General features: G+C 41.4%; 1 protein-coding gene across 7 annotated transcripts; it reads left to right on the top strand.

Moving 5' to 3' along the window:
* Positions 1 to 59,109: 59,109 nt before the first annotated feature.
* On the top strand, positions 59,110 to 141,638 carry LOC148008698 (putative calcium-transporting ATPase 11, plasma membrane-type). Of its 7 annotated transcripts, XM_087674061.1 has the most exons (10): positions 59,110 to 59,363; positions 86,124 to 86,199; positions 86,316 to 86,351; positions 109,863 to 111,742; positions 114,279 to 114,434; positions 115,422 to 115,593; positions 132,733 to 132,900; positions 138,176 to 138,235; positions 138,560 to 138,598; positions 141,595 to 141,638. In XM_087674061.1, exons 1-10 carry the CDS (start codon positions 59,190 to 59,192, stop codon positions 141,621 to 141,623), a joined length of 2,790 nt encoding a protein of 929 aa, XP_087530187.1. In that variant the 5' UTR covers positions 59,110 to 59,189; the 3' UTR covers positions 141,624 to 141,638. The 7 variants fall into 7 exon arrangements, with proteins under 7 accessions (XP_087530187.1, XP_087530186.1, XP_087530188.1 ...); XM_087674060.1 differs by lacking the exon at positions 141,595 to 141,638 and having other exon boundaries at positions 138,560 to 138,666; XM_087674059.1 differs by lacking the exons at positions 138,176 to 138,235; positions 138,560 to 138,598; positions 141,595 to 141,638 and adding exons at positions 85,151 to 85,425; positions 133,133 to 134,117 and having other exon boundaries at positions 59,111 to 59,363; positions 132,733 to 133,031.
* Positions 141,639 to 144,179: the final 2,541 nt, after the last annotated feature.

The raw sequence follows: 144,179 nt of genomic DNA, 5'->3' as shown, positions 1-144,179 counted from the left end.
CTGAAAGAAGAAAAAGAGAGAGAGAGGATGAAAAAGCAGGAGGAGCAGAGGGAAAGAGAGGAGTTGCAGAAAGCCAAGGAGGCATCCAAACAAGAAACTGAAGCAGAGAAAAGGAGAAAAAAGGAACAAAAAGGGAAAAAGCAGGAGGAGTAGAAGAAAAGGTAGGAGGAAAGGAAGAGGAAAGCGGAGGAAGAAGAGGAGGAGCTGCGAAGGAAAGAGGAGGAGGACCTGGCGGAGGCCACATGACGGTCCATCGAACAGCAGTGCCGAGCGGACGAACTAAGGAACCTAAGCCCATGCAGAGAGGAGGGGCCTGGATCCAGCACATAGATACCAGAATTCGTGCCACCCCCAGTCTCAAAAGGCAAAGGCAAGGCCCTGCTTCATCCATCCCTACCCTCCTTGTACCTCCCACGGAACTCACCACCGTCACCCCCAGCATCCCCACTAGCGCAGATGTGTCCAATTTCGTAGCGTGGATGTAGTATTTTATCAACAAATAAATGGGCCAGAGGCGGAGCACGAAAACTACGGCCAAAGGACAGAAAAGGCCAGCCGCAGATGCAGAGTCCAGGCAGGAACCCAAAAAGCAGAAAGTCAAAGCCTCCACCTTGCCTATTCATGCAATGATGATGCCACCGGCTAATTACGATGAATACGTCGCCGAGCTACTCTCCCAGTTGGAGAGAGTGAAGGAGGAATGCAAAACAGCCGTGGCTAAGTTGGTAGCCAAGAAGGAAACCATGGCCACCTTCCAGTTGAACAAGACAAGAATGGTAGCCTTGCAGTAGCGCGAAATTGCAGAGCTGAAATAGGAACTGAAGGCTAGGGATGAGAGGGAGGAACATTGGAGGCAGCTTCTCGAGAATGAGATGCAAGAGCTAGTGAACATGCAAAGAGGGCACAAGCTTCTCATAGGGCAGTACCAGGAACTTGCTGCAAAAGCTGCTAAGGTGGATGCACTCAGGGAGGAGCTGAATGCTGGTGATGAAGAAAGGCAACGAGGCATGGAGGAGTAGGAGGAGGAGCTCAAGCACCTAATAGATCAGCTGACCTCTAAACGACAAAAACAAGAGAGGCTGGTCAGGGAACTAGAGGATTATGGATAGAAACTCATGATGTTGACCTTGAGACAAGGGGAAGGCCTGGAAGTGATGAACAAGAGGGCAGAGGAGTGGGCCGCGCATAACGAGAGGAGGGTGAAGACATTGGCGCGCCGCCTTGCTTTAACAGAAAAAGAGAAAATCATTGGGGAGGGCAAGGTAGAGGCAGCCCAAGTGGCCTTCAGCTCTCAATAGAAGATCTTCCTCGACACCATCTTGGACGCCACCCACACATCACAAGGAGAGTCGCTGGAAGTAGTACAGAGGAAGCTTGGCATGGCGAGAAGAGCTCTGCATGCTGGACTACAGATGCCACCACTACCGGCGGAGGTGAGGCTGAGCCTGGAGGAACAGTGAAAATACCTGACGAGAGCCGGCCTAACCCCCCAAGAAATAGATGCCCTCGGGTTCGAGGAAGAAGCAGTACACGTAGAACGGCAGGGGGAAGAAGCCGAGCTGGAAATCGATGTGAATCGCTTCAGGGAAGAGGTGGTCCCGCAACCCCCCTCGCCACAGACCCAAGATCCACCACAAGCAGACCCAGCTGCTGCAGAAAGAAAAGCCATCTCTAAAGAAAGGTGAAAAAAGCTAGTGGAGGAGGCTAGACAGAAGCTGAGAGCTAAAGCAGCCGTGCTACCGTCCGCGCCTCTCCCTCCGTGCCCAGATGATCTCCCAGTGGGATTCCATGCAGAACTGGTGGTGTGGGAGGTGCAGGAACTAGCAAAGGAGCCATTCTCCTTCAGTTTCCTCCTACCCAACAGTCTGCGGAGGGTCCTGCCCCTCAAAGTGATGGACGAGGTGATCGTGGTCGGTGGCCGGCTGGGGAAAAGATGGCTGGAAGAGCGGGAAAAGACCCCAACCTCTTGGGGCACCGAAGCGGCCGACTATTGGCACGATAAAGTTTTTGAAATCCCCTACACTATACAAAACTATAGGGACCAGCCCCTGTGGAGGAGACGAGTATCCGACATAAGCATGCTCGCCTGGATGGCTTTTTGTAATACCATGTCGTTCAAGCGGAACGACCCTACTTATTTGGCGTACCCTCGAAGGGTAGGCGTAGATTTTGATACCACCCTCCACGGGCGCTATGACTTCCCCATCATTTATAACTCCATTGTAGCATCCTTCGACAACGCCCTTCTTTTTACCGCAGAAAGCCTAGACGAATCTATGATGCGCTTCCTTGCGGACTTTTCCTCATGTCCTGACCCCGCCTTCATAACCACCTGTAACTATCTGAGGCTACTTAGGCTACTCCTTAAGCAGGACTCGACTCCACAAGAGCGTGGCCTGCCTCCCCTATTCTTCGACCCTAATGCTATAGATAATTGTGCCATGGCTCGTCTCATGATGAGGGCTACCCTCCTCCCTTCTTTTTGCCTAGCCCTCCTAGAGGACATGATCGACAGCCAGTTCACTAGATGCAACCACCCCTTCCTCTCCACTACCTCCCTACATGTCCGCATGAATCTAAAGAATTACATGCAAAGTCGCCAATTTTTGAGCAAGTCTCTCCGCCCACCTTCTCCTCCTCATTCCGACTAAGATACTTGGGCCTATGTTTCATATTCAAAAAAAAAAAAAAGCACCTAAGGATCTCCCTAGCCCCCTCCCCCACTTCACGTCTAGGGCACATCAAGGGCAGGACTTTCAGACCTATCACCCTAAGGCTCGCACCGCACCACCAACGAAGCACAAGTTGGGTCCTCAAGTGTGGGACGTTACCAAGGGCTTGCCCAAGGTTAGACCCATCTCCCAGTTCCACTACCACGAGCACAACACACTACACAACAAGCAGCACACCCCTTAGGGAGGGCACAACTTTTCTTGCAGGTTATATCGCCTCTCAAGGGCTGGCTACCCGCGGAAGACTGTCACCCCTGGCACCCCTTAAGGACCAAAGTGTGCCGGCCTCCAGCCACCCGCCTGGTGCTGATGGCTACCATGATCGAACCAGCTCAAGGTGAGACTGCCATTGGCATAGATCTTGGAACTGTATCGTCCAACGATCCATGCCCTACACCTCAAGATCCATGGATAGCTTATTGATTCCACCGGCCCGAGGACCCTCAAATCCAAGGCACAAATCTTCAATCAAAGGCACGAGGTTCAAGCCAAACCAAGTTCAAGGGGTTTTACCATAATAAATTCCCCCAACACCATCATTGCATTGCTTCAAGTGCTTGTCCTACTCACAAGATGACCGGCTACAACCGTGTGACAAATGCCGAGTGTCTCCTTGGAGCTTACCATACACCGGACTCGCTTCGGGTCATTATCCCTAACCACCCACCTACCTATTCTGCCTACCAGCCGACCTAACGTGCCCCCTTATCCCACCACAGTGCCATGGGACTGGCACTTGGCTAGGAGGGGGGTAATGTTACCATGTTTCCAACCACATTACCGCAGCACAGAGGAGCGGAAACTGGGAAGAAGGAAAAAGAGCAAAAAAGGCACAAGAGCAAAAAAGGCGCCTTGACTGGCAACCAATCCCTGAAAATTTCAAATATTCGGACACAACCCTCAAGAGGCTTCGGTGTTGGGCCACGGCAATAAAAGAGGAAAAGACGCACCATTAAAATATGGAAACGCCCCCAAATCTATGTAAAAGAGTGCCAGGCTTGCTCCTGTGCAAAGTGTATGCATTAGTGGGAATAGGGTAAATTAGAATGGTGGGAAATGGGAAAGAGGGCCTAGGCTACGGCTGGCCATGTAAAAGAGGAAAAGGGGATGACCACCCGGAAGGGATTTAGGGTTTTGTATATAAAGTTAAAAAATGAATGAGAAGCTGATTCTTTGGTGTGTGGCAAAAGGAGTCCTCTTCTTCCTCTCTTCTTCTCTCCTTCTTGCTTGTGTGTGCTCTTGAGAGAGGGAGTGTGAGAGTGTGAGGGAGTGAGTGTATGTGAGGGTGAGGGATCAAGAGGGTGAAGCTCTTCACCATCTCCTCTCCTCTTCTTCTCTTCTCTTCCCTTCTCTTCTCTTGCGCGCACGGCTATGGAGGATGGAGCTTGGAGATGGAGGAGGCTTGAGGATGCTTGCGCTAGCATCTAGGATCGTGGAGCTACCGAAGTGCAAGAGAGAGGAGGGTGCTCGATCGAGCATCAAGGTAAGCTCACTACACTCGTAGGATCGACGTTGCGTCAGCTAGGTGAGAGATAGCCATTAGAGCTCGCTTGAAACGCTTGAAACAATAAGCGGTCCATGGGTCTTGGCGGTTGAGCGAAAGCTCCCACAAGGGCGTAAGGCCCAGGTGGTTGAGGTTTGACAAAACAACCACTTTTGATAACAAAGATGGACGGTTGGGAGGATTCGTGAGTTTGTGGTTGGGCCATTTGGATGTTGAGTGGATTGGGGGCAGCCATGACAGACGGGCTGCTGCATTCAGGTTGGAGTTGGGGAGGCAGATTGACTTCGGCGGCGAGTAATGACTCTTGTGACAGTGGCTGTTGCTTGGGCCAATAGGTCTGTGCAACTCTCTTAGGCTGAAGCGTAGATGAGTCGGATGGCTAGGGCTCTGGAGAGCACTGCGGCTTATGGTTTTGAGATGTTATGGGACGTGGGCTGATCAAGCTTGAGGGTGGCATATGAATAGTGCGTTTGGCCGTGGGGGCCTTAGGGATCCATAGCCAAGTATTTCCCTCGTAGTAGCCTTGCGCATGAAAGAGGGCTTTAGGGACCCATCTTTACTTGATCACACGGCGCTTCCTGTGATTGCATCTTGGCCTCCTAGGTTTAGAGTTCTGGGACTTCTGAGGATAGGAGCGTCGACTCCTAGGCGGTTGTTGCGGCTGTTTAGGCACCCATTGAAGGCGAGGCTGTTGGGCCTTAGCTTTGGCTGCTGCGGGTTGCGGTGGACGTTTCTACCAATGGCTTTGTGGATGGTGATCGTGTCATGCAGCCCTTGCTGAAAGCTGTGACAATGCGCACGTTGCCTATTCCTAGGTGGATGCGCTGCGACTCATAATCAACATTCCAGTGAGTCTTCTTTTTGAAGGTTCGCCCCAGCACTGACTCCATGCCTGTGTCTATAGCACTTGGCAATACGTACAAAAGCATTGGAACAATCTCAGACTCGATAGAAACGGCGACCTTGCACTTGCCAAGAAGTGCATATGAGTGGGCCCTATATGGGTTTAATTTGGCAGTTGTGGGTTGAAGTAGTGGTTTGCCAAGTTGGATCCAATGACTGTGGGTTAAGACATTGAAGTCTGCTCCCTCATCGATCAAGGCGTTGAAAGCGCATGTTTGCTTGGGCAGTGACCGTGATACGGAGGTAAGCGGGTTCTACGGCTTCCTCATCCTCTTCGTTGATTTCAGTGATTGTAGCTACTCGTACTTTGACTAGCGGTTCTAACAATGGTGGCTCATGCCAAGGATGCGTGGGAGGGTAGCACTTCTTGACACGACTGCCATTGAAGAAGCCTATTCCCTCACCGTCTAGTGTCTCAAGCTCGACATTGCCGATTCGGCTGATCGCACGAACCTTGAAGGGTCCGAGACATCTGAATTTTATTTTTTGCTTATGCCCGTTAACTGAGTAAAGGAGCACTAAGTCACCCTGTTCAAACTCGCGCTGCTTGACATGCTTGTCAAACCAACTCTTGCGTCGGGCTTTCTCACGGATAAGCGCGTGGGTGGCTAGAAGACGAGTCTCTAATAGGCGTTCAAGCTCGACCAAGTGTTGCATCCATGCCTCCTTGCCTTCACATCGTTCTTGAAGTGCTATTCTCAGGCTAGAAACGAAGAATTCTAATAGTAGAATTGCCTCAGTTCCATAGGTCGGCCTAAAGGGGGTTTGGCCGACAGCCGTTTTATAAGCTGTGCGGTAGGCCCACAAGGCTGCCATTAGCTTGTTGTCCCAGTCGTTGCGTGAGGCTGAGACTACTTTAGTTAGGACATTGATAAGAATCTTGTTAGTTGATTCTACCTAGCCATTCGCCTGAGGGTAGTATGGTGAGGATTTGCGATGGATAATGAGAAAGGTGGATAGGAGATGTGCTATTACTTTGTTGATGAAGTGTGTGCCTTGGTCACTAACCAATTCGATGGGGCAGCCGAAGCGCGATATCACTTGCTTCCATAAGAACTTGGCAGTCGTCCTTGCGTCATTTTTTCATGTGGCTCTTGCCTCTACCCATTTTGTGAGGTAATCCGTGGCCACAACGATGTACTTGGCTTGTGAGTACTGTGCCAAAGGACTGATGAGCCCTATGAAGTCGATTTTCCATTTTTCGAAGGGTTGGTGAGCAATAATTGGAGTCAACTCCATTTGATCTTTACGAATCAGGACTTTTGTCCATTGGCACTCATCACAATGCTTGACGAATCGCTTGGCATCGCGGAAAAGTGTGGGCCACCATAGTTGAGACTGCAGCACCTTCCGTGCTGTCGTGTCTCCACTAAAGTGTCCTCCTATGATGCCGTTGTGCGCCTCTGCGAGCACATCGTGCATCTCATGCTCATACACACATCTACGCAGCAATCCGTCTTGCCCCGGCCTATAGAGTTGGTCTGCAATCAGCTGGTAGGGCTGGATTTTCAGGATCAAGTGCCTAAGTCAGGGCCTTTTCTATTGGTCGATCAGGTAGTCCGTGCTCGAGCACTTGGACTATGCCGTCCGCCCAATATGGCGTTAGATCAGCCTTAAATAAGTCTCTCTCGTTGGATAGGTGGAATAGGTGGGCATCGGGTAACTCGTCAATGATGCCTTGTCCAGCGGCTTCTCCTGTGGGGATGCATGACATGTGATCAGCCATGTAATGCAGTTTTCCCTTTCATACTACCACAGAGAAATCGAACTCTAGAAGATCGAGCTATATGCCCTGTAGCACAAGGTTTGTTTACTAAATAGAGCAAGGCTTGATGATCCACGAAAAAGATGAAGGATGTGGCCAATAGATAATGCCGGAATTTCTTCACAGCGAACACCATGGCTAATCCCTCCCTTTTTGTTGTCAATTAGTTCATCTCCGTCTCAGTGAGTTGTCTGCTAGCAAAGCTCACTAGATAATCTAAGTTGTGCTCACCAGGCTGGCACAACACTGCCCCCATAGCAAACTTAGAAGCATCGATGTGCACGTGGAAGGTAATGGTCCAATCTGGGGCTCCTAGAATTGGTGCTGTTGTTAGAGCCTTTTTCAATTCTTTGTATGCTCGTTGGCATGCCTCAGTCCACTTGAAGACAATCAGCAGCTTGTACAATGGTCTGGCGATCAACGCGTAGTTCAATGCAAACCGTCGATAGTATCCTGTATGGCCTAAGAAGCATTGAACTCCCTTGTAATTAATTGGTGGTGGAAGGTCAACAATAACCCTGACCTTCGAGAAGTCAGTGGCAATGTTGTTCTTCAACACCACGTGTCCTAAGATGCATCCATGCTTTACCCAAAACTGGCACTTCAAGGGGTTCAAGGAGAGGCGATATAAGCGACACCGTTCAAAGACTGCACGGAGTTTTTCTAAGTGTTCGATCCAGGTCGAATGGACACACAGGTCGTCGACAAAAACCTCTAACTCCTTACAAAGCATGTCCTTAAAGATGGTGCACATGAGACGTTGGAAAGTGGCAGGGGCATTGGTCAACCCGAAGGGCATGACTATGTATGCAAACATGCCCCACTCAGTGGCAAAGGCAGTCTTGTGCCTGTCCGTAGGATGCACTTACACGTGGTTGTACCCTGAGAAGCCGTCCAGAAAACTGTAGGCTTCCTTGCCTGCCACCCTCTCGAGCATGTGCTCAGTGTACGGCAATGGATAGTTATCTCTCTTTGTAGCAGCGTTCACCTTCTTGTAATTGACGCACGCTCGGATTTTTCCGTTCTTCTTCATCACAATGACTATGGGTGATACCCAGTCTGTGTGCTCAATTTCGTAAATGAATCCAGCTCTCATCAGCTTGTCAATTTCCTCTTTGACAGTATGAGCGTGTTTTGGATTCATAGGATACGGTCACTGCTTGACCAGTGTTGCGTGTTGTGAGTCACAACACTCGGATCTACCCCCTGTAGCTCTTCTAAGGACCAAGAAAACACGTCCATATACTCTCGCAAGAGAGTGACAAGACTCGTTTCTTCTTTACCAGTCAAGTCGTCGGCAATGAACACTGGTCCTTAATCCATTGCACCTCAGGTGGACGGGTAGGTCCCCCTTGGTACGTCTAGTAGTGAGCGGCCTAGGGATCACTGGATCACTATTCGTACTAACTTCCGATTCAAAGTCAAACCCTCCATCTTCGCTAGAAGAGGTGGTCTCCCTTGGTGGCCATAGTTCAGATGGTATCAGTCCTAAGTATTGATGTCATTCTTGGTTGGGCTAGGCCTGCTTGCTCGAGGTCTATGGCTCCTACGCATTCCAACCAAGTGCGATCACATTCCATGCGCATGACTCCTCGCTCTACCCTAAGGGTCTGCCTTTTCTCCTTTTCTCCGGATTGGCATCTGCTCGTATTTGCTCAATTTCTCGTCCTTCAGTGTCGTATTCTATGGTATCTACTTTACCCTCGCTCTCATCACTGGAAGATTGGCAGTCTTCGTATTCATCGCTAGAAACTTTGTCATCCGACTGCTCATCGTCTCCCAAGGTTTGATATCCCTCGAGTTGTTGGTCAGGAACTAGGGCCCAGTTATACATGAGGTTTAAATCGTGCACCCTGGTCCATTGCCACTTGGATTCCTCTAAGAGATCCTGGAGAGGTTTGAAATTTGCAGCTGGATTGCCAAGTAGCTGGTTTGTTAAGTATTCCAGTATCCCCTGGAGTTCCCTTTTGTTGGATGGTACGTGGAAGGTAACAGGCTTAAGCTTTCCACGGAAGCTTCCTGCCATCATGCAGACTGGTGTAGAGAGTGCTTCGTTATACTTGCCGATCATTTTGATGGCTTGCTTATACGCCTCATGATCTGAGAATGGCAGATCGATCGTAGCAAGAACATGCATCCAATCCCGCTCATCCTCTGGGCATGGGGTATACTTGGTCAAGGGCCCATAGGGCTTCTTAACCTAAGTGTTCCCCTTAAGCATAGCAGAGATGGCGTTTAGGTCGACTGGTGAGGTCTTCCAAGTGTCCATCTCTATTCTCACGGCATCCGTTCTATTGCCAAGGAAGATCAAGCCGTTACCCCAATCTTCGATAACTCTAGCATTGCGCATCCAGGGTCGGCCTAACAGGATATCGTAGTCCACTCCCTTTATGACTATAAAGTCAACAGAGAACTGGACACCTGCGATCTTCACTGGCTAATTCTTAAGTACCCCGAATGGCTTCACTCTCATACGTTTGCTAACGTGACATTAAACCTAGCAGTTTCGACAGGCAGGTTTCCCCAAATCTGAAGCACTGCATGGCTAAGCACACTAACTCTAGCTCCCGTGTCTACGATTCCCTTTCTTGTTGTGTCACCTAAGGCTAGGACCGGTAAGACCACGTGCATCTCAGAGCCTTCCCAAAAGGCATTGACATGCAAGGATTTAGGCACGAAGTGCAGCGTCAAACTTGGTAATTGCATTTCTGCATCGTGGTCTTGAGGGTCTGCTGTGACCTGCTCTTGTGACCCTTCGACCCACTGCTTAAGATCTTGCCATAGGGTAGGATATTGCTTAAGCAGATCTCCCAGGCTAAGTGTTGCAAGGGTAGTCACTAGCGTGGTCAGGAGGATACTCATCCTTCCCCTAACCTAGATTGTTTGGGCAAATGGCCACGGCTGATCTACTGCTCTGTCGCATCAAGGCTTGGTCTTCGCGGCACTGCTCGTGGTGCGGTTGCTTCTGCCGACTTAGGTTGTAGCAATGGTTTGCTCTGAGAATCCAATGGGAGAAAAAAGGTTGCCGGATAATGACCAACGTTGAGCAACGCAGGGTAGTTAAAACCATCAAATATGACCCTACTTATGTGGCACCTATCTCATTTAGGGTTTTAGCCATCACCCGCAACCAACATTTAGACGACCATGTACTCGCTCACCCTTACATTGACCAATTCCTTACGGAAGAGGAATTACATGTTGCAAGCCACCTTAATACTGGAGATCTCTTTGACGATGTCTTGACCTACATCTCCCAAGTCTCCATCCAACCATCTGCTCTTGATTGTCATGCCCAACTCGAATATAATCCAAGCTTCTATGATTGGTTATTGGCTAAGTAAGTCAATCCACAAAAACAGCATTTGCCTCGTACTTCCTGTGCTAATCCTAGGAAGGATTCCTTGAATGATCCAAGACGGGAGGGGAGCAGTGTGAGCAAGAGCAGAGCAAAATGAGAGTCATCAAAATGAGAGTCGTGCTATCTAGCAGAATGAGCAGAGCAAAATGAGAGTCAGCAAAATGAGAGTCATGCTATCTAGCAAAATGTTATGATTAATTGAGTCTCAATGGAAGATACTGCAAAGGGAAAACAATAGCAATTGGTGCTGGGAGCCTATCTCTAAAATTCAAGCCTCTAAGCAAGTATACCAATTTTTGACACATATATTTTTCTCTCAAAATTGAGTTTTGTTAGAAATAAGCCGATTTTTAAGCATTAATGTTGGCATGGTGTGTTGACAGGTAACCACCATGGCAGGACAAGACAAAGGGGGCAAACTCCCATTTTTCGAAGAAGAGATGACCAAGTTCGGCATCAGCGCGTCGAGACACGAGGATTCAGTCAATTCACCTTCAAGCACACACTGAACCTGGATGAGGCCATCTTGGAGGAACCTGCAGTCAAAGAATTGGTGGACAAATGCCACCTCCACAAGTATGTGGAAAAGGTGGGGCAGGCCGTGGATTATGGCATGTGTGCTGAATTTCTGAGGAACTTTGACAAGGGCAAGAACTGTGGCACTGTCAAAGTGAGGACAGGGGAGCAGGAAAGAAGAATTGAAGTGCCCCTCAATGCGGCAATCGTAGAGAAGGCCTTGGGGCTCGTACCCAAGAAAGAGAGGCAGCAGAGAAGGGACGTTTACGCCATGCTGGGGGTAAATAAAGAAGAGATGCACACCGTGGATGGAATTAGCTTGGTTGACATCCCGGATCCAGTAGTGAAATTGCAAGCGAAGATGATCCACACACTCTTCTCGGGCCAAAGGTACAATGCATTGATGAATAGGATTGGCATCCCGTTGTTAGAAAGCATCGCAGCAGGAGTCCCTGAGGAGGTAGACTCGAATGGGTTCGTGCAAAAATCCATTCAAAGCTCAGCTGCCCTTCTCACTCCAGCGGAAGCACCAACAAGAGGAGAATCCCCTGCCTCAACCGCACGCTCCACAAGGAAGAAACCTGCCTCAAAGGCAGCCACAATTAGATATGGTGGTGTTTTGACAGCCATCATAGATGAAGCAATGAAGGATGCTGGAGTCAGGGAAGAGCAAGCTGCGCATCAAAGCCCATAGCATCAAAGCCCACCTCACCACGAAGAAGAAGAATCAAGTAAAAGAACGATAAGTGACAAGGGAGAACAGGAAGTGCCGCCTACACAAGCAAGCAAACCAGAAGGACAAAAGAAAGGGCACTGGAGACAGAAGGAAAGGAAAGAGAAATTAAGCAAAGAAGAACGAGCTGAAATCAAGAGGGCTCAAAGAGAGTCTAGGAGGACGGAGGAAGAAAGAAGGAGGAAAGAGAAGGAAGAGCTTGCAAAGATAAGAGAAGAATCAAAGAAGGCAGAAGAGGATAGGAAAAGAAGGGTGGAAGAAGAAGCTGAAGAGCAGAGACTGAAGGAGCTGGCCGAGTTGGCAGAGGCTACACGAAGATCTGTGGAAGAGACCCACGGGGGTGGAGAGCTCGAACCTGTGAGCCCCCATCATAAAGCTGAAGCTAGTTCAAGTGTGGAAGCAGCTCCAGTAGCTGTAGGCAAGGGCAAGTCCCTACTACATCCACTTCCTTCCTCTTTTGTGCCTGCAACGACTGAAACCACGACTGCAACCACCACACAACCGACACCTCCCCTTGACACGGCATAGCTAATGAACATGGTGCAAATGCTAGTGAGCAAAGTGGTCGAGATCGTGCCAGGAACCGGATTGAAAAGGCCTGCTGCCGCAGATGCAGAGTCATGGCAAGACCCTAAAAGACAAAGGCTGGAGGCATCAACCACCACACCCCATACTCCCATGCCTGCCGATACTGACTATGACGCATATGTGGCTGAGGTACTGGCACAATTGGACAAGGCGAAAGAAGAGAAGAAAGTGGCCTTGATGGAGCTAGAAAAAGAAAAAGAAACGTCAGCTGCACTTAGGCTAGAAGTTTCAAGGCAGGGAGCCGACCGACGAAGAGAAATAAAGGCCGTGTAGGACCAGCTAGTAGCAAAAACAAAGGAAGCCTAGGACAACGAAATCCGCCTTAGACAAAGGCTGGAAGACGAAGAGCAAAACCTGGTGGTAGAGCAAAGGAGCCTAAAGCTACTAGTGCAGCAATATGATGATCTACAGCAAAAGGTCGCTCAAGTGGAAATGCTAAAATAGGAGGTTCAGGAAGGCGAAGCCAGTATACCACAAGAACATACCACGGAGCTCCGGTTGTGGCAGGAGCTAGAAGAACAAAACATATTAATAAGTGAAATCGAGTTTCTGAAGTGTGAAGGGCCAGGAGTCTCAGCAGCAGAAGCAAAACGACTACAAGATGAATTGCAAAGATTACAAGATGCGCTAGAGACCTCCCATGAAGATGTAGAGGCCCTCATGGCCATGGCTTTCAATCAAAAAAGGCTATTCCTTGTGCTGAGATCCAAAGCCAAGAGCAACTGGTGCAGGAAAAATAAGAAGTACTGGTCGATGTGCACCAAAGGCTCAGCATTGTAGATCAAGCCAAAGGGATTGTTGAAGAGCTGCTGGCTCAGAAGTTAAGAGAAAGGAACCAGTTGTGGTTTTTAACAAATGAGCAGCAACAAGTAGTGACCACCCTGGTGAGCCAACTGGAGGAAGAGAAAAAAAGGATGGAGGAAAGAGCTATGGATTGGGAAAGGAACAATTTTGACAGGATGAGGGACTTGACCGAACGCTTGGCAGTGGCAGAATGCGAAAGAATGCTTGCAGAAGCCAAGGTTGAAGCTGCCGAAATAACTACTAAAACACAACGGCAGGCCTTCCTCAATACGGTACTCCATGTCACACAAGTTGAGGGCGATGATCCAGTAGAAAAGCTGAAAAGAAAGTTGGAGCTAACCACCCGAGCTCTAAGATATGGTCTTCAAGAGCGGGAGCTCCCAACGAGTACAGGGATTACTAAGGAGCAACAATTCCACTACTTACACTGTACGGGCCTTTCCACTACTGAGCTCAAGGAGCTAGGTTTTGAGGAGCATGAACAGCCACCACCACCACCGCCAGTCATCCCATCTGTGGTTGAGCGACATGTCGAAGAGGGTCCGGATTTCGAGCAAGGTGATGAAGAAGAGCAACAAAGAATGCCGAGTCCACCTCAACCCGATCTCCCACAGGAAGAACCTGCAGATGCCCATCTGCCTGAGTACATAGTTGCAGCAAGGAGAAGAAGACAAGAATTAGCTGAGGAGGCCCAACTCTGAGCACGCACAATTCCAAGACAACTTCCTGAAGAGCCCATGCCACTGAGAAATGATACACATCCTGTAGACTGGCCCCAGGAGTTGCTCATTTGGCGTCAGCGAGAGTTCCATAAAAGGCCATTTGAGCTTTCATTTGCTTTCCCACGCTCTCTGGACCGGGCCCTGCCTCTAGGAGTCTTAGCCAAGATCAAGGATTTGGCTAATGAACTTGCAAACAGGTGGATAGAAGAGAGGAGCATGATAATGACTAGGTGGCGACAAGAGCCACAAGATTACTGGGAAGATAAGGTCAATCTGGTTCCCAAAACCATCCAAGGCTATGAGGCACAACCGAAATGGCGGAGGAGGATTTGGGACACCAATTTTGATGCATGGACTGCCTTTTGCAATTCACTCCCCGAAGAGCGCAGTGATCCTATCTACATGCCCTACCCCCATAGGCATGGAGTGGACTATAATAGAGACTTGCATGGGGATTACGACTTCCCAAAAATATATAATGTAAATGCTAGGAGCCTCGAGAAATGCTTAGTATTTAGGTTAGAAGATATACTTCCTTCTATAAATTGTTTCCTTGTAGACTTCTCTTCCTGCCCAGATCCAGCATTTTTGACCACTTGTAATTACCTCCGACTTATCAAATTCCTGCTACTCCAAAAACCCATAGTAGAGGAAGCCCATCTCCCCCCACTCTTCTCTGATACCAACCTAGGAATAGATAGTAGAGCTATGACTAGGTTAATGATGCGGGCTACTCTCCTTCCTTCCTTTTGTCTAGAGCTCTTAGAAAATATGAGTGACATCCGCTTCACAAGGTGTAATCACCTTTTCTTGTCAACCACTCCTCTAAGAGCTAAGGCTGATATTAAAGAATACCTACAAAGTCACGCATTCTTATCTCAATGCCTGCGACCGCCCCGTGATTAAGTGGGTGTGATATGCCTTGACAATTGTACTCCCTCTCTCATTCTTTTAAAAAAACAAAACAAAAAAAAAACAAAAAAAACCAAAAAAAAAGAAAGAAAGAAAAAGCCACAAGGAAACAAAGACAAGGTGACTGGAGAGAAAGACAAGAGCAAAAATAGCAAAGCTGAAAGATGAATCTACTACTAAGTAGGTTAACAAGGAGAACACTTCACATGTGCTTGCAGTCTCCCTTCATTGTTATTGTGTACCACACTCACTGTATCTAGGGTTCTCCCTAGCCCCTTCCCCACTTCACACTTAGGGCACATCAAGGGCAGGACTTTCAGACCTGTCACCCTAAGTTTTGCACCGCACCTCTAACGACGCACGAACTGGGTCCTCAAGTGTGGGACATTACCAAGGGCTTGCCCAAGGTTAGACCCATCTCCCAGTTCCACTGGCACATGCACCATGCACTACACAGTGAGACAGACACACCCCCTAGGAAATGCACAACTTTTCTTGCAAGTTATGTTCGTGTTTCAAGAGCTGACTGCTTGGCTGAAGGAGATCATCCACTACATCCTCCAATGACAATGAATTTTTTCATGAGTCGGATATGACTCCATTACTACAACTTCAGGAGCTTCGCTGTGAAGGTTTAAATGGCACAACAGATTTCATGTTGCCACTCATCCGTCTACTGATGGCTGCCATGACTGAACCAAATCAAGCAGAAGGAAAACCCAGTGATGGATCTGCCATTGGCATAGATCTTGGAACCCCGAGACCCACGGACCACTTATTGCTCAAGTGTTTCGAACCAAGCGGCCATGGCTACCTCTCACATAGCCGACGCGCAATGCCTACCTTACGGGTGTAGTGAGCTTACCTTGATGCTCGATCGAGTACCCTCCTCTTTCTTGCACACCGGTAGCTCCACGATCCTTGAGGTAAGTTCAAGCAACCTCAATCCCTCTCCCATGAGCTTCATCCTCCATGGCCACGAGCGAGACAAGAGAAGAGAAGAGAGGAGGGGAAGATGAAGAGAGAAGATGGAGAGCTTCTTCTCCAAGATCCCTCACTCTCACACTATCATTCCCTCACTCCCTCACACTCTCTCAATCCCTCTCTCAAGCACAAGCAAGAAGGCAAGAAACAAGAGAAGAAGAAGAAGAAGCTTTGGCCACACACAAGAATGAGCTTCTCATTCACTTTTCAACTTTATATACATGCCCTACTTTTCATGGGCGGTCATCCCCTTTTTTACATGGCCGGCCATTAACCTAGGCCCATTTCTCATTTCCCACCATTCTTGTCTATCATATTCCCAACTAATGCATACAATTTGCACAAGAGTGAGCCTGGCGCTCTCTTACAAGGATTTGGGAGTGCTTTCACACTTAATGGTGCGCTTTTTACTCTTTTACTTTCCTTGGGCGACTCTAAGACTTCTTGAGGGTCGTGCCAGTGCTTTTAATTTTTTCAAGGTCTGGTTACCGATTAAGGCGCCTTTTTCTTCCTTTTGTCGTGCGCCTTTTGCTATTTCCTTTTTTCCATTTCCCACTCCTCTGTGCTGCGGTAAACATTACCCCCCTCCTAGCCAAGTGCCAGTCCCATGGCACTGTGGTGGGAAGTAGTGGGATAGATGATGTTGTTGCTAGGTGGAACTGGTGGGTAGATGACACTGATGCTTGTGAATGAGAAGTGATGGAGTTTGATGATGATGACCAGGAGAGATTCCGGCGTGCTTTAGGCTCCATGAAGATACTCGGCATCTTTCACACTGTTGTGGCGCCCCTTATGTAGCCGGTTGTCTTTTGAGTATCCGAAATGCTTGAAGCAATAAGTAATCCCTTATGAGGATGGTATTGGAGGGATTTATTCTAGAGAAACCCCCCGAACGTTGTTTGCCTTGAAAATCCATGGCCTTGGTTGAAGATCCTTGTCTTTGAGTAGAAGGTCTTCAGTTTTGAGTTGAAGGTCTTCAGGCTTGTGGAATCAATAAGCAATCCATAGATCTTGAGGCGTTGGACATTGATCATTGGACGGACACCGCCCAGCACTCCCATGGAATTTAACGAGATTTGTCACCTAGGGTTTCTCAAGTTCGCCTCGCAACGGAACGTTCGCAGTCGGAACCCATTGGAATCGACCTAAAATTTGGATTCCTAGTGGTCAAGGTCTCCTGATAGCATTCTATTGTAACGTGCCCATCCAAGCACGTTTTTAGAGGTCCATCGAGAGACAACTCTAAGCAATGTTTCTCGGCACCAACATGATGCAGAGACGCAAATACCGAGTATGACACTGCACTCAATACCTAAATCCTTGCACATCAATGCTTTTTGGGAAGGCACAGAAATGCATACTATCTTACCGGTCTTAGCTCTCGAAGATACCATAAGAAAGGGAATTGTAGACACGCAGGCAAGAGTTAGTGTGCTTAGCCACATAGTACTCCAGGCTTGGGTAACCCACCTATTGAGAATGCTAGGTTTAATGTTAGGCTAGCTAATAGAATGAAGGTAAGGCCATTCGGAGTGCTAAAGAACTAGCCCTTGAAGATCACACGAGTCCAATCCTCCATTGACTTTATAGCCATGAAGGGGATGGACTATGACATCCTGCTAGGCCGACCCTGGATGCGTAATGCACAGGTCATAGAGGACTAGGGTAATGGTCTAATCTTCTTAGGCAATAGAACAGAATTCTTGAGGGTAGAGATGGACACTTCGAAGACAACACCAGTCGATCTAGATGCCATCTTAGATGCCATACAGAAGGATGACACCTAGATTAGAAAATATTATGGGTCATTGACTAAGTATATCCCTTGTCCAAAAGATGAGAGAGATTGGATGCACATGCTAGCCATTATCGATTTGTCATTCTCGGATGGTGAGGAGTATGAGTAGGCTACTCAAGCATTCAGTAAGCCTAGAGCATCTGATAAACAACTAGCAGGCAACTCAATCATTCCAAAAGGCACAACTTAAACTTGATGTACAATTGGGCCTTAGTCACCAACGAAAAGGAGGAGCTATATCATGAATTAGGAGATGACAAGCAATTGGATGGAGATAGCTCTAACGACAAATACGAGGACTGTTGTTCCTTTAATGACTAAAGCGAAGGAGAGATGGATACCGTAGAATATGACACTAAAGGACGAGTGATAGAGCAGATACGAGAAGACTCCAAACCAAGAAAGAAGGATGTTTTTAGGATCGAGAAAGGAGTCATGGGCATGGATTGCAAATGGACATGGTTGGAGTACATAGGAGCGATAGATTACGAGCAAGAAAGCCTAGTCCAACCAAGTGTTGCACCATTATTCAGGACGGATTCACCCTCTAAGCTATGACCTCTATGAGAGACTCCCTCTTCCAACAAAGACGGAGAGTTCAATTCTAAGTAAGTAAGCTCATATGGTGATCCCAAAATACCTCAACCTCTTAAGACTAGACGCACCAAAGGAGGCCTACCCATTCACCTAAGGCGCCGAATATTAAAGGAGGAAAGGAGGAAGCAGCCCAAGGAACCACAGGCTAATGAGCAAAGAAAGCCACGAGACCTACCAAAGCGATTCAAAAAGTTCAAAAAAGGCGATAGGGTCATGATCTTGCTAGGAGCCAAACACCAAGGGTAAGCCAGTAAACCAATAGAAGGACCCACCAAGGTCAATGAGGTCAATTTAGCCAAGGAAGGAGAGACACCCCGACCTGTCTTTATAGCCGATGACTTGACTCACGAAGAGGAAGCAAGTCTCATTGCTATCTTGCGAGAGTATATAGACATGTTTTCTTGGTCCCTTGATGAGCTAAAAGAGGTAGATTCGAGTGTAGTGACTCACAACATACCCATGACACCCGATACAACACCGGTCAAGCAACGCGACCGTATCTAATGAATCTCAAGCATGCTCATGCAGTGAAAGAGAAAATTGATAAGCTGTTGAGAGTAGGATTCATTTATGAGATTGAGCACACAGATTGGGTCTCACCCATAATTGTGCTGAAAAAGAACGGAAAGATTAGAGTGTGCATCAACTATAAGAAGGTAAATGCTACCACGAAGAGAGACAATTATCCATTGCCATACACTGAGCACATGCATGACAGAGTGGTTGGTAAAGCAGCCTGCAGTTTCTTGGACGGCTTCTTAGGATTAATCATGTTAAAAAAGAACAGAAAGATTAAAGTGTGTGTCAACTACAAGAAGGTAAATGCTACCACGAAGAGAGACAATTATCCATTGCCATACACTGAGCACATGCTCCAGAGAGTGGCTGGTAAAGCAACCTATAGTTTCTTGGATGACTTCTTGGGATACAATCAGGTGCAAGTTCATCCTGATGATAGGCATAATATTGCATTCGCCACTAAGTGGGGTGTCTTTGCCTACATAGTCATGCCCTTTGGGTTGACTAATGCACTAGCTACCTTCCAATGGCTCATGTGTGTCATCTTCAAAGACATGCTTAGGAAGGAGTTAGAGGTTTTCGTAGATGATTTGTATGTCACTCTACATGGAAGGAACACTTAGATAAGCTCCGAGCGGTCTTTGAACGATGTCAGTTATATCATCTCTCACTGAACCCCTTGAAGTGCCAGTTCTAGGTAAAGCACAAATGCATCCTAGGGCATGTGGGATTGAAGAATAGCATTGCCACAGACTTCTCAAAAGTTAGGGTTATTGTTGATCTTCCACCACCATCCAATTACAAGGGAGTTCAATGCTTCCTAGGACACACGGCATACTGTCGGCACTTTGTGTTGAACTATGCATTGATTGCTAGACCTCTATACAAGTTGTTGATTATATTTGAGTGGACCAAGGAATACCAATGCACATATGAGGAATTAAAAAAGGCTCTAACCAGTGCACCAATTCTACGAGTCTCACAAGGGGAAGCAACATTACATGGCAGACCATATGTCTCGCATACCCATAGGAGAAGCCGTTGGACAGGGCATCCTAGACGAATTGCTAGATGCGTATCTATTTTACATGTCTAGCGAGAGAGATTTATTTAGAGCTAATTTGATGCCATATTGGGTAGACGACATAGTCCAAGTTCTTGAGTACAAACTCCCTGAATGACCTATCATGAAGGCCCGACTTAGGCAACTCATCCTTAAAATCAAACCCTATCAATTGATAGCATGCCAACTTTATAGATTGTTGGGGCAAGATGAGTTGATGTGTAGATGTGTGTGTGAGCATGAAATGCATGACATAATGGCGGAGGCACACGGCAGGATTGCAAGAGGACACTTCAGCGAAGATATGAAAGCCCACAAGGTGATGGAGTCTCAACTGTAGTGGCCTACTCTCTTTCAAGATGCAGCACAATTCATAAAACACCACGATGAGTGCCAATGAACCAAGGTCGTGATTCGCAATGATCAAATGGATCTAACCCCTATCATTGTAAGATAGCCTTTCGAGAAGTGGAGAATTGACTTCATTGAGCCGATTAGTCCTACGGTATAGTATTCACAAGCCAAATACATCATCATTGCCATGGATTATCTTACAAAGTGGGCTAAATCATGAGTAACTTGGAAGAACAATGCTAGGACCACTGCCAAGTTCTTATGGGAGCAGGTGATCTCACGATTTGACTGCCCCATCGAACTGGTTAGTGACCAAGACACGCACTTCATCAATGTCTACCTTTCTAATCATTCATTGAAATTCTTTGCCTTACTATCCTCAGGCCAATGGCCATGCTGAGTCTACTAATAAAATCTTAATGAACATCTCGACCAAAGTAATCTCTGCTTTGTGGCAGTGACTGGGATAACAAATTGATGGCAGCCTTGTGGGCCTACCGCATAGCCTATAAAATGGATGTAGGATAGACTCCCTTTAGGTTGACCTATGGGACTGAAGCAATTCTACCCATAGAGTTATTCAATCCTAGCCTAAAAATCACTCTTCAAGAGAGATGGGATTGAAAGGAAGTATGGACATAGTGCCTAATTGAGCTAGAACACCTATCAAAAACTCAACTTCTAGCCACCCACGCATTGATATGTGAGAAGGCAAGACTCAAAAGTTAGTTTGACAAGCATGTCAAGTAGCGAGATTTTGAACAGGGAGACTTAGTACTCTTGTACTCAGTCAAGGGTCATAAACACAACATGAAGTTTAGAGGGCTAGGGCCTTTCAGAGTCCATGCCATCAGCGGAACCAGTAATGTGGAACTTGAAACCCTAGAGGGAGAGGGCATAGGCTTCTTCAATGGCAGTTGCATCAAGAAGTACTACCCTCACGCACACCCATTACACAAGCCTCCAATGCTAGAGTCCCCTATCAACATACAAGTGGCCACAATTATGAAGATTGAAGATTAGGATGAGGAAGCAGTAGAACCAGCTTACCTAAGCATAATGGTCACAACCACACCCTCAATGCACAAATCAATGAGGGAGCTGACTTTAATGTCCTAACTCATGATCATTGGACCCAAATTGGCAAACCATAATTAAAGCCCACTAATGCTAAACTTAGCCCATTTGGGAGCCGATCATATGCACTTTTGGAAAATTGTAAAGTAGTAATCTCTATTGAGTCTGAGAGCATACCAATGATCTTCTATGTGTTGCCAAACACTAAAGATGTAGGTACGGAATTGCCATTAGGATGAAAATTCAAAGAGCAAGCTCAATGCAATGTTGACTGCGAGTCCCATCATATTCACCTTCCCACAGGTAACATACATATAGTCACTTCTTTCAACAAGGGATGTGCGACTCCTTCAAAGTCCGCAAAGCCACTAGTAGAGAAACCCACTATCAAGTCTAAGGAGAGGGGTTGTGACCTGTCACAACCTGCCAAACCTGAAGATAAGCAAAACATTGAAGCCAAAGCTAAGGTCTATGAACCAAAGCCTCAATGGATACCTAAATGTCAAGGCCTTCCACCTAGGAGTAGACTCCCATGACCCCGCAAGGCTAAGAGCCCACACATTAGGGAAGTTTTGAGGTCTCGAAAATGCCATGTAAGAGATCCTAGAGAGAGAAAACAATTTAAGAAATAAAATCATTTTGTAGAATTTTTAAAAGGTTTGTATTTTGGTAAGTTAAAATATCAAAATTCGTTAATAAGTCATTGTCGTGATATTCTCATGGTCACATCAAACCTAGAAATCTAGGTTGCCATAAAGTTGGCAAAGGTTGTCATAATGAAGATCTTACCTCTCCTCATTAAAGTGAAAACTAATATTGCCTCCCTCCATCGTTTCTCTCTTCTTTTTTTCTCCTCCTTAGTAGTCTCTTCTTTGTTTTCGTTCTTGCTTCTAATCATATCCTTAGCTATGGATCAATCACCCAATGATCTGTGTAACTCAGCTATGGATCAATCATCCAATGATCTCTGTAGCTCTCATAAAAGACCTCTCTATCATCTTCATATTGAGTTGGATAGTGAGTATGAACCAATAAGAAAGAGAACAAAATCTATCACGATTACAAAGTCTATGAAACATATACTGAGGTTTGAAGGAAAGAAGAATATTGATCTTTGGTTAGATGAAAAGCTATATCCCAAATATCCTAGTAGAAATAGCACTCCTCCCTTCTATAATAGCTCATCATTAATGAGGTTTATTGGTGATGGCTACAATGGATTTTTAAGTTATACACTTAACCTTGTTGCAAAAAAGGATATCTTTGGACTAGAGAATCATCTTTTGATGAAACACAATATAGAGTTGTTGCAGAAGCTAGAGGATTGTCAACAAAAAAGTCATTCATTGGAAAAGCGTATCAAAGCTTATCAATGAAAGCAAACTTTATTAGACCTTCGAAATCGACAAAGAGCTCTTAAAAATATTGAGAATCTCAAACAAGGAGGAGGAGGCTGTGGTAAAAGAATCCAAGCAGCAAGGTATATTTTTTTTCACTTTGAAAATCTTAAATATGGCTTTATTTAAATTACTTGTATTGATTTGTGATGTTAATTTTGCTTAGATCTCTTCTACAACCAAATGCAAGTGAAAGAGATCCTTTAAAAGTAGCTCAGTTTTATTATCATCTTCTTCCTTCAGTAGTTTTAAAGGATATTTTGGAGAAGAAGAAATTCAAAAAGACAAAGAAACAATGCTTGGAGTCATTTGTAAAGGATCATTATTTGGATTCTGAGTTAGTACAGAAGACACTGGATAGTATTGGTATCAGTCGAGATGCTTATATGCAACTTTTCCACCTTTTACAATCAAATATGAAGCAAGGACAGGTACGCAATTGCATACTTCCGAAGCCATTTGTGGTTAGGACTATCAGACAGAGAGTTAATAACAAAGTGATGGGGATTCTAGGTGAGCCTTTTCATATCAAGGCTACTTTCAAGGGCAAGTAAAAGGAGGTTACATTCAATGAATTTAACAATATTTTCCTTGACTTGCCCACCCTACAATGCTTAATGATCAAATTTTATGACTTGTCAGTAGTAGCAGAGGTATAAGGAGTGGCTAGATTTGTGATTAAACTTGATGAAAGTGAGATTCTAAAATGTAAAAAATTGGAGAGAATCTCTATCCCCTTAATGAATAGAGCACTTTCATCAGGTCATTGCAATCACTCAACATCATTTAGTGTTCAATCTGAATATAACATCTGGTGGCTAGGAGCATTTGAGGTAGATACTGAGAATTTTGATATATTATATTGGGTTTTTCATCAAACATCAATACCTAATGTTATTCAAAGGCAACAAGCAGGAGAAGAGCTATTTGTTGAAGGATTTGGGAACTACAGGATTGAGTGGCACATAGCTGGTGACCTAAAGACACTCAAATGTATGTATAACGTATCAAAGGGAGCCAAGTCGAGATCTCCTTGCTTATACTACATGTCGCCAACGCAGAGTTAAACTCAAGAAATTGGAATAGAGCTCCCTCTAGGCACAATAAGGATCCACAGTTTAAACCAGTCTTGGGCATTCCTTTAGAGAATGCCCATATTTGTACACTTCATGTACTTTGTAGGATAATTGAAAAGCTTGTTCATCTCTATATAGGATTTACATGGAAGCTGAAGCCATTATCAACTAGAACAAATGCTATAACAAAGGTTAAAAAAGTTCTCTTTGCAATTGGTTTGCATGGTGGCAATGTTGTTATTGAACTAGATCTTCAGAAGCCTAAGGATGGTAATTGTGTCCCAAAAAAACCATCTATTGGTGGAGTGAAGGCTAGAAGGTTTCTAGGCTTTCATGGGAGACTTAGCAAGATAAACTTGAGAAATGATGGCTCAACTATTAAATTTAATCAATGGAAATCCCTACATGATGCAGTTAAGGATCACACTGATAATGGACAAGCTCAGAATAGAAAAGCTAAAGTTTGGAAAACAGTAGACAAAGTGTTTTTTTATTGTGATAAGACTGAATGGAATGATGATGATCTCAAAGACTTTAAAAACCAATTGAACCTTTTCAAAAAGGCGATGACAGAAGCTTGGGGTGATCAACACTTTACTCACTATATGGTAAGAAGTTTGTATATGTCTGTTTCTTCATTGTCGAACTCATATAATGTTTTTAAATAACTTTGTTTATTTGTTGACTATGTAGCATATTTTATACAACCATGCTCCATACCTTATTAAACAATATGGATCTCTATCTATCTGGTCAACCCAAGGTATGGGAAAATCGCATTATCAAGCAAGAACAAAATATTTCAGACACACAAGACATGGAGGTGGAAGACACAAAGCCAACAGTTTATTAGAGGTCTTTCAATGGTTCTATCGACAAATCTGGCATAAATTCAAGCTTAAAGATACAACCACATCAATAAATACATCATCTTTAGCAAGGACTATACAAATTGTAACCCAAAGAAGAAAAGATAGATATTTAAATTCTTGCGCAAAGCAAAGATTTACAGAATGGTTACAAACCAAACAAAGAGTTAGGAAAATATGGGTTTCAAGAAACCCTTGATCTTTGGCATCTTCTAGTCTGATTGTATTGCAGAAGAGTCCTTAGTTTTAGGCACCTCAACAGGGCCTCCAGAGGAGTCCTTAGTTTCAAGCACCTCAACAAGGCCTTCAGAGGAGTCATTGGTTTCAGGTAACTCGACAGGGCCTCTAGAGGAATCTTTTGTTTCATCCCACTCAATAAGACCTCTATTTCAAAAACTCATGTTTCCGATAGCCTGGAAGAAGCTTCAAATTCTTACTATCTCCTACATAAGAGAGCAAATAGGAGCCAAGAACTCCAAAATATCTAGCTCTAGATCCACTGTATCCAGGCATGAAGCCAAAAACTCTTATGGCTTCTTCCTTCTCCACTAAAATGATCTTGTCCAAACCTCTGCTAAAAACTTGAGATCCAATTACCTTTGAGATAGCTTTCAAAGCCATCATTGGTAGACTTGGAGAGCTTGACAATCTACTATGATATATTACAATTGTTTGATTGTTTAAGTTTCCAATATAATGGCCAAGGCTTTGATTTTTCCCAAGCTTCATTGGCCTATAGCCCTTGGCCCTTCCAAGAAAGATGTCCAGATCTTCAATCTCAATCTACACAACAAACCAGAACAGTATAAGATATAAGATATTTATCTATAATGCATAATAAAGTCTAACATAAACTCAATGGGTAACTTCGAATTATATTTCATACCTTAGGATGTTCGTCTTCTTCGAGAAGACTATCATCATAAAGTTAAACTCTTGGGTTTCTCATTTGATGGAGACTTCAATCTCTCTTCATACCCTATATCATCAATACAAAGTTTCTTTTGGACCTGCAAGAACTCTTCTTCTGTAGGTAGCCCCTCCTTTTCATATTCTACGATCTGATTAGTACATGTATGTAAGGCTATAGAGCTATCTTGGAAATTCTCTCCCTCAACATCAAGACTTGCTAGTGGTTCTTGTTCATAAGCTATAAAATTCATGTCATTTTGGCCCCAACCTGTAAGGATTACTAAGCAATAATCTTCTCTAAGATCAAAAAGATGTTGAATATCATTTAGCAACACATATCTCTTCTTGTTGATAAGATAAGTGGGAAATGTTGGAACACATGCAAGAGGACCTTCTTCATCAACTTGTGCACTTGGCTCGATCTCCTTTTCTTCCACCATTGTGATATTGTCACTCTTAAACAAACCTACATCAAAACCTTGGACAAGTTGATTCTCAATATCTTCTTGGAACATCACCTCCTTCTCTTCGACCTCCTTATCCATACTTGCAATATCCTCTAGCTTTCTCTGTTGGGCTATATCTAGAGAAGAATTTTCCATGTACTGAAGATACACAATAAATCCAACATCCTTGTGGATCAGAAGGCATTGATGTTGATCCCTGTGGAAAGGGCAACATGTTTCTCTCTTCCTAAATTCCTTATCAATGAGGTTGAACCTGCCTAGCAAAGTTGATCTAGCTGTACTAGTGGCTCCCATGACATCACTATAATGAACAAATCCATTGACTTCTAAATCTTGCACATGTCTATCATAAAAATATCTGTACTCCTTAAGTTTATCTTCAAGATCCTCCAATAACTCTTTCAAATCGAAAGGAACATTGAAAATTTCCCTAATATAGCTAAACTTGGAAGAATTTCCAGTTGTGTATAAGAAATCAAAGAGCCTATCATCAGAAGTCTCCATTAGCTCCTCCTCATCCATTCCTTCCAAAGATAGCTTTCTCTTTGCCATCTTGACCAACAAAAGATTTATCCCTGCAAACAAATCAGAATGGCAACAATGTCCAATCAAACGCGATAGAACCATGGAAAGAGGCCTCAAATGCAAACAAATCGTGTTTCACAAGACAAAAGATCGAAAAAGAAGAAAAAATTTTATGTGACCAGTGAAACGCGAAAACAGGTGTCCAGAGGCCAAAGCCAGTGAAGAACTCGTGTTTCACCGAACACTACTTGAAAACAAGCGTTATTTCAACATGTAACCGATGAAACGCGATAGTTAGGAAGACATCACTAACTAGAGACATTATTTCGAGTTTCATCAATCAATAGATTCATAACACCAAGAGAAACATGAACTATGAATTAATTCTATTAAAACACAGAAATTTGTGATAAAATCCTTTCTGGAAGTGCCATGCTCCTTTTGAAAGACACAAAACACATGACATCTGTGATTTTTCAAGTGTTGTTAAAAATTCTTTCTATATTAATCAATGAAATTTTGTTCAGATACTTGTAATAACAAAATTTTGTTACCTATCAGAAATTGTTGAAGTGCTCTTCAAACAGGAAGCAAGGATCTTGAAGACAAATTGAAGCAATATTTCAGGAGAAAGAAAGACAATATCGGAGAAGATGATTTCAAAAAGCTTTTATATTAATATTGTGTGTTTAGAGTTTGATCAATTGTCAAACGTGTGTTGATAGTTTCAACAAAAAAGTTAACGTAATGATGGCAAAATAAAGGCGACCGCAAATTTCGAGGAAATTTCCAATATTTCTGCATGCATGAAAGGAGACTCCATTTTTTCGAGGATAACAATATCTCAGAATACGTACGCACGTATTCCACTTAACACACCTCCAATTAATGCATGTACCATCAAATTTTAGAAAAGTCCCCCAATAAAGGGAAACAATGGCCAAATTTGTTCACATTTCTCAACGGACTTCGTAAAAGACAAAGCAACCCGAAAGAATCATCCAGAATTGCGAGAAAATTGTCGCGTGAAGTCATCCACACCTGGTAAGTATTCCATTTCATGTCTAACAATACTATTTGTTTGCAATTTTTACCATACTAATTCTAAAATTGAAAGATGCATAGCAAATTTCATGACAAAACTAGCCTGATGTTATAAAAATAGTTTAATGTCACTTTGAAACTTATTTTTATTACACAAACACAACATTGTCAAGTGAAACGCGATAAGAAGCTTCAGGTCATAGTCATGCAGCACATTTTCACGTTTCAGCGAGAGTTTTTTTAAAAATTGGCTTTGATTCGCGCTTCAAAATCCATGTCTGTAAAGTAAGCGGATACCAATGTGAAAAAGTATCTTTCTTTTCATGTCTTATGACATTGCTTCTAGGGTTTTGATAGTATGGAGCTTATAGGTAGTTGTCACTTTTATACTTGTTTTTTTTGTACCAGCATAACATTGTCGTGTGAAACACGATCAGGGTCTTCGAGCTATGGTTGTGAAGAACGTGTTCGCATTTCACCAAGCTTATTCACAAAATTGGTTTTAAATGGACTTTTTCCAGCAAAGCGTGAGACAAGATATGGTTTTCTGTACTTTTTCTTTTACTCGCGTTTGAAAAGTTCATGTCTATGATATAACCTGGTGGTAGTATAAAGAATTATCTTTCCCTTGATGTTTTATAGCATTGCTTCTATGGCTTTAATGGTGTAGAGATTGTAGGTAATTATTATGGTATTCATTAGGTTAATGTTTTGTTTTCCTTAGTTTTGTTGATTGTTTTGCTATTTATGTGTTATCTGGTGAAACACGAAAATAACATGCTGCAAGGAGGTCTCTCTTCTCAAACTCCCGTTTCACTGGACAAGAAGTAATATGTCTTTTTTTGGCAGATGGCTAGGACTAAATCAACCGCAAGGAAGGAGAAGATTGATCCTAGGGGTTTAGCATCAAAGATTCATCAATCTTCAAAGCCTCAAAAGCACTCTAGAAAGTCAAAGCCAAAGAGAAAGTTTTCTCAAAATGTCAGGTGCCTAAGGGAGATTAGGAAGGCCATAAAGGCTCTAAACAATGCAATTCCAAAGCTGCCTTTTCAAAGGCTTGTCAGGGAGATTTGTGACAAATATAGTTTGGATAGTTTCAAATGGACAAGAACAACCCTTAATTGTATACAAGAAGCCACAGAGGATTTTTTAGTTGAGTTTTTTCAAGATTCCTATATTTGTGCTGCTCATGCTCATAGGCTCACACTCATGGGCAAGGACATGGTAATTCTTAGGGACTAAGATATAGATTTTCAAAGGTCCTTGAGCTAGTTCCCCTCACTGATGAGAAGACATTTAATATCCTTAATGTGCCCCCAACTAGGAGAAAGAAAGATGATTCTAGTCCCAAGGTTGAGGATGTCACCCATGAGAGGGATACAAGGCAACATGAAAAAGAGGAGAAAGCTAAAGAGGAACATCTAGATAAATGGAGAGAGTATAGGAGGCAAAGGGCTGAAGAAAGGGAAGCAAAGCAACTAGAGCCCTTTGAAAATGAGTTGGCCACCCTTCTTGAAGCAGCTAATCCAGAAGAATTCAATGTGTTTTATTTCTTACCTGGTGACTTAGGCAAAAGAGCTGAGTTTATCTCCTTAATGCTGCCTGTGTTCAGATTCTTAAGGATAAAAGAAGAGAAATAAATGACAGTATTATTCTTACTAGCCTAAGGTATATCCACCCATAATTACTTCTACTTTTTGATATTTTTTTAACAATAAGATTTTTCTTGTTTATACTCACTATTTCTATGCCTTTTCTAGGTGTGTAATTCATGAGTTTCCTTTGAATATGCAACAAAAAATTGAGGTTCTTGATCCATCTATCTCACACTTTATGAGGAACAAGCTTGATACAAGTTTTGTTGAGCAGTGGTTCAATCTGATTGACTTCGATACTTTGGAGCTCCTTATAATTCCATATAATGAAAAGTAAGTGATTTAATATTATATTAGAGTTTTTGAGATTTTATCCTACTAATTTGTTGAGATGTGATTGCTTTCAATTCTCATTGGAGCTTAATTGCAATAGACTGTGTGGATAAGCAATGTTTTTTAATCAACTCTATGAAAGGAAGCCATGGAAATGCTAAATTGTAAGTTATATTATCCAAGGGCTCCTTGATATTTCAATTCTTTTTTTTTGTAAGTACTCTAAATTTCAATATATTTTATATATAGAGGTGCAAAAAGATTAATTGAAGAGCTAGAGAAAAGGCCCCCTATGCCGTCTGATTTGCTTGCAACAATGCAATATAGACAAGTTGCGGTAAGTTATTGATTAAAATAATTGAAACATAAGTTTATTCTATGAACTACCATCCGTAAATTTCATAGTTTTACTTTGTATTGGTGGTTGCAGTGTCCTCATCAGGATGATAGCCATTCTTGTGGTTGGAGGGTGATTGCAAATGCTAGAAGAATTGTTAACTTTGTTTATCTTAATGATGATAAACATGTAAAGGTAATATGAAAGATGCTAAACTTTAAGATAGATATTCATTGCAAATAGTCCATTGATGAGAAAAATATAGTCTATTGTAAGAACAATAATGAACTAAAACTCTTTTTCCTATAAATGTGTGACAGTTTTCGAAGGATTGCTATACATCTGAGCATGTTTGGTACGTCAGAGCAAAGCTCTTGAAGTATATAATGGTCAATTGTATACAACCAACAACAGAGATTGGTGAGGATTTACACGATGAAGGAGATGCGGTGCTTATAACCACGAAAGGTGAAGCCACAACTTCAACACCTTTACCCACACCTTCTACACCCAAGGCATCAAAGAAAGGCAAAAGGACTCCTAGAAATGATAGTTCTCAAAAAAAGAAATAGCTTTGCCATATCGCCTTGTAAGCCTTCATATATAGAAATTTGCCCTTCAGCCCTTGTATATCTCATAGAGATGGCAGATAAACATCTGCTATAAAATTTGTACATATATTTTATATTGACAGTAAAGATATATTTTCTTGAATGTCGCAGTGTATATTCTTTTCTCTCCTTTTCAATATCTGCAAAAAATAAATTACAAATGTTTGTTAGTTAAGAAGTGAGATCTTGATATACATCTAAGTAGATATAATATGATGTGAAAACTTACTCGTTTCTTGTCAAGTTGGAATACAAAGGAGCATGGTAGTTCAATGTCTTCATTTTGTAAATCCATCCTCACTTGAGGTAGCGTACATGATTTTCTAATCTTTAAGATTGCAATAATATCCTCGTTGAACCAAATATCAAGATCCACTATAGGATCTTTGTTGAAATCATCAAGATTCTTGTCTAAAGCAACTAGACTACTACCAACAAAATGCCATCGACTATAGTAAAAGCTAAGGATAAATTTTGAGTAGCAATCATATATTTACAAGCTATAGAGTCTTGATGTATCTTACATATAATTTTTCCTTCTGTCCTTGTATCCCATCCTTCATTAACAAATTGTATGACATGATCATATGTTAGTCTCTTCACTGAAAGCATGGTTTTTGTTCTTCTTATCTCCATATTAGAGAAGAAATCAATAAATATATTAATAGGCATAAACAAAGCAACTTTGCTTAGTCTACTTGAGATATTAGATTTTAATGTTTTCTGGATCTCAAAAAATATCTTACATCTATAGCCCTCACTAGTAGCTGGACTTGGCAAAGGCCACTCAAAGCTTGAAATTTTTGGCAAAGGAAGGAGGTTTATTGATCCCCATTGGCAACGCCACATAGGAATAACATAAGAATGGTCATAAAAAAATATTCCATTCTCTACAAGCTCTGTCTTCTTTCTGCCTCTATACATTTTTTCTCCAATTGAACCATGTATAACATCAATAACATCAACAATAGACTCCACTGGTTGCCATTCCTCAATATTAGAGGGATAGACATCTACAAGACAAATAAATATTATAATGAAAAAACCTAAACCATGTTTAAGAAAGGAAAAACTTTAAGAATCAAATTATTACAATTTGGTCTATGCATTGGAAGCTTTGAAGATCCAGGTTCCAAACACATCTCTCTATGCATAAACACATGTTACACTAGTACCTCTTTGATGCTATTCTTGTTTGCTCCAAGCTTAAAATCTCATATTCTGCCCTTCCAAGCAGAGATAAACGAGCTCTCATGTCTTTGCCTTTTTCCACATTTTGCTTGTTGCATGGTGATCCAACTACCTTTGCTAATGATAGTAGGAATCCATCTTCCATCAGTTTGGAATGAGTTAAACACTGATATGGATGTGATTTGGGAGCTTGGATGCCTTGTTGAAGGTCGAATTTCTGTATCCATGGTAGAAGAGAGAGAGAGAGAGAGAGAGGACTAGGCTACCACAACGGAGGGAAAAACAATAGAGGAATAAAAGAAAGGAGGGAAAAAATTGAGTGCCATGCTTTTCAGATTACATTAGTCATTATCATTAATCTAGATATATCATTAAATAAAAGTAGCCGAGACTATATGCCATTAATGCAAAAGATGTCATAATCACAAATATAAGAGACTAAAAATAGATAATAAAAATATAAATTCGTAATATTATTATATTTATATATTTTTGTAAAATGATTTTTTATTTTTTTTTAAATAGAAGTTCCGTTACGAAGGTTTTGCTCCTATTGGTCTAGAGCACTCTCTCTCCACATCCTAAAAGGCATTTTCGAGACCTCAAAACTCCCCTAATGCTCGAAACCTAGAAGGCCGAGACAAAACTATCGACATCGACAAACGGTAGCTGCGATGGGTCTCCAAGACCTTATTGCAAGCTCAAGGCTATTACAAGGATAATACATGGATATGGGTACCTAAAGCCAAGATGGCCAAGGCACTACCCAAACATCGCCCTCAAGCTACCACCCAAAGCATCAAGACAAATGAGGCACACATGCCATAAGAGACTTAGGCTGCGAAACCCATAGAACCTCAAAAGCCTAGGCCAGCAGATCCTAAATTGAGTTATCGAAAAAAACTATAGCAGCCCGCTACTTATAAGTTGCCTCAACCTAATCCCATGTGTGCCCTTAAGGCCTCAAAAGCATCTACTAGCATGACACCCACAACTCCAACCAAGCCTGATGAGAACAAGAGGCCAAGCCACAACCTTAGGAGCAACCCAAGCTGCAACAATCACTTGCAGAACTATCTAGTTCGGTCAAACCCCAAACATTGATTGGCCTTAGATGCTCTTATGACCAAAGATCAATTCTAACCTTGGCCATAGACTTAGCGGATAATACGGGGGATGACTTGGTTGAGCCTATAGTGATAGAAGTGTATACACTCCCTTGTTCCTGGGAAGAATTGGAATTTGTATTCGTTAAGGCTTCCGAAGCAGCTAAGAAGCTAATTGCCACTGAGTTCTCTAGAGAACACACACAAAAGCAACGCCTCATTACGTTCTATGACAAGAGCACTGTCCTTGCCACAGACCAAGAAATCGATGAGTTAAAACAACTCGTTGACTTCAACTCCTCTTTCTTGAGGAAATGGTATGCTCTCCGACTTCAATGGGGGCTAGAGTACTACCAAATCATGACTAACGCTAAGCAACAACATGCCATCAAAACCTCAGAGTATGACCCCACTTATGTAGCTCCAATCTCCTATAGGGTGTTGACTACCATTCGTAACCGACCCTTAGAAGAGCACCTCCTAACCCACCTATATTTAGATCGAATTCTAACTGAGGTGGAGTTACACATTGCTAGTCAAGTAGACTCCGATGACTTCCTCATGGATGTTCTCACTTATATCACTCAAGTAGGCATTAGTCCTTTCAACATGGACCACTATGCTGATCTAGAATACAACTCGAATTTCGATGCTTGGCTCATGCGGAAGTAAACACCAAAAACACACGCTTGCCCTTGACCTCTCAACCTCTTATCTTAGGAAGGATTCTTCTCATTCCCAAGGGGGGAGGGGGTAAGGTGAAGTAAGGTAAAATCAATTGGTGAAATCAAACATGTAAGGGAAATGAAACATGCAAGGAAAAATTCAAAGTCTCAATCAAAGTCCAAAATAGATGAAGATTAACTTGTGATTGAGGAAAAGTGTCATAAAATTTTGGAAATGAATAGAACTAATCCTCAAAGGAAAATTATCTTTTTGTGCTTTAGCATGTTCTTCTTTCCATAAAAGCATGATCAATGCTTGCTTATCTTCTAGCAAGAAAGTGTGTTAAGAACGCTAATGATGAACCATGGTTTCATGATAGGAGTTGAAGATGGCAACACAATAGGATCTTGCCCACTGTCTTCCATTAACAGACAAGGAAAGAGGGAAGTATGGCCTTTCCCTCAAAAATCGCACCTATAACCAGCTCAAGTTCCAAAGTATCCACCATAGTATCTAAGCAAGAGGCTGCCAAAAGGGTTGTTGAGCAATGCAACCTAGTCAAGTACCTCGAGAAATTTAAACAGAAGCTCGACCACACCAAATGTGTGGAATTTTCGAGGACCTACAAGCTTGACATGGAATGTGGGATGATGACTGTGCGGAGGGGAGAAGGAGCTAAGCAAGTGCAGATTCATCTCAGTGAGGCCTTGATGGAGAAGGCGTTGGGTCTAGAATATCCAAGGTGGAAAGGAGACAGAAGCAGGACGTTTATGCCATATTGAACATGAAGAAGGAGCAAGTCTTGATAAATGATGGCATAAGCATTCAAGACATCCCCGACCTAGAAATCAGAATGCAAGCAAAAGTCGTGTATTCCCTCTTCTTCAGCCATAGATACAACTCCCTCATGCACAGAATCAATGTGCCCATGCTGGAGAGCTTGGCAGCTCACTCGTTGGATGAAATAGACTGGAATGACTATGTGCAGAAAACCATCGATCAATTTGCTAAGGCGCTAGCCCTGGGAAGCAAGCCGGCTGGTGGAGAATCCCTAGCATCAAAGGGAGCTGTGTGAAAGAAAATGTTGTCCTCCAAAGCCTCATTCATCAAGTATGGGGGAACTTTGACTGCTCTCATCCAAGAAGTAATAAAAAGGAGACGCATGATGGAGAGGAAGGAGTTGATGAAACACCTCAAAGGTCACCTCCCCATCATGAATGAGAGCAGTCAAGCGAGAGAATAGTTAGTGAGGAGGAGGGAGAACTAGAAGCCCAGTCCAGCAAAAGAAAACCAAAAATGCCCAAGAAAAAGACCACACTTGAGAAGAAGGAAGAAGAAAGGAAGAAAAAGGTGAAGGCAACCCTATCACGAATAGAAACAACCACAAAACCAAAGTAGAAGCATGCAAACTCTATGCACATGGCTGAGCCATTAATCTCAAAACAAGAAAGAATCACAAATCTTGCACTTAATAACAAATAGAATCATCATCTTCATCTTCATCCTCCATAACTTCAGTTCTACAAGAGAAAAGGGGAAAGGGAAAAGAGGAGAACTTTTGCAGAGAAGAGAGAGGAGAGAAAAAGATTGGCACCATCCAAAAGGAGAGTGTGCATCTTGGAAGAAAGGAGAGAAAGAGGCACATAATCAACCGTGCACTCCACCCCATCTTTTCCCCAAAAGACACACAACCCTTCATATTTCTTTATTTTTTAAATTTTTTTTTGATACATTTGTATTTGTAAGGCTTTAGCCTTTACTTTTCAATTCTTTCTAACCTTTTAGAAGTGCATGCACGTACACTTTTGTGTATATTAATGATGAATGTGGATGTGGCCCCCTCATATGTGAGGGTGTATTTTAGTGATTTTGGAACAAAACGAATATTATTTCCTTTGCAAAAACTAGAAATGTGATGCATGCATAGGCATCTTTGTGACTTGTTTTTATGCTTCTTTGGTGTCATCAAAAGGAGAAGGCAGACTTGCAAAAAGCTAAGAAAGAGTAGAAGAAAGAGGCGGAGGAAAGGAAGAAGAAAGAGAAAGAAGAGTGTGAGAGATTGGAAGAAGAATCGAAAAGAGCCAAAGAGGAGAGTAAAACAAAGGCTGCTAAAAAGGAGGAGAAATTGAAGAGAAAGGAAGAGGAGGACGTCGCACTAACTACACACTTGTCCATCAAACAGCAAGGCAAGCAAGATGAGCTGGGTGCCTTGAGCCCGCGAAGAGATAAAGGCACGAGCTCAAGTGCACATGTACCAAAAATTACACCACCTGAAATGATTGAGGGCAAGGGCAAGGCCCTTATCGACCCCATCCCACCCCTCTTGATATCCACCACCGCAACAGCAACACCTACTCAAGGCACCCCAACCACTGTAGATGCTAGCAATCTCATGGCCTAGTTGCAGTACTTTGTCAACAAGGAACTAACACACGGGAAGAGTGTGGAAACCACAACTGTTGGGAAAAAGAGACCAACAGTAAGCAAACACTGAGCCAAGAGAGGATCCAAAATGACAGAAAGTGGAAACCTCTACGACTCCCATCCCTATAACAATGACGCCATATGCTGACTACGATGAGTATGTCAAAGAGCTGCTCTCACAATTAGAGAAAGCTGAGGAGAAGAAAATAGCAGTGGCTGAGTTGGAAAAGCTGAGAAGGAGTCAGTGGCTGTCTTCCAGCTGGAGAAGACCAGACAGGTGGCCATGTGCCAAAAGGAAATATATGAGCTGAGAGAAGAGCTCAGAGCAAAGGAATGAGAAGACACACGGTGGGAGGTAAGGCTGGCCAAAGAAAAAGAAAGCTTCATGAGGATGCAGCAAAATGCTACGGAGTTGGGAGAGTTATGTAAAGAACTACAGGCAAAAATGGCAAATCTCAAGGTTGCCACAGCAACATTGTAAACATAAAGACAAGAGCAAACCCTCATATTACTCACAGAAATAAATAACTTGAAACAAGAAGCAGGCTCAGAGCAAGAGGAGCAACAAAGATTGAAAAGAGAGATTGAAGATCAAGAGAAGAGGCTAATGGTACTAGATTGAAGGCAAGGGGAAAGCCTTGAGGAAATGAAGAAGGGAGATGTAGGCTGGGCAAACCACAACAAGAGAAGAGTCAAAACCTTGGCGTGTTGTCTAGCTTAGGTAGAAAGAGATAAAGTGCTAGCTGAGAGCAAAGTAGAGGCTGCCCAAGTGGGCTTTGAAACCCAGCAATGTGCCTCCTCAACACCTTTCTAGATGTGAAAAAGCTAGGGATTGCACGCATGGCCCTATGAGCAGGCCTACAGATGCCAGCGCAACCCGTGGGAGTCAACTTAACCCTTGAAGAGCAACAAAGATATCTACTACAAGTAGGCTTGACACCATAGGAAATAGATGCACTAGGGTTTGCAGAGGGAGCAACATAGGGATACCAGCAAGGAGAAGGGGCTGGACCAAGCTTTGAGTTGGGACCTCAAGAAGAAGAACTAGTCCCACAACCTCCTTCCCCACCACGGCTAGAAGATCAGCAAAGCAGACACCTCCATAGAAAGAAAGGTTGCACTTAGAGAAAAGAGGAAGCAAATGGTGGAGGAAGTATGGAGGAGACTAAGTGCTAAACCGGTTGTAGGGCCATCTGCACCTATCCCACCAAGCTAGGACGACTTCCCAACAAGCTTCTACATTGACTTGATAATCTGAGAACAACAAGAAACTGCTAGAAACCCCTTTGATCTTAGTTTCCAATTCCCTGCCAACTTGCGCAGAGTTCTACCAATCAAAGTGGTGGAAGAAGTGCATCTTTGATGTGAATATGGACACTTGGATGGCTTTTTGTCATATCCTGCCCTTCGAGTGGAACAACCCAATGTTCATGTCGTACCCTCAGAGAGTAGGAGTGGATTTTGATCCCAATGTCCACAGCCGATACAACTTCCCTATAATCTACAATGCAAATTGTATTAAACCTAAAGAGGCCCTTGTCTTCACCTCCGAAGATTTTTATGACTCTATAGTCTGCTTTGAAGATGAATTCTCCTCTTGCCCCAACCCTGTTTCATCACTACATGTAATTACCTTGGACTATTTAGGATACTACTTAGGCAAGATCCCACTCCACAAGAACACGAAACTCCAACCCTCTATTTTGATCCCAATGCCATAAACAATTGCGCCATGACTCAATTGATGATGCGAGCTGCTCTTCTTCCTTCATTTTGCTTTTTCCTCCTCAAAGATATGAATGATAGCCGCTTTACGTGTTGCAATCATCCATTTCTTTCTACTACCACTTTGCAAGTCTGTCTAAACCTCAAAGGTTACTTGCAAAGTTGGCAATTCTTGAATAAATCTCTTAGGCCCCCATCTCCACCCCACTCAGATGACGAAGACTAGCTCTCGTCATGACTATGTAATTCTTAAAAAAGAAAAAAAAAGAGAACAAAGAGAAAAGAGAAGCACCTCACAAGCAAAGCAGTTACACCACCTCACTCCACATAGGCCACAAGCATTGCATCTAGGGGTTCTCAAGTTAGGTGTATTCAGTGGCTTCAGTCAGCCGGCTCTGTCCCTAACCCTCTAGCCCTTTTGATTCCCCACTATACATGCTTAGGGCACATCAAGGGCAAGACATACCTGGGGAGGTCACACTGACCTACGATTAGACCTGTCTCCCTAAGCCACACCTCCCTTATGCACGAACTGGGTCCTCAAGTGTGGGACACCACCCAAGACCCAACTCGTAGTTCTACTTGCACAAGCACAATGCACCACATGGTAAGGTAGGCAACCCCCTAGAGGTAGCACACTTCTTCTCTTTTAGGTAATGACGGATGCTGCAAACCACCAACATTGAAGGCCCCGCCATCCATGCAACATATCCTCAGCCTCCAACAACACAATCATTTGCCAAGATTCTCACCATAGTACCCATCCACACAAGGCCCATCATCACCTCGGCAATCACCCTTCCAAGCACCAAGCCCTCATCAGCAAAACCCCGCAAGTGCCATGGGACTTACACTTGTCTAGGAGGGGAGTAATTTTAACCCCAATTCGAGACAGAAGAAAAAGAAGTCAAGAATGTGGATGCAATAGAAGAAGCATGATGGAGAACACCTAAAAGTGCAAGTGTGGCCTTAAAAATCAAGTCAAAGGTAAAAAAGCATTTTTAAATGCAAGGTGCCCCTAAAACTATTGTAAAAGAGCACAAGGCTCCCTCCCTAAAATTGTTGTAAAAGAGCGCCAAGCTCCCTCCTGTGTAAATTGTATTTGTAGGTGGGCATAGGTAAAGAGATAAGGCAAATAGAAAGAAATGGAAAAGAGGACCTTGCTACAATGACCAATCATGTAAAAAAGGGATGGGTGCCCAAGGGATTTAGGGCATGTTTAAAAGCCAAAAAAGTGAAGAGAGAAGCTCATTCTTTGGGGTGTGGTAAAAGTGGACTCGTCTTTTTCTCTTCCTCTCTTCTCTTTGCTTGCTTGTGTGTGCTTGAGAGAGGGAGAGTGAGGGAGTGAGGGAGTGAGTGTGTGAGGGTGAGGGATCTTGGAAGTGAAGCTCTCCATCTTCTCCTCTCTTCTTCTTCTCTTTTCTTCTCTTCTCTAGTCTCACGCGCGGCTATGGAGGATGGAGCTTGGAGGTGGAGGCTCGAGGATGCTTGATCTTGCATCAAAAATCATGGAGCTACCGGTGTGCTTAAGGGAGGAGGCAACTCATTCGGCCATCGAGGTAAGCTCACTACACGCCGGTAGGATTGAAGGTGCATCGGCTAGATGAGAGATAGCCATAGGTGCTCGCTTGAAATGCTTAAATGGATAAGCGGTCCGTGGGTCTTGGCGGTTGAGCGGTGAGCTCCCTCTACAATATACATTCTTTCTCTATCCATCATACATACACTCTCTTGATGCATACACATACACTTTTACTCTCTCGTTCTCTCTTTCAGTCACTCTATCATTTTCTTTTCCCAATGTAAGCAAACACTCACATGAAAAAAAAAAGAGATGACTATTTGATATCTATAGATATCTATAAGGTAAATTCCTATTTTATCAAAAATAATAAAGCAAATCAAAAATTTTAGTAGTATAATAATTTTCTCCTAAATACACAAAACCCACAAATTACGCTTTTCATGGAAATTATGACATTTAGGGGTTTTATTGGGTTTTTTGGGTTATATCCAATTGTCTTGCAAATTATAAGAAATAAAAACTCTACAAAGACAATGGGCTTACTGTGAACATAGAGTTGAAGGAGATGAAGTATGAAGGAAGGGTAAAACTCTAAGAAAACTATTAACTACCAAAACAAACTAGGGGAAAAGAAAAAGAATCAGTCAAGTGATTTGAGTTTAGGATTTATGGTTACTATAATGTTCAATGTGGAGATTTAGGCAAAATCCATAGGGTGAGCTTTGTATATGTGCACTTAGTATGGAAATTTTTTTAAGAAAACTATATTAGCAATAGAAGTTTCCAAACCTCTATCTATGGTTGCAAAAACACACTATATGCAAAGAGAAGAAAGGATATGACCTAGAAATAAGAAAAGTTCACAAAAGAAATTGAAGACACCGTATCTTGAAATCCTAGTGGCAAAAAATCCATTAAATTTTCTTTCAAAAGCTCAAAAACTAGTTCTAGATTTATAATGATTGATAAAATATTGGAAATTCTAGAATTTCAAGGGTTTTTCGAAAATAATTTGTGGAGTTGGATTCTTTAGCATCTTGAAATTCACTAATATATAAATGCAAGTATGTGCTTCATGTGTTGTTGCATTATTTTCTCCTTTCGAGCTAGACTTTAATAGGTAAATACCAAGGTTGGGGCTTGTCAATCCATTTAAGACATGCTAATATTCTCTTCATAACTCAATGCTTAGGACACCTCTTTTCTAAGTAGCAATAATCCCCATGTAGTTTGGTGCCACCATCTTTTATTGTCTTGATTCTAAGAAGAGATTCAAAAACTCATTCAATCGACTACCAAGTTAGATTGCTAAAGTTGAATATTATAGTTGTGTATGCTATCATGGACACAAGCATCTCTTTCATTGCCAATAGCCTTCCTGCAAAGCTTAAGGGGTAGTTGCACAACCTTATTCTATCAAAAACCTTTGCCTCCAACCATTGAGTTCAACCTCAAAGTTATCCCAACTCCCAAAGGGTAACCTAAGTAGTATTAAAAGACTTGGACACATTTGACCCTCTTGAATCCATATTGTAATAACCAGTACTTTGGTTCAATCCATCCCAATACCACTAATTACTTTTTTCGTAACTTATAGATAAATCTAACAAGTTTTAGAGTCCTTGATAGACATAAGGCTTCAACTAATTGTTTCTCTATAGCCACAATCTTTGAGTTTTCATTTGTGAAGAATTAATTTACAAAGATATGATTCTATGGAAGTGGAAGCCCTTTTGATGGCCCCTTATTTCACCTTGCTATCTAAATTTTTAAGCAATGAGTTGGTGGCCACTAAGAAGAAGTGGTGCTAGTGGGGAGCCTTGTGACAAGCACATATCATAGTAGAAGCCTTTAATAATAAGTTCTCAACTCTCCTAATGAACCCTAGGTCAAAACCAAGAGCATTAGCAGCTTCACATGAAGCAGCGACTTAATCCTATGCCATATCCTATCACATGAAGGATTAGTAGCTTCACATGAAGCACCAACTTATCCTATCATACACCTTATCAAAGTCCATATTCATAAGGAAAATTTTTGATTTCCAAGCTAAGGGTATGGTTGTTTTGGACACCTCTACTGGCTTGTTTTTACACTCTCAAAGCATACATGCATGTTTTGTAATTTGATGATACCCATGGTCAAAGTAATGGAAATCTTGGCTCATAATAGGATACTCATAAACTAGCTCTATAATTTAATATTTTTTTCTATTCCACCCACTCTTATATATGGGTGACCATAATAGGGTACCTCATTGCCCCTAGTCATATAAATATTTGATTCAATTCTCCCTTCACATCTTTCACACTCATGATGGAATAGGTGGTAATACTTATAAATTATCTCTATAGTGTAAATCTTCTCTAATATATGTTATGAACCTAACTCTATAGATATAGTTTTCCTCTAGTATATGCCAATGATTCCTAGTGAAAATCAACGTTAATAATAAATTTTCACCCAAGGTAATGATGGGGTAAATCTTCTCCCTAGCCCTCCAATAACTTAAAACCTATTTCTTCCCTTATAGCTTTACAGTAATTGTATGTCCATGTGATGTTAGATTCATACCTAGCTCTAAACTCCCCCAAATTTATAATCCTACTTAAACCTTGTCAGCAGCCCACATATTTAACAAGAAATGAGATTATATTTCATTTATGTAACTCAATAAGTTCTCCTTACTTGTTTGCCATAAAGAAGGGAAAAACTTACCCATGGTAAATTATGGATCTTTTTCCATGATTTGCTTGCCATTATACTACTCCTTCCCTTGAAGACCCATCTTGTGATACCTTATAAACAAGTGGTCTTCTCTTGCCTATGGCCTATGTAAACTAATTCTAAGGCCATCTCATTCTCAACCAACTTCTACAACTCATACCCTTGCATACTTTCAACTCAAAGGATGACTATCTCTGATCAGTAACTTGAGAAGCATCATGGACATGGACAAGGTACACTTGTTCTTTGAGGGTGATAGGGATGGCAACTAGGTACTACCATTTGACACTTGCAATGCAATACAATTTTTTTAGTTCTTACTAATAGGCTTCTTGCTTAGTTTTGCAAGTAACAGGCGATACCCTTCCCTCATGAACATGTTAATCTTATCTATGTCGTACTATGTCATGATTCATGTATCAGCTATTTGATGCCTTTGCTAGCCTTATGTAATGCTGACTATGTGTAGTACACTCTATTAGAGTTAAAATATACTATGATTCTCATCCTTTTTGATTGATTGCCTTAATGTTGTATCACGCGTATAACTTTCCCCATAGTCCAAGCCAAGCTAGAAAATTTCCCCACCCTACCACACAAGGAGATCATGGAAGGATATCCACATGCAACACTTGTGGAGAAGCACAAATTCCCTTTGAACCTTATAATTGGCCACCTATCAAGGCAATAAATAGTGTTTAAGGGAACTTACTATTAGCAGCTTCACTTACTCTCCACCACAATTTGAAAAAACTCAAACCCTCTATTTTTTTCACCTTGATATTGCTAAAATACATTTATAAAAAAGTGAGCAATGTTGGATAGCCTAACTCTAGGTAAGTGGATCCTTGTGAACCATCCAAGAAATCTATACACTAGTGTATATCAAATTTTGGATTCTCTTAACAATTGATTTCGTTACTTTGAAGGTAATTGTGTTAAATTTCGTGAATGTAACTCCACAATCTACAAGGGCATGATTGGTGACTCTAGAATGACATTGAACTTTCACTAGCGATACCTTAATAAATAATGATTTTCTTGTATGATTTGAGCATAACATGCTTTTCTACTTTTAGTGCTCTCATGATTGAAACAATGTTGAGCTTAGAACCATAATGCTCTCACAATCAAAACAATATTGAAATTGTCACATATTTATAGTCATACAATTTCTTCATCAATCCCTCATGATCAAACTAATGTTAAAAGCACAATTTAAGTAGTCATATAATTTCTTCACAACCCCTCATATGCAAAATACTTTTGTTAAACCTACCACTGAACCTTTTCATTTTAAAACTACTCTCTATTATTGCATTACTAGCATCACTCTCAACCACAAAGGGTTGATTCAGACCTATAAGGATACTCGACCACAAAAAGTTGATTTAGATCCACAAATTGCAAGGTAAAAACGCCAATAAAAAGAGCCTTTAAACTTTTGAAATTATGCCCATGAAGTTAAAGGACACCTATATTAGGATATCCATGAATATGCTTCTACATAGTAGATTAACTAGGAAAATTTTGGGAATTTTTAAGCTTGGTCCAATTTAACTAAAAAGTTTGATAAGAATCTTCATGGTTCCTTATTTAAACCTAATGTGGCTTGTGCATGATACCTTTCTTTCCAAATAATTATGTTGCAAACCTACTAAAACAACTAAGTGATTGAGAAATATAAATACAAAATGACTTACATACATGTCCTTAGTATGATATCTCGAAGCGTCTAAATGACTATGCAATTCATACATACAACTAATAATTGACCCACGTAAGACATGGGTACATTGTTCATGAGCATCATGAACATAACTAAGAACTCATAATGCCCATAATTTGTACAACTATATGTTTAGTATGTCCTTATTTTTATCTAGCCCTAATATAGTCTATCTTGATGAGGTCTTTGTTCAATTATATCCATTGTCAAAATGTTGCCAATATTAGACACATGAAATCTATTCTTAATTATCAAGCAAAGATTCATAAACTCATCTTTATTTTCATGTTGATAAATTGTTAGCTTTTTCTACTCTGTAGTCTAGTAAATAGCCTTTCACATAGGATTAGTTATTACTAATATGATTTATATAGCATAATTAACAACTTTACTAAGAGGAGTACCCTCATGCAACTCATGGAAAAGAACACTAGAGTAGAACCTAATTAAACAGTCCAATCCTCAACACCTTTGGCTTTTTAAACATGGGTTAACATTTCAAATTTACACATTTAACTATGTTAAAAAACTTGTTATGTCATTATAAAATAACAAAGAAACTTGTCTTTTGCATCAACCTCTATAACTTTGCAAACTTTAAATTTCTCAATTAGATCATACTTCAATAAAGTGATGCACAATCATCTATAACTTTGCTTACCATGTGCACCTTACCCTACAAATGGTCTAAGTCACGTGGACAAAAAAGGTAAGTAGCTTTAACAGTGAAAAGTGTACATTTGAGTGCTACATAAAAATGATATATTTATGTTCCCATAATCTTTGCATGTGATTCCAATGGGATTGTTTATAATTAGTGCACCTCGAGTTTGTCCTATGTTTGCACTCATTCACATTACTTTTGTAAGTATGATCTCAAGTGTGTCCTAAATTTACACTCATTCACATCAGTTTTGTAAGTTTGATCTTTTTCTTTTAGCACTAGTCATACACTCGAGCCATCAGAGGTGTTACACATACAACATACAACAAAGAGGTTGTTACGGGTTAGGATAAAATATCAACTATATGGAACCAATTAAGAACTTCAAGCAAAATAAAATGTATTTTTGGCCCTTGATTTGTCAAATGAAAAGAAAAAAAACGAGCATGCACCTACTCACATTGACTTAGCAAGACAAACATGACTCGCAAATCATTCCACTTTTTATCGGAATCTACCTCCAAGAATCTAGATGGCCCTTATTGAACATTGCCCCCGCTCCTTCCAATACTACTTTAAACTACTACACATCAAATATGATCATAGAAAAGCTATGACAAATCTACTAAAATCGCACATTACAACTTTCTAAAGTACTCCATCTTGTCCACTACAATATTTAGATATGTGGCCCACCATCAACTTTCTTGCTCAAACTTTGCCATGATACCAAAATCCATCGTCGAGCATAATCTATCAATGTGCTTTACTCAAAAATGTCACCCATGTGACCATGCCATGCTGTAGACTTTATACTATACATTAAAACAGTTTGGGTTAGTTGTCACTTATAATTGCTAAATATAACAATGAGGAATGCACACTTTTACCTTTGGACTACATCCCCTAGAGATCTCCCACTCCTCTCCGATGTCCCCTTCATGCGATATTGCAACCAATGCATCATGCAATTACCTCACAGGCATGAACCATGGAAATTCCTCCAAGCCCTCGGGACAAATAAGTCGTTGACATGTACTACAGTGAAACTCTGATTGCATTACCTCTCATTGCCTTCTAACAACTTCATACCTATGAAGCCATTGCTCCATAGATGTGTAATACATCATTTAAAATTGATTCAATTTCTCCTCCATGGTCCCATCCATCTCTCTCTATCCCATTTCCACCTACCATCTCTTCAATTAGTCAATCAGTGTCCTTCAAGGTCCATAGTATTCTATCATCTATATCCACTATCACAAGCCACTCAAAAATATGTATGAAAGCCTCCAACCATGCCACCCTTTGGATGAGCTTGTTATCGCACAATGCTTTTTAGGGTTTTCATGAAGCACTCCAAAAAGGACATCCTATGTGATAATCCTGTAGTCTCCACTTCATTACATTCTTACCCTTAGCACGTCTCTCTTTCTTATGATATAGTCCTGCAAAAACATGCCAAAATTCTTGAAAATGTGCATGGGATCCAAAAGATTATTGATCTACAAATAAGTTAAATATGGCAACTCATAGAAGACTAAGAACCATCACATTCCACTTGGAAGTGACTCTTCATGGACCATCTTCCACTCATACCAACCTTGGGCATTCAACCTTACCAGAGGTCATCCAAGGAATTCTTCACTCAAATCATGGCTCTCTGGCAAAAATATTGTGTGCCATTGATAAACTATCTTTATCATTGTCTGAGACCTTCGGGAATCCACACATGGGACATGCATGGTAACCTAAGGTGATCAGCCCTGGAACAACCCCTCCATCTAGTCAACATAAACATAAAAGTACCATATTGGATACTTATTTACTTAAGCACACCTGAGTCATGCTTGGTCCATATAAGAATGGACCTTATATGAGTAAATTGCCTCCTAGAATGCTTGCTCATGTCTTCCACTGCAATTCCCTCCTTTCGCAACATCTTAAGCTTGATAGACATAGATAGACATCCATATTCTTGACTTTATAGTATCCCATTATGAGCAAGCTAAGGATCAAGTATCCTTTCCTAGTAGAAAGGCATGGAAAAATGTTGTAGTTAACAAGGACTGCCACCACATGCTATAAGAGATCAAATGAAAAAATGTTACAGTTAATAAGAACTATTGGCCACACACTATAAGAGGTCGAGCATAGTATAAATGAATTCATGCCATTCATAGCAAGACCAAATCAAGTATTCCTTACTTCTCATGCAAAGCTCAAAAAGGTGGAATCAATGTGATGCCATCGCCTATAAGTCTACTAGTATATGTTGGATATCATCTATGGATCTAGTTTGTATATGCCATGATATCAAGCTTGCCATGCCTGACATCTGAAACATGTGATATGAGCAAATTGCGTGTGAGAACCTTCTAGGGGACCATTAGACCCTAAAAGTCTTATCAATACGTCTTATCAATACCTATAAGCACAACACTTCTAGACATGTAGTTATGGACTTATATTCTCCTTGAAAGAGCACACAATCATTCGCATAGGCATGTATGCTATTGTAACCATGCCTAGCTTTCACAACACTTGTCTTCCATCATCATGAGACTCAAGCATCATGTTTTTGGATGGAAACATGTGGCATTTCAGTATTATGAAAAATCACAAAAGGTTAAATTTTAGAATTATTTTTTATACAATATAAAAACGAGTGCATTACATACCTAAACAACTCAATCACACTTGCATTGCCCCATCCATACTTTACTTGCATCATCAGAGACTCAAGCATCATGTTTTTGGATGGCAATATGTGACATTTTAGTATTATAAAAAATAATAAAAATATTAAAAATCTTAGAATATGTTTTAATACAATATAAAAATAAGTGTATTATATACCTGAACAACTTAGTCACACTTGCATCGCCCCATCCGTACTTTACTTGTATACTTAGAAGTGCAAGAAGTGTCTTTAAGTAGGCTATCTAGCACCCAACATATAAGGGTATGGGTGTTTCCTCTTTCAATGGATTAGATAACTTAGCATCCATGGATAGTAATGCCTCAATCATCACTTTCTTATCTCAGGCTCCAATATCTAAGGAAGGTTTGGTTGGTCCCTGATCTCTTTTCCAACAGAGGGCACACTAGACAAAGCACCTTCTAAAGGGTTTATCTACTCGAGTACTCCTTGTATGGTACAACCAGGAACTCTCTTTTATCAATCACAAAATATCTATTACTTATGATGTACCAACATCCCCCTATGAAGATTTTCATAGACAAACAATTTTATTGAAGAATATTCCAGTTAAAGTTTAACTTTTAAGCACAATTAGTGTACACTTTGGTCACTGCTAACTCAAAGTTCAAGATCAATTGATTAATGATTTCTAGCTGAAACTTATCGTAGCATCACACATGGTCTATGGACAAACAACATTTCAACAAATTGCAAACTTACATTGAGTGTAAGGATATGGGACACACGATTTGAGATATGCCTCTCAATCTTCAACATCAAAGTTGTCATCATAGGTCATTTTTGCTATAGTACAAGTAATGCATCATTTAAATGGTTAGATCGCCCACCATAAAACAAAAAAATTCAGTAAATCCAATAGATTTTCAATAAAAACACTAAAATTTAATGATAGGCAACTGGGTGTTTCTATTCATAGGCAATCAAATGTTTCTACTTTTGGTATTTTTTATTTTTTGGATTGAAAAAAAACCAAAGTCTCTAATCTAATTTCAATTTTAACTAACCAAACTTCTCTTCTCAATTCTTTTGCCAACTGTGTATTGATTATTTCCCATTTCGGTTCCTACCTATGTCTTCATTAATTCCAATACCCTCTCTCTCTCTCTCTCTCTCTCTCTCTCTCTCTCTCTCTCTCTCTCTCTCTCTCTCTCTCTCTCTCTCTCTCTCTCTCTCTCTCTCTCTCTCTCTCTCTCTCTCTCTCTCTCTCTCTCTCTCTCTCTCTCTCAAGCAAAATGCATTAATAAAACAAGGAAAGAAGAAATAGATGATTTATCTCTCCCTCTCCCTCTCCCTCTCCCTCTCTCTCTCTCTCTCCCCCCTCTCTCTCTCTCTCTCTCTCTCTCTCTCTCTCTCTCTCTCTCTCTCTCTCTCTCTCTCTCTCTCTCTCTCTCTCTCTCTCTCTCTCTCTCTCTCTCTCTCTCTCTCTCTCTCTCTCTCAACCTCCCTTTCTTTCTCTCCTTTCCTCTTTCTCTCAAGATACACGTAGGAAAAATGCTGCAGATTGATTTTGGCACTTTTTTCTCGATAGTAATGCATTGCTATTTGCATTGTTAAATGTGACAATAAAAACTAAGTCGTATATCCCTTGGTATATTCGCCACTATGCATGTCGCTATATAGAGACATGCATAACGACAATTATATCGATGCTTTTAGTGGTGTGTATAGCAACACCAAAGAAAAACATTGCTACCATTTGATGTTATACTCTTAATGCTTAGTAGTGTCATTCATCAGCAAAGTCTTACAAAGTGAAAAGGAGAGAATATATTATTAAAGACACAGTAGGTTCACACACAAAAAGGCATGGATATGCTAGAGGAAGTGGTTCTTGCATTCTATATTCAAGATATGGAGGAAAATGATATCTAATATGTGGAAGGCTATACAATCAATGCAAATAAATATGGCATTGTGGAAAACTATGATGAGAAAGTTCTTAACGAAGAATATGGTTACTAAAACAATGGTGGTCTCACCTTCATGCCCTATGTGCAATGGGAAGAATAGAATGTATCCACCTATTTTAGAAGTGCAAAGAAGCTAGAAGTATTTGGAAACTGATCTAAGAATGAATGTGGATGGCATCATCATGGAGACACATTGTGTCTTATTTTGAAGAATCTTTAATACTATGTAACTTAATTTGAATAATGGCAATTAGGTTCAAATGGATGATAAAAAATGGGAAACTTTTTGAAAAAGACTCTAGCCTTGAAGGCTTTAAAATATCTATGGCCCCAACTTAAGGGGGAGGTTTTCCTGGCACTAAGATGATTAAGGAAGAAAGCTTGGATATCTAAAGTGGTATGGAAGAGGTTAAGTACTAAGCACCCTTGTGATATTCTGACTTTATTTTCAATCTCCTCGACTTCTCATAATTAGATTTGGAGAATTCTAGACCATTAAATAGAGGAAGTCTCAAATAAAATAATCCAAAATTCATAACCCGACACCTTCTAGGGCCAATAAAATCAGTAGGCATCCTTCACAAAAAATCACCATACGAACAGAAGTCTTGGCCTGTAAGTTAGAACTAACTAAATACATTTAAAACTTAGGAAGTAAGAGAAAGTTTAAAGCTTTAAAGCTTAAAGCTTTTATTTTAAAAAAATTTAAGGAAGAAGAAGATGATGAACATGCCACCGCCCCCTCCCCCCTTTTTTAACGACAAAAACAATGCCATATTCTCTCTCTCTCTCTCTCTCTCTCTCTCTCTCTCTCTCTCTCTCTCTCTCTCTCTCTCTCTCTCTCTCTCTCTCTCTCTCTCTCGTCCTAAAATTGGAGATGCTGAAAGCATGAAGGAAAGCCTAAATTCTCCTCCTCGATCTCAGTAAAAGACTCCAACAATCTCCCCCTTTTCTCAATTCGACAAGAGGCCTAGATTGGAGTAAGATCATATGAGAGACAAGCAAATTAGTCATGGCATCTCTAGCAGTCTCTCTAGACCTCAAAGATCAGATCGCCAACATGAGATTGCATCTTGAATGCTTCCAGATTGTTGGATTGCCAAGATACCCTCCACAAAGAGCTCCTCTTCTTGGCCACAACCCTTCTTCTTCAATTTAACTATAAATATGGGGCACGAGGAGCCGTTGGGGGGCAGCCTTTGATCAAAGAGGAGAGGCTCTTCTCAAGAGTATAAAGCAAGAGGGAGTGAGGCGAGAGGAGCGCAAGGATGGAAATTCTTGTCACGAAGACAAGGAGGATACTTCGTGGGATCTTGGAATTGAATCCTCCATCCCTTCTACCTCCACTTTCCTATGGAATCAAGACTCTACTTTAAAAAAAAAAATCCTAGTGATTACCATTTCCCAGCAAATCGATTGCAACAACCCCAAGCTCTTTTGCCAAAATCCCCTAAATAATCTTGTGATTAAAGATCATAGCCCTGAAGAAGAAAGTTATGAAGGTCACGGAGGCAAGAGCTGCCAATAACGCTATAGATACATGACCACTACAAACGAAATGACAAGTACTGGGATTACAAACAAAGCTGGTTATTAATACCATCAACCAAGGACTCACTAGGTACTATATTTTGATATTAAAGGTAACTAGTAGGCCATCATTCTATGAGTTGGCAACAAAAAGCTGCATTCGTAAAATAATTTTTTTATCTCATGCATAAAATATTTTAAAGAAATTCTTAAGTGCAAATTCCAATGGAGAATTCGAGTTTGTATGAGATGTTCCAATGAGAAGTACAAGGAAGGTATTGTGTTCTTAAAAAGGCTTAAAAATTCTGATATGTATTGAACTAACGAAACCTTTGATGGATAAACATGAACACTAATTTTCCATATAAAAAGAAAAAAAAAAGGGTCTTGCAGTGTATTTTTCATAATTAAACTGACCAAAAAAAAAAATCTAAGCAAAGACCCACAAACCTTGTTGAGAAAAGAAAAAGACCATCAAGGGAGTTGTTCTCAAAAATAGAATTCTTGTTTAGATTCAATCCAAACTAGATCCTGAGGGAGGGTAATTCCAATAAGATTATTGGAAAGTATTGCCACTTATGCTAAGTTTTGCTTTGATATTATTATTTTAGGAAAGAAAAGATTTCTTTAAAGTTAGTGTATAATGTATTCAAAATAAGATATTTGTGATTGTAAGCTAGGTACTAATCTTTCCTAAAATCATCAGGCTAAAAGATGGATAATCGAGTATAGACTGCCAATTGAGGTAATATTCCAATGAGCACAGAACACCGACTAAGGCATTGTTCTTTGATGGCACTAGACCTCCCCAAGGCCATCATGGATAAAATCTACTCCAAGGGGTTTTTTTTTAAATTTTCACGTTAGTGAGTTTAGACCAATCATGGCGCGAAAGGTCTTATTGTAGGGAACTCTAGTTGGCAGGAGTAGGTGAGAATACTAGGGGGCTCTGATCATAAACTCATGAGACTCTTACAAACTACCAACTGCCCTTCAAATTCCAGATAGTATCTTGGAAGTTCCAATACTAGTTTAGGAACTGAACTTGGAGAGAATAATACCTGTGGATTGACATCATAGAACAGAAAACATTGTAAGAAGTTATTTTTCTTAAAGGAACTATTGAGAAGGAATTGCTTTACTCCGTCTTTGTGTCATGAAATAAAGGCGTGTAATGAATTTGTATCAAGAGATAATCAAAGAAGGTATTTTTATATGTTGAATCTAAGGTGGTAGGTAGCTAGGTAATTAAAAATACTCTTTCGAAAAAAGCGGGAGGATGGATCCCATATGGATCCAAACCTAACGTTGCATAGACTCGATAAGTCAAGGGCTTTCCTAAAAAGAAAATTTTAAAAATACATTTTTAATAGGTAAATGTATGACCCTTAGAGATCATGAAGCCTAACTTGCATCGTTTTAGGGCTCGGAACGAGATTTTTACACCATGGGTAGAAGGGATTAAAGTGCCACACTCCCCTTCATCTCCCATTCTCTTTGAACCTAGCACAATGCAAGTCTATTTCAATCTGGCAATTCTATAAGAAGTGGAAACTGGAACTGCTGACACTAATCAACCGTTAGTAGTAGTAGATTTGACTCGTAATAGGAACCAAAAACTCAAGTCGATACTCGTGGGAACGGTTGGAAATTCCACTACGGGGTAGACTCAAGCAAGCCTAGATAGCAAACTCCGAGGTATTTCATCAAATCTTGGACAGTGTTTTCTAGGACCTATCTTGATGGGCTGCTAACAACGTGTCGACGAGGAAGCGGCTCGAGCGGGCATGTTACAACCCTCCATCTTTGCTACGGAAGAGGGTGGTTTTTGGAGTTTCTTGAAATGAATATCAACATAGGAGGTATTGTAAATGTCTTAAATTATCTTAATATATTTTTACATTATAAAAAATCAACAATCTTGAACATGGATGAGCTCCTTATTGATAACTAGTATTATTGGCCTCAAAAGTCTAAGGATGTTAAAGAGTTTGTACTTTCTTATCCATAATAATAGGTTGATGTTAAATTATTTAGAAATTGCACAATAAAAATGGAAAAGTGTTTTTATGCAAATATCGTTAGTATGTCCAAGACTAGAAGAGTTTTCTAATGTCATTTGTATGATTATTGTTAATAGGCTAACAAAGATGACTCGTTTTTTTCCTAACTCCAATATATGTAAAATCATAGAAGGTAGCACAATTTTCTATTGATCAATGATATGTTATATGAAATCCTTGCAAACAATTAGAGTGATTGTCACAATCAATAGCCATTTTGAAGAGTTGGGTTTCGTAAGCTTTGGTACCATTGGTCATTTGAGGCTTGATGGCTAGATAGACATAGCAAGTTGAGACCTTATGTGGGGGACAGAAGTGACTAAAGTGCTAAGTGTGCATTATATTGGTTATAGTCAATTTGTACTTATGTGTTACTATCAAGCTATACTTCTCACAGAAAAATAAATGTATATTGGCTTTTGTTAAGATTTATTAGTAAAATAGCCTAAGATAGTTACAATGTTACTACATTGAACAAGAGAAATGTCAACCAATTTCTGTTATGAGGATGGGACGAAACTAATGTTGGCTTGTTGTGAGAAATTTGATGAACTTTTGTTGAATTTTCACAATCCATGAGCTATGGCTTATTGAGAGCAAAGGTTTGGATATCATTTGTAAAACAATGGATTACTTAAGTACTTAGATTGACCTAAGAATAGTCCTATTAGGAAGCTAATCGAGTGATTCAACATATATATCATTATTTTGTGTGTGACATAATTAATAATGTCACTAATGAAGTGTATTTGTGTATGATAAGTGAAATCCATAGTGGGCATGATAGCATTTGCAAGTGGTTGGTTAGTGTACACTAGCATTCCACATGTGCTTTGCACACATGGAATGCTAGGCCACTTCACAACAACTTCGCTGCCCCCTGAAGCGGCAAGCAATGTGGTAGCACATAAACTTTGCTCAACAATCCATTTCTCCTCTCTCTCTCTCTCTCTCTCTCTCTCCTTTTTTCCCCTTCTACTAACTTTTTATTCTCTCTCTCTTTCTTTTTCTCTCTCCCTCCCTCCCCCAATTTATTATGTCTAAAATTTTCCTTTCTTTCTCTCTCTACCTTTTATTTTATCTTAGTTTCTCTCTTGTTTTCTTCTCTCTCTCTCTCTCTCTCTCTCTCTCTCTCTCTCTCTCTCCCTTTTCTTCCCCCCTCTCTCCTCTCATTGGGCATGCATGATGAACACATTTCTCCTTGTATAGCTCTTGGTTCTAGAGTACATGGCTTGACATGGCATTGGACATTTAAGCATGGTGTAGGCAAATTATTTCAAGTGCAAGAAGGTCTTACCAATTGGCTTTCCGCTCAATGGCAATGTCTAATCTCTTTTATAGAGTGCTTTGTGGGAATTATCAAAGATCAAGAACACCAGTATACAAGATGACTCTTATTCCCTTTGTACCTTCACATGAAAACACCTTTTAAAGTGATTTAAAGAATGAGTTCAGGGCAGAAAGCAGTGGGAACATGGGTTGGATAGAGCCGGTTTGAGAATATGAGTGTGAAAGAGGTTTAATGGGTAAGATAAGGCAAGAATAGGTTTAGAGAAGGGAATTTTAACCTTAAAAACGAGTTATTTAAAAAAAAACTTGTTTGCCATGAATAGCTGCCTATTTTGTGATGGTGATCTTCGTTAGTGCATCGATCGTGAGATTTTGAGCATGTCATTGACTATGTCCTCATTTTTCCTTTTTTCTTTTCTTCTCTCTCTATCTCTTTTTTAAATTTTATCTTTTCTTTCTGTAATTTTCTCTCTATGTTCATATTCTCTCTCTTCTTCTTCTTCTTCTTACTATGCCGCCACATGAGGGCCCTACCCCACTAATTCAACCTCTCGATATTAGATAGACCCATGCGGAACATTTTAGGATGACCAAGCTCCATGAGCAATTCCTCACCATACTTGGAACACATATGAATTGTACCCAACCTATATACCATTTTGTACCCACTCAATTAGTTTGTCAGAGCATTAGATGGTAGCTTTACTGGGACCTGGAAAGTTTCCTAGACATTTTGTATGTAACGTTTTGGTCTCATAGGCCAACTTGGCCTTTCGTAGACATTAATATAACTTTATTTCTTTCTCTCCTTGCTTTTCTTCTCTCTCTCTCTCTCTCTCTCTCTCTCTCCCCCTTTTCTCTCTCTCTCTCTCTCAAAATTTATCTTTCCTCTCTCTATAACTCATTCACTCTTTCTCTCTCTCTCTCTCTCTCTCTCTCTCTCGCTCAATATGTCAAAAACTATATTTAAAAATTTAATTAAAAATGATTTTAAAAAGTTTTTAAAAATATTTATATTAAAAGATGAGAAAAAAGAGAGACAAGTAAATTAAAAAGTTTTGTCTAATTAAAAGAGGGGAAGCGAGAGAGAGAGACAGAGAGAGAGAGAGAGAGAGAGAGAGAGAGAGAGAGAGAGAAGAGAGAGAGACTTTTGATGTAAAAAGGGGGAGAAAGATACGTCTCTCTCTCTCTCTCTCTCTCTCTCCCCCCTTTTCTTCTCCCCCTCCTCTATATTCCTTCTCTGTCCTCTTTTTTTGTTTTCTTCTTCTTCTTCTCTCTCTTCATTCTCTCTTTCATTTTTTCTTCTCTCTCTCTCTCTCTTTTAAAATGTATCTTTTCTATCTTTAGAATTCTCTCTATGTATTCATATTCTCTCTCTTCTTCTTCTCTCTCTTCTTTTCCTCTCCCCCCGCTTTTCTTCTCTATGTCTCTCTCTTCCCTATTCTTCTCCCCCCTCTCTCCTCTCTTTTCCTTCTCTTCTTCTTCTTTTTCTCCTCTCTCTCCCCTTTTCTTCTCTCTCTCTCTCTCTCTCCTCTTTTATCCTTTTTTATTCTCTCTCTTTTAAAATTTATATTTCCTCCTTATAATTCTCTCTCTGTTTCCCCCCTTTCTCTATTCTTCTTCATCACTCTCTCCCTCTTCATTGTCTCTTTAAATTTTTTTATTCTTCTCCCTCTCTCTCTCTCTCTCTCTCTCTCTCTTTTTAAATTTTATATTTCCTATCTCTATTATTCTCTCTCATTATTCTCTTCTTGTTCTTGTTCTTCTCTCCCTCTCTCTCTCTCTCTTCCTTCTCTCTCTCCTCTTTTTTGTTTTTTTAACTCTCTCTCTCTCTCTCTCTCTCTCTATCTCTCTCTCTCTCTCTTCTTCTTCTATCTCCCTTCCCCTCCCCTCTCTCTCTCAAAGTATATGAAAAACTATGTCAAAAATATTTAGTTTTTTAAATAGTTTTTAAAAATATGTAATTTAAAAGAAAATGAAATTTTAAAATGGTTGGTTAAAAATTTTGATTTAAAAAGAGGGAGAAAGAGACACTTGTAAAAAGTTTTATTTAATTGAGAGAGAGAGAGAGAGAGAGAGAGAGAGAGAGAGAGAGAGAGAGAGAGAGAGAGAGAGCCTACGTGTGGGGGAGGGGGAATTAAAAAAGGGAAGAGAGAGGGAGTGATTAAACGTGATAAAAAGAGGGTTTTAATTAAAAAATCGAGGTTTGGGAAGCCCTCCGGAGAATTTAGACTTTCCAAAACCTACAACCAAAATAATATAATAGCAAGATGCATGGATAGTGACTAAGTCCAGATACAAGTTGGGTTTATGGAGTCTCAAGCTACTACAAATCTAGACACTAAACAATGGGCAAATGTCTCCCACATATTAAACTAGGATCCAATTATAGTCTTGAATCTTTAAAGAAACTATAATTGGGAACTCATTATATATTTATTTGCATACCTTCTTACATTATAATTTGGAAACAATAATGCTAGCAAGCACCAAAGTGACCTTGTGTAATGAATTTTTTCTCCATAAGACTAATACTCACATGTACAAAGTGAAAGTTTTATACCTAATGGTCCCCAAACAAATAATGGGAGCATTGTGTTAATCACACAAATGGTTGTCATTCAAGCAAATGAATGACTTGTACACATGTGAAAAACTAATTCACTTGATTTGTCATGCAAAAAAACATCCAAGAATTAATGTGACTAATGTTGCAAGCACAAAATTCACAAAAGCCTAACATGGAAGGCTTAAGAAATGCTCAGGATAGTAGGCAGCTCATCATGCTAATGATACAAATTTCATAATAAAATTATCTCAAACAAATAAGATGCTTGAGTTTCCAAAAGTCTTAACTTAATAATTTTTTAAAGGGTTGTGCTAAAGATATGCTATCATATGAATAGAAACCAATTAATTATGATCTCCCACATTCACCTTGTATGTAAGAATGAATAGAAACCAATTAATCATGATCTCCCACATTCACCTTGTATGTAAGAAGCACCTTCGACTATGTGAAACATCACGCATGGCATACAAGAATCCTCATGGATTGAATACAAACATGGATAAGTTCCAAAATGCATGTTTAGGTGGCACCAACCTATTAGTATCAAGAGATCCCCATCAAATAGAATTCACTTTATTTAGGAGTTTCAACTATCACATCTTTAAACAACTAGGGTTTTGCCCCAAATTATGAACAATATTATGACATGTTTGAAAAAAACTGAGAAGAAGAGGATACTATTTTCAACTCCATTTTGAGGTTTAGAATGTGAAACTCGAATAGTAAACCTTTGTAATATACTAACAAGGAAGGATATGATAAAATATATGCTTTGTTTTAAAGTCTTCAACTAGAGTTGACCAAACCTTTAGGACTCTTCCATGTGGACAATAATAAAATCCATATTAACAAATTCATCTAGAGTACTTGGCCATAGGGAATCATGATAAATAAAAACTTACAAGGAAGAATTCATATTCAATAAAAACTTACCAGCATAGTGTATAGTAGAAATGCTATGTCACTAACGTTTTTGGTATTGTTACACTATGGTATATGAGAATAACCCTTTTGAGCATGTATATGGAGAGACTTCATAAAAGTAGTCATTGAGCTTAAAAGCATCTAGCCATTGTGAGCTAGTGCATTGAAGTTCATGGAGTAAGAAACACGTTCTCCTCTACCATAAACATCTAGAAATGTATGCAACCAAAATTGACATCCATCCTCCTCCATAAGACCCGATGACATTTAATATTAGTATTCCACTTCAACATTAATGTCGAAGTCTGACAAATTTGAAACCATTTCATGCATGTTAATGGACAAGGAGTGCTCCTTCATATTCAAGTACTAAGTTCAACTACGAAACTCTCCATGTTGACTTTTCGATTAACTTGGAAAATATGTTGTGCACAACGGTCTACCATTGGGTTAAAAGAATAGATTTTCTAGGCATGACTCTCCTTTAACTAATACATGAGATTTTGAAAATCATATTGTCCTAAAATGGTTAAGATATTTCTATAAACAATTGTTGGTAATAAGTAAAATAGGCCCTTTACAACTTGTTGTACTATACTACATTTATAGCAACAAGTAATTCCTCTAGAAAATAAACAATTACACAATCATAACATATGCATATGTATGCATGCAATTGTTTGTTATGTGAGTATGTAGAACTACCTTAAATTTGAAAATAGTTTGTGTGCATGTGTGCACATGCTTGAACATGAATTTTAATCTATTTATATTTAGGTGGACACATATAGTGTATGATGGTCGTCAATTTGAAAATAGTTTGTGTGCATGTGCATGTGCATGTGTGCACGTGCATGAACATGAATTTTAATCTATTTATATTTAGGTGGACACATATAGTGTATGATGGTCGTCAACTCGTTGGGTTGCATGGGGTGTGTGTGTGTGTGTGCAGATTGGTGAGATGCTAAAAGGTCATTTAGGTTAATGAAGGAGACAAATTTTTTTTTGGAATAATAACTTGCACGTACATGAATACATGTATTCCTTACAACCCTTTGTAAATGAGGATGGTTGAGACATATAACAATACCACAAAGATGTTTGTGTGTAGAGAGAGAGAGAGAGAGAGAGAGAGAGAGAGAGAGAGAGAGAGAGAGAGAGAGAGAGAGAGAGAGAGAGAGAGAGAGAGAGAGAGAGAGAGAGAGAGAGAGAGAGAGAGAGAGAGAGAGAGAGAGAGAGAGAGAGATCCACAAGTCGCCCCGTATTTCTCATATTTGTGTTATATATCATCGGGCGGAGGAGACAATCTTTCACATTTTGTGGGATTGTACGAGTCCAAAAGCCCTATGGAATAAAGTGCAACATTTGGCTAGTCAAAGCTTGTTTTCATGATAAGGTTACATGGAGACAGGCTTTGCTTGGTGTTAAAGGAAGAACGAATCCAAATTCGTTACCCCTTTGGAGTAGCATGAGAGGTTTAATTCTTCTCAGCCACTTGGGATGCAAGTAATCGAGGGGTCTTCATGTCCATCCCTAAGATTTCGGTTAATCCTAATGACCCATTTCCAAAAGTTCCTAATCGGATATTCAAGGTGCTATCATTTTTATGCCGAGAAAGATCGACTAGTTTTTTTGTTTTTTTGTTTTTTTTGGTGAGTTTGCTAGCTGTGTGTAGATTCACAAATTTGTAATGTGCTTATTACCTGTTGTTAAAAAAATTGACAATCCCTCGAAAATTTACTAGGCAATATTCAGTTTTGATAGATTGGATACGCTCTTGTTCTAGACGTTCCCAAGTGTAAGAAGTCTAGTGCAACATGTCCACAAGGGCAATAATTGGGACCAAGAAATGAAAGGCCACAAGCCCACACTCCAAAGATCTTCGGTGTGTAAGGAAGAGAAAGGTCAATCCATGCAAATCACATTCAATGGTCACAGTCAAATGAATGACAGAGATTGCAAAAGCACCTTTCAATAGCAAACATACGGCACAAAGAAGTGATGTTTAATGCCAAATGAATTGTTGAATTTGAAAAAGAAGCTTGAAATGTTTTGAGAGGAAGCCAGTAGCCTAAATTTTAGTCTTTGAAGTCATTTTCGCTACAATTGTCTTAGTCGTGGACACTTGTAAGGTTAAGGTGTGTGTATATATATAACATTAGAAGGTGTGTATATTATAACATTAATATAACATTAGAAGGTTAAGGTGTGTATATTATATACACACCTCAAGAGAAAATATCATGTTCGCGTAACACGATTGTTCTTACCGATGTTCCGTCCTGAAAAATGTACTGTGTAGTACAGACGAGAGTGTATGTTCTTCTTTTGGACAGCAGCGAGAGAGGCCAGCAGGTCAATGGCGGACCCATACGACATCCCTCACAAGAAGCCGCCTCTCGATGCCTTGGAGCGATGGCGGAAGGGCGTTTTCGCCCTCAATGCTGCCCGCCGGTTCCGCCACACCACTAACGTTAAGAAGATCCGAGAGGTATGCATGCAATCACGCACATTCCTGTGTTTTATGGTGGCCGGTGTTCTTTCTTGCATTTTGCACCTGCTGCTAAGACTCTCAAAACACGGGAGCTTCTTTCATCGAGCACTTGCCACAAGCTCATGGAATCTCCGGCACTATCAAATTTGCATCCTTTCTTAGCAAATGCCGGACTGGTATACACATTCCCCTCGGCAATCACGTCCTCCACGACCATCATTGCAGCCAGAATCTGGCGTACTTGCTTTTCATCCGTGTTATCGCAACATATCTGGCTCCTTGCTGCAACACTTATAATTTTGATTATGTTTTATGAGGCTCATATGGACATTATCAAAGGATTGTTTGAAAATGGAGGCTCTTTTTGGTTTTGCAAGCAGCCCTAGCCACAGCAAATGTTAACTGTTGTTCCTTCTGTGGCTGCTCAGAATGATATAAAGTGCCTTACGGGGTTCTCCTAGGAGGCCTTCATAGTGAATCCTGTTGGCTCTTGTATATGTCAACTTTCTCAACCCTCATACATGTGTAGCACGTGTAGAGACAACTTGGTAATCCACCCACATGTATTCAATAATACATTTGAGTGTGTGTACACATTCTCTCTCTCTCTCTCTCTCTCTCTCTCCCCCCCGCCCCCCCCCCCCGCCCCCCCCCTTTCTTCTTCTTGAATTGTTTTCGATGCATCTACAAATCCAACATGGTATTAGCGCATCAAGCTCTTCATCCACTAACTTGGGGAGATTGGAATGAGAAGGTAATTGTGTCTTGCTTCATTGTTTATACTTTCATGTGGTTTGCTTTTTAGATCTGTGTTTTCCAAGTTTGTGTAAAAGCCATTTCTTGCGCATAATTACATTATTTGATTATCTAAACTTGCCTTATTTAGGTTGAAACCTTGCTTACGCGACAACCATTGGATATACACCACTTGAAAATTGCACGTCTTAAAAGCATAACATGTGAACGTAGTGTTGGTGTCTACTATACTTGCATTTGAGGTTATACAATAACATGTGAACAAATCCATTTTTGAAAATTTGGGTGGGTGGCATGTGCTATGAAGTCAAGGAACCTTGTGTTTTTGGCCTTTTGGGTGGGCATTGTTAGTTGAGAGATGGTAGAATCTTGCACGTGAAGTTTCTAAACTTGCTGTTAACGTATTTTTGCCTCGCTACCATCACCACTTTTGATTCCCATGGGCAATACCCATTGCCACGGTGACCACTTTGAGCAATCAATGGAAAATGAAGGGGTCTAGTTGCCTCTTCTTTGCAATGGAAAATGAAGGTGGCAAAAACTCATGCGATGCGAATGCAACTTAGAACTTAGATAAAATGAGAAAACCAAATCCATCTTGTAGCAACTACTTAAAAAGAATAGGTTTTGCATACTTTGCCTGAGATCAGGCCATGTGGAGAACGAGTGCTATACCAAGGCCCTAGGTCTCCCACCTAAGAAACCATAGCAGATCGTTGCCTCCACTCTTGCTGGATAGTTGAGTGGGGCTATGCCACCCATTGCTGCCCCGTTTGCTCCTCCTAGTACAGTTGCTTCTAGACATGTGGCACATGGACAGCCTTTGTAGCCCATATCTTTCACTACCCCGAAGGATTAGCTGATTGGTCAACTGGCTCCTCTCCCATAGCACTCTTTGTATTCATTCGAGTGTCTCCCCTCGCAACTCCATCTACGAGCACTTTCCCACCTTGTCATGTGTTTCATTGGTAGAGACATGCTAGTGGAAGAATACCATGATGGCCACATCTCTTGGCTTGAATCCTCTAGACCTCTTAGTTTCTTAGGCTTATGCATTGGCTCCATAGGTTTCTTTGTTCTTAGGTTTTCCTTCTTTTGTCTTCCATTGCATTCATACACATACACTCATTGTACATTTTTTAGTGAGCTTTACTTTTTTGTTTTATTTTGTTTTGTGTTGAAGAGGGATGGTTAGATCCAAGTGGTCACCACAGAGAGGCCAAGGCATCAGATAAAGGGTGCTCATTGGCTGCCTAGTGGCCTACAAAATAAAACACAAGGTTCCTTGCCTTCTTTCACTAGTTGTCTAGTGCCTACCGATTGTTGCTACGTGGTTTACAACTATCGTCGAGCCTCCCATTGAAACTTGCATTCCTCCTCAGATAGGGTGGTACTAACCTGATTTAACACTAATTACAGCAAGTATAAAATCCACATAAACTGAAAATGCAAATGTTACTACTTAATCTTGTATATTGGACAACCTGTTGGCCCCAAAACTTGGCGCCCTTTGTAGCATTTCTTTAACTTTGATTGCAATTTGGATGGAATACAATGAGATTCCTTGAATCTCCTTCGCTCTCCAGTTGCCTCTTACTATCATAAATGACCAGCAAGCCTTTAAACCAATTTACCCCTTGGTTTGACCTTTGCCTTGCTCCTTGAAAGACGAATTAAGTCCCAATTTCGATATGGGCTGGCCGGCCTCTCGAATGCTCTTGAAATACATTGATTTCAACTTTGAAAATTGAAGTTTTGAGGCCTTTAAATTTGGGCATAGTTCTCGAGGTGGTTATCCAATCCTAATTTCTGCTGTAAATTAGAGTTTATAACATAGATTCACCAAAATCTCCACCTCCAATATTTGGATTGTTGTAAAACGTAGAGCAATGTTGGGCAATGGCTGGAGAAAGAGGGTGACTGTTGTAGAGAGAGAAAATTTAGAGAATTGTCATGAGAATTTGGTGAAATTGAGTTGTTGACCCAATTTTGTAGCCCAAATGGATTCACCAATAGCAAAAGGGAGCATTAGAGGTTATAAAATCTTCAAGAGAAAGTGCATTGGCAGGAATCATAAGCTTTCCTTGGTCAAGAATATGGAACCTCCCCGAAATGGTCTCCAATGGCTAAGAAATGGCCCCAAAAATAGGCACCAATTGCTAGCAGATTAGTCAGCTCATGGTTGAGTCTGGACTTGTGGTTAAGCAAGCTGGGCACAGAGACATTTTAGGCATTTTATTTGCCATTGTTTATTGTGGATTCGCATTATTTGCAACTAGTTAGCCAGCATTTAATGTTGGCCGACCAGTCATATTTTGGGCATTTATTTGTCCTATATATTGTCTGGCTCCCTCCTCCACCATTTCATTTATCACTTGACAGTTTATGGGGAGAGGGAGCAGGTGCAAGTGCCTCCATAGCCAGTGACTCAGATTGTATCTGTACTGTCTCATGTCTTGGTATATGGATTCCATTTCCCGAGCATACATTTGAGTTCTCATCTATATTGTGTTATCTCTTTCTTTTCTTTTGTCTTGTGTTTAGTAGTTTATTTCAGCACATGTTTATGCTTCTATTGCTGCACCACTTCTGACATGGTATCAGATTTTAGGATTTGTGTTTCTGCTGTGTTTTCTTGCTGATTTCAAGGCTGTTTTCACTCTTACTAATTAAGCAGCTGTTGCTCCAACCAGCGACCTGTATTGCCTGCGTTTTTTGCTGACGTCAGCATCCGTACAGCCTACGTATGTGTTTCAGCCTGCGTTTTGGTGCCTTTGCATCTCCTCTTGGCTAGGCGCTTACATTATCAGGCCGTTTTTGCTGTTTTTGATAGTTTTTGATTGTTTTTTTGACTTCTTACAGCAACTTTTGTCTTATTTTGATGAGATTTTGGGTTATAGTGTATGTAAACTCTTGCTTTTTGCTGTCTGTGGTTGTGGTTTGGCTGTGTTCCCTACCTCCCAATCCCTTCTTTTCTCTACTTCTTTTCTAACTATTCTCCATGGACATTGTTGTATGTACTATGATGTGACATTATCATTGTATATTGTATTGTATCAGATCACCCATGATCTGAGAGAGGGTGTTAGCAGATTAGTCAGCTCATGGTTGAGTCTGGACTTGTGGTTCAGCAAGTTGGGCACAAAGACATTTTAGGCATTTTATTTGCCATTGTTTATTGTGGATTGGCATTATTTGCAACCAATCGGTCAGCATTTAATGCTGGCCGACCAGTCATATTTTAGGCATTTATTTGTCCTATATATTGTTTGGCTCCCTCCTCCACCATCTCATTCATCACTTAATAGTTTCTGGGGAGAGGGAGCAGGTGCAAGTGTCTCCACAGCCGGTGACTCACATTGTATCCGTATTGTCTCATGTCTTGGTATATGGATTCCATTTCCCGAGCATACATCTGAGTTCTCATCTGTATTGTGATATCTCCTTCTTTTCTTTTGTCTTATGTTTAGCAGTTTATTTCAGCACATGTTTATGCTTCCATTGCTGCACCACTTTTGACACCAACATCCCAACCTGTATTCCCAATAGCTCCAAAATGCAAAAATAAGATTTCCTTTTTCTTTCAACACCAATTTAGCTTTCCCAAACTTGTATAGGTAAGTTTTGCCAAGTGGCAGCCTTTTAAATTGAATTACTAGTATCATTGAGCCCATTACATTAATTTTTAGAATATAAATGATAAAAATTAATTTAATAATTATTTATGTATCCAATAAACTAATTTGATCAGTCAACTATTAAATTGGCTAGGCCAATTTATCTTCCAAGTATGCATAAGCAGTTATTAGCTCTTAAACCAGTATTAATTAATTAATTAATGCCTAGTCTCTAATGTCAACACTAGCATTAGTGGCCAATAAATTGGTCTAGGTCAAAATCTGACACCGGGTATCACCTGGTACGTGTCAGATATAACTTATTACAACTTTTGCCTTTGGCACAACTGATATTTCGGGGCATTGGGTCTTACCTATGAAATAATTAACTTGCATCTCACATGTGCAAGTCACATAGGCACATTTGATTAACTTTCTATGCTTTGTTGAGCTTGAAAGAGCACAATCCAAAATCAACTCTAACTGAAACACATCAAGGTTAAGTGCATCACTAAGTGTGATTTGCTAGGTTACCCTCCTCCATCCAGTTGCATTCTTTTATAGGTGAAATGATATTGAAGCTTCACCAAGAAGCACATGGAAACTTTATCTCTAACTTTACTTGCTCAAAAACGTCCATTAGGTTCTAGGTGCGATGCTTTATATTTTTACATTGCTACAATTTCAACTGAACTATTATGCAACATTGCATCTAGTTGACTAGCCCCTTATGTATACTTGATATGCTAGGAGCACTAGATGCATTAGGAAACATTCTTGTTTGCATATTTTGGACTATTGCAATGTGATTATGCATGGGAATTTGCATACTACCAACCATATTAAGGTACATTTTTCCATATATTGCATGCATTACTAGCTGCATTTTTTCTCATGCAAGCATTACTAGCCGCATTTTTCCTCATGACAAGCACTATATGGAGCATTTGCATGATCCACGTTAATACCATGAGTCCCAAACACAGTGGACTGTATATATGCATTGCCAAACTTGCCACTTTGTGCTCCAACATCATGCCAACATTGCTATACATGGGGCTATGTATATTACTAGCCATACCCGGACACATTGGGCCTTGTGCACCACGCATTGGTTGCTGCATACCATAAGGAGTTGTGCCATACATCCCCGTATGTGGTCCCTGACCCACCATGACATGGAAAGGAGTACCCCCACCAAAATACCTTGGATGCCCCATCATTGCATGCATGCCTTGCTGTCCAAAAAGCATTGGATTGGCACTTCCAAGTTGGTCTTGCATATACATCAATTCCCCCATTGGCTTCATTTGCTTATGCTCACTACGCACATTTGGAACATTATGCTACTGCATTGGCTCTTCCTTCAGTGCATCTTGTTGTCCCAAAGCTCTTGAAGACAATTTCCTTGTTTGCTGCAGGGGTTCAAAAAGTGCATGAACTGAGGATCATTTGCCAATTGCACAAACCTTTTGGCTGTTGTACTCAACTGATCTTTAAAGTGGTCATCAAATTTCTCTTCCTCTTCTTGGCCATCAGCTTCAAGAGACCTAGAAGGATCCACAGTTTAGTCTAAACCAACATTATCAGCTTGTTGCCCATGCTTTGTGCCTTGTCCAAGATTAGACATCGCATTTTTCCCAATACTTAATGAATTCTCAGATTGAAATGCATCATCCTTGCTTGATCCCATCTCACCATCCAAAGACATTCTTGCTGTAATGCTCAGCTGAATACAATTTCAACATTAGAGCAAAGCTTCTGACCGTCAATTAGGTACTTAGGCCCACCAAGTGTTAGTAGTCTAGTCAGCTCATGTGTGAGTTTGGGTCATGCCGGATATTACTAGGTTATTTAGGCATTTTTATTGTGGCATGTATGATGCTTATTTGGGTATTTATTGCTGGCCAACTAACATTAAATGCTGGTTGACATGCTGCCATTTATGGCATATTTTTGGTCTATTTATTACAGGCTCCCTTCTTAGTGAGTCATTATCACCTACAAGTTTTGTTGGAGAGCGGGAGCCGGTGGTGCTAGTGCCATGTAGCCAATGACTTATTGCTGTACATGACATTCTTGTGTTTGATATATGGATTCCATTTCCCGACCATTCTTCTGAGTTCTCTTCTTTACAGTGTTCTTTTGTATTTTTCTCTTCTACTCTTGTTTTCAGCAATTTATTACAGCATCTGTTTTTGCTTCCATTGCTGCATCCACTTCTGACATGGTATCAAATTTTAGGATCTATGCTCTTGCTGCTTTATTTTGCTGATTTTGATCTTCTACTGCTCTTTGCTGATCAGGTGACCTCTTGTTGCTGCAAATTGTACTGTTTTCAGCACAATAGTTCTGTGTTTGCTGCATTTAATGCATCGCTAGTGTGCGTTTTGTACTCATACAACTGTGGTTTCATTTTGCCTCCCATGTGCTACTCCAAGCAGCTTCTGAACTGCGGGCTACTTCTTAGCATACTTGTGTTTTCAGTCTTTGCTGTTGGAATAGTGAGGACATCTTTTGGCTGGTTTCTTTTGCAGATTATTGTGAGTTGAGCATTGTGTATTTGTGATCAGCTTGTGTACATTGTGTGTGAATTCTGTTTTGTGTTCCTTTATCTTCTTTTCCTATCCTCTTTAGATGGCTTTTCCTTGCTATTCTATTGATAAAAAAATACATGGCCTTGATTACCTAACATGGAGTGCTGTTATGAAAGCATGGTTTGTGCTAAAGCAGTTATGGTACATTGTGTTTGGAGCTTGTGAGCGTCGTGAGCTCACATGGGATACTAATGATGCATGTGTACATTCTGCTCTTTTTTGCCGCATCTCTAAAGAAGTTATTTTGGGGGTCACCTCCTACAAGACTTCTCTAGCTATTTGACGAAGCTTTAGATGTTGTATGAGGCTCCTTTGCCTATGTGTGCCGCCATCCTTTATGGACAACTCCAACAGATGAAGTTTGAGCCAAAGGATACTATTTAGTCTTTCTTACTTCGTGTCACACAGGTAGACGATTAGCTTTGACACATGCAGTCTACCCTTCTAGAGGCTCATCTTGTGGGGACTATGCTCTACAAACTTCCTCCAAAGTGTGATGGAGTGGTAAATGCTTTGTGGATTCCGACATCATCGACATCCAGACTCTGACATCATTGACACCCATCCATTTCCTACAGATGTTCTCGATGTCGCTTGAGCATGAAACGTCTTTGGGTTATCGGGGAGGCTTCCATCATAATCTGGTGGCTCCAATGAGGCCTTTATAGCTTTAGAGAGAGGCGATAGGAAGAAGTCATTGAAGGCTTAGTGTTATCAGTGTGGTAAGAAGGGACATTTGTGGAAGGATTGTAAAGAATTACCGGCTTTGAGGAAGAAGAAGGAGAAGTAGGATCAGGACTCCTTCGCTGAGTTATCCTCTTTCTTAGACTTTAACTTAGATCCTCTGGCCAAGGCAAAGGCCAAGGCATGGACAAGGTCTTCTTCTTCAGACCGAGAAAAAAACTTAGTAACTCCTTCTCCTTTTGCTTTCTAGTACAAGTGTTGTGTTTATCCCTCATGACTCTCTAGTGCTAGAGAGGGAGTGTGAGAGAGTAGTGAGGTGGGTGTGGTGAGCCTCATCTATACAGGTATACAAGTGCATAGGTTCTAGATAGGGATTTTCTTGATGTATTGATCAAAGTCTGGCAAGCTCAAATCTTGGAGCTAGGATTTAGATCTAAGTTCATGATGGGTTGTTACTTTATAGAGAGCGGGATTGATCCCTAGTCCGAGCTCACATGAGGGGACACTTTGGTGGTCATGGCCAAAGGCCGGGATCCATGGTGACGTATGTTCAGAGCTAGTTTTGATAGGATGGTCTTGTGTGCTACTGTCAGCCGTTGCTGATAGACATAGAGATTTGTTATGATTCTTCTCTATTTTTTAGATTCTGGTATGATAAATATTGACATCAGATTCTCTTCGAGACCTCTTGGTGGTGGCTTGATCACCCACTGCTTGGGCATCCATGGTTGTGTTCTAGTAGTCTTTGTTGTATGATTTTTGATGAGTCATTATCGTTGTATCATTGTATTGTATCAGATCACCCATGATCTAAGAGAGGGTGTTAGCAGTCTAGTTAGCTCATGTGTGAGTCTTGGTCATGTTGAATATTACTAGGCTATTTAGGCATTTTTATTGCGGTCTTGATTATGCTTATTTGGGTATTTATTGCTGGCTGACCAGCATTAAATGCTAGCCAACTTGCTACCATTTATGGCATATTTATTCTGGGCTCCCTCCTTAGTTAGTCATTATCACCTATAGGTCCTGTTGGAGAGAGGGAGCTGGTGGCATTATCATGCAGCCAATGACTCACTATTGTATGCGACATTCTCGTGTTTGGTATATGGATTTCATTTCTCGAGTAATCTTCTGAGTTCTTGTAACGTGCCCGTCTATTCGCCATCCAAGCACGTATTTGGCAGTACATCGAGAAATGAATCTAAGCATCGCCGCCCCGTGCTCCGACGGAATGTCACAGGGGTTTGTCGCATAGGGTTTGCCGAGTCCACCGCCTCGCAACGGAATGCTCGCAGCCTAACCTACTAGGATCGACCTGAATCTTGAATCCCTGGTGGTCAAGGTTTCTCGGTCACTCTACTATATGCGGAGTTACCCAATCCGACCCAATCCAAAGCAAGTCCATACCCCACTTGGTTCAAGGAGAAGTAGAATTGAGAGGGATGCGTTGCTCCACCTCTCTGTCTGTAGGGCATAATCCCATTCCGGTCCCCAAAAATGGTATGAATTCGGGTATTAACCCGCGTTGGCCAAAGGTCGAACGACGGTAAAATCTTGTGAGAAGCCTCCCAGTTCTCTGGGATCATCCTGCTGTAGGACAGACCCATCAGGGGTTCCGCCCACCCGCTTCTCTCAATAGGCGTACTTTAGTTATCTAATTAGCCCTATCACATTTAGGTGTGACATGTAAAAGCAGCTTCCTTAGTTAAGTCTCTTAAGGGGCAGGGTTCGTTTACGTAATCTTATGGCACTGATACGAAAACAAATTCAAACAGGTCCCTAGAAGTAAACTTAATATTAGCATTTTATTAGAGATACAAGTCTTGCTCAAAAGGAACAACATTTGCAATTCCGCAAGGATGCATTTTATTTTCACCAAGTTTCCGCCTTGCACTAGTAACAAGGGCCCCTCGAGAATCTATCTCGGGTCACACAGATCTTTTGAATAAGACCTGAAGGCAAGGAATTTACACGCCCCCCCAGTATCCAAGCGTTCTCCTACATTCAAACCAACCTGTGGTGAGACCTCTCGTGGCGGGTTCGGCCCACGTTCCCGTCACGGCTATTTAGAATCCCCTTGGCTAGGGCTGGAGGCCAACGGGAGGTGGTTTGGCGCACCCTCCGAAAGTTCAACTTGATTCATTATTCCCATTTCTTTTATGAGTTTGGGTTCACATAATCCTTTTTATAAGTGGTGTTTCTAAATTTATAAGCATGACACAATGGTGCAGGCGAGTGCTCGGGACATCTGCTAAGGTGGGGTCTCTCTCTTTAACACTTAGCGTTTGTTCTTCTTGCGTTGGCGGCACTTTCCAATATCGTTCGAGGGTTAGGGAATTGCTCCTTTCCGACTGCGCTCCTGTGTGATAGGAGCGAGCATTTATGCAATTGGATCTATATCCGATAGGTCTCGGATGGTAGTTGTCCTAGCTTGCTAGCCTTTAGTCCAGGGTTCTGATCTTGGAAAAACAACACCCGAATTTTCTTGTATTAACATAGAGTGATATCATGGTTAAGGGTGATATCATCAAGTTTGTTTTGGCTTTATCGGGGCCAGATGTAGCATAGAGTCCAATGAGTGTTTTACTCGTCTCCAAGTCCTCCTATGAATGTGATAATAGTTTGACTCATTTACTTTTCAACCTCAAACAAGTCGAGTTAAGCCCTATCCTTGCGTATTTAGGACTCATCCTATAGAACTATCCTGGGTAAATAAGTTTAGCACTTCATATGCGTGTCTTATAATTATTTTTAAGATGAATCCCTAGCAGTGCAACTGAAACCGACCGTGACGCCACGCAATCTAGATGTGTGTCTTTTCTAAGTCAATGATGCAATGCGGGTCTTTTGTTTTTGGGAATTCATTTCGTTGCACTTATGCAAAACATAAATAGAGACTTGTATTTTCCTTTTGAGTGGGGGACATGAAGTCATCAGACTTAATGCGAATGCGAACTACTTTCCTCTAAAGGTTTATAGTAGCCTAATACGTGGCTTAGTATTGCAATGACCTAATTATATTTAGCCGTTATCGTAGCAACTCATGATCCTCATGTACTTGATTCAAGCCTTTACTCTTACCTTTCCAATTTCACAAATTTCGCGATGCAAAAAAAAAAGTACGATTTCCGCTTAATGATGAATATGCTTAATCGTCTAATAACCCATTTTTTTCGGTACCTTTTGAGCATGCCAATGCTAGTGCATAATCTAAAGCACTACGAACACACTCAATAAAGTCCTTGATTTTTAGTATGCATGAATGCAAAATCTTTTGTGCAATTAATTCGTTCAAAACATGCCAAAGTGCAATAAATCACAATTTTCAACGTGATTGAATAATGCAACCTAAATGGTGGTTAGTTATCATAGATTTTTGCCCGAATACTTCTACCTTCCCAATGAAGTCGATCTACGTTTTTAAGGGCTCCCAACAAGGCAAGATTTATGGGACGCACCTGGTTACCAAGCATCACGGTTCCTTGACCCGCAGCTCCATTGGTTGAAGCGGGATTCATGCTCGATTGAACCGTACTTCACTTGGGAGGCATTCGACTTTTGCTTCGCGGCTAAAGACCGAGGCTACAAGAGAGATGATTCCTTGTGGGAGGAGATTGTTCGTGAGAACCCTCTCTAAGGGGGGGGAAGAAAGACGGCAAGCTTGGAAGCTTTCAAAGAGGGAAAAATTCCCTCTCTCTCTCTCTCTAGTTAGATAGTGTGTAGGAGCCACGATCCCCTTCTTTTCTACGCTTAGGCCCTTTTATAGTGTATTGGGGGGGGGGGGATTGGTAAGGTATAGAGGCGCGCGCCTCCCCCCCCCCCCCCCCCCCCCCCCCCCTTATTCCCATGAGGGCGGCCAGGTGGATGGCCGCTGCCATGCAGAGTATGGGAGAGAGGAAGAGGGAGTATTTGTTACCCCTTCCCCCCCCCGCCCACGTCATCCTGGAGCTCTCCCCTCGCGTGCTTGACATCCATGGCAGCCCCCCCTCTCTCTCCGTCAACATGCGGAAGCCCCCCTGCATCTGCAATGCTGGCGGCATGAGGAAAGTAAAATAAAAAGGGAGGGCCATTATTCTTTTATTTTTTATAAATTCGTTTAATTAGGGGAGGGGGGTCATACGACGGGAGGGAGGAAAATGTTACAGTTCTCTTTGTTGCAGTGTTCTTTTGTGTTTTTCTTTTCTGTCCTTGTGTTCAATAGTTTATTACATCTGTTTAAGCTTCCATTGTTGAATGCACTTTTCACACAAAGTTGAGGGATTTGATGGTATCCTAACAATGGAACCATGAAACCAGCCTTCCTCCTTGGATAAGGTAGTACTAACCTGATTTTACACTAATTACAACAAGTATAAAATTCATATGAACTAAAATTGCAAATGTTACCACTTAAATCTTGGACATTGAAGAGTCTATTGGCTCCAAAAGTCGGCACCGCTTCTAATATTTCTTTAACTTGAATTGCAATTTGAATGGAATCCAATGAGATTTTCTAAATCTCCTTTGCTTAAGTCTTTGAACAAATTTGCCTCTTGGTTTGCTTGGGGATTGGCCTTCACCTTGCTCCTTGAAAGATGAATGAAGCTGAAGGAATTAATTAGGCACGGAGATCGAGACAGATAGTCATTATGCGCAGTGAGAGAGACAGGGAGAGTGCAAGAGAGCAAAGTATAGAGTGAACACGTTTTTCGGTAGAATGACAAGCTACCACTTTAGGTTTTAGATAGATATATGTATGAAAGTACAATGTGCTAAGGGTGTGTTCACACCCCTGCACATATAAAAGGCACGATGGCCCTTTATTCCCAACAACCTCCCACCTAAAGCCAATGTGCCTTAAGAGGAGAAAATAATCAGCTAAGTCTAAGTATGTACAAAGCTGAAATAAATATATCTATCCAACTCCCATCATTTGTCGGCAATGAGCAAACCGCTCTGCTGGAAGACCCTTCGTGAGAAGGTTTGTAGGATTATCATCTGTATACACTTTGACAAGCTCAATGCTCTTGCTGTCAAGTACATCTCTAATGAAGTCATTCTTCACCTGTATGTGCTTTGTCTTTGCATGAAAGACAGGATTCCGTGCTAGCATGATAGCACTCTGACTATCACAATGGAGAACAGGTAACTCCGTGATGCCAAGCTCTCCCACCAGACGTGAAAGCCATAAAGCCTCCTTGCATGCCTCAGTGGCAGCTACATACTCTGTCTCTGTAGTAGACAATGCAACACACTTTTGTAGCGTGGAGATCCAAGAGACCGCTCCTCCCGTGAAAGTAAACACATACCCAGAAGTGGACTTCCTGCAGTCCGCATGACCAGTACAGTCTGCATCCGTAAAGCCAACAACATATGCTTTCTGCTTTCCAAAGCAGATGCACAACTCCTTTGTGCCTTTAAGGTATCTCATAATACCTTTCACTGCATCCCAATGCTTATTGCCAGGGGTTGCCATGTATCTGCTAACCACTCCCACTGCAAAAGCAATGTCAGGACGTGTAGCAACCATAGCATACATCAAACTGCCAACAGCTGAAGCATATGGTATCTTGGCCATTTCAGCCTTCTCATCATCAGATGTAGGGCTGTCCTCTGCACTGAGTTTCACATATGGAGGCAGTGGAACCCCAATTGTTTTCCTCCCCTCCATATTCAAACGCTGCAAAACTTTGGAGATATACTCCTGCTGACTTAGATAAAGTAAACCTTTAGATCTATCTCTGAGTATTCGCATGCCAAGAATGTGTGAGATGGGATGATCGAGGTACAGCTGGGATTCAGTAGACAGTGTGAGAGTGAGAGATAGAGTTGAAGCACGACACCCAAGAGAATAGACTGAATGAGTGTAACCAGAAAGTACAAAGTACAAACCTTAAATCTTAGGGTTGTAGGGGGTATTCACACCCGACACACACTAAGTGCCCAAATGTGTGTAACATAAGCACATAAGTACATACGACAATAAGACCATAAGTCTGGGGAAAAAAGCCTCTCCTACCGAGAGTAAAAAGTGCCCTAGTGTCCTACTAATCACCGACACTCCCATATGAGCGTAGGCGTAAGTGAGGCATGAGTCAAATACCCAACAAACCCCCCTGGAGTGAAGAGTGATCAAGAGTACAAGGATCATCCACCACCAAAGGATATCAAATTTAAAGCATCGCGAAATGTTTCAAATTTGTCAGGAGGAAGAGCTTTGGTAAAGATGTCTGCCACATTACTGGTGGTAGGACAATAGACAAGGCTGATATCACCTGCATGTAGCCTCTCTCTGACAAAGTGATAATGAATCTCAATGTGTTTCGTGCGAGCATGAAACACTGGGTTCCGTGCCACTGCAATGGCACTCTGACTGTCAGTGAACAAAGGAGTAGGCTCAGTTACAGATACATCCAAATCAGCTAGCAAGCGCCTAAGCCATATGCATTCAACTGTGGTAGTGAAAGCTGCCTTGTATTCAGCTTCACATGACGATGTGGCAACAGTGGATTGTTTCTTGCTAAGCCAAGAAATGCAAGAAGAGCCAAGAAAGAAACAATTGGCACTAGTGGAGTGACGTGTATCATAATCACCAGCCCAATCAGAATCACTGTAAGCATGTAACTGCAGTGGTCCCCCCTTGGCATAAAACAACCCAAGAGAACGAGTACCCTGCAAGTAGCGAAAAATACGCTTGACAGCTTGCCAATGTGACATAAGTGGCTGATTCATATACCTGCTCAAAGCTGAAAGTGCAAACTGTATGTCTGGCCTAGTATTGTAGAGATAGATAAGACATCCAACTGCAGGAGCATATGTATGTATATCAAACAAATCACTGTCATCATGTAATGACAGTTTCAGTCCAGGTTCCATGGGAGTACAAACTGGCTTGCAATCGTGTAAGCCAAACTTCTCAAGAAGCTGCCCAATATACCTTGACTGTGATAGCCCAATACCTCGAGCATTATGTATGAATTGGATGCCCAAGTAGTAATGCAAAACTCCTAAGTCAGACATGTCAAAAGTTTGCTGCAAATTTTGTTTGAATGCTGAAATCTGATCAGCATGTGTTCCAGTGAGCAAAAGGTCATCAACATAAAGACATATAATCAGCATAGATCCCCCTTCTTTACATACGTAAAGGGTAGACTCAAATGAGCTGTTTAGAAACCCCTGACCAAGCAAGAAAGCATCTATTTTTGCATACCAAGCTCTAGGAGCTTGTTTCAAACCATATAGTACCTTTTTAAGCTTGCATACCAAATGTTCTGAGCCTTCAACTGCAAAACCAATGGGCTGCTGTACATAAACTTCCTCCTGAAGTTCCCCATGTAAAAATGCAGTCTTGATATCTAGCTGATGCACTGCCCAACCATAATGTGCAGCCAAAGCAATCATAGACCTGATGGTCGTCATACGGGAAGTAGGAGCAAATGTCTCCTCATAATCAATGCCCTTTTTTTGTGCGCAGCCTTTAGCTACTAGCCGTGCCTTGTATTTATCAATGGATCCATCTGCTTTTCTTTTCAGTTTGTAGACCCATTTCGTTCCAATGGCTTTCTTCCCAAATGGCAAGGACACCAAATCCCAAGTTTGATTCTTAGTAATAGAATCTAATTCAGCTTGCATAGCTGCCATCCAATGCACACTGTGTTGTGCATCCTCATAACATTCAAGCTCTTCATTATCAAAAGTACTTGCTGCCATAATAAACTCCATGGTATGTGCCGAATCATGCAAACGAGTTTGCCTTCTAGTACGACCAGCCATGGGTGCATCCAAAGGACTATCTTGCATAGTCTGCAAATACCATCTAGGTAGCTGTCTAGCATCCTAACCATGTGCAAGCTCTTGCTGAATTTCAGTTTCAGGATGATGCTGAATATTCCGATCAGCCAATGGCTGAATTTCTGCACTTTCCATAGGAGCAGCTGGCTGAACATTAGGTTCATTTTCTGAACCTCCAGCTGAATCACCAAAAGTAATGGGCAGCAGCCCTTGAAAAACATCACAGGCAGCCTGATATGTATCCAAACCAGCCAAGGATAATTCTGATTTTTCATTAAAAACAACATCCCTGCTGACAAAAACCTTCTTTGTAACGGGATCATAGAGTCGGTAGCCTTTGCTCTCATTGCTATATCCCATAAAAATGCACTTAACAGCCTTGTTGTCCAATTTTTTTCTAAGTACCTGTGGAATATGGGCATAGGCAAGACACCCAAAGGTACGAAAGTGACCAACAGAAGGTTTACGGCTGTTCCAAGCCTCAAAAGGTGTGATGGTCTTCAAGGCTTTGGTAGGGCATCTGTTCAAAATATGGCAAGCACACATGACTGCTTCCATCCAAAAACTATGAGGCAAGCTCTTTGCCTTCAGTATACATCTGGCCATCTCCATGAGTGACCGATTCTTCCTCTCTGCTACCCCATTTTGCTGTGGAGTATAAACTGTAGTATACTGATGGACTATGCCCTTCTGCTGCAAAAAAGAATTCAGCATAGAGGACATGTATTCCCCCCCTCGGTCCGAACGGAGAGTCTTAATCTTGCATCCAGATTGATTTTCAACAAGTGCACTGAAAGCCAAAAATGCATCATACACTTCTGACTTCTTTTTCAAACAGCAGACCCAACAAAAACGTGTAAAGTCATCAATGAATGTCACAAAATAATAACAACCGCCCAATGACATGGTCTGCATAGGTCCACAAACATTTGGATGCACCAACTGCAATCTGGTTGTTGCTCTGAAAGCAACATCACGAGGAAATGAGAACCGATGCATTTTTCCCAAAATGCATCCCTCGCATAAATGCTCAGGAGGTCTCTCCAAGAGAGGTAAGCCATCCAGCATCTGAGTACGCTGCAAAAGCATCAAGCTGCCAAAGTTTACATGCCCCAAACGAGCATGCCATAACTCCGCCTGTATCATAGCAGGAGTAAGAGTGGATGTCAAGTATGCCGACTGATCTACTGAAAGAGCATCCAACTCATATAAACCATGACACAAAGATCCTGTCAAGACCAAAGTCATGCATTCTTTTTCTCTAACCATGCAACAGTCATCATCAAAGGTGACCTGCAAACCACAACGTGCCAAAGAAGAAATAGAAAGCAAATTCTTCTTGATTCCAGGCACAAACAAAGCATCATGCAGGCGGAGAATAGAGCCATCAATGGCTGTGAGCTGAATCTCCCCAATACCACGAACAGGGTATGATGCATTATTGGCACACTGTACCGATTTCCCAACGGGAGGTGCACTAACTGAAGCAAACAAATCTCTGCGAGATGTAATATGTCTAGAAGCACCACTGTCAAAGAACCAAGTGCCAGCATCCTCTGTGGAACTAAGTGCTCTATTGGCCCAAGAGATGTCATAACTGCAAGCGTAAAAACAATAGTCCCTGTCCACAACAAAGGACGCGGACTCACTAGCAGTGGAAGGAGTAGTAGAAACAGACATTCCTGACTCCTTCTTCTTCTCTTTGGCAATGCGCTTTCTGCACTCAGTGATATAGTGGCCGGGCTTCTTACAATAATGACATTTTCATTTTTTTGCTTGCGTTCCCCCTTGTGTCTGATTCTGCGATGTGCCCGAAGTGCCAGAACTCTGTGGAGCATTTTTCACCTTGCTGTTTTTGCCTTTTTGTCTTGCCACAAAAGCCTGCTCAGAGACTATAGCATCCACACCATTATTTTTCCGTGTTTGCTCCTCCTCTAGAAGCAAACTAACCAGCTGAATAAAAGTGAGTGGGTGCTCAGCAATCCTCATGGTGAGGTTCAATGCAGTATGAAAAGACAAGTACGAAGGAGGTAAGGAATTCAAGGTGGTGGATATCAACTGTGCATCCGAAAAATACTCATCTACATTCATGAGCTGCTCCCTCAAGTCCTGAATCTTATTTAAGTGATCCTGCATAGAATCACCCTCATGCATCTTCAGAGTTTCCAACTCTTTCTTCAAGAAGGAGATCCAAGTCTCATTCTTTCCTGCAAACATATGCTCCAAAGTCAACCATGCATCTCGTGAAGAAGATGCCGAATGGATATGAGGTATGATGGACCGCTGAACTGCCAGAGCAATCAGCGACAAGGCCTGTGCATCACGTGTATCCCAAGCTTTTTGAGCTGCAGTTCTTGGAGGAAGTGGTTGAGGTGGAGCGGGCTGAGGTCCCCGTTGTCCACGTGCACTATGGGGAGGAGGAGTAACGGGAGCTACAAATCCCGGTCGAGTTTCCTCTCCACTGACATAATCCCATAAATTCTTGGCCACTAATACATTCTTCATCATAAATGACCAAAGCGAATAGTTGTTTCGGTCCAATCTGTCTTCCTTGGATACATACGTAAAGACATCACCTCCTTGATTTGCCATGATGACAAATTTCCAAAGACAAAATGAGCAATGTTAAAGCAGTATGAACTGGAAACCTGCAAATTTCCAGAAATTGCAGCAAACACATTTCTGCAATTAATGTGCAAGGGTGTACTCTGTCAGAAAACTGTCTTTTAATGCACGCTTCCCAAGGTGCAAACAGTGCACTGCAACACTGTTATATCAAAATCCCCAAAATTTTTGCCAAAATTTCTGTCAAAACAGTCTTTCTGTGACTGTACCAGTAGATCATATGCAACTATCCCCAAAATACACAAAAGCCCCAAAATTTCTGATGATCCAGTCCAGAAATTTGCATCAAATTTTTTTCACACCTGTGTTGTGCTTGCGGTCCTTGCTGCGTATGAACCTCCTCTGCCAGAAATTGATTCTGGACTAAAATTAATAAAAAGAAAAAAAGAAAAACACACCTGACGTGGTCAGGGCGGACGAGTAGAGTGACAGGTCTGACGTGGACTCGTTAGACGGGCGGGCAGGACAGTCACGAGCTGACGTGGACTCGTCAGACGGGCGGGCAGGACAGTCGCGAGCAGGCGTTGCAAGTGGCTGGTCGTCAGGCGGGCGGCAGGACAATCGCGAGTTGACGTGGACTTTGTCAGACGGGCGGGTGGCTCGCTGTGCTGAGGAAGTGGCGCCTGCAGCTGGCGGACGTGTTGGAGGCAGACTTGCTGGAGGCAAACGTGCTGGAGGCAAGGGGCGCCCAGGCCAGCTGGCGACTGCACAGGCAGTTTAGGGAGAAATTGACGGGGACTGGCGAGCAGGATCAGGCGGTGTTGGCGGGTAGACGAGCTGCAGGTCGAGCTGCTGAACTGGTCGACTGGGCAGAGCTGGCGAGGGCTGCAGACAGCAGACAGAAGACTGCTCTGATACCAAATGTGAGATGGGAGGATCGAGGTACAGCTGGGATTCAGTAGACAGTGTGAGAGTGAGAGACAGAGTTGAAGCACGACACCCAAGAGAATAGACTGAATGAGTGTAACCAGAAAGTACAAAGTACAACCCTTAAACCTTAGGGTTGTAGGGGGTGTTCACACCCGACACACACTAAGTGCCCAAATGTGTGTAACATAAGCACATAAGTACATACGACAATAAGACCATAAGTCTGGGGGAAAAAACCTCTCCTATCGAGAGTAAAAAGTGCCCCAGTGTCCTACTGATCACCGACACTCCCATATGAGCGTAGGCGTAAGTGAGGCGTGAGTCAAATACCCAACAGAATGTGATTTGCATCACCTAAATCCTTCATGTCAAAGCTGCCATGAAGACTTTGCTTCAATGAATCCAAGGCATGAGTATCCCTGTTAGCAATCAGCATGTCATCAACATACAAAACCAAGATAATCAGGCTGCCATTTGCTGTCTTCTTGGTGTACAAGCAGTGATCCAGTTGACTTCTATGAAAGCCTAGGGACTGCATGAATGTATCAAACTTATGATACCATTCTTTTGGTGCTTGTTTCAGCCCATACAAACTCCTTTTGAGTTTACATACCATTTGTTCTTTCCCTAGTTTAACAAACCCTTCAGGTTGCTGTATATATATGTCTTCATGCAGGTCACCATGTAAAAACGCTGTCTTTACATCGATCTGTATGAGCTCCATATCCTCAACTGCAACCAAGCCCAAAATGGTTCTCAATGTAGTCATCTTGGCTACAGGAGAGCAAATCCCATCAAAGTCAATTCCATGCTCCTGCTTGTACCCCTTTGCAACCAATCTTGCTTTGTACTTTGGTGAGGAACCAGAAGTGACTTTCATTTTGTAAACCCATTTGCATGGAAGGGTTTTCTGCCCTTTAGGCAACTGCACCAAGTGCCAAGTGTCAGTTTTTTCAAGAGATTCCATCTCTGACAGCATGGCTTTATACCATTTCTTGCTGTCCTGTCTGTCCATTGCTTCCTTGAAGCAAGACGGTTCACCACAATCTGTCAACATGACATACTCAGCCACATTAATTGCACAAGGAACAAATCTGTCAGGTTGTCTAGTAGCCCTAGACGATCTCCTAACCCAATGGTCATTGTTTGTTGGCTGTTTCTGCAAATTTCCATTTTCAGGGCATTTCAGCCTGCAAATCAGCATTTACAGCTTGCTGTCCTGGCTGTTCCTGCACATGTAATGGCTCATTTTCATAGGCAATAGCTGGCTGATCATTTCCAACATCATTTCCTGCATTTACAGGTTCATTTACAGCAGGTATTTGCTGCTGTACAACAGGCACATTTTGCTGTACAGCGGGCACATTTTGCTGTCTAAAAGGTATTTCTTCCCGGAATACAACCCTACGGACCTCCTCAATCTTTTCGGGTTGTTTGTGCATGTGATCTTCCCGGAAGATAACGTCATTGCTGCGTACTATTGTCCTTTTCTTGGGATCCCACAATTTATACCCCATTTCACCCTTGTCACCATATCCTAGGAAAATGCATGTACAGGACTTTGGCTCAAGTTTGCTGTGTTTTTCTTTACGAATGTGCACAAAAGCCTCGCAGCCAAACACTTTCAAATGAGCATATGAAGGTGGCTTGCCCGACCACGCTTCTTGGGGAACCCCCCCCCCCCCCCCAAAAGACCTGTTTGGTGACCGATTAATCAAGTGAACGGCTGTCATAATAGCCGCTGCTCAAAAACCATGGGGTAATGCAGTATGAGACAACATCGTACGGATCTTATCTCGGATGGTCCGATTCATACGCTCTGCAACTCCATTTTGGGGTGGAATATGAGGGGCAGTGAGCTCCCTCTTTATCCCTTTGCTGTCACAAAATGCATGAAAGCCTTTGGACACATATTCCCCACCATTGTCAGAACAAAGACACTTAAGTGTCTTATATGTCTGATTTTCAGTCAATTCCAAGAATTTTTAAAACTTGTCAAGCACTTCATCCTTGCTACGAATAGGGTAAACCCATACTTTCCGTGTAGCATCATCGACAAGGGTGACAAAATATTTCTTTCCACCTAAAGATAATCCTGGCATTTGACATACATTTGAATGTGCTAACTCTAGAGAAGAAGATTTCAAAGAAAGAGACTTTTTATGAGAAGTCTGTGTATATTTGCCATAAATATAATGATCACAGTACTCAAAACCTGCATAACGAAGACAAGGCAAGTAACCCAAACGAGAAAGCACTTTCATTCCTGTTTGACTCATGTGTCCCAACCGGCCATGCCACAAAGAAACACTTGGCTGCTCGGTCACGGCAACAACATGGTCACGCACACTCGATACATGAAGTGGATACAACGTATCACTATTGCAACCTCTGGCAATAACCCTAGACCCCTTATAGATCTTCCATTTTCCATCACCAAAGGTGGTATGAAAACCATCATCATCTAGTTGCCCTGTGTTGATCAAGCTCTTCTTGAGCTGAGATACATGCCGTATATGCTGAAGTGTAAAGACAGAGTCATGCTGAAACTGTGACTGCACACTGGCAATTCCTGCAATCTCACATGCATAGTTGTCCCCAAGATGGACAACACCATGTCGACCCCCTCTATATGCGGAAAACCACTTAGGATGAGGGGTGACATGAAAAGAAGCACCTGAATCAAGAATCCAGGTATGCATGTCATCGTCTGTATCTGCAAGGAGAGCATGTGCACCAAAATGTGAAGAGACAAAGAGTACATCACTCCCACTGTCACTGTCATGAGTGACTACATTCACCTCTTCAATTTTTACATTGCTTTTCTTAGGCCGACTGTCCTTCTCTTCCTTGCAATCATCTGTCTTCTTGCCTTTTCCTTTCTCTTTCTTCCATTTGTAGCAGTCATGTTTAAAGTGACCCTTCTTGCCACAATGATGGCATTCAACATCTTTGCCACGTGATTTACTGCGTCCCTAGCCATCATATTTGCCCTTTTGTTGTGATCTGCCCCTAGTATGCAAAGCACTCAAAGACTTGCTGGATGCATTGTTTTGTCGATTCATCTCTTCCATAAGTAGAGCACTCTCTACATCAGCATACAAAAGGATCACATTAGAATTGCTCATGGCAGTCCTGAATGTATCCCAACTCTTTGGTAGAGTGCAAAGCAAGAAAGTAGCCTTAAATTCCTTATCAATCATAAATTTCAAGGCAACCAGTTGGCTGAAAATGGAGTTAAACTCACTCAAGTGAGTAGACATTGCTGTACCTTCTTTCATATGCAAATCCATAAGCTTTTTCAGCCAATACACTTTACTTGCAGTGCTCTTCTGTGCGTACAGTTCTTCCAGTCTAGTCCATATAGCATATGCAAAATCCAAACCTTGAATGTTGAAGAGCAAGGCATCAGAAATCGATAGCTCTATGGTTGAGCGTGCAAGCTCATTCAACTCATCCCAATCATACTGATCCATGTCCACGGGGTTTGCCCCTTTAGTTTTGGTTGGCTTTGTGTGCTTCTTTTGTAATAGGATATTGTAGCACTGTTTTTGCCACACTGCAAAGTTATGTGCGCCTTCAAGCTTCTTTATATTCATCAAATTACTGCTGTCATTGCTGCCAGCCATGGTTTTTAGCTCAAAAGTGACCAAAAAACCAGTAAATGTAGCCCCAAATTGTCACCCAAGTGACAAAGGTACAAACAAGTACCAATCAGCAATAAATGACCATGCAGAAGTACAGATTTCAGATCTGTAATTCAAGTTTTCAGAAGCACCAAACCAAGTGCTACAGCATTATCCAACTGATTACAGCTGTTCCAAAATGCATGTTCCTTACTTTACATGAGAATCCCAAAATTTCAGCTGCAATTTCTGTTGAACGTGTACCCACAGGCATAAAATTTGACACGAACGGTCAAAAGCCCCAAAATTTTGTGCTCAAAAGCGTCAAACACACATCTGCATTTCCTTTCTCATGCATAGGACTATCCAATTTTGCCAAAATAAAGCAATTTCAGCAAAACCCCCAAATTTTACCAAGTGTTGATGTCCAAATTGTGCGGAATTCAACCTGCATGTACATAAAATGACCAAATGCTGCACAAATTTTGCCCAAATTGCAAAAGCCCCAAATTGCACGGGGTCCAATGTGCGTCAATGTCGAGAAATTGGGTTAATTTCAGCCCAATTTGTGCATGTACATGAAAAGCCCCAAATATCAGGGACAAAATGTCACAAATTCCTGTAATTTTTTGAGACATATTTGCTTGTCCTGCATCAAATTTCCCAAATCTGGAAAAAGCCCCAAATTTCTGGGCTAAATGTCAAGAAATTTCACTCAAATGAGTAAAATTTCAACAATTTTGGCGATATCCCCAATTCAAATGCGTAGAATGTCTGCAATTTCGACACAGATACCTCAATTTTCCATGAACAGCGCTCAGTTTGGCAAAGTCCCAGCTTTCTGGGCCAAAATTGCACAAAGTTGATGTTTTGTGCTTGCAAGCGTGAACCCCGGTTAGGGGAAGGAGTTTGAGAAAAAAAAAATTTAAAGGAAAAATTTCGAATGACAGGTCCGTTGACCCGTCAGGCCTCCCCGTCGCGTGCTGCTCCGTCACACGTCACGTGTTGCGCCGCTCTGTCAGGTCTCCTTGCCCGCTGCTGGTTCCGTCACGAGTTGTGCGCGTTGACTGCTGTCCACTATCGCCCGTCATTTGTAGCCGTTTTTGGTCCACGCTGTCGCGGCCCGCTGCCCGTGCAGTCGCCTTGGTCCACGTTGGACCCTGACTAGTCACAGCTGTCACGCTACTGCCCGTTCTGTCCCGCCAGTAACACGCCAGCGATTCTTGCTTGCACTGCCTCTTGCTGGCTCCTCAACAGTCCACAAGACTGTTACACGAGACTATGCGTGTCGCCTGCACCTCTCAACAGCTTGAGTGAACCATTGGCTCTGATACCAGTTTGAAGGAATCGATTAGGCACGGAGATCGAGACAGATAGTCATTACGCGCAGTGAGAGAGACATGGAGAGTGCAAGAGAGCAGAGTATAGAGTGAACACGTTTTTAGGTACAATGACGAGTGTACCACTTTAGGTTTTAGATAGATATATGTATGAAAGTACAATGTGCTAAGCGTGTGTTCACACCCGTGCACATATAAAAGGCACAATGGCCCATTATTCCCAACAGAAGCCCCAAATCTAATATGAGTTGGCTAGCGTGTTGAATCCTCCTGAAATACACTGATTTCAGTTGTGAAAATTCAAGTATGAAGCCTTCAAGTCTAGGCGCGCTTCCCAAAGTGTTTGTCAAACCTAAAATTTGCTCTAAATTAGTTTTAGATTAGGGTTTACAGTAGAGATTCACCAAAATCTCCACCTCCAATGGTTGGGATTGTTGTGAAACTTGGAGCAAAGCTAGGAAATGGATGGAGAAAGAGAGAGAATGTTGCAGAGAGAGAAAATTCAGAGATTTATTAGATAATTTGGTGAAATTGAGCTATTGACCTAGTTTTCCAGCTCCAAATGGATTCTCTAACAGCAAAAGGAAGCATCAGAGGCTGTAATCTTTAGGAGAAATTCTTGTTTGTGCTATGATAGAAGAGGCCAATACAAAGAGAATTATATATGCATCCAATAAGCTACAAGTTCCATGATTGGATAATACTGCTTTCCTCTTACAAACGTTCTCACAAGATCAATAGAAAAAAAATGTTTTCACTAAAATGGTCTTCAATGGCTGAGAAATGGCCCTAAAAGTAGGTAGCAACAGCCCAACCTCTCTTCCCAACAGCTCCAAAATGCAAAAATGAGATTTCCTTCTCCCTTGGCCCCCAATTGATCTTTCCCAAACTTACATGGGCAAGTTTTGCTGCAGCCTTCTAAATTGAATATCCAACATTATCTAGCCTATTAAAATTGTTTTCAAAATATGAATTCTGAAAATTAATTTAATGATTATATCTGTGCCCAAAAAAATCTAACCAACCAACAATTAAATTGTCTAGGCCAATTTGTCTTCCAAGTATTCTTAAGCAGTTATTAGCCCTTTGACCGGCGTTAATTAAGTAAAAGACCTAGTCTCTTAGGTCACCAGTGACATTAGTGGCCAGTAAATTGGTCGAGGTCAAAATTTGACACTAGGTACTACCTAGTATTTGGCAAGTATAACTTATTACAACTTTTGCCTTTGGCACAACTAATATTTCGAGGTCTTGGTTTCCACATTGTGAAATAATTAACTTGCACCTCACATGTGCAAGTCATGTTAGCATAAAATTTCACGTCCTTGTGACCCCATTGCTATCAATGAGTAGTCAGGCAGTTACATTGTTGCGTTTATCAATTCCAGCCCCAGAGATGGTTGCATTGTAGTTTTTGGCTTGTTGACATTCCATTTGTAGCAGTGGCCAGATTTGCGTTTGCATCTATAGTAGGTCGTTTTTGTGTTTTCAGCACTTTTGTTCATCAGGCTTTGCTCCAACTGGTAGTTACCTGCACTCAAGATCCGTGTCTGATAGATGACATACATTGACACCTCCCTCAGCCCGCTTCCACAAGAGCCACTGGTTGTTGGACAGCTCAGCTCTTGAGCATTCAGTACATTGTCTCATTCATCTATAGCGTTGATTCATTCACTTCTGAGTTCTCCTCTCTGTCTGTTTGTGTTTGTGTTTTTGCGTTTTGCATTTAGGGTTTGTGTTTATTGCATTTATGTCTTAAGCTAGTGTGTTTTAGTTGTGGTTGTACTCTTTGTGTTTTCTCCATGCAAACCTTAGCATATCTTCAAACTTGCTATGGTGATTGGTTGTCCTTTTGGAGGATTGCCAATTTCTCAATTGGTGGAAAGATATGGGCTGCAGACATCTCTACATCAATGAAGGAAAAATGGCATCAGGCTGTCGATGCTGTTATGGAGACATGCAGCCCACAACTTGCGACATATTTGACACCATGTTTTTTATATTTTCTGGCTGCTCTGCAATTTGGGCTATCGTCATGAAGACTGAAGTGGACCCTGGAGGAGAAGAAGTTGGTCATTGCTGCTGTGGTTTGAACCTGTATCTCAGCAAAACAGTTATTGTTTCATCACCTCTCCCACTGGAGTCTGGCATCTGGACTAGAGGCATCTTTGAAGGTGCTTAGCTTGTGGTTTATGGTTCTGGGATGAATTTTTCTGCTGTTTCAACAAATTATAATAGTATGCACCACCTTTTATCTTTTTATGAATGTTAGTTGCATCTCATGCTGTAAACAGCTGTAGTATGCTGGTTCTGTATGGTATGAATTGTTGTTTTGGTTGTTATTGAAGCCTTGTGCAAACATGTCCATTAGGTTTTTCTACGTCATCAGTCTCTATCAAATTTGGATAATCATAAACTGAGGGTATCACCTTTGTTTCCCAGACTGATTCAAATGTAACTTTGAGATAAAAATCCGCACCAAAAATTGGCCCTTTCCAACCTTGGCAAGATCAATGTGATAGTTTTGAAGCATCACCAAACTTTTAATCAGAGTACACAATATGTTTGCAAGCTCATATTGAGGTCTTGCCAAGAAATGTGAGTGTGTATTGCTTGTTCTGAGTCACCTAATTGCTAGTATTATGCAAGTTAGAAGCTTTACATGTGCAATAGCTCATGCCAATGCTGTGTGCACATATGAGATACTTACCGATTGTTCTAGACTAGTTTCAACTTAAATATCAGTGTTGAAGACTACATTGGTTATTGGCTTTGGATTTTTGTTTGTGTACATTTTGAAGTGAGGGTTTGTCACTGAATTGCGACAATTTTAAGATTTTGGAATCTTCCTGTATCTTATATTCTCTTTCAGGCACAGGCACAGGCCAAGGAAAAAAAGGATCTCAAGGTTGCTTTTTTAACGACGCAGGCGGCCATAATTTTTTTAGGTAGCACTCTTTTGTCAATTTATTGCAATAATTGATCATCACTGCTTTCTAACCTTTTAGCTATTTTAATTCCTGGTAACATTATTAATACATTTACAACTCTTGATGGTTTGAAGAATCAATTAATCGGGGAGAGGACATCTCAAGATCTGGTACTTTCTAATGTTAATACAAGTCCTGCAGTTTATGCTTCAGTTTTCTTCTTTTAAGTGCATGCTTTTGTCTAGTTGAACTTCTGTCAATGACCTGAAAGAAATGAGGAGTATTTTGGATGAACGAGACATTTATATTTCTTCCTTAAGCGAAATATGCCTTCCTAAAAATTTGGCCTTTTTTTGGTGCAAAATAATCTTTATTATTGTTGGGATGTCCTTATTGACATGTATGTTTATCATTTTGCGGGAAACCCCAAAAGGGATGAAAAACCCACATGAAATGTGAAAGTATAGAGTACAAAACCCTTCCCATACACAGAGGCCAAGGGCTAAAAGTAGAAGAAAATACAAAAGCCTGCTTTACTTAAGAGTAAGTAGCAAGGTAAAAGCTTTGTTGTTGGAGACTTTACAGGGGCTAGTAAGTGCTTGGCAGTGAGTACCAAGCATTCACCAAATGTATAATGGCATTCCCTAGACTGTGGATGGTGTGTTCATGGTTTTACTGTGGAACAAACACCTTTCCTGTTAAATGAAAAAGCCATGGAATATAGAGGGTGATATGATAAAGCCAAAACAGCATTTTTCTCTCTTCCACAGTAAATTGGGCTTCAAAAAAGATTTATCCACTCATCATCACGTTTGTGATGATGTATGTGCAATATCATGTGAGAATGAGAGATTTCCATAGCCCTTTTTGTCTGAAAACCTACTGATTAGGATGGTTGCACATTAGCATAGTGAGTGAAAAAGATATTACAATATCTGGCTGCCTTTGATTAGTACATATGCTAATGGGGACTTCAATATTAACTGCTTGACTGAAGTGCTTCTCAGTGTGAATTTTTTTTTCATAGGCTGCCTTTCGCTATGAGCGGGTGTCTCCATATGCTCTTGCTCCAGGGTCTGAGGCAACAAAGCAGTCAGGTTTTTAGTCTGAGTGTTAGGAGCTTGAGCCTCTTTGATAAGTAATATCTGAGAAGGATTGGAGAGGGACATATAAGCATCATCAAGCCTCTGGTTTCCTTTTCAGTCAATTCTCCTCAATTCTTTCTTTGACTGGTTGCTGATGTTCTTTCTTTGACTAGCTGTAGAGGAGGAGGAAAGAGAGGTGGCAGCACTTTTCTCTTCATTTTGTGCATATCTGTATACTGCCTTGTGAAGTGTCTGATTTGCCTGCAGCTAGAGTAGGCATTCAGAAAGGTAGAATAATAAACCTGAGTGTGACAAGGATGGCAACATCTAATCTTTCCTACAGATAGAAAGGCGCTGTTTGCAACATATGCTGTATGATGCATAACCTATTTCTCTTCCTAGGACCAAAAATTTCTTCTTTGGAGCATTCAAAACTCTCTTGAACATCATTGCAATAGGTTCATAAAATAGCCCCAAAAAGGCATTCTTGCTTTTTGCATGAGACACAAGACTTTGTGGCTCCAACAAGTTCTATAAAAGGGACTCAGTGTGCACACCACTATTCATAGGAGCTTGCCTTCTAGTACGACTAGCCATGGGTGCATCCATATGACTATCTTTCATAGTTTGTAAATACCATCTATGCATTTGCCTTGCCTCCTAACTGTGCATAAGCTCTTGCTGAATTTCAGTTTCAGCACTTTGCTGAATATTCAGATCAGCCAATGGTTGATTTTCTGCCTTTTCCAATGGAGCATTTAGCTGAAAATTGAGTTCACTTGCTGAAACTCCAGTTGAATCACCAAATGTAATGGGTAGTAGCCCTTCAAATACATCACGGGTAGCCTGATATGTGTCTAAACCAGCAAGGGACAATTCTGATTTTTCATCAAATAGTACATCCTTACTGACAAACACCTTTTTAGAGACAAGATCATAGATCTGTAGCCTTTGCTCTCACTACTATATCCCAAAGAAGAGGTAATCCATCTAGCATCTGTGTGCGCTGTAAGAGCATCAAGCTACCAAAGTTCACATGCTCCATGCGAGCATGCCATAACTTTGCCTGTATCATAGTAGGAGTAAGAGTGGATGCCAAGTACGTTGACTGATCAGTTGAAAGAGTATCCAACTCATATAACCCGTGACATAAAGTGCCAGTCAAGACCAAAGTGATGCGTTCCTTATCTCTCACCATGCATCTATCAATCATCAAATGTGACTTTTAATCCACAACGTGCCGAAGAAGAAATGGAGAGCAGATTCTTCTTTATACCAAGCACAAACAAAGCGTATTGTAGGTGGAGAATAGAGCCATCAATGGCTGTGAGCACAATCTCCCCAATACCTCTAATAGAGTATGATGCATTGTTGGCACACTGTACAGACTTGCCAATTGGAGTTGCATCAACATAAGCAAATAAATCTCTGCGAGGTGTGATGTGCCTAGTTTTTTCCTAAGCACCACTGTAAAGAAACCAAGTGCTTGCATCCTCAGTAGAGCTAAATGCTCGATCAGCCCAAGAAGTGTCATAACTGCATGTGTAAAAGTAATAGTCCCTGTCTGTAACAAAGGACGAGGACTCAGTAGCAATGAAAGGAGCATTAAAAACATACATTCCTGACTCCTTTTCCTAGGCGATGCGCTTTCTACACTCAGTGATGTAGTTGCCTGGCTTCTTGCAATAATGGCATTTGCCCTCTTTGGTTTGCGTCCCCCCTTGTTTTTTACTTCCATGTGAGGTGCTTGAAGTTCCAGAGCTCTGCGCAACATTCTTTACTTGTTTGCCTTTGCCCTTTTATCTAGCCATAAAAGCCTGCTCAGAGGCTATGACATCCACACCACTATTTCTTCTTGTTTTCTCCTCCTCTAGAAGCAAACTGACTAGCTGAAGGAAAGTAATTGGTTGTGGGGCAATCCTCATGGTGAGGTTTAGGGCAGTGTGGAAAGCCAAGTATTAAGGAGGTAATGAGTACAATGTAGTAGATATCAGCTGTGCATCTGAATAGTATTCATCGACATTCATAAGTTGCTCATGCAAGTCCTGAATTTTGTTCAAGTGATCTTGCATAGAATCACCCTCATTCATCTTCAATATCTCTAGCTCTTTCTTTAAGAAAGAGATGCGAGTCTCATTTTTACCAGTAAACATCTGCTCCAAAGTTAACCAAGCTTCTCGTGAAGAAGCTGCAGAACGAATGTGAGGGATGATGGACCGTTGAACTGCCAATGCAATCAACGACAAAACCTATGCATCCTGTGTATCCCATGCTTTTTGAGCTGCTGATCTTTGGGGAAGTGGCTGAAGTGGAGCAGGCTGAATAGGCTGAGGTGCCCGTTGTCCATGTCCTCATGGAGGAGGAGTAGCAGGAGCCACAACTCCGGGCCTAACTTCTTCTCCACTGACATAATCCCAAAGATTTTTCACAACAAGCACATTCTTCATCATGAAGGACCAAAGTGAGTAATTGTTACCATCCAATCTCTCCTGTTTGGATACATAGGTAAATACATCTCCTCCCTGATTTGCCATGATAATCAATACCAAAAGAAGGCAAAAGAGTAATGTCCAAGCTGGAATAACTTGAAAATCTCCAAAATTTCTAGAAATTACAGCAAATAGCTTGCTGTAATTAGTACATTGAGGTACATTTTGTCAAAACTGTCTGTAATGCACGTAGTCCAAGGTGCATTCAATGTTTAGCAACATTGTATGAGCAAAAACCCCAAAATCTCTTGCCCCAAAATTGTACAAAACAGTCTATCTCTGATTGAGACTGTAGTACATGTGCCAATGCCTTCAAAAAACTCAAAAGCCCCAAGATTTTTGATAAATTTGCATCAATCGTGTCCCAGACACGTACTCAGAGTTCTGTGCCTGCTTGGGCAGAAGCTTTGTTTCTAGAAATGAATCCGGAATAAAAAGGTAAATTTTTTTAAAAAATACATCTGAAATCAATCGACCAGTCAAGCTGGTGGCCATAGGCATAGGTACAAGTGTAGGTGGCGGGCAATTGGGTACAGGCGGACATGTGGCGCTCAGCAGGCGGGAGCAGGCGGCGCTGCTGGCGGGCGTCAGAACCTTGGCGGGAGGATGCAAGGTGGATAGGCGGCGCTTAGCAGGCGCAGGCGGTGCTGGTGGTGGGAGGGCTCAAGGTAGACATGTGGCGTAGCCTAGGTCGTTGATCAAGGGCAGGATGTCTGCTTTTGACAGGCTCAAGTTGATTGAGTGGGAGCAAGGTAGCTCCAGAGCTGATAGTGGACAGGCAGTAGATCTGTATTGAACCGGGACTCCTTGAGGCTGAGCAGAGCTGAACTAAGCAGAGCCTTAGCTTTGATACCAAATGTGAGATGGAGAGGGGATTGAAGCTTTAGCTCAGAGTGCAATAGACAGTGTGGAGAGTGAAGTACGACACCCAATGCAATAGATTGAAAGAGTGTAATCTGAAAGTACAAAGTACAACCCTTAAACCTTAGGGTTGTAGGGGGTGTTCACACCCGAACACAATAAGTGTCCGTAAGTATGTGACATACATACGAAATAAGACTAAGTATTGGGGAAAAAACCTCTCGTACCGAGAGTAAAAAGTGCCCCAGTGTCCTATTGATCATCGACACTCCTCTGTGAGCGTAGGCGTAAGTGAAAACCCAACAAAAGGTATTTGTCAATAGGAATGTGGTTTTTGATGAAAAATCAGAATTATCCCTTGCTGGTTTTGACACATATCAGGTTGTCAGCGATGTATTTGAGGGGTTGCTACCCATTTCATTTGGTGATACAATTGGAGTTTCAGCAAGTGAATTTAATGTTCAGCTAGCTTCTCCATTGGATAATGCAGTAAATCAGCCCATGGCTGATCTGAATATTCAGAAAGGTACTAAATCTAAAATTCAGCAAGAGCTTGTACACAGTCAGGAGGCTAGACAAATGCCTAGATGGTATTTATAGACTATGAAAGATAGTCATTTGGATGCTCCTATGGCTGGTCGTACTAGAAGGCAAGCTTGTATGCATGATGGTGCACATACCATGGAGTTTGTTATGGCAGCACATATAGTTGATGATGAGGAGCCTGAATGTTTTGAGGATGCACAACATAGTGTGTATTGGATGGCAGCAATGCAAGTTGAGTTTGATTCCATCATAAAGAATCAAACATGGGATTTAGTGTCTTTGCCTATTGGGAAGAAAGCCATTGGAATAAAATGGTTCTATAAGCTGAAAAGTAATGCAGATGGATCCATTGACAAATATAAAGCCAAACTTGTAGCCAAGGGCTATGCACAGAAGAAAGGCATTGACTATGAGGAGACATTTGCTCCTATCTCTTGCAGGACTACCATTAGGTTCACTCACGCCTACGCTCACAGAGGGGTGTCTGTGATCTTCAGTAGGACACTGGGGCACTTTTTACTCTCCGTATGAGAGGTTTTTTCCCCAGATATACTCCCTTTATTTTATGTGCCTATGTTACACAGTTTTGGGTTTTGGACACTTATCATGTTTCACACACTTCGGGTGTGAACACCCTCTTACAACCCTAAGGTTTAAGGGTTGTACTTTGTATTTGCACCTTACACTTGAGATTATTGCATTGGTTGTCGTGCTCTCAAACTCTACACTGTCTACTCCACTCTCATTTGAGCTTTGATCCCTTCTTGTTCTAACAACTTTGTTGTGTGGAAAGAATTTGGGCTTTCAAGAGAGTAGGGAGAAGCTGAATAAAAGCCTGTCAAAGGTTGAGAAAAGGAGTAGATATGAAAATTAGCTTGAAAAGAGGCGAAAACAACAAGAAAAGGCTAGAAATCATTGACACAACCTAGGGAATTAATGGCTGCAAATAAATGCTTCATTTGTGAATAGGAGGGTCAGATTGCAAAGGATTGTCCTAATAGGCAGCAAGCTGGAAAATTGAAAAATTAGGTAGATTCTAAGGGTAAGAAGACCAAAACAGTAGTGGGATTGATACCTGATGTTCTTAGGGATGAGTCGGATTGATAATGCTATGGAGTTGTGTAGAGCATGGGGCAACATCAGGGATTAGCTTGTGTTTATATTCTTTGATAATGTTGCATGAGCCAACTTCATATCTACAGATATGCCAGCTCATCTAGGCATATGAGAGGATGCCCGTTGATGGGGGAAGTTCGAATAGTATACAAAGACCATGTAAAGCTTGTCATACCGCTCATCGGAAAGCTTTGGTTACACATTGAGGAATATGTGGACAGCAAAGAGTTCTTTATTGCTCCACTTGAGGGTTGTGATGTCTTGCTTGGTATGCCATGGTGCCATCATATGCATGCACTAATTGATTTCCATGCCAAAGTGATTACTATTCAGTGTAAGGGCAAGACCCATACACTTGACGTAAAGTTGAAAGGGGAATATGTCCTTGTTGTATTGGCTGCTGCCATTTCAAAAGTAATGAAAAATCACCTTTCAGTTTCTTGGTTTTTACTAAGGATAAGGTTGATAATGGAAGTCTTGGGAACATGTCAAAGCTAGAGAAGGATAGCATTTCATTTTTAAGAGTGTATGTTGATTGCTTCTCGAAGTCACTTTTGGGATAGCTACGGCTTGAACGGCTTGAAGATCATGGCATAGATCTTATCCTTGGAAGTAGCCCACCTAATAATCCACCGTATAGAGTGAGTGTAGCCCATTAGGAGGAGATTATGAGTTTGGTGAATGAGTTGTTAGGAAAAGAGCTGATTTAGCACTTCTACACCATGAGTTATGGATAGCTTTAGTGTGTAGTGGAACTTGGATGATCAGTTTGAGATCAATTTCAGCTCAGCTTTTGATCAGCTAGAGATCAATTTATGGTCGCTTTTGGGATCAGTTATACATTAATTTTTGATTAGTTTTTGCCCTCAGTTTGGGATCACATTTGCAACAGTTAGTGACCAGTTTTCAGATCAGTTAATGATCAGTTTATGCCTAGTTTTCAATGGTTATCAGCTGGTTCCATGGACAGCACCATGATTAATGAATGCCATGGTCTCCGCAAAGAAATTCTGGCAGTCCTCTCACACTTCTCATTAAGACTGAGCATTTTGTTAGCTATTCACAATAGATCCCAATCAAATTTGGTGGACAGTTAAGGAATTTGTGTTGTAAACCCTAATTTACAGCAAAAATCAGGGTTTAGTAGCTACCTTGAGACCCATGCTATCCTTGACATGCCATCACTCAAGGGCATCACATGTTATGGGAGCACTAGATTGTGTTGGGTGTAAAGTTCCTTCAAGGTGTAAAGTCCCATTAATCTTCGTGTCTATAAACTTTCGGGTGTGAACACACCCTTATTTATACCCTAAACATATAAGTACATTTTATTCTCTTAGCTCTGCTCTTGCTCCATTTCTATCTTGCACTCCATTGCGCTCTCTTCTCACAACAAACTGGTGTTAGAGCTACAACAATGTGTGCGCTTTCCAAGAAGTGCAAGTTAGTTCTGCGCATGAGAAGAAACTTGTTTTTACTTAAACAATCACTTGGTAGCAAGGCGTAGGTCATTCTCTACTCAGACAGGTTAGTTCGTCATTTTTGGGACACGCGTATAGGGCAGGCAGGCGAGAGGTTTGTTTTGACCGGGCGATAGTAGGCGATAGTGTTTTTGCGTAATCGACCAGTGCACTTGTGATCATAGCCGTTACTAGACGGATACCACGCAACAAGCATGGTGGACACCATGCACTAGGTCGATGGCGAGAGCCTTGGCAGACACCACGCACCAGCTGGTATGGGTAGATAGGCAACTAGGCAACAACATGTGAGTTTTTTTTTTGGTGATGTGGCACATCTTCACAAGCCCTGGCTTGCATGTGCAAGCACAGTCCTCAAATTAGTGCATTTTTATGCCCGAAAATTTGGGGGCTTTCTTAAATCTGATGCTGGTCATACATGACACGACTATGGACCTAGAAATTGCAGAAATTGTGCGGGCCTTGAAAATTTTGGGGCTTTTCATGTATCAGTGAAAATTTGCTCAATTGAGCCAAATCCAAATTTACTGACATTGGTGCACATTTGGACTTGAGAAATTTGATGCTTTTGAAAAATTTTGTCAGATTTTACTAATTTTGCCCGTTTTATACTCTCGGGAACATGTATTAATGCAATCGGGAAAGATTGGTCAGTGTTATTTTGGGGCTTTTGCTGAAATTTGAGAATTTTGGAAAATTTGATGTGACAAATGTACTTTGGGAACATTGCTGAAGCAATCTTGGTGTTGTGAGCAGTGAGATTTATCTCCCACTTGTGAGATTTTGGAGAAATTGCAGAGAATTTTGGTGTTTTTGTATATCAGAAGTTGACTTGGTCACATGTATGCAGTACACATGTTGGGCAGCTCCCATTGAGTTGATGTATTGCTGAATATTCATGTTGCAGTAGTGTTAATGATCATTTGCAGATTTAGGATTATTGCAGATGTATTTTTGGTGATATTGGTGAAGAGGGAGTCACCTGGCAGTGATGTATGTATGTAATGTATGCTGAAATTTCAGTTATATTGTTGAAAGTCATTAGTTCTATTGCTGTACATGTACATGGACTGAATCTTGCTCTTATTGTCTGAAAATTTGGGTGGATATCAACTCAATATTCATCTCATTGTTTGCTGTCATAAATTGCAGCATTGGTTTTTGGGTGCATTGCTGAAAAATGGCTGCAAATGCTTCTAGCAGGAGTGGCACTAAATCCCTTCTTGAAATCAAGAGGTTTGATGGCACTGGCTTTGACTTGTGGAAGGACAAGATGCAAGGCATTTTGTTTCTCAAGGATTATGATGATGCTCTCTTGGAATTTGGGCTAGACTCAACAAGAAGGCCATTGCATACATTAAAATGGCTGTATCTGATGACGTACTTACAGACATTAAGCGTCTTGATACGTCTTATGCCGTATGGAAAAAGTTAATGGACCCTTATGAAAATATAACTCTAGTAAACAAGCACTTACTGTGTTCAGGTGTGAACACCCCCTACAACCCTAAGGTTTAAGGGTTGTACCTTGTACTTTCAGGTTACACTCTTTCAGTCTATAGCATTGGGTGTTGTGCTTCACTCTCACACTATCTACTGAGTTTCTGTGCTGAGCTTCGATCCTGTCTTCTTCTCACATTTGGTATCAGAGTAGCAGTGGCTTTGCTCAGCTCAGATCTGTTCAGCTCAGCTTCGCGGTTCTCCTCAGCTCAACCTTGCCCTAGGTTCAGCACGACCTGTAGCAGTGGCCCGCGTTCTGCTCGTCAGCTTCTCTAGCTCCTGCCACTTGGACCTCAAGCATTTGACCCCTTTTGTTTGTCTTGTGTTACGTTTTAGTGCTTCCCACCAGTTTGCTGGAGGCGCTGCCAGCGTGAGCCTATCCGTCTAACATTAGGCACTTGCCTCTTCTGGCCCGCTTGATGCCTTCCCCTCGCTCGTCGATTGTGCCCCTATGCCTGCCGTGCCGTGCCCTGTCAAATGCCACGTCAGCGTGCAGCTGCCACATTGCTCGCTAGTTGCTTTACGCCCTGCTAGTGCTTGCCAGACGTTTGTTGTGCCGCTCGTCACCTGTTGTGTCCTGCCAGACGCCCGCTTGCTTAATGTCTGTCCCGCCAGCTCAGCCCGACTAAAGCGCCGCGTGTACTCGACTGTACCCGCCTAACGAATTTGCGCCAGCCAATCCGTGATTTTTGTAGTAAATTTTTTAAATTTTTTAAAATTGCAGCATAAATTTCTGGAAGCAGGGGTTTCTACGTAGCTGGCACAATGTTCAGAAACATATCTGGGACACATTGGATGCAAATTTTTTTTGGTACATTTATAAATTTTTTTGGGGCTTTTATGTTTTTTGAGAACATTGGCATATGCACTGCAATTACAGTCACAGAAAGACTGTTTTGAACAAATTTGAGGCAAGAAGTTTTGGGGATTTTGCTGATACAGTGTTTCTAAACACTAATTGCACGTTGGATTGCGTGCATTACATACAGTTTTGACAGAGTGCACCTTTGTACACTAATTGCAAAAAGTTATTTTTCCTGCAATTTCAGGGAATTTTCAGATTTCCAATTTGGTCCCGCTTCAATATTGCTCTTTTGCATTTTTTTGGTAATTGATAATCATGGCAAATCAGGGAGGAGATGTCTTCACCTATGTATCCAAGGAGAACAGATTGGATGGAAATAACTATTCACTTTTGTCCTTCATGATAAAGAATGTACTTGTGGCAAAAAATCTTTGGGATTATGTTAGTGGAGAAGAAGCTAGACCTGGAGTTGTGGCTCTAGCTATTCCTCCAGGAGGACGTGCACAACCGGCACCTCAGCCTGCTCCACTTCAGCCACTTCCCTAGAGAACAACTCCTCAAAAAGCATGGGATACATAGGATGCACAGGCTTTGTCGCTGATTGCATTGGTAGTTCAGTGGTCAATCATCCCTCACATTCGCTCAGCAGCTTCTTCACGAGAAGCTTGGCTAACTTTGGAGCATATGTTTGCAGGCAAGAATGAGACTCGCATCTCTCTCTTTCTAGAGACATTGAAAATGGTTGAAGGTGATTCTATTGAGGATCACTTGAACAAAATTCAGGACTTGCGTGAGCAACTCATGAATGTTGATGACTACTATTCGGATGCACAGATGATATCTACCACTTTGAACTCATTACCTCCTTCATACTTGGCTTTTCATACGGCCTTAAACCTCACCATAAGTATTGCTGCACAGCCAATCACTTTTCTTTAGCTAGTGAGTTTGCTTCTAGAGGAGGAGCAAACAAGAAGAGATAGTTGTGTGGATGCTATAGCCTCTGAGCAGGCTTTTATGGCTAGACAGAAGGGCAAAGATAGCCAAGTGAAGAATGCTCCGCAGAGTTCTGGGACTTTTGGCGCATCACAGGCAAATAAAAAACAAGGTAGCACGCAAGCCAAGAAGAGCAAATGCCATTATTGCAAGAAGCCAGGCCACTACATTACTGAGTGTAGAAAGCCCATTGCCAAGGAGGAGTCAGGAATGTCTGTTTCTGATGCTCCTTCCACTGCTACTGAGTTCGCGTCCTTTGTTGCAGACAGGGACTATTGCTTTTACACATGCAGTTATGGCACTTCTTGGGCTTACGGGGACACATGCTGATCAGATTTCAGCATTTAAACAAAATTTCCAGTAAACTTTTGAAATGCCAGACTTGGGGTCTTTGCATTATCAGTTGGGCATTCAGTTCATACATGATGCTAGACGTATTGGGTTATCACAGTCACGATACATTGGTAAACTTTGGCTTATAAGATTGCAAGCCAGTCTATACACCGATGGAACCTGGACTAAAGTTATCATTACATGATGATAGTGATTTGTTTGATATACACACATATGCTCTAGCTGTTGAATGTCTTATTTACTTAGGCAACACTCCGGATCTACAGTTTGCAGTTTCAGCCCTAAGTAGATATATGCATCAGCCACGCATGTCACATTGGCAAGCTGCTAAGCGTGTCTTCCGTTACTTGTAGGGTACTAGATCTCTTGGATTGCTTTATGCCAAAGGGGGACCACTGCAGTTATATGCTTACATTGATTCTGATTGGGCTGGTGATTATGATTTACATCACTCCACTTGTGGCAATTGTTTCTTTCTTGGCTTGTCTTGGTTATCGTGGCTTAGCAAGAAAACAGTCCACTATTGCCACATCGTCATGTGAAGCTGAATACAAGGCAGCTTTTACTACCACAGTTGAATGTGTATGGATTAGACGCTTGCTAGCTGATCTGGATGTATCTGTTATGGAGCCTGCCTCTTTGTTCACTAACAGTCAGATTGCCATTGTAGTGGCACGGAACCCAGTGTTTCATGCATGCACGAAACACATTGAGATACATTATCACTTTGTCAGAGAGAGGCTACATGCAGGTGATATTAGCCTTGTTTATTGTCCTACCACCAGTAATGTGGCAAATATCTTCACCAAAGCTCTTCCTTGTGAAAAAATTGAAGCATTTCGCAATGCTTTAAATTTGATCTCCTTTGGTGGCGGATGATCCTTGTACTCTTGATCACTCTTCACTCCAGGGGGGTTTGTTGGGTATTTTACTTACGCCTCACTTAGGTCTACGCTCACATAGGAGTGTCGATGATCAGTAGGACATTAGGGCACTTTTTACTGTTGGTAGGAGAGGTTTTTTCCCTAGACTTATGGTATTATTTCATATGTGCTTATGACACACACTTACGGGCACTTATCGTGTTCGGGTGTGAACACCCCCTATAACCCCAAGGTTTAAGGGTTGTACCTTGTACTTTCAACTTACACTCTTTCAGTCTATAGCATTGGGTGTCGTGCTTCACTCTCACAATGTCTACTGAGTTTCTATGCTAAGCTTCGATCTTGTCTTCTTCTCACAATTTTTGGCTGGGGCTGAAGTTCATTCAAAGATGGGACTTTGACATAAAAGACTTGGCCATATGAGCCAAAAAGGGCTTCAAGTTCTCTTCTCTTTAGGGAGATTTGATGTAAAAGGCTCTGGTCTTGACTTTTGTAATGATTGTATTTTTGAAAACATGTGAAGTGTCGTTAAGAAGCTCAATGATCTTGAGTTGTGTATACTCTGATACGCGCACTATGCTTGTTAATTCACATGGGGGTGCTCGGTACTTTGTCACTTTTATTCATGATTTTCAGTAGAAAGTCATGGGTATATGTATTAAAGAGCAAAAAGAAAGTGTTGGATGTTTTTAAAAGGTTCCATGCTTTTGTTACCACATAGAAAGGGCTCAAGTTAAAAGCTATAAGGATGGATAATGGGGGCAAGTATGTTTCTAATGAGTTCAAAAAGTTTTGGGAGATGCATGGCATTAAGAGGGAGTTGACAGCCTCTTAGAATCCCACATCAAATGGCATGGCTGAAAGATATATTGGCACAATTTGTGAGAGAGTCAGATGCATGCTATCCATAGCTAATCTCCTGCAATAGTTCTGGGGAGGGCTCTTAAAATTACAGTTCATGTATGCAATTGCTCTCCCAATCGTGTATTGGAAAATGGCATCCTTGAAGAGGTTTGGTCTAGCAAACTTGCTTCATATGACCATTTGTGTGTCTTTGGTTGTGATGCCTTTGTGAATATTTCTGTAAATCAGAGTCTAAACTAGACATGAAATCCATCAAGGGCATCTTCATGGGTTATGGAGATGAGGGAGAGATGGGTTATAGAGTTTGGCTTCCTCAGGATAGGAAGATAGTATGTAGTCGAGATGTAGTATTTAATGAGGCAAAGTTACTGAAAAATGCTACACATGGTGACCTTGATAAAAAGAAGGTTAAATTTCAGCATGAACAGCCAGCCATTTAGCAATCATTAGCTGAATATTTTGTCCCTTTTGATGTTGAAATTAAGCAACAACCTATTGTGCTACAACCAGAAGATAATGGACAGCAAATAGATGCGCATGATGGAATAAGACAGCAAGAAGATAATGCTGAAAAACAGGTTATAGAAGCAAGAAAACGATGAAAATCAGCCACCTGGTGATGGTGTGCATATACCTGAGGATGTAGGTCCATTGCCTATCAATAGAGATCATTGGGTAAGAAGGTCTACACATGTTAGAAGGAAGCCACAAAGGTTTCAGCTATCTTTGGATTTCATTTGATTGACCTATGAAGGTAAGCCTCTAACAATTAGAGAGGCATAGTCATGTGAAAACAAGAGAAAGTGGGAGCTTGCTATGTAGGAAGAGATGAAGTCTCTGTATGCAAATAACATATGGGAGCTTGTAACTTCGTCGAAGGATAGGAAAGCTATTTCTAACAAATGGGTTTACAAGGTGAAATGTATTGATGGAAAGCCCAAATACAAGGCACGTTTTGTTGCTAAGGGCTATACATAGAAGAAAGGCATAGACTTCGAGGAGGTTCTTTCACCAGCAGTGAACGTGACTACGCTTCTTGTTTTGTTTGCTCTCACTGCATTCTTGAATTGAAAGTTGGATCAGATGGATGTGAAGATTGCTTTTCTTCATGATGACGTGGATGAAGAGCTGTACATGAAATAGCTTGAAGGTTTTGCTATTCCAAGGAAAGAGCATTTAGTTTGTATGGTGAAATGCAGCTTATATAGGCTGAAACAAGCCCCTAGACAGTGGTGTAAAAAGTTTGATACTTTTATACTTACCCATGGATTCAAATGCAGTCATGCAGATCACTGCTTATACACTAAAAGGAATAATGATGGAAGCCTTATTGTGCTGGTCTTATATGTGGATGACATGCTAATTGCAAGAAAGTATAAGGGTACTTTACATGCTCTTAAAAGGCAGTACAGTTCAGCCTTCTCAATGAATGATTTGGGAGCAGCTGAACACATTTTGGGTATGCGCATTAAAAGAGATTGAGAACAACACTTATTGTTTCTCTCACTGGACAAGTACTAAACAGATTTAAAATGGCTGATGCCAACCTCTTAGTGTGCATTTACCACCATATACAAAGCTTAGCAAAGCTGATTGCCCAAAAGAGGATGCAGTTGCTACTGCTGTGAAGGGCATACCATATGCATCAACTTGTGGTTCTTTGATGTATGCCATGGTTGCAACTCGACTTGACATTGCTCATACAGTGGGAGTTCTTAGTAGATTCATGTCCTTATTTGTATATACTAAGAACTCCCATTGTATATACTATGACTTATTGGGTACACAAGACAAGTGTATATACTATGGTAAGGGTACACTAGAGTTGTAGGGATTGTGTGATTCGGACATGACAGGAGAACTTGACACTAGAAAATCTACCAGTGGATATGTCTTTACTTGGCTAGTGGGGCTATTTCTTGGTGTTTAAGGTTGTAGAAAATTGTAGCATTGAGTACTATAGAGGTTGAATATATTTGAGCCACAGAAGCTTCTAAGGAAGCTATTTGGCTTGGTTGTTTGGTCAAGGATTTTGATCTTTTTTCACGCACTCCAGTGCTTGATTGTGATAGCCAGAGTGCCGTTTGTTTGGCTAAGAATGCCATGTTTCATGTACGTACTAAACGCACAGATATTCAGTATCACTTCATTCTACACGTCTTGGATGATGGCCTTGTTACACTGACTAAGTTCAAAACCCAAGATAACCTTGCAAATGTTCTCACTTAAAGTCTTGCAAAGGCTCTATGAGCATTGCATTCGATTAGTGGGAGTTGGCTAGCTTAAAGGTACCACTTGGGCCTTTTAGTGGGAGGTTGGTGGGTGTAAATTTCCTTCAGGGTGTAAAGTGCCATTGATCTTCGTCTATATAAACTTATGGGTGTGAACACATTCTTATTTGTACCCTAACATATCTGTCTTGCACTCCATTGCACTCTCTCGTCACAACAAATTGTGCTTTAGAGACTAGACTAGATGCAAAATTTGTTACAAGAATTTCGATTGTAAGATAATTCCATGTAGGTGTACAAGGTACAATGATAATTTAACAAGATACAAAAAATCCCACAACCCAGGACTATAGATATAGATAAATGGACTCGATAAGATATGAAGTATTCACAACTTGGGACTGTAGGTATGGATACAAGAGAATTACAAGATCTCCCTTTACGGGGATGAACAAGATACCGTTGAGCTAAAATATGCCTAGCATCTGGTTGGATGTAGATATAGAGCTTTACTTATTGCAAGAATCCCCCAAACTTCGAACGGTCACCATTGAACTGCTGTAGCATGCTGATCTTGGGTTCTCTTGTTGGGGGTTGATAAACACGGGAAATCATTTGATCACTTCCTGTGTTGTTCTGCAAGTCTCGGATTTGGTCTTGCATCTCTTGAAGCACATGGCCTAGATGCATAGGGTGTTCTATTTGAAGTTGCGCTTGCCGTTCGTTCAAGACTTGAATTTTTTGTTGGAGGTTTTGAAGGGAGGCCACGATTCTTTCAAGAGTCGTGTCCATGGTGCTTAGTAGGGCTAGAAAGTAGTCTTGCTAAACTGTTATGGGAGCACTAGACTGTGCTCTAGAGACTAGACTAGATGCAAGATTTGTTACAAGAATTCTGATTGCAAGTTAATCCCACATGGGGACACAAGGTACAATGATAACTTAACAAGATACGGAAAATCCCACAACTTGGGACCGTAGGTATAGACAACAGGACTCCATAGGATATGTGGCATGAGGAAGAATTAATCCGTACACTTGATCATGGCATGTGCGTGACATCACACATTGAAATCAACACTTGAATTTCAAGGAATTGTTTGGGATGTTGGATGCTGGCTCATTCATTGTGGATTAGGGCAGCATTTGGCTAGTTGTGGGTCAAATTTGTTCAAGTCGTGGGTGAAATTCAAGGGGCAAATTGTTCGAAAGACTTGCTAATCAGTTTGGACACCAAGGGGCTTTTGGATCAGCGGATGAGATTGTAAAATCTCAGTTGTGCCTCATCCAATTGCAATATAATGAAAAGAAATACTACAACGGGTGCCAGTTTTGGGGCTGACAGGGTGTCTATTTGTCTGAATTTGTCGAGGTAAAGTGCACATTTCAGTTTATGCTCTTTCATTAATTGCTACAATTATGTGCTTGATTAGGTATTACCACCCTTTCCGGGAGGGAAGTCTGGTTTCACTCTCCCTCTGAATGTCTCCTGAAATGATTCCACATCTAGTTGTAGAGCTCCATTACAGTTGCAGGATGCAATTGTGAGGCTGGTCCGGTACGTATCACTGTCATTTGGTGCGTTTCTATGAGAATGGAGTTAAAATGGTCGATGTGCTGCCTTGTATGCTGCTTGTGGGGCATTTTGCCATAGCATGTATATCTGTTTGTGACATCTACGCTGTGTGTCACTTGTGCCCTTTTGTTGCCCCTAATATGATACCCTTGTGTGCAGCCTTGTGAGGCAAAGTTTGATTTAGAGAGAGGTAGTGATGACTATTCCCACCTTGTGCACCTGTTGCCATTGTGCCTTGTGTGTGCAAGGGTAGTTGGCTGTCAACTTTTGCCCTGGTGTGTGCAATGTGTGGGGTGCCTTTTGTCCCATGCAGCTGCTGCTGCACAACATTCTGTGTGACACACCGGCTGCCAACAAGATATTGTTAGTGAAAATGGTTGGACTCGATACTACCTTCATCCACCAAACAATGGCAACTCTTCGTCCAGATTTTGAGGCAGTTGAAGAAGAGGAAATGGTTGCCCTGTTCCAATAATCAGCTAGATGGAAAATGTCCCAAGCATGCTTTGGAAGGTGTTGTGGGTTGCTCGGAGGCTCCTGCTCTCCACATTCTTTGGTCCGCTCTTATGTGAAAGGTGACCACTACTTCTAATGAATCCCAAGACTTGAATTAGGATCACCTGATATGATTTGCAAACACGTTGTTGCTGGGTAATTATATTCACCAAAATGTTTCATGCGCCTTTGATACGGTTGAGGATGTTGTCATGGCTACCAATATGGATATCAAGGTAGTGTTGCATTCATTTTTTGGTCTTTATGAAAAGGGTACCATCTTGTTTTTTATGAGTAGAAATCTAATGCTTGCTAGAATCCATTAATGGTTGTCTTCCTTGATGCATGGAGATTGTGTCGATGAAATTTTTATGGGCCATGGAGGCTTCTTTGAATTGCTCGTCATTCCCTTGAGAGCCTCTGTCACGATTAAGGATGATGTCTTGGATACCAGCATGGGCACCAAGGTAGTGCTACGCTCATTTTCCAGTTTTTATGAAAAGGATGTCATCTTGTTTCTTACAGGCAGAATTCCGATGTTTGCTAGAACTGGTCCATGGTTGTCTTCCTTGATGCATGTAGACTGTGTTGATGAAATTTTTGTGGGCCCTAGAGGCTTCTTTGAAGTGTCCATGCATTCCCTTGTGATGTAGGATGAGCTATTGGCAAAGTTGCCTTCGTTTTTTAGCCATTGCTTGGTTTATATTGTACCTTGGAGACCTATGGTGGACTTTCAATGTTTGATTTAGCCTGAATGTCCCATTTGGGTAGAAGTTGAAGCCTGCCCAGCGGTATATTGGCCTTTGTTGAAGGATGCCATGGCTGCCATTGGCACAGTTTTGATACTACCTATATTGTGTGCTGCCAATCAGGACCATTTATGTATGTGGTTGGACACTCCCCACAAGAGACATTATTGGCTACGTATAGACTGTTGTGGCATGCACCCATTGCCTTTTTGGCTCAAATGGGGCACCTCTGGAGGTTATTGCTTTTCTTGTGGACAGTTGAGCCACTTTATGTTTTAGTGTCCTGAGACAAAATGGATAGAAATGCTGCACCTATGGCAGATGCACAAATGCTAGATGAGGAGCTGAAGGATGGTGAAACCTCTCTGCAAAGGGCTATGGATAAGGATAAACAACTCATGCATCATGCGATCAGCCAAGACTTGTTTGGACAGAGGCTCACTCGAAAAAAAGCAAAATGGTTGAGGCTTGAGCATCCCCCATTCAGCAGCCTAGCCCTTAGGGTTCCCTGTGCACATATGTGCGAAGGGTGTATCTCCTCTTTATGGTTTTACTTTGGATGTTCCTCTTCTTGGTCGGCGTAAAGTAGGAATTGATATTGTATCGATTGATCACCCTAGGGAGCTGTTGGTATGCCTTGCTTTCGATTGTAAAGGCAAGGTGATCACCCCATGGGATCGTAGATCCCCTCATCTGGTGTGACGAAGGGCATTAACCCTTCCTCTTTGAAGTTTGTTCGTCTGGGGTAGAATATTTTTGCAATACTGGCAGACTTCTTGGATGATTGAATTCGTGAGACATTGGGAGAGAAAGTTCAAGGGAGGCATGACTCATGAGCAGCCTCGTCCTTGATTTTTTGGTTCCAGATATACGGATTGCCACTCGGAATGTTCACGGGATTTGTTCCAACAGTAAGCAACATGACATGTGGCATATTTTGTATGCAAACAATTGCGATGTGTTGTGAGTTGTTGAGCACAAAAGCCATGATGATGCTGGTCGTGTTTTGGATTGTCATGGTTTTCTCTCTTTTATGCTGGTAGATAGAAAGGCAATGCACTACTTGGGTGTTTTTGAAGGATGCCTTTATATGCCTTATAACTCATTGCATCATCAAGCCTTGTGGAACCACCTTTACCATTCTCTATTTGTGGAAAGACTGGGTTTGCTTATGGATGATTTTAACATGTGTATTTACTCTTCTTGGTCTACTTGGGGGCACTCTTTGATGGATACCTTAGAGAGCAGGCCTTGGAATGCTTTTGTGATGGATGTTGTCAAATAGGATCTTTGGTCGTGGCTTTCCCCATCGGCTTGGAGGTTTACATTTCATTGAGCCCAATACGGGCCAAGCCAAGCATGATAAATTCCATGCTGCCTTGACATTGTCTGCACTTTAAGAATTGCATTTCCAAAATTTCTAGTAAAAAGGAGTGCTCATGCTCTTGATAAGCAACACAATCCTTCCTTTTATGTTGCAAACTATCATACCACATACAGTTTTTTCTTAGTTTAGGGGGCTGCTGCTCGTCTCCTTTCCTCTTGTCCTTTCTCATTCAAATTTGCGACCTTCAATTGAAGATCCCACATGGCTTTAACCGATTCATCTAATACATCTTCCCTAATAGTGGGAACAATAGGTGTAGCCACAAAAGTGGGTGGCTTACTAGATACATAAACTATTTTTCCCATAATAGTAGGCAAGCTGTCTTCTTATATGCTTTTTCACTAGTGTAGTAACAAATTCATTAATATGCATCCATTCTATTTTCACTGAGGAGGAGTTACATGTTGCCAGTAGACTCGGACAAGGGTCCATGCTGCTAGATGTGGCAAAATATCCATTTGCATGCTGTGGAGGACATTGTGGCCTTGGTTAGTCTAGTGTTGCTTGATTCTCCACATGATGCTTTTTAGTTGTGGTCTTATCAAGAAGCTAAGCTAGGGATTTGACTGAGGCTCTTTAGGACAGTTCTTGCCATTCTCATAAATTCTTTTAAGCTTTGCATGCATCCCCTGCGCAGGAAAATATGGTCAAGTCGCAAAATCCAGTTGGTCATATGGTTATGGGCCGCTGATTTGTTGAATGTATGTGTTTGGACTAGTTTGCAAATCTTTTGGATTCATGGCAAGCATGCTTTCCTCATGTTGCTCATGTGGGTGCAGTCTTCTGTGCCTTGGTTGGAGATGAAGTTCCCCAAGACATGCAGGACCCCCTAGAGGCTGATATTTGTGAGGGCGAAGTTATGGAAGTTATGCTGCATTTTCCTAATGATAAAATTCATGAATGGGATGGTATTACCAATGAACTCTTTGGAACCTATGCATCTCTTTTGGCAAAACCATTGGCAGCCATGTGTCAACAGGTCTAGGTTTCTAGAAGTATGCCTTTATTGTGGAAAGAAGGGTTGATTAAGTTGATCCCTAAAGTTCCCTTCCCTTTGAAACTTGCACAATGGAGAGAATTTCCTTAATAGACACTGTGTATAAGATCTTTGTGAAGGTGTTGGAAAATCATCTTCATAAACACCTACTTGGTTTGATACATCCTCATTAGTATGGTCTTAGTAAGGGCAAAAACATTCTGCACAATATATTGAATGCACAAATGGCCATAGATTATTCGTGGCGCACACTATATAGGAGTTTGTTTCGGTGTAGTTGGATTTGGAAAAGGCCTTTGATTTTTTTGGAATGGCCTTTTCTTGTAGATCTCATGCATGCCATGATTTGGCTCTCGTATGTCCCGGTTGATCTATACCATCAGCAGGTGTCACTTCTTGTGTTACGGTGAATGGTGGAGTCCTTGAGCCCTTTTCCCTTGCATGCTGGGTACAACCAGGTTGCCCCTTGAGTCTACTCCTTTTTGCACTTGCTAATGACCCCATTCTTTCTATTTTATTGCACCTTCTTGATATAGGAGAGCGGCTGGTTTATCTCTCCCTTCCCACCATCATTTTGTGGGCTAAGTGCTGGCTGATGATACATTCATGGTTTTGATCCTTGAAAGTAGATGTTTCTAACCATTACAAAGCCCTAGATGTTTGGGAATTGTTTGGGCATGCATCGTTGAGTCTTAATATTAATGCTGCCAACTCCTCCTTGATTACTTTTACGAGCTCAAATTTACTTGATTTGGGGTGGTAAGGTGTGGTTGTTCAGCAAGGAAACGTTGCAAGGCATCTTGGTTATCCCTTGGGTCTTGATGTGCAGCCAAGTCCCTTTTTGAAATTGATATCACAAAAATTGGAAGCCAAGTTTGTTTATTGGAAATCTAAAGCTTGGCCATTTCATGTGTGCCTTAAAGTGGCATAGGCCATTGTACTCCCCATGCTCCCTTATTGTTGCCTTGGACTAATGTTGTCTTGAAGGATCTCATTTGGCGCTTTCATTTCATGCTATGGAAGAAAGATTTTGTGCATGTGGATATATCTTGGATATCTTGGAGCCATGTTTGTATCTTGAAATCCATGGGAGGGGGGGCTGTTTTGGATGTTCAGACCCATATGGCAGCCCTTCGTTGGTCTCTTTTTCAAGTAATATGGTTTCCTTGGATGGGGCAGGGGGACTGTTTTGGATGTTCAGATCCATATGGTCTTTTTTCCAAGTAATATGCGTGGGTCAACATCCCTGGACTGCTATTACATATTTTCTTCTTGAGGATCAGGGTCTTTGCCATGGTAATACAAAGATTTACTGTTCATGGTGGCATGTACTTAATGCCAAGGTTCGATTGTTTACATCTAGTTTAGTTCTTCTCAACCGTTTGGTGTGCTCGCGGAAAATGGTGCTTTGCAAGGTCCAATAGCATCTGGCTTGAGGATAGACTAGTTGCCAATTCACTGCAAATGGAAATCCTAGCGGTGTCTTGTCTGCTTTCATGGAAAGACACAGTGGAGGAAAGACCTTAGTTTAATCACATGGCTCTCCTTGGGTTGGCCTCAGTGTGGCTGATGCCACTATATTGCCACGAGGCACACTGATGTCTTTTCACACCATCAAACAAGTCTTTCGGGTCCCTCGTGGCTATCGTGATCTTTGGGGCAAGGATCTAGTCTTTTGCAGGACCATCAGCCCTTTCCTATCATAGATATAAATTGTCCATGGTAGGATTGGCATCTTGCAAGTTGTTTGAGTTTTGAGTCTTATTCAATTAATTAAATTTATCATTTCATGATTAGAGATTGCTCATGGTTGATTTCTAAGGCCAATGTGCTTTGGGGATTGCACAAATCCAAAGCGTGGTGGAAATTGACAGTGATGGAGGGATAGATCAACAAGATGTCATTCAAATGTACGGTGTTCACTTGGAGAATGGAGGTGGATGGTCTTCCCCTTGGATCGGTTTTTCACCCCAAGGGTAATTCTTGGGGTGTAATTCCAATGGTTTCTTTCTTTTGTATGATTGCAATTGAGTCTTCTTGTCACAGATTCATATCGTGTCCTTTTGCATGATAGATTCAAGCCCTCATTTTTGACATTTGGTATGCTGTGGTGGGGAATAGGCTGCATCCTTTTGATTGGGCTTTTGATAAGTCAGTAGATGATGGGGAGATAATTGGTTTAACTCTTTCTAGTGGTGCTCAACTTTTGGGTCAATCTCTAACAAAGGATTTCTTTATATTTCTTCAAGGCCGACCGGCTAGACCAATGGGAATAGTGTTTGGAGTCTATTTGGTTTGGCTGCAAGGCTTCATTTCAACGATTAGAAATATGCACCGATTTCTTGTACGGAGATAAATTTTCAAGGTTAGGGCCGGTAGGGAGCGGTTGTTTCTAAAGCTGAAATTACTGAGCACTTGGGTTATCCCATTGGTGTGGATGTGGCTCCTTGGGTCTCACTTGATTGGATGTCTTCCCAAGTTCATGACAAGTTTATGCATTGGAAATCTCAGGGCTGACCTTTTCATATGCAAGGTTTAAAGTAGCACAATCCATCATGATTAGTATGGTCTCATATTTTTTTCCCTTACTTCCCTAGACCAAGAAGTCTCTCTTGAAATTGGTACAGCCCATTTGCTTTATGTTGTGGAAAAAGAAAGAAAATCCTCTAGGTCAGGTGTGGATATCTTGGCAGGATGTTACTACTCCAAAACGGTCTGGTGGGGCTGCGTTGCTGTGTATCAATATCCATATGACAGCTTTGAGATTGGCTCTTTTGCAAACTCTATGTGTGTAGAGTTGTCCTTGGACGGGCTTTGCAACAAATTTTAGTGAGGAGATAGGTATCTCTCATGGTGGTACTGTTATCCAGGCTTCTTGGTGGCATGCTCCGAATTCCACATGGCCTCTCAAAAATTTATAGTCCTTTCTCCTCACTCATTTGATTAGCTTCTGGCAGGAGATTCTCTGCTTTACAGTTTGGCATTCTCCTGATTTCCGAAAGGAGGCCTTTCCATTTTCTGAGATGGACTGTGCTCTGGCACATTGCTGTTCACTCCACTCTTGTTGTGTGCTCCACACAATATCTGTGCTGTGTTTTCCTAGTCTTTTGGCTTCAGTTAGGATTGCTTTGGTTTTTGTTGGATAGTGAGAATGCTTGATTTAAATATTCTCATTTAATTTAATCTTATTCATGAAAGAAGAGGAGGCAGGGAGGGCGTGAACTTTGTGTGGATGTTTCCTAACCTTGTGCACATGTTGGTGTTCCAGGTAAAAGGTTCAAACTTACGGGAGAAGAGTTGGAATATATACAGGATCATCATGAAATGTATAAGAAATTGGGTGGGATACATGGCATTGCTCAGAAGCTTGATGTGCAGGATGTGCAACAGGGAATCAATGGTAATGATGCAGATCTTGAGCAAAGAATCCAGGAGTTTGGACCCAACAAATATGATGAGAAGCCTTCTCGAGGGTTTTGGATGTTTGTGTTTGAAGCATTCCAAGATGTAACTCTTATTTGTTTGGTGATATGCGCTGTAATATCCTTGGCTGTTGGTATTCCTACCGAGGGTATTAGCCAAGGTTGGTATGATGGTGTCGGCATTCTTCTGAGTGTTTTGGTGGTTGTATTTGTCACGGCAGCTAGTGATTATAGGCAGTCGCTTCAGTTTCAGGACCTAGAGAGAGAAAAGAAGAAAATCAAAGTGCAAGTACTGCGTTCTGGTGAAAGAAAGACTGTATGGATCTATGATCTTGTAGTGGGAGATGTTGTAGTCTTGTCAACTGGTGATCAAGTCCCTGCTGATGGCATTCTTGTATCTGGGAACTCTTTGACAATTGATCAGTCAAGTTTGACAGGGGAAAGTGAACCTGTTTATCCCAGTGAAGAGAAACCTTTTCTTCTGTCTGGTACCATGGTTCAAGATGGGTCAGGTAAGATGCTCGTGACTGCTGTTGGCATGAGAACAGAGTGGGGAAAATTGATGTCCAAACTCAGTGAAGGTGGAAATCAGGAGACACCGTTACAGGTTCAGCTCAATGTGGTTGCAACTACCATAGGGAAAATTGGTCTAGCTTTTGCTCTTCTTACTTTTATAGTCCTTTTGGTACGATTTTTGATAGCAAGGTTCCAGGAGGGTTTCAGCCAATGGAGAGCCGAGTATTTTCTGGAAATTGTGAATTACTTTGCAATTGCAGTTACAATCCTGGTCGTTGCGGTTCCCGAGGGGCTCCCTCTTGCCGTAACTCTTAGCCTTGCTTATGCCATGAAGCAGATGATGAATGACAAGGCTCTTGTTCGCAATCTAGCAGCCTGTGAGACCATGGGCTCAGCAACATGCATTTGCAGTGATAAGACAGGAACTCTGACAACAAATCATATGACCGTTGTGAAAGTATGCTGTGCTGAATTTGTAGGTGTAGCTGAAAAAGCTTCATCAGGTATACCTGATAAAATTATGGACTGTTTTATTGAGGGTATGTTTCTGAATACAGAGGGAGCTATAGGGGAGCATGGTGGTCAGTGTCAAATACAAGGTAAGCCTACTGAAGCTGCTATTTTAGAGCTTGGTTTGTCTTTAGGTGGGCAATGGAAAGAAATAAGATCTCGGTGTGAGATACTAAAGGTTGAACCCTTCAGTTCAGAGAAAAAGAGGATGACGGTATTGTTGAAAATGGCAAATGGAAGGCTCAGGATTCACTGCAAAGGTGCTTCAGAGGTGGTTTTAGGTATGTGCAACTACAAAATGGATGAAACTGGATCATCTATTCCTTTACATTCTACAGATGCAGAGGAATTGAGAAAGGTGATCTCTACATTTGCTCAAGAAGCTCTGCGAACTTTGAGTTTTGCATATAAAGATTTAGACACTGCACCTGACAGCTCAAAGGAACTCTTGGAGGGTGGTCTGACTTTTGTTGCCATTGTTGGAATTAAAGATCCGATCCGTCCAGGAGTCAAGGAAGCGGTCAAGCTGTGCTTTAAAGCTGGGATCAAGGTACGAATGGTGACAGGTGATAATATAGAAACTGCAATGGCGATTGCCCGTGAATGCAACATTCTCACAAAAGAAGGAATAGCCATTGAGGGTCCAGATTTTCGCCGTTGGAACCATGAACAGATGATGGAGAATATTGCAAAGATACAGGCAAGTGAATTGGTCTTCATGTCTTCATTTCATCCATTTTTGAAACATTTCAGTGTGTTAGTTTTTAAAGAAACAGGCTGTAGGATGATAAGTTGTTAAACAATGGAGGTTGCATATGATTCTTGATGACAACATAGAATAGTTTCATTTGTCTAATCATGTAATTTCATCTACAAAATCCTAATTAATGTAGAATCATTTCATATTCAGAAGTGTTGCTTTACGAGGGCAAATTCCAAGTAGCTGGTAATAGCTCAATAAGTTAGCATATGGGGTGGATTCTGAGCACAAACTCCAATTGCCTATTTTAACTCTATTAACCTGTGGTATTTATATGTTCTTCTTGAATTGTGTTTTTTTTCAAGAAAAGAAAATTTTATCAATTATGCCTTGGGGAAACCCCCTTGAGGTAAAATATAAAGTACGAAGGATGTTCCATAAGATGTACATCACAAATATAATGGTCGAGTGAACAACCAATCTGGTGAGCTATAATACCAGATCAGATTTTGTGCTAGGTGAAAGAAGGCGCTAGAGTCCCATGCTTGCTTAGAAGCACTCTCCTCCTCCTCGTCCCTGGAGCCATGTTGTAGCTTCTCCCATCTTTTGCAAAGAGTTTAAATAGTCTTCCTCCAGATCCTGGAGAGGGTCTCTGCAGTGGAGACATCCTATAGTTTAATACCATGGCTGCACAGTGCACCTTACTGTCCAAATGAACCAAGCAATGATGCTAGCGATCAGTCCCCATTTGTGACAATATCCCTGAGTCCATTGTGGCTGTGAGTAGTCTGGAGTAGCGATCATGCTCAAGTGTTGGCCAGCAATGAAAAGTGGATGGCTCCCCTGAAAATCCTTGTATCTACATGCTGGGCTGATGTTCCTCAAGCAGACTGTTGCCCCCTAGGTTGGTACCATAGTCTCATTTGTGCCATGGAAGACCATCCTAAGGCTTTCCTCCACACCTCCTGAGCTCCAGGGATATCTCATAGATGGTGCCTCTAGGTCTCCTCTAAGTCTCTGCATCTTTCACATGCTATTGGAGCCCTGCTGCCAACTAGGAAAGTCATATGAGCTACAAGCTGTAGAAAGAGAGAGATCGTCATGGGCTGGAACTTTCTTCCAATCTCCTCCAAACATCTGTCAGGAAGGGCCTTGAGATGCCCTGTCTTTGTTAGTGGTGAGTGGCTGCTGGCGTAGCTCTGATCCTGCTAATCAATATCCTCCCCAACCAGGTGTTGTAGCCAAAGAAAGCTAGATCTCATGATTGAAGAATTCAGTCTCTAGGTGCTTGAAATAATGCGGTTGTAGAGTGGTGGTTTGTTGGAGATTCCTAGTTTCTGTTGGAATTTTTAAAGCTTATGCATAGATTGCACTAGTGTTGGGGTGCTAGCTGGAGAGACCGCTTGAGGAACATGGCAGGGAGTGACAAAAAGCATGAAGTTTGTATAGAGAGATGAAATGTTTTTGTGTATCTTTAAACATTTTATTTTATAAAAGCACAATTTATCACATAACTGAAGGGTCATATAAAAAACCAGCATTTTATCACCTCACCACAATTAGGAATTGATTTTATAATAACCACAATTATTATCAATGCAGGGACAAAACTATTTGCTGATAACATATCTGCTTCAATTCCAGAGAGCCATGGAGTTATTGGCACAAGGTTACAAAGATTGACAGTAGGATGAGTGTATGCCAACTAGTGTAGTATTGAAGACTATACGATTGTCACCCAGTCTCCACATATGTGCAGAAAGTCCAGTAGCAATTCAAATAGAAAGTGGCCTTTACACCATCAGCCAGAAGCACTTTACTGCCCAGCAACTTAGCCTGTAGGGCCATGCACTCCCTTGCACTGCTGAATCAACAACAAATCCTTAGTCACTCTGGATCGTTCTTTGCTTGGGAGGGCCATTGCCAATGGTGGAGCCTATATTGGTGCTGTAAAGCCATAAACAAGTCTGTGCTGGGGGTGAAGCCTGTGCTAATGCTGATTGAGACCTGAAAAGGTGTGGGAGTGTTTGTGGTTTCCTGTCGTGTGTGTAAAAAAGGAAAGAGAGCATGAAAGGGCTCTACATGAAGTGGAAAGTATCGCGAGGAATAGGAGAGGAGCCAGGAGTGGTAAGGAGAAGTGGGTAGCAGTCGTGACATGAGGGACCAGCAGGGCATGAGTCCAGTGAACTACAACCATGAATAAACAACTAAGGACACTAGTCTCAAGTATCAAAGCAGTCTTCTTTATGTGAATTATTGAAGGAGCAGCACGTGAAGATTGATTATTTATTTCAATCTGTAAGTTTGGTATACTTGCATATGTGCGTTTGTACCTATGTAGTCAAGCAAAGCATGCAGGCAGGCAGGTGGATAGTTACAGTAGGTATTTATGCCATACATGGATACATAGGTGGTGGATAGGTATTTGGGTAGGTCAAGAAGGTCTGCATGTTTGTCATTTCTGTGCATCTATGTATCAGATATTCAGTACTGAACGAAGTCTGTCCTCTGAAACAGCTTTATGCTTAAACTTCAGGTGATTGCGAGGTCCTCTCCACAAGACAAGTTAATCCTTGTAAAGCACTTGAAAGAACAACACGAAGTGGTTTCTGTCACTGGTGATGGAACCAATGATGCACCAGCCCTGCATGAAGCAGATATTGGGCTTGCAATGGGCATTTCTGGGACTGAGGTAAGCTTGATTTTCTGGTTATTAAATGAAATTGTTGAGTTGTGTGGTTGATTAGACGAGTTAGATTTTAGGACCCTATGCCAGACTTCATACTGATTTTCTGCCAACTGTATTGTTTAAACACATGAAGTAGCACAATTCAGTGGCTATGTTGATTTTAAATAATGGAAATGTAAAACTTAGTCTGTATGTTATTCAGCTGCTTAGGGAAGTGCTTTGAGAATGGTGTAGTGTGAATGTTCAAAAGAATAAGAACATTGTGAATGCTCCAAAGAATAAGAACATTGTGCTTTATGTTGTCTGAGCACTGAAATGCTATATCTTATAAGGATGGATGCGAATTTAGCTGGAGTGATGATTGTTAAACAGACTACGGATAAGTATGGAAACTTATGCTAAATCCATATTGGGTTTCAGAGGATTTATGATCTGCTAACATGTGAACAGAGGATTGGAGTATGTGAAGGGAAAAGTCATTTGTATTGACCTTCCTAGCAGGCTACTGGTAGAAATCTTTTGGAACACCATCTGAAACATAAGCAATCTTTTCCTCCATTAAGTGCCCAAAGCACAATCTTTCTTCAGTGATGATTAGTTGTGTTCATGCTGTTGGCCTGCTGCTCTGTTTGAAAACGTTTCAGGTTTTCCTTCCCTAGAATGGCTTAACTCAACCTAGAGTCTGTGACTAGAAGAATAAGAAGCTTGTATTGCAATGTGCTTCCAAAGGACCTCTAACAACAGCCGGAAAGTTTGTGTAAGATACCAACTAATTGGTTTTGCCAAGCGTGATTTGGCTCTGTTTATCAGCATAGTTGAATTTGGAGCACACTATTGAGAGTTGAGTTGAGTTGACTAGAAAAAGTGATTGTTAGTATAGCATTGATGGTAAGCTGTCAGTAGGCTTTTGCACTGCTCAAAGATTGGTCATGCACAGTCAACTTGATTTCAGGTTCTCCAGTCTATGTAAATTGTGCTTTGCTGCTGCAGGTAGCCAAATCAAGCGCTGATGTGGTGATTCTGGATGACAATTTTGCAACCATTGTAAATGTTGCAAAGTGGGGACGGTCTGTTTATACAAATATACAAAAATTTCTGCAATTTCAGCTGACGGTCAACATTGTTGCTTTGACCATTAATTTCGTTTCTGCATGCATCACTGGTATGTATAGATGGTTTGTGTTGCACTTACAAAACTTGTAATATATTTTCCTATAAGTTCCTGGTTTATGAATGAGAGTACATGTAATGCATGGTGTTAGATGGACAGGCTATATATGTTCTCCTAAGGTCAATCTCTTCTCAGTATGATAATATCATATACTCAGATGATCTGTTGTGATAGCACATTTTAGCACTGTTTAATGGCAAGATTGCTTCTTCCTCTCCTCACCACTTGAAAGCAAGTATGATGGTCACACACTCCCCTCTTTTCTTCCGTAGCCCTCCCTCCCCCCTCCCCTTCCCCTCCCCCTCCCCCTCCCCCTCCCCCTCCCCCTCCCCCTCCCCATTCCCTTCTGCTTATCTAGTGTGGACTGCCTGCCAATCTGTCCCTGCTCTGGGCCTCCACCTCCTTTCTCGCAGTGATCAGCAATGTGTGGACTTGTACCTCCTCCTTTTACTGCAGCTGTCTACCTTGGTCATCAGCCACATGGCTAAGCAAACTTTTCACAGGAATAAGTCTGGAAAGAGCCCTTTCAGGATAGATATGTAGATATTCCCTCTTTCCAATACCACCAGGTTGGGGAGGAGGATATGGATGAGCAGGGTCATGAGGATTGCAGAAACTGTCCAGCATTGGTTAACACGAGATCTCTCTCCGCCATTTTTGACCAATTTCTGGAGGAGAGTAGAGGATAGTTATTGGGAGACTGGTGGTATCGATTGTGAGGGAGAAGAGAAAACCTATTTAAAGAGTAGCCCCTTTGCTGGTGACTTGCCTTGTATCGAAAGGGTAATCAAGCAATGAAATGCATTCCAGCTTTTCTTTCAAGAAAGTGGCTGCCTTGCACACTTTCAAAGGCTTAGAAAAATTACTCTTGGTCTCCAAAGTTGGCCTTGCCAAAGTTTCAAATGTTGTTTGAAGGTCAAAGCCTTTAGCCTGTCCTGTATACCATCGAAGGTTTTAAACTTGATGATTGCGCCACCGTATTTGTAATCTTTGACCATGCCCAGAGATGTCAAATTATCATAAATTCGTTGCTGCAAAAAATGGTGTTGTAGGTAATGTTAGTGATTTGCTTTGTTGGAGCTCCCAATTTATGAAACATTTCTGTTTGCATACTGTTAGACATAGAAACATGAAACGGGGAACGGGAACGGGTAATGGGGAACGGGAATGGGGACAGTGACGGGGACGCCAAACCTAGGGAACGGAGACGTGGGAACGGGAACGACATTTAAGAAATTAAAATTCATGAAAAAAATTTAATATTTCACTCATACTCCATGTGGACTCTGGAGTGTTAAAACCAAGGTATATAATCCACAAGGACAAATCATTTTAAGTTTTAACTTTAAGATATCATACATCATTCTAAAACTACTCATCAGAAATTGAATTGCAACCTACAAGGCTCAAGAGGTACGCTATTCAATTATAAAATGCATAATACATATGCCATAAATAATAAAACAATGAACAATGAACTAAACTTTAATGTCTAAGCTGAAAGAACATGCCCACAGTCCCATTGCCAAAAACTTAAAAGATTACAAATATGAAGTCTAATCTTTGAAAGAACATGCCCATTGTCCCAAAAAAGACCACAAATATAAAGTCTAATCTCTAGACTGAAGCAAAAGGCGGCATGCCAAAATAGCCAAAGGGCAATTGCAAGAGTGCAAGTACAAATATAATATCAGCATGGCACAATAGCCCCAGTGTCACATTGTTATCAATGATCATAATATCATATACAATGTACATGCCATGTATCATGAGACTCATGATAAGTAAACTAAATCAAAGATCATCATCATGATCTGAGGCTGCTTTAGCTACTCTTGAAGTGCCAGCCCCAAGAGTGAGATAGAGCAGAGTCAAGAGTGAGCACGTTTTTAGGTACAATGACGACAGAGTACCTTTAGGTTTTTAGATATATATATATGTGTAAATACAAGTGCTAAGGGTGTGTTCACACCCTTAGCGCATTTAAAGGCACGAGGCCTTTATTCCCAACAACCACCCACCTAAAGGCAATGTGCCTGAAGAGGAGAAAAGAATCAGCTAAGACTAGGTATGTAAAAAGATGAAATACATACTCCCATCATCTGTCGGCAATGAGCAAACCGCTTTGCTGGAAGACCCTTTGTGAGAAGGTTTGCAGGATTATCATCTGTATGCACTTTGACAAGCTCAATGATCTTGCTATCAAGTATATCTCTAATGAAGTGATACTTCATCTGTATGTGCTTTGTCTTTGCATGAAAGACATGATTCTGTGCTAGCATGATAGCACTCTGACTATCACAATGGAGAATAGGTAACTCTGAGATGCCAAGCTCTCCGACTAGACGTGAAAGCCATAAAGCCTCCTTGCATGCCTTAGTGGCAGCCACATACTCTGCCTCTGTAGTAGAGAATGCAACACACTTTTGTAGCCTGGAGATCCAAGAGACTGCTCCTCCTGTAAAAGTAAACACATACCGAGAAGTTGACTTCTTGCAGTCCGCATGACCAGCATAGTCTGCATCCGTAAAGCCAACAATAGATGCCTTCTGCTTTCCAAAGCAGATGCCCAACTCCTCTGTGTCTTTGAGGTATCTCATAATACCTTTCATTGCATCCCAATGCTTCTTGCCAGGGGCTTCTATGTATCTGCTAACCACTTCCGCTGCAAAGGCAATGTTAGGACGTGTAGCAACCATAGCATACATCAAACTGCCAACAGCTGAAGCATATGGTATCTTGGCCATTTCAGCGTTCTTATCATCAGATGTAGAGCTGTTCTCTGCACTGAGGTTCACATATGGAGGCTATGGAACCCCAATTGTTTTCCCCCCCTCCATATTGAAACGTTGCAAAACCTTGGAGATATACTCCTACTGAGATAGATAGAGTAAGCCTTTCAATCTATCTATGAGTATTCGCATGTGAAGAATGTGATTTGCATCACCAAGATTCTTCATGTCAAAGCTGCCATGAAGACTTTGCTTCAATGAATCCAAGGCATGAGTATCCCTGCTAGCAATCAGTATGTCATCAACACACAAAACCAAGATAATCAAGCTGCCATTTGTTGCCGCCTTGATGTACAAGCAGTGATACACTTGACTTCTATGAAAGTCTATGATACCATACCTCTTGGTGCTTGTTTGAGCCCATACAAACTCCTTTTGAGTTTACATACCATCTTTTCTTTCGCTTGTTCAACAAACCCTTCAGGCTGCTGCATATATATGTCCTCATACAGATCACCATATAAAAGTACAGTCTTTATATCCATCTGTATAAGCTCCATATTCTCAACTGCAACCAAGTCCAAAATGGTTCTCAATGTAGTCATCTTGGTAATCCACATGCCTTCTAGGGTTTGGACAATTTGGTGAAGTATGATCTATTTCTCCACATCTATAACACTCCACTTCTTATCTCTGACCACCGCGAGACTGTCGTCCTCTGTAACTTAGAGAGGGAAACCTCATTGGACCAAATTTAGGACCAAAACTCCCTAGGCTTTGGTCCAATGTCATGCATTGTCATTTTGGATTCTAGTAACTTGCGTCAGACACTATGAAGTCAAGAGTATGGATGTCTATCCCCATCCATTGGTTGACAAGATTAAGATGTGGGAGGAGGGGACTATTGTGGAAGATATGAGAAAGCAACTTGGGAGGCGGTCCGCTAATATGCGAGCCCATTCTTATATAGACCATGCATGACTTTTTGGGTCTTGGAGGGTACTTAGGTAAATAAGTCTCTGTTTTCATTGTAATTTCATTTTTATGTTTGTGTTGACTAGATATAGATGCTATGGCAAGCCTGTATGTGGACCAAACTTGGGTTTCTAAAGGTCACAAATGATAAAGAAGATAGTTTGTCAAGGATACACAACATTCTTGTTGGAGATTCATGATTTGAGAGAATGATTCCTTGGCCAACCTCTTGTAAGTATAAATGCCCAAAACTAGTATAAGTGAAATCCCATGATGCATTCTCTAAGGTCCACATTAGAACCAAAAGTGACCTTCATATTGTAAACCCATTTGCATGGAAGTGTTTTCTGCCCTTTAGGCAACTGCACCAAGTCCCAAGTGCCATTTTTCTCAAGAGATTCTATCTTTGACAACATGGCTTTATACAATTTCTTGTTGTCGTGTCTGTCCATTGCTTCCTTGAAGCAAAACGGTTCACCACAGTCTGTCAACATGACATAATCAGCCACATTGTTTGCATCAGGAACAAATCTGTCAGGTTGTCTAGTAGCCCTAGACGATCTGCTAACCCAATGGTCATTTTTTGCTGGCTGTTCTTGCAGATTTCCATTATCAGCATGTTGTCCTGGCATTTCTGCCTGGAAATCAGCATTAACAGCTTGCTGTCCTGGCTGTTCCTGCACATGTAGTGGCTCATTATCATGGGCAATAGCTGGCTGATAATTTCTAGCATCATTTTCTGCATTTATAGGTTCATTTACAGCAGGTATTTGCTGTTGTACAGAGGGCACATTTTGTTGTCCAAAAGGTATTTCTTCTCAGAATACAACCCTACGGACCTCCTCAGTCTTTTTTGGCTGTTTATGCATGCGATCTTCCCGGAAGATAACGTCATTGCTGCATACTACTTTTCTTTTCTCGGGATCCCATAATCTATAACCCATTTCACCCTCGTCACCATATCCTAGGAAAATGCATTTATAGGACTTTGGCTCAAGTTTGCTGTGTTTTTCTTTACGAATGTGCACAAAAGCCTCGTAGCCAAACACTTTCAGATTAGCATATGAAGGTGGCTTGCCCGACCATGCTTCTTGGGGAACTCCCTCTCCCCAAAAGACCTATATGGTGACCAATTAATTCAGTGAATGGCTGTCATAATAGTCGCTGCCCAGAAGCCATAGGATAATGCAGTATGAGACAGCATCGTACGGACCTTATTTTGTATGGTCCGATTCATACGCTCTGCAACTCCATTTTGGAGCGGATTATGAGGGATAGTGAGCTCCCTCTTTATCCCATTGTTGTCACCAAATGCCTGAAAGGCCTTGGACACATATTCCCCACCATTGTCAGAGCGAAGACATTTAAGTGTCTTACTTGTTTGATTTTCAGCCAATGCCAAGAATTTATTAAACTTGTCAAGCACTTCATCCTTGCTATGAATAGGTTAAACCCATAGTTTCCGTATAGCATCATCGACAAAGGTGACAAAATATTTCTTTTCCCCTAAAGATAATGTTGGTATTTGACATACATCCGAATGTAGTAACTCTAGAGGTTCTACCTTGAGTTTTGTGCAAAAAGTAGAGTTCTTTGTTCGTGGGGACCTTCCGATCCGATCTGTGCACCAAGTCTTGGAACATAGAGCATCCGAACTCTGCATTCTTCCTCGTTGATATTCTTCCTTCTCCTCGTGTCAGATACACTGCGCTTTTTCTTCTAGTGTCTTTTTTCAGCATACCTGTTTGACTCATGTGTCCCAATCGGCCATGCCACAAAGAAACGCTTGGGTGCTCGGTCACGGCAACAACATGGTCACGCACACTAAATACATGAAATGGATACAAAGTATCATTCTTGCAACCTTTGGCAATAACCCTAGATCCCTACAGATCTTTCATTTTCCATCTTTTTATGAGACGTCTGTGCATGTTTGCGATAAATACAATGATCATAATGCTCAAAATTAGCATAACGAAGACAAGGCAAGTAATCTCAACCGGCCATGCCACAAAGAAACACTTGGCTACTCGGTCACGACAACAACATGGTTATGCACACTAGATACATGAAGTGGATACAAAGTATCACTCTTGCAACTTGTGGCAATAATCCTAGATCCCTTACAGATCTTCCATTTTCCATCACCAAAGGTGGGGCTTTTCGTTTCTCTTTCTTCCATTTGTAGGAATCACATTTAAAGTGACCCTTCTTGCCGCAATAATGACATTCAACATCTTTGCCAACGTGATTTATTGCGTCCCTTGTTATCATATTTGCCTTTCTATTGTGATCTGCCCCTAGTATGCAAAGCACTGAAAGACTTACTGGATGCATTGTTTTGCCGATTCATCTCTTCCATAAGTAGAGCACTCTCTATATCAGCATACAAAAGGATTACATTAGAATTGCTCATAGTAGTCCTAAATGTATTCCAACTCTTTGGTAAAGTGCAAAGCAAGAAAGTAGCCTTAAATTCCTCATCAATCATGAACTTCAAGGCAACCAGCTGGGTGAAAATGGAGTTAAACTCACTCAAGTGAGTAGAGATTGTTGTACCCTCTTTCATACGCAAATCCATAAGCTTTTTTAGCCAATACACTTTGCTTGCAACACTCTTCTGTGCATACAGTTCTTCCAGTCTAGCCATATCGCATATGCAGAATCTAAACCTTCAATGTTGAACAACAAAGTATCACAAATTGATAGTTGGATGGTTGAGCGTGCAAGCTCATTTAACTCATCCCAATCATCCTATCCATATCTGCGGCCTTTGCCCCTTGTGTCTTGATCGGCTTTGCTTGCTTCTTTTCTAACAGGATATTGTAGCACTACTTTTGCCAAACTGCAAAGTTATGTGTGCCTTCAAGCTTCTTTATGTGCATTAGATTGCTAAAATCATTGTTGCCAGCCATGATTTTCATCCCAAAAGTGACAAAAAAATCAGCAAATGCAGGCCCAAACTGTCACCCAAGTGACCTAGGTACAAACAAGTACCAACTAGCAATAAATAACCACGTAGAAGCACAGATTTAAGATCTGTAATTAAATTTTCAGAAGCACCAAACCATGTGCTACAGCATTCCATAACTGATTACAGTTGTTCCAAGGGCATATGCATCACATTACATGAAAAATCCCAAAATTTCAGCTGCAATTTCTGTTGTACATGTACCCACGGGCAAAAAAATTGACATGAACGGTCAAAAGCCCCAAAATTTTGTGCTCAAAGCATCAGACAGACATTTGCATTTTCTCTGTCATGCATAGAACATGTCAATTTTGCCAAAATTTAAGCAAAACCCCCAAATTTTACCAAGTGTTGATGTCCAAATTGGGTGGAATTCAACCTGCATGTACATAAAATGACCAAATGTTGCATAGATTTTGCCCAAATTGCAAAAGCCTCAAATTGCACGGGGTCCAGTGTGCATCAATGTCGAGAAATTGGGTAGATTTCAGCCCAATTTGTGCATGTACATGAAAAGCCCCAAATGTTGGGGACAAAATGTCACAAATTTTTGCAATTTTTGAGACACATATCATTGTTGCATCTTGCTCGCACTAAATTTGGGCTAATCTCCAAATTTCCAAGTCTTGTGTGTACTAATTTTAGTAAAATTGAAAGAATTTTTACTAAAATGTGAAAGACCTCAAAATTCCCTGGTAAATGTGTACTGACTTTGCAATTTCCGAGTCAGATTATCTAGTTATGCTTTAAAACCTTCAAATTCGGGAAAAACCCTAAATTTCTGGGCCTAAATCTGCATAGATTTGCACACTGTGCTTGCACGTGCGAACACCCGGAGGAGAGAAGGTAAAAGCAAACTGAAAATTTGAAAAAAAAAAGGATGTGATGGGGGTCCGTTGACCCACGTCTAGGTCTGTGACCCGTTAGGCGTCACGTCGCCTGCCCGACCGCTGTCTCGTGACGCCACGCGCTGGTGTCTTGTCGCTGACATGGCGCTTTTGGTGCCCACGTGCCCAGTCGTCATCTAGTCTGCAACGTCGCCTGCTGGTCGCAACACGCCTGCCTTTGTCTGACAGTCAACACTCCTGTCGATTGTGAGTTAGCTACCCGCCGATTGTCAACTGCCCTAGTCTGTTGCTCGCCGAGAGCTTGCGTGTCAACTGCCTTGTCGCACCTAGAGCAACTGTCGCCTACAACCTCACAACCTGCTCGCCTTCTACAGCTCGGCACACTTCAGACGTTTCGAGAAGCGTGCACTCCTTGCCCGCTCTGATACAACTTTGTAGTGACAGGTTAGGCACGGAGATCGAGACAAGCAGTAGATATGCGCAGTGAGAGACAGAGAGTGGGATAGAGCAGAGTCGAGAGTGAGCACGTTTTTAGGTAGAATGACGAGAGAGTATCTTTAGGTTTTTAGATAGGTATATATGTGTAAGTACAAGTGCCGAGGGTGTGTTCACATCTGAGCAGATTTAAAGGCATGAGGCCTTTATTCCCAACATCCTCTTTTTGCTGCATCTCCCATCTGTAAATGGATCGGGCTTTGTTGTCATACTGTTACATAACATCCTCAAATTAGCACTAACGAATACTAGATTGTTTGCCCTCTTCAGACCAAGACGGTTCCTCTTCTTTGAAGCAATGTGAGCGTATGTACTCCACAATTGCTCCAAACAAGAGGAACTAACTGGTTGACTCAAAATACAGATGGCTAGTTGTTGCAACTCAGGACCATTCCAACCAAAGTCCTTCCACCACAAAGTTGCCCCAATCTTACATTGATCCTCCTGTGCATCCCCACAACCAAAAGAACCCGGAAAGGTCCTATAACATGAAAGTTGATCTCTGATCTTTCATCTAGTGCCATGATCATGTACTAGATGAGGCAATATAAGTCTCTATGCATCCATAACCTGAGTGTCATTCTCTTGACCCTTGCCCTGGAACTCAGGATCCACAACAACTGCAGCTGCATGCATGGGTAAGCTATAGGAGCTCTACCTCGTCACAACTAAATGACGTATCTCTTCATACACCTCATCATGCAGCTTTCATTCAGCCTATCCATAGCCTCATATACCTTGCCAATGCAAGGTTGCATAGCATCCATAACCCAAAAATAAATGCACAATAGGTGATACCATAGCATTTATCTGCTTTACATCATCCCAAAAAGTGGAGTTACTTGTTTTCTCGAAGCATAAGATACCTGTAGGAGCACCTACCAATGTTGATGAGGTGAACTCATCACTAAGAAATAACGTGCCTCAAGGCACCACTGCATTTTTTTAATTTGCCTAGTATCAAGAAGTTAAAGGCAAATTTGGTATCAGAGTATTTTAAAAGTATCTTCTTCGATCGCAAAGAGAAGTGATGGCGAAGAAACTGGTGATTTAAAACAAAGCTAACCATTTGAGCTTCTTGCTCTATGATAGGCTACCAATATCCTCTAGTAGATTGTTAAAGCAACGAGTCATAAAATATGAAACTGTGATATGCGGATAATATCCCTGGATAATAGCACGTGTTGCCCTATTTTCGGGCTCTTTATCTGCAACAAATCCCACAATATGCTCTAGGCCAATATGTAGTGATGGGTTAGGCATAGAGATCTAGGATGACGATAGTGTACCTTTAGGCTTTTTTAGATAGATATATATGTGTAAGTACAACTGCTAAGGGTGTGTTCACACTCGAGCACATTTAAAGGCACAAGGTCTTTATTCCCAACAACCTCCCACCTAAAGGCAATGTGCCTGAAGAGGAGAAAAGAATCAGCTAAGTCTAGGTATGTACAAAGCTGAAATACATATATCTATCCAACTCCCATTATCTATCGGCAATGAGAAAACCGCTATGCTGGAAGACCCTTCGTGAGAAGGTCTGCAGGGTTATCATCTGATGCACTTTGACAGCTCAATGCTCTTGTTGTCAAGTACATCTCTAATGAAGTGATACTTCACCTGTATGTGCTTTGTCTTTGCATAAAAGACAGGATTCCGTGCTAGCGTGATAGCACTCTGACTATCACAATGGAGAACAGGTAACTCTGAGATGCCAAGCTCTCCCACCAGACGTGAAAGCCATAAAGCCTCCTTGCATGCCTTAGTGGCAGCCACATACTCTGCCTCTATAGTAGACAATGCAACACACTTTTGTAGCTTGGAGATCCAAGAGACTGCTCCTCTTGTGAAAGTAAACACATACCGAGAAGTGGACTTCCTGCAGTCCGCATGACCAGCATAGTCTACATCCATAAAGCCAACAACAGATGCCTTCTACTTTCCAAAGCAGATGCACAACTCCTTTGTGCCTTTGAGGTATCTCATAATACCTTTCATTGCATCCCAATGCTTCTTGCCAGGGGTTGCTATGTATCTGCTAACCACTCCCACTGCAAAGGCAATGTCAGGACGTGTAGCAACCATAGAATACATTAAACTGCCAATAGCTGAAGCATATGGTATCTTGGCCATTTCAGCCTTCTCATCATCAGATGTAGAGCTGTCCTCTGCACTAAGTTTCACATATGGAGGCAATGGAATCCCAATTGTTTTCCCCCCCTCCATATTGAAACGTTGCAAAACTTTGGAGATATACTCTTGCTGAGATAGATAGAGTAAGCCTTTTGATCTATCTCTGAGTTTTCACATGCCAAGAATGTGATTTGCATCACCAAGATCCTTCATGTCAAAGCTGCCATGAAGAATTTGCTTCAATGAATCCAAGGCATGAGTATCCCTGCCAGCAATTAGCATGTCATCAACATACAAAACCAAGATAATCAAGCTACCATCTGCTGCCTTCTTGGTGTACAAGCAGTGATCCACTTGACTTCTATGAAAGCGTTGGGACTGCATGAATGTATCAAACTTATGATACCATTCTCTTGGTGCTTGTTTGAGCCCATACAAACTCCTTTTGAGTTTGCATACCATCTTTTCTTTCGCTTGTTCAACAAACCCTTCAGGTTGCTGCATATATATGTCCTCATACAGATCACCATATAAAAATACAGTCTTTATATCCATTTGTATGAGCTCCGTATCCGCAACTGCAACCAAGCCCAAAATGGTTCTTAATGTAGTCATCTTAACAACAGGAGAGAAAATCTCATCAAAGTCAATTCCTTGCTCTTACTTGTACCCCTTTGCAAGCAATCTTGCTTTGTACTTTGGAACCAAAAGTGACCTTCATCTTGTAAACCCATTTCCATGGAAGGGTTTACTGTCCTTTAGGCTTTATACCATTTTTTGCTTTCCTTTCTGTCCATTGCTTCCTTGATGCAAGACGGTTCACCACATTTTGTCAACATGACATAATCAGCCACATTAGTTGCACAAGGAACAAATTTGTTAGGTTGTCTAGTAGCCCTAGACGATCTCGTAACCCAATGGTCATTGTTTGTTGGCTGTTCCTGCAAATTTCCATTTTCAGCATGCTGTCCTGGCATTTCAGCCTGCAAATCAGCATTAACGACTTGCTGTCCTGGCTGTTTTTGCACATATAGTGGCTCATTTTCATGGGCAATAGTTGGACGATCATTTCCTGCATTTACAGGTTCATTTAGAGCAGGTATTTGCTACTGTAAAACGGGCACATTTTGCTGTCCAAAAGGTATTTCTTCGTGGAATACAACCCTACGGACCTCCTCAGTCTTTTCAGGCTGTTTGTGCATGCGATCTTCTCGGAAGATAAAGTCATTGTTGCGTACTACTTTCCTTTTCTCAGGATCCCATAATCTATACCCCATTTCACACTTGTCACCATATCCTAGAAAAATGTATTTACAAGACTTTGGTTCAAGTTTGCTGCATTTTTCTTTACGAATGTGCACAAAAGCCTCGCAGCCAAACACTTTCAGATGAGCATATAAAGGTGGCTTACTCGACTACGCTTCTTGGGGAACTCCCCTCCCAAAGACTTGTTTGGTGACTGATTAATTAAGTGAACGGTTGTCATAACAATCTCTGCCCAAAAACCATGAGGTAATGCAACATGAGATAGCATTGTACATACGTTATCCTGTATGGTCCGATTCATATGCTCTGCAACTTTAATTTGGGGCTGATTATGAGGGGCAATGAGCTTCCTCTTTATCCCTTTGCTGTCACAAAATGCCTGAAAGGCCTTGGATATATATTCCCCAGCATTGTCAGAGCGGAGACATTTAAGTGTTTTATCTGTTTGATTTTCTGCCAATGCCAAGAATTTTTTAAACTTGTCAAGTACTTCATCCTTGCTACGCATAGGGTAAACTCATAGTTTCCGTGTAGCATCATCGACAAAGGTGACAAAATATTTCTTTTCCCCTAAAGATAATGTTGGCATTTGACATACATCCGAATTTACTAGCTCTAGAGGAGAAGATTTCAAAGAAAGAGACTTTTTATGAGACGTTTGTGCATGTTTGCGATAAGTACAATGATTAGAATGCTCAAAATCAGCATAATGAAGACAAGGCAAGTAACCCAAACGAGAAAGCACTTTCATTCTTGTTTGATAGATGTGTCCCAACCGGCCATGCCACAAAGAAACGCTTGGCTGCTTGGTCACGGCAACAACATGGTTACGCACACTAGATACATGAAGTGGATACAAAGTGTCACTCTTGCAACCTCTGGCAATAACCCTAGATCCCTTTTACAGATCTTTCATTTTCCATCACCAAAGGTGGTATGAAAACCATCATCATCTAGCTGCCCTGTGCTAATCAAGCTCTTCTTAAGTTAAGGTACATGCCGTGCATGTTGAAGTGTAAAGACAGAGCCATGCTGAAATTGTAAGTGCACACTACCAATACTTGAAATGTCACATGCATAGTTGTCCCCAAGATGGACAACACCATGTGGACCCTGTGTATAGGCGGAGAACCACTCATGATGAGGGGTGACATGAAAGGAAGCACTTGAATCGAGAATCTAGGTATGCATGTCATCATCTTTATTTGCAAGTAAAGCATGCGCACCAAAGTGTGAAGAGAGAAAGAGTACATCACTCCCACTATCACTGTCATGAGTGACTACATTGACCTCTTCAATTTTTACACTGCTCTTCTTAGGCTAACTGTCCTTCTCTTCCTTTCTTTCATTTGTCTTCTTGCTTTTTCCTTTCTCTTTCTTCCATTTGTAGGAATCACGTTTAAAGTGACCCTTCTTGCCGCAATGATGGTATTCAACATCTTTGCCACGTTATTTACTGCGTCCCTTGCTATCATGTTTGCCCTTTTGTTGTGATCTGCTGCTAGTATGCAAAGCACTGGAAGACTTACGGGATGCATTGTTCTGCCGATTCTTCTCTTCCATAAGTAGAGCGCTCTCTAAATCAGGATGCAAAAGGATCACATTAGAATTGCTCATAGCAGTCCTGAATGTATCCCAACTCTCTGGTAAAGTGCAAAGTAAAAAAGTAGCTTTAAATTCCTCATCAATCATAAACTTGAAGGTAACCAGCTGGCTGAAAATGGAGTTTAACTCACTCAAGTGAGTAGACATTGTTGTACCCTCTTTCATTCGCAAATCCATAAGCTTTTTCAGCCAATACACTTTGCTTGCAACACTCTTTTGTGCATACAGTTCTTTCAATCTAGTCCATATAGAATATGCAGAATCCAAACCTTCAATGTTGAACAGCAAGGCATCAGAAATCAATAGCTCTATGGTGGAGCATACAAACTCATTTAATTCATCCCAATTGTCCTGTTCCATGTCCGTGGGCTTTGCCCCTTTGGTTTTGATCGGCTTTGCTTGCTTCTTTTGTAACAGGATATTGTAGCACTGGTTTTCCAAAGTGCAAAGTTATGTGCACCTTCAAGCTTCTTTATGTGCATCAGATTACTGCTGTCATGGCTGCCAGCCATGATTTGCAGCCCAAATGTGACAAAAAAACAGCAAATGCAGGCCCAAAACTGTCACCCAAGTGACCAAGGTACAAACAAGTACCGATCAACAATAAATGACCTCGCAGAAGCACATATTTCGGATCTGTAAATAAATTTTCAGAAGCACTAAACCATGTGCTACAACATTATCCAACTGATTACAGTTGTTCCAAGGGCATATGCATCACATTACATGAGAATCCCCAAATTTTCGCTGGAATTTCTGTTGTACATGTACCCACGGGCATAAAATTTGACACGAACGGTCAAAAGCTCCAAAATTTTGTGCTCAAAGCATCAAACACACATCTGCATTTTTTGTGTCATGCATAGGACATGCCAATTTTACTAAAATAGAGCAATTTGAGCAAAAGCCCCAAATTTTACCAAGTGTTGATGTCCAAATTGTGTGGAATTCAACCTGCATGTACATAAAATGACCAAATGCTACACAGATTTTGCCCAAACTGCAAAAGCCTCAAATTGCACGGGGTCCAGTGTGCATCAATGTCGAGAAATTGGGTAGATTTCAGCCCAATTTGCGCATGTACATGAAAAGCCCTAAATGTTGGGGATAAAATGTCACAAAATTCCTACAATTTTGAGACAAATGACCTTGCTCTGCATCACAATTTCAAAATCCGGGAAAAGCCCCAAATTTTCGGGCCAAGATAACACAGATTTGGCCTTTTGTGCCTAGCGTGCGAAACCCCGTCAGGAAAGGGGGTAGAAGTTGAATTTTTTCCTGTTTTTCTTAAAAAAAAAAACGATTTTGAAAAAAAACGTGTGACGGGGTCAGGTCTTCGATGGGACGTTGCTTATGTCTACCTGCCACGGACCACCATTGCGTGACTGCTACCCGTTATGTGCTGTCCGGTGCCCGCTGGTCCTCGTTAGCTACTGTCCCGTCACACCCACTGGCCCACGTCAACTGCAGTCGCCTGTCGTCTGTCGTCTGTCGACCTGCCGCACGCCTTGCAACACTTTCTGCTTGCCTGCGACTTGCCACCTGATTCAGGCTATAGCTACCGTCGGTCGTTTGTTGACAGGCAATACAACTGCTTCTCCTGCACACAAGCTTGCCTTTGACTTGTCTCGCCTACTTGCTCGCAAACTTCGAGAGGCACAAATGCCTCAACCGCAGCTCTAATACCAGTTTGTAGTGACGGGTTAGGCACAGAGATCTAGATAGATAGTTGTACATGCAGTGAGAGATAGAGAGAGTGAGATAGAGCAGAGTCGAGAGTGAGCCCGTTTGTAGGTACAATGATGATAGTGTACCTTTAGGTTTTTTTTAGATAGATATATGTGTGTAAGTACAAATGCTAAGTATGTGTTCACACCCTAGCACATTTAAAGGCACGAGGCCTTTATTCCCAACACAATAAGCTCAATACCTGTAATCCACTCTGCTGCAAATACATTTGCTGACTTTCTTGTGCTTGATGCATCATGTGAAGATATGAAATGCATTTCCCCACGAGAATAAGCAACCACACCATGAATGGATCGCTTGCGTGTATCACTCCAACCATCAGCAATCAAGGAAACTCCATTTTTAGCCCACAGGCTCTTTCTAGTCACTGGTGCTTCCTCAATAAGGCGCTTTTCCTTGTCGGGCAAAGTGGTGCGTAAGGTCTCTGATGATGGAGGTACATGCGAAGGGCCATACTCACTAATCTTCTTGCACATCAATTTAAAATACTCTGACCTAGCTGCACGCAATTGAATGTGGTCATAATAAAAAAAACATGCCACTGATGTATTCACCTCTTCCTTCTTCTTGGGATCCCAACTAGCATCAAGTGTACTCTATCTATGTGCAACATGTGGCGTTGTTGATGCCGTGGCTGATGCAATGTCTACAGTAGGTGTGGAGGTAGCACTTCCTGATACTGACCCTGCTTTAGACACATCTGATGGGGATGGTGTCACAAAAGTTGCAGGGTTAACTGGAACACATTGTGGTCTAGATGCAAGATAAGCTTGTTGACCTGCTACACGATCACGAAGCTCCCTTTGCGTCTCCAAGGTCACATTCGGGCAAAATTGTACCTTTGAATTTGGCTCATGTAGGAGATGAGCTCGAACCTGATTATGCATAAAATGAAACAAGTGGCGATTGGTATTCCATATTCTAATATTTAAGTAACTTTGAAAAATTAAAATCAATAAAAATTCGAAATACAAATGCATGGCTTAATGGATTACCATGTTTGCTCCACTAGTTCTCTTGTATGGGCAAAGCTTGCAAGCCCATGGTCGAGATCCTCCACAACTCAATGGGCGGTCAACATTTACTTCTTCCCACCATGACCAATCATCGAACCTTCTTCCTCGACCACCAGCCCGACGAGTGGGGTACGAAGAAGGAAGAAGAGAAGGGAGAAGTGAAGAGAAGGAAGAAGGAAGAACAGAAGGGAGAAGGAAGAGAGGTTGGAGGTGAGAGGAGACAGGGGGACTGGCGGCTGGCCACTGACGGGGGGACTGGTCACTCGGGGCCGCTGCAAGGCAGCGGGACAAGAGGCGGGCGGGACGTGCATCGAGCAGACAGGAGTGAGGCGGGCGGGAACGTGCAGCCGATCGCGTGGGAGCAGCAGGCTGCGGGCCGAAGGTAAGTGGGTGCCACGTGACATTCCTTGTGCCGTTTCAGACAAGGAACATAGGGTTCCCTATCTGAAATGGGATAGGGAACGTTCCACAGATTTGCAACGGGTCCCATGACGGCTTCATGTCTGGGACGGCGATTCTGCATGCCGGGGTGTTAGAATTTGCCAATTCTAGGTAGTGCCCCATGTAATTTGTGTGGTGTGGAGACTTCAACCGTGTGGTGTGTCTAGGACTTTAAATGTGGTGACACTAGGCTCTAGAGTTGAGTAAATCCAACTCTAGTTAGGGTGTGGGAGTTTGGTTAGGTCAACCTTAAACCTTAGTTGTACTTTGTACTTTCATTCTGTGTCATGCAATCTTGAGCTAATATGCTCTCTTGAGCTCACACTGTCTATTGTTCACTGTCAGATAGGTGCAAATAAGATCTGGCAGATAGGCTGAAGCCTCAAACTGATGCCTTTGCTGAGGGATTGTAGACTGCCTGTATCTACCCTTGTTTAGCTTCTGTCCTAGCTATCATCAGGGCTTGTCAAGCAGTCAAACTTACAGTGGTGGTTGACTTTGACTTCAGGCTGTAGTCTGCGATGCATGTGGCTAGCAGGCTTATGGATCTTCTTTGAAGCCGAGACGAACTGCCAAAACTGGCGATGACCAATAACTTACAGCAGTTGGTTTTTCTTTTCAAAGTAAACCATGGTGATGAAGAAGTTATGCTGTTAATACCTTGTGCTGATCTCAAACATTGGCAATGCAATCTACCACAGAAGTAGGATGAGGATTTTAGGTTTTCAAGAGTTACCTCTCTTGTATACTGTTTTGGTCCATCATGCAAACTTCCTCATTAGGAAGCCTGGCAGGCTTTCTTGTTAATGAGTGTGAGTGTATTTTTTTAGCAAGATATGATGGAAGGATGAACGCTTCAATAATATTGCTTCTTTCTTTTTGTGTCTGTGCCTGTGTAGGTGATGCCCCTCTTACAGCAGTTCAGTTACTCTGGGTGAACCTCATTATGGACACACTGGGAGCATTGGCACTTGCAACTGAACCTCCATATGATGCATTGATGGCAAGGCCACCAGTGGGGCGAAAGGGGAAGCTTATCACAAATGTGATGTGGAGAAATATTCTAGGTGAGGCAATTTATCAATTGGCTGTTCTTTGGGTTTTACAGTTTAGAGGAGAACAACTGCTACATCTCCAAGTTGATGATACTGAGGATGTGCTGAATACAATGATTTTCAACACTTTTGTTTTCTTACAGGTTAGTTGATTCCAGAATGAAATCTATTCAGTATTAGAAAAAGTATCCTACCTTGGTCTTGAAATTTCGTTTCTGAACTGACTTCTGAAATATGGCAACAGATTTTCAACGAGATAAACTGCCGAGAGATGGAAAAGCTTAACGTGTTCACGAATTTCTTTACAAACGGAATGTTTCTGTCAGTCATATTTTTTACTGTAGTGTTTCAAGTCGTGATTGTAGAGTTTCTTGGAAGGTTGGCAGTTACTGTGCCGCTCACTCTTTCTCAGTGGGCAATATGCATCTTGCTAGGTTTTGGCAGTCTTTTAGTTGGAATTTTGATAAAGCTCATACCAGTTCCTTCAAAAGCCATTTCCGAATATCTCCCTTGGCATAGTAGTAGCCCTAGTAGTGGGTATCAAGCATTGGAAGAAGATCAAGGGGATGGATATCAAGCTTTGGAAGGAAGCCCAAGAAACATGTGAAATTTTCATTAGCATTGGTTTTCAGGTGTTACATCAAAAGTGACTTGATAACCTTGTAGTTTCGTAGGTTCATCACTGAAAATTTTGCTGGGATATAAAACATCAAAATATGGTTTTCTTTGGATAGGCTTGTTAAACAAAACATCAGACTATCTTATGTTCGATAAGTTTGTTACACAAACAGAACAGAGTTCAGTCTTGTTGCAAGGGTTGGAAGCTCAGTTTTACTGTACTGTACTTTCAGAGAAACTCTGCGTGATGAAATCTACCTGACTTTCAACACCAGAAGTTAGGAAGATGAGAAAAAAAGTGGATTTTTTGGTTTTCTACAGTCCAAGGGTGCTTTGAACAATCTCACAGCATCATCTCTTCAAGGAGCAAAAGTAGCTGTTTTGCTTGCTATCTTGTGACAGTTCTCCCAATTTTGTTCTTCAACATGTGGTTGTCTATGACTATCATGTATGAGAAACTTATTCTAGTCAAAACTTATGATGGATTCAACAATATTACTTAAAGATTTCAGCCATGATTATCTCCAAGATATACAGATAATCCAAGAACTTGTGTCTGTAACATTGCTTAAATTGCTTGCCGTGGTTCCAAATAATGTCCACCAGAATTTGAAAAACTGTCTGATTTCAGGTGAAAAGGCAAGTGTTGCATGTAAAAGCATAACATTTTCATTGTAGAGTGAACGTATTCTCAAATTGTTTGGAGGGATGGATGGTATCTTCCCCTAACTTTTTAGGAGGTACAAGCTTTTGTTCCTTGCTCATGACATCGGCCTTTTGATAATTAATATTGCATTTGTAAACCTGGCCCAAATTTCAACTGATGGGAATCAGTAACAGGTACCACATCCACAATTCGCATTTCATGGGCATGCCCTCATGGCTGATTAACCATGAACCCAGCTCATGACTCCGGGCTTTTTATAATCATATGGCGTTTGTAAACCTGCCCCAAATTTCAACTAATGAGAGTGTGCACATGGGCATTTATTTTTGTGGGGCGGGGTGGCTGGGTGTGTGGATACCCAAATTATATTATTGAAAAAGAGGAAGAGGAACACTAAAGGAGCCAACCAAGGAGGTTAAGTGATGGCTAAAAGGTGATGGAGCGGCCACTAGTGATGATCTCCCATCTAATTTGTAGAAAGGTATTGGCTTCACATCAGATTATATGTGCGGAGCTGTGAGCAGGTCCATTGGTGACCAAGACTTTGTTCTAGTAGGCAACGATCCTTTTGCATAGTTTATAGGGGACTCGGCATCAAAGATACCTCTAATTTGCCTACATTGGCTGGCAATAGAGGAGGCCACATGTTGGTAAGGTATATGATGGTTGAAAGGCGACAGAGCAACCTAGTAGTGATGATGTTCTTGTCTAATCCGTAGGAACCCTTGGAGCAATCCATCAATGATGATGTTCTTATCTGATCTACAAGAAGCCATCAGCTATACATGAGATTATATAAGCAAGCTAGGAGCAGGTCCAAGGCCTTGTTTTTGGACAATGGCCTTTATCCATAGAGATACCTTCGACTTTCTTTTCCCTTGTCATGGTGATTGTGGTTAGAGGGTTAACACCTCATTTGGCTCCATGGTATATAGGTGCATGTACTTCTCCTTGTCTAGCATAGCTTGTATGCCCTTTCCTTTGATCTTGGCCAAGGGTTGAATAGGGTGATTCAAGGAACCATCATCATGTTTACATACCAGCCACTATGGACGAAGATGACCTTATATTGAAACCATTTTATCTACCTTACATATAAATTTATCATATGTGCATAGCATATGGGCACACGTCACATGCTTTGAGATTTCTAATTGATTAGATCCACATAGGATTTTATCAGTTGTAGCTAGAGGCACGCAAATGTGGAGCAAGAGAAGCAACCGTAGGAGACTTGACATGCTAGCTATGACATTTAGAGTTGATACAAAGGGGCATTATATTTTGCATATACTTTGAGATTATGTTGTATTTCATTCTCTCTTTAGAGATGGCTTGGCCCATTGATGACGAAGTTTCTCGATCAAGGAGCTCTTGGTTGGAATATGAAGTTATGGTATTTAACAACACTGTTGAGTGGGCTAGATCTCAGTGCCTCAAATAACATATGCTCAAGAGATGGTGAAGTAGGTCTAGAGATATGTCTATGTGGAGATTAATTTTGTAGGACCCAAAATCACTTTGAGAAGGGTAGTAAAGAATAAGTTATCCCAAGGCTATGTTGTATTAAGAGTGATGGAGAGCTAGTGTGCACATAGTGTTTGCAGCCTTCAATGTAACTTTGGCTCTTTCATACATTAGTCACACCAATACTTTTATATGGAGCTCCTATTTGAGATGAGCCGCTATCATAGGACACCTACAATAGAGCAGCCACCGTGAGACATAATGAAGGTTTATGATGGCAGTAGCAAATAGAGAGGTCTTAGCCCTTTGAAACATTAGTTGCACCAAAGATTTGTGGTGCTATTTGGGGACATAAGGTTGTACTATAGGAGGAGATCTACAATAGAGTAGCCACTATGAGGTATAAGGAAGGTTTATGATGGGTGTTAGCAAATAGCGAGGCCTCTAATGATCATGATCCCTTAGTTGATCTACACAAAGTCCTGAATGCTATATGATAGAGTATAAGTCGGAGCATCCCCCATTGTGACTCAAACTCTGTATTAGAAAGTCACATTTACTAAACTTTTGGAGTGCTTGTATGCTGAGATGAATACATGGTTGTGGCCACATCGGGTATACATGGATTGCCACCCACCTTGTAAATTTCCCTTTGTTAGAGCTTAGTCAAGAAGACCTCAACATATCAAGATGGACACCTTTCTACTATACATGCCTAGGACACCCCTACCAATCCACTAAGGATGAAGATAACTAAAGTAGTGTGTGCCATGAGTGAGCATTGCACATCCTCACACCACTTATGGCAAAGATTCATTGCTATGGAGCAATTTCTTTTTCCTCATGAGAGGTTGTGGACTCATGTCTATCTAGGGGTCACTTTCACTACATCACTGGAAGATTCACCATGGTACAGCTAGCCAAAGGCTAACTCGCACAAGGATATGTAGTATTGGCCATGATGGAGAGACAGTGCCACTAGACACACTTTCAGGAGCCTCGCACATAGAGGTCACTAATTCAACACATTGGTTAAACTAACCATGATGTACGGTGCATCTTTTTGGACCCTTAACTTGGCTACGTACTTATGGATAGAGATTGATAGACCACCAATCATCATGTTCTCACAGATGATCTACACCAAACCATCAATACTACATGAGATTATTAGAGTTAGAGTTTGATGCACCCCTAGGATGATGGAGGCCCCTATTCAAACCATCAGCTTTATACACATAGTATGTGACATGCACCAAGATACACCACCTAAGAGAGCCTTTGAGGCCTCCAGGCAACTAGCGGAGGTAAGACAAGCGACTTCATGGTATGCACAGGTCGAAGCAGTGGCTTACAGGATATGGAATCAACATGGACAATCTCTCCCCCTTTCAATATTACCTTGACGTCCTCTTCATACACCTCTCCCACATAGAGAGGGACTTGGTCATGTAGCAGGACCTTATGAGTTCTACATACAACATACATGGATTTCATCTAGGTGGCTCCTTTCCCCAAAGATGTCCTATAGAGACCACTTCATGAAGACTACAATGGATGGCTTCATGGAGAGACTTGGATACCTAGATGTATACTCACATGAGACGTGAGTAGCCATTGGCTAGATTAGGATATCCTCTCACCAGCTTGAGATTGAGACCAGAAGAGCAGCTTATGTTTCCTGAGCTAAGTGGATTTGCAGGCTATGCCAAGAGGTGGTGGAGAGCGAACACTATATCTGCAAATGTAGAGCTTATAGCATAGTTCGAGCTTGGTACCCCTTGCTATTTAGAGAAGACACCTCCCACAAACTATTCATGGAGTCCCCACACTAGCGTCACCCTGGCCAATTTCTAGTCGAGATTCAAAAGTTTCGCACACCACTACTATAGAGTGGCACTACACAGAGGGGAACATCAGTTACAACTCATCGATTTCTTCCAAACATCTACCATACACAACACTTACACAAAGGGGTGATAGTCTAGAGAGGGGCAACATGAATAGCAACTGATAGAGTTGAGGGCCTAGTCCAGATGCTACCCTCATTATTTCATTCGAGATATATGATATGCACCATCCAGTAGTCTTGAATGGATGGAACAAAATATAGGGATATCATTTAGCTACACAACTAGACATGTATTATCTCATCCTCCCATTGTATTCCCATATGAGTACTAATTTGTTTGGGTACATCACCTTAGCTTCTTTTCTGTTGATTTTGGTCTTACAAGACATTAATATTTATTTATTTCTTTCTCTCACCATATACTCTTTAAGTAACTTTTGAACAAGGGAAGGCTAGTCACACATTGTGACTATTAAAATTCCCACATATGGTATTTGTCTCTCTTGAGAGTTAGATGATGAGTGCATCTTAGCAGCTTCCTCTCTTGATGCTTCTCAGTTGACCAATACTTTGTCTATATATTCTCAATATTAGTTTCTTAATTTCGGGGCTTTCTTTCATGTTATCCAATATAGGGATTTGGTTTCAGTCCTATTGAAACATTACATGTTCTTTGTGACTAGGAGATGACCTAGCATTGGAGATTGTTGGCATTGGAGATGTATACCTACAATTTCCTTCAGGTGGCTCCTTTACTTTGCATAATATACTCTTGTTGGATAGTTAGATTATGTAGGCTATTATGTATCTTTTGGTGATTCCACATGGAAGATTATCCGTGGTTGGAATCTTGTCTTTGCTCGAGGTGCCAAGGTTAGTAACCTCTATTCTTTATTTATATCTAGGTCTCTTGACCATGTTTTGACTGTGGCTAATATACCACATGAATCTTTATGGCATCATCACCTTGGGCAAAGGGAATGAAAACATTGATTGATTTGCAATATCTCCTACCTCTTGATTACAAATGTTTTTATTCTTGTGACGATTGTCTTTATGGCATGCAGACCCATGGTTCTCAAAAGAAGTTTGGCATACGTACATGAGTAAGCTTCAAACTCTTGTGCATTTTGATGTATGTGGTTCTATGTCTTGTTAGTCATTGGGTGGTGTGAAGTACTTTGTTATGTTCATTAATGATTATCTGTATAAGGTCTAGGCATATCCTATGAAGCAAAAAACGGATGTCTTATCTACATTTTAGCATTGGCTTGCTCTTATGGAAAATTAGTCTATGTCTAACAAGGAGGATGAGTATATTTCTAAAGCATTTGAGCAATTTTATGATGAGAGGGGTATCAAGCGTCATTTGATTGCCCATACTATCCCAGAATGGTGTTGTAGAGCATATGAATATGACTATTCAAGAAAGAGTCTGTAGTACGCTAAGTCAGGCATGCTTACGACAACATTTTTGGGTTGAGGTTATCACTACCACCGTACATTTGATAAACAAATCCACATGCACTACAATTAGTTCTTACATTGTAGAGGAGATATGGTTTGGAAAACTCTCCTCAAGGAAACACATATTTCTTGGTTATGGGGATGTAGATTAGATGGGCTATCACTTATGGGATCCGTAGGCTCAGAAGGTTTATCCGTAGCCATAATGTTGTTTTTCATAAGGAGAAAATGCATAAGTAGCCTTAACAACTAGTTGAGGTACATAGTGTGACCTTTCAGGAGGAGTCTCCTATTACTATACATCTAGCTAAATAGCCTGATGTTCGAGTGGCCCATGATCATAAAGTTGGACATGATGTATAGGATCCACAACCTGTTTTAATATGATATACTAGAGATAGATATCAACATGTTCGGTTTGCCCCCTCCATGGACTATGTTATGGAGATAGATTCTGGTGAGCCCCTTACTTATAAGGAGGCTGTATGTAGAGGTGATAGTCACTCTTAGAAGAGAGTCATGCAGTTTGAGTTTGATTCATTATAGAAAAAATATAGATGGGATTTGGTTTCTTTGTTGGGTGGGAAAGATGCATTGCCATTTAAGTGGGTGTACAAGTTATAGGGTACCCTTGGACACCCCAAGCCGGTATATAAGACCAAATTGATTGCTAAGGGTTTTATGTAGGAGCATTGTGTTGAGTTTGATGAAGTCTTTTCTCTTGTAGTAAGGATTACTACTCTACGTTTAATGTTGGCATTGGTTGCACAATTAGATATAGACCTTTACTAGATGGATGTGAAAATGGCTTTTTGCTCAAAAGTATGGCATTGATTATGAGGAGACTTTTAGCATGGTGGCTAAGATGACTACTATTTTACATAGTGGTTGCATTGGCTATAGCCAATAGGTGGAAGATGTATAAAATAAATGTGAAAAATGCATTCTTGAATGGAGAGTTGACTGAATTCTATATGTTACAGCCACAAGGATATGAAGATTAGAGGTATCCACATAGGGTATGCGAATTGCATGAGGCAACCTATGGGGGGAAACAAGTGCCAAGATCATAGTATGGTCACATTATAAGCTATTTACAATAGTTGGAATTTCATGCATGTCCATTAGACTCTTCCTTGTTTGGATTAGTCAAGGGGAGTGATAAGGTCTTGATCATTCTACATATTGATGGTCTCATTCTTATACAAGCAATAATTAGTAGATCATTGCCTAGGTCAAGGGTCAATTGCAACAAAAATTTGAGATAAATGATGTTGTAGTGCTCAGATACTTTCTTGGTATTGAGGTGTTGAAAGAAAGAAATGATATATGGATGTTACAAAGACAGTATGCAGTATATATACTAGCAAAGTATGGCATGCCAGTATGTGAACTTATGAGCACACTGCTTAGTCCAAATATTACGTTATCAGTGCACGAGGGTGATGAGATAGAGGATCCAAATATGTACAAGTGTATGGTAGAAAGTCTCATTTACCTTGCCATTACACGTCCTAATCTCAGCTACACAATAGGAGTCGTGAGTTAGTTTATACATCAAGCCAGGAAACAACATCTAGATGCAATACATAGGATCATGCCCTATGTGAAGTCTATAATGGATTGTGGATTGCACTATAGGTTGGACATTGAGACCACATTTTATGCATGCACAAATGTAGAATTGTTAGGTAGTGTAGATGATCGAAGATCAACATAAAAATATGTATTCAATCCATCAAGTAACTTATTGTTGCTCTATCTTCTATGGTGCACTAATCGCAAAATGTAAGGTTATATGGTTATGCAGCTTGCTAGAGTAGATTAGCTATGACATAATCTTGTACTTCTTTATTGCAATAATAGTACATTAACAATATTTTATGAAGGCTAAAGTCAAACAATATCAAAGCAAAGTGAAAGATAAACTACCAAAATTATTTGGTGGATTAATATTTTGGAGCATTTTAGTGTTAATTTTTGGGCACTTTTATTATTTTTTGTACCTCATGGACACTAGATTATTATGGATGTATTCACTCTTGTACGCACTATATCATCACCCACAATTATATCTATTGCACTCACAATAGTTGTATGGGTTGCACATATGTATTCATCATTGTATTAGTATAGCCATGGTCTAATATGACTAAGGTACAAGTATACTTTAACAATTGACCAGCTTAGATCCCACAAAGTGGGTAGTAGGATACCCAAAAGAGCATGTAAACCCTAGTCATAGACACAAACTTTGAAACACAAAGTGAGATACAAACCCTAAAATGCAAAAGGTGTGCAAACTCTTACCCTAAAATTGTACCCCACCCTAGAGAAGTGACCTAACCCTAATCCTAATTTGTGTTTATACAAGGGTGGGAGATCTCAATTGTATTCACCCTTTTAGCACATCCATACTATGGAAGCTCTATCAACGTAACTATTGAACATTTTTATTCTCTTTTTCTTGTCTATCACCTTACCTCCATTGTTGAGAGTTGAATGAGAGTGAGTGAGTGGTATGTTGAGTGAGGGACCAAGGAAAGATAAAGCTCTATGTCATCTTCTTTCTCTTCTTCTTTTTCTTCTCTACTAACTTCTTGACTCGTTGATGTGCTTGGTGGTGGATGCAAAGGAGCGATGGCATCGGATAATATTATTTAGGTTGTGAAACCATCTTTGAGTCTTCAAGCTTTTGAACTACAATGCAAAAATGTAAGTTGGTGTGTTCACTACAACTCTAAGCTAGTCTTGTGTTCTTGCTTTCTTAGTTTGGACAGAAGGATGCATGGTTAGTTAGAGTGGAGTATTGAGAGGCAAGGTAAGAGATTGTCACCAAAGTGAATTGCAACATCATTTGATGCTGAGGATCCTTCACATCTAGGGTTAAAGTTCCTTTGTAGTATAATTTCATTCTCAACATAGTTCACTCTTACACTTCACTCTTGCCTTGTACTAAATTTACTCTCGTAGTTCACTCTCGTCTCATATTAAGTTCACTCTCATAGTTCACTCTTGCCTTGTAATAGGTTCACTCTCGCAGTCTACTCTCATCTCATATTAAGTTCACTCTCATAGTTCAATCTCACCTCATATTAAGTTTATCTTCATAGTTCACTCTCGCCTCATATTAAGCTAATTCATATCTAGTTCATTCATCTGTAAAGTTCACTCATGTGAAGCTTACGCTCGACTGCCAAGACCCACAGATCGCTTATTTTCTTCAAGCATTTCAGGCCAAGTGCAATAGCTACCTCTCACACAGCCGTGTATTCTCTCATGCCTACAAGTGTAGTGAGCTTACCTCCATGCTTGATTGAGTTGCCTCCTCCCTCAAGCACTTCGATAGCTCCACAATTCAAGGTGCAAGCCAAGATTCTCAAGCTCCAAGCTCTATTGCCGCGTGTGAGACAAGAGAAGAAGAGAGGAGAAGATGGAGAGCTTCTCCACCACAATCCCTCACCCTCACACACTCCCTTCCTCACTCTCCCTCTCTCAAGCATGACTTCATTCACACATAAGAGAATACAAAGAGAAGAGAAGAAGAAGAAAAGAAGAAGAGCTAATTTTAGCCACACACAAGAATGAGCTTCTTCATTCACTTTTTACCTTTTATACAAGCCCTAATCTCCTTTAGGTACCTATTCCCTTTTTTACATGACGGGCCATTTTAGCCTACGTCCTCTTTTTCTATTCTCTTCCTATTTACATTGTACCTTCACCCATGCCCGTCTACATTTACAAATTGCATAGGAGAGAGTTTGGCGCTCTCTTGCAAAAATTTAGGGTACGCCTTTGCAATTAAAATGTACATTTTCTCTTTTGCACTTGCCCTGAACTTTTAAGATTGTTGTTGTGTGTTTGGCCTTTTTTCCTCCTATTTCTTTAGTCAGGCAACCTTTTCCACTTTGCCCTTCAACTTTAAATTTTCTTTGCATTAGGGTTAACATAATCACCCTACTAGTCGAGTGCCAGTCCCATGGCACGTGCTAGCATGTTGATGAGGGATTGGGTGGTTGAAGGGTTGCCATGTGGATCGATAATGAGGGTTTGTGTGGAGATTGGACGTGGAGAAGAAAAGAATCACAAATTGGATGTGAGGTTGTGGAGACTGAGAGTAGATTGAGTGGGTGACCGGAGTCTCTAAAGTTGATAGTTGGTCGTGGATTGTCGAATGTACCTAAAAAGGAAAAGAGAGTACACTAATTGGGGCGTGTGCCTACCTCACCATGTAGTGTGGGGTATCCGTGTCAATGAAACTGGGAGCTGGGTCGAGAAACCTTAGGGAAGCTTGCAGTGTTGTCCCACACTTGAGGACCTAGTTTGTGTACAAGGGGAGGTGTGGTGGGTTTGACTTAGGGAGATATGTCTATTGTAGGCAAGCACAAACTCCATAGGTGTGTCATGCCTGCACTAGGGGGCTAGGCAGGCCGCTCGATTGAGGCCATCAGACACACCTAACTTGAGAACCCTTAGGTGGGGTGTTTGTGGCACTCTGATATTACATGGGAAAGCTCTTTGTTTCTTCCCATTTTCTTTGTGTGGGTTTATTATTTTTTAATGGTTTCTTTTTTTTCGTTTTCTTTTTTCCTTTTCTTCTCTCTTTTTTTTGGAGATACATTGGTGGGAGGCACGTAGATATCATCCTGAAGCTCTTCAATAGTTACATTTCGAGGGGCCCTAAGATATTTGCTAAGGTATGCATGGCTTTACATGTAGCCTTTCGTTAATTTTTACATCGAGAGGGGTAGTAGATAGGAAAGGGTGATTACACTTTGAGATTTTTCTATCGCTCATGTCTTCCAAAAGGTTCATGCAAAAAGTTGGTAAGAGAGTGGCCCTTAACATCAGGCGGGGGCCATTGCACAACTGCCTATCTCTACATTGATATCAAAATAGAGGGGTAGCATGCACTCTTCTTGGAATGCAAGTTTTTGTTTGAGTAGGATTCACAAGAGGTGGAGGTAAGTACAAGTAAGGAAAGCAGGATCGAGGCATGCCGTGAAATCCAAAAAGTGAGTGGCACCTTGATAAGCCATGTAGGTGGAATCATCCCTTTCATATGGTAGCGTGTTGCAAAAAGACATCCATGCCAAAAATTGTTGTCCCAGATCTTTCAGTGCCATTTAGGTTGGGATCGATAGCCTTTGACTTTTTTTGGCTTTTCCATGACCTTATCCTCTCAATACTTTGCAGGCTCTCTTCTCCATAACATGGGAT

Source organism: Lygodium microphyllum, unplaced genomic scaffold (assembly GCF_053477565.2).
Source record: "Lygodium microphyllum isolate KBCC unplaced genomic scaffold, Lygodium_microphyllum_v1.1.10 scaffold_79, whole genome shotgun sequence".
NCBI lineage: Eukaryota > Viridiplantae > Streptophyta > Polypodiopsida > Schizaeales > Lygodiaceae > Lygodium > Lygodium microphyllum.
This window is presented reverse-complemented; position numbering and strand designations above follow the sequence as displayed.

Excerpts from the sequence above, each read along its gene's own strand:
- LOC148008698 (XM_087674057.1), top strand. The coding sequence starts at position 59,190 with ATGTTCTTCTTTTGGACAGCAGCGAGAGAGGCCAGCAGGTCAATGGCG. Across the intron at positions 86,200-86,315 it reads GGCGGCCATAATTTTTTTAG|AATCAATTAATCGGGGAGAG; the intron begins GTAGCACTCTTT and ends GATGGTTTGAAG. Across the intron at positions 111,743-114,278 it reads AGAATATTGCAAAGATACAG|GTGATTGCGAGGTCCTCTCC; the intron begins GCAAGTGAATTG and ends CTTAAACTTCAG.